Genomic DNA, 104,976 nt, shown 5'->3' with positions numbered 1-104,976 from the left:
ATTGCTCCTGATGGTGAACTTGGCGCAAGTGTGCAGCCTACTCCCATCAGTATGTGTGAATGGTTGAATTTCCCCTCGCGGGACTAATAAGGGATTCTAAAAAAAAAAGAAAAAAAGAAGGCCTTGGGTGCTCAAATATGATTTGATGAAGCTCTAACATGAACATACAATACTGTATCTGCTAACTAAGCGTGAGGAAGGCTATGAAATGAAGAGAAAAGACTATGAGGAATAATTTAATACATATTTATGAAAAATAAACAATAAAAAAAAAAAATTCAACTTTCTTTTTTTTTTAATAAATGTATTTTCCGATTATGTTTAGGCCAGCAGAGAAGGCCTTCCTGGCCCTGACGGCCGGCCACTGATCACAATAATAAAACAGTTTGAGAGAATTATTCATTCATTCGTTTTCTTTACCGTCTAATCCCTTGGGGGAGTTGAGGGGGGTGGAGTCTGTCCCAGACTTTCGCAGGCGCAGATTTCCGTCTCGTGACCGGTTGTTGCCTTTTTGACATTAAATGTGCGGGCCTAACGTCTTCTAAAGCAGTGATTGGTTAGACAAAAACAACAAACTAAAGCAATTACACTAAATTAAAGCATGCACAAAGCAATGCAAACCAACTTGATAAATTGCCAGTGTCTATATGTGCATAAGACCAACTGAGCAACTAGCAGCCTCATGAAAGAACACTTTTTATTTATGATTTGCGGTTTATCCATTCACATCACCAGCTCATCTAGCTCATAGTTAACCGCTGGCCTCTGGATCGTGAACTCTGGGTGTTACTTTATTTGTTTTGACATTTATTTATTTATATATTTCGTTGTTTCAGCATGTATTTATTTAAGTATTTATACATTCCGTCTTTTATTTACTCATGTATTTATACGGTTTGTCTTTTGTTTATTTCGAAATGTTGTTGGTTGTATGCAAATTAAGTAGGCGGGATTATGATAATGATTTATGATAAGCGCTGATATAGATGTGGAATTAGATTAGATCACAGTCCAGCAAATATTGTGTATAATGTGTCTGGTTGTACTGCGTTTACGTTTGTGACCTGTTTACAATGTTGTTCTTGTGATCAGAGTATATGAGTTATTCATTTCCTGGACAGCTGGGTGAGCAAACCACAATGTAATGTCTCACTTCAAGTCTAACAAATCGTATAAATACTCAGGTAGTACATTCTTCACAAAAAACTCTGGTGTCAATTATGTGAGAATATAAAAAATGTCTAAATATCTACCAGCGCTCTACCTATGAGCCAGACGAGCTGTTGATGTGAATGGATAAACCGCAAATCATAAATGAAAGGTGTTCTTTCATGAGGCTGCTAATTGGTCAATCGGTCTCATGCACATGAACACTTATCAAGTTGGTTTGCTAAGATTTCAGAAAAGGTTCTTCCACTCTTCGTGCATGCTTTAGTTTAGTGAAACTGCTTTAGTTTGTTGTTCTTGTCTAACCAATCACTGCTTCAGAAAGACGCCCATTTAATGTCAAAAAGGCAACAACCGTTCACGAGACGGAAATCTGCCGGCCACACAAAGATTCACTCGTTTTGGACTGTGGGAGGAAACGGGAGTGCTCAGAGTAAGCCCACGCAACACAGGGGAAACCCAAACTCCACAGTACACACAGAAAGGTCACAAGTTGCCCCCTCCTGACCTGGAAGCGAACCGTTACTAAATAATAATTTTCTTTTTCTTTTTTTTTACAATTGCGCCTGTTATTCCCTTATCAGAGGAACAGTTACACAACTGCTTAAGGCAAGAGATACGGTGGCCGACAAAGCTCCAAAATGCAAACACCGAAGCGACATCACTTCAAATTAAGCGAAAACACTTCGACATTAAGGGAAAACACTTCGACATCTAGCCAAAACGGAAATACAAAATGTGCCCCTTTTCGCTTAATATTACGATAATATCCCCGAACGCCATGCAAAAGCATGTGACAAACCCCCGTGCTGTGTCTCAAATCGCATACTTCTCTTAGTATACTAGAAGTTAGTATGCATCAGGATAGTGTACCTACTAACTAGTACGCAAATTCTCCACAGATAGTATGTCTCAAATCAAACACTGCTGCTACGCACTAACCGGAATTGAGGTGACAGCTTCTTCTTCTACTTCTATTTAACGATGGTTTCAACCAGCTGTTGGAACGCTATCGCCGACACCTGCTGGCAGCACGTTTTGCAAGTTTGGAAAAAGAAATAAAGAAAAAATATGAGAATCGAAATATTCACAAGATATTTAAGCTGGTATCAGCACCGAAGACGTCTCATCCTCCTACTGCTGCTGAAAATGCAATGCAATGGTGGTTAGTGTCCATCGAACCATACTCAGTTTTCGGGCGTTTTAATATAGCACTAAGTTTCGCATACTAAGAATTGAGACGCACTTACGCACTAAAAATACTAACTTTGAGTACGCTAGTATGCGATTTGAGACACAGCACCGGCTTCAAAATAAGAGCAGCACAGCAGCGCAACTCTTTGCGTGCCTTTTAATCCTTCATTATCATGGTAATACTACTGTACTGTAAGGTAAACGTTTGTTCTTTATCGATTCATACAACTTTTTGTTTTTGCTGGTCATTATTTCGTGACATAAATTCGGATTGTTTGAAACAAGTTGAGTTTAAAACAAGTTGCTGTTTCACATGTCAAACATGACATGTTTGAGGGACTATAAATCAATAAATCTCCAGAGTTCCAATCAATGACTACTATGGATGCATTATAGAGTGTATACTACTATAATATAAAGTATCCTAACATTTGAAAATAGAAATTTAGAGATATTAAGATTTAAATATTCATATTTAGTTGCTGTGTCACATGTCATACATGACAGATTTGAGAGAGTATACAGTAAATCAAATAAAAACCCAGATATTAATTATTAAATAATCTTACTTCATCTCAAACATGTCATTTCCCAATGGGAAGGCAAGTGTGGGAAGCTTTTAAATTGATGATGCAAATTTATTTAACAAGTTCAGATGTTAAAGGGAACACAATAATAAGACCATATTAAAATAAAATTAAAACTACGGTAAAATGACTCCAACTTTATTCATATTTTATTGTCATTTAAAGTTTACATGTATTTATATTGAAATGAATACAACATTGATTTCATAACATGATGAAATCAAAAAACTACAGAATAATGTTTCCAAACTCATTCATATGATTGATAAAACCTTTATCTTTAATAATATATATGTTATTGTGTGTTATATGTTATGTTATTATTTACAGAGGTTTGTAGATTTTTATTTTATTGCTGTTTAAAGTTGAAATGTTTTTGTATTGAAATACAACAAATGAATATTAATAAATAATTTCACTATATTCTAAATTTATTGAGTTTTGATGTAAAATGAGAAAAAACTTTTTAATTTGCATAAAAAAACAAATAAAGGATTACTTATACGTATATCTATATTACTCATATATCATATATCATATATCATCACACCACATCAACCGGTGAGCATCCAGGGCTCGGACATTGAGCTGGTGGACAGCTTCAAATACCTGGGTGTTCACCTCAACAATAAACTGAACTGGTCCACACACATCAACGCCGTGTATAAGAAGGGCCGAAGTCGCCTCCACCTCCTGGGGAGACTAAGGTCCTTCGGAGTGTGCAGACCACTTTTAAGGACCTTTTATGACTCCGTGGTAGCCTCTGCTATCCACTACGCTGTGGTCTTCTGGGGAGCAGGCAGCACGGACCGGGACAGGAAGAGACTGAACAGGCTGGTCACGAGGGCCGGCTCTGTCCTGGGCCGCTCGCTGGACTCGGTGGAGGAGGTGGGAGAGAGGAGGACACTCTCCAGACTATCCTCCATCAGGGACAACGCTCTTCACCCACTGCACCTGACCGTGGAGGAGCTGGCCAGCTCCTTCAGTGGCAGGCTCAGGCACCCCCAGTGTAGGACGGAGCGTTATAGAAGGTCCTTCATCCCAACTGGTGTCAGGATATTTAACTCTCTACTTTAAATATCCTGATGCTAATCCGTAGTATGTTTTTCTTCTCGTGTGTTTTTTATTTTTATTTTTTTTCCCGTTTTTATTTCTATTTTATTTTATTGTATTCTATTTTATTTTGTTAATAGTGTCAAATTTCTAATTTTTGTAAATAATTGTATATTCTTAAGATCGTTTTTATTTTATTTTGTATTATCTCTTTTATTATTTCTTTTTCCTTGCACTTTATTTTTTTAAACTGCGCTGTTGTGAAAGTGTGTTTCCCCTCTGGGGATGAATAAAGCTTTTCTATTCTATTCTATTCTACACGTTCGAGTTGTGATCTCTCCTAGTCGATTCAGTGCTACCCTAAAGTTCTGCCATTATGCGCACTCTAAATTTAGCGTCGGATAGCTTGGCTGTGATCACGGAAGTGTCGGATAGCTTTACTCCAGTGTGAACACGGAGATGCTAAAAGAATAATAAAATATAAAACAATGTACCGTGAATATTGACGATTTCTGACACTCTGAGCGTGACATTAGATGAAGATTACTTACTTTTTTTATTATTATATTTCGCTACTCATCGCTTCAGTCTCTCGGTGTTTCAACAATAATGTCCCCGAACTGTCATGAACGTCGCTTCTTTTGTAATGCTGCACATTTCTTTTTTGGCTAAATGTCGAAGTGTTTTCCCTTAATTTTGAAGTGTTGTTGCTTTAAGAGACATCCTTTACAGGTCCCGCCACAGTCTGTGAGGAGCATATTTCCTCATAAGAAGATACTTTTCCTCTGAGAGTAACTTCCAAAAATGTCCATGAGACCTGGTCTCAGTGTCAGCCTGTCGTGTTAAATCTCATCCTCCACTGCAGACAAGTTCAGACTCATATGTACTAAGAATTGCATTGATTTCCTAATGAAAATGGTCATTCATTCAAACCCAAATGATGCACAAAAAAATATTCAGACGTTATTACGAATACTTGACACAAATTCGAGCCCTTTTCCTTTGTTCATCCAAATCAACAAAGAATTCAGACAGGTTCATCCCTTTCCATGCCTCCATTTCTATATGCCGATCATATTTAAATGAAGCACAAGACTTAAATTTCTCCTTTCTGTGATCATGAAAAAACAAAAACAAATGAAAACATGAATTCAAACTAACAGTTAATATTTGTTAATTTTAAACATGTCTGATATGACACACTATTGTAAATGAGTTCAGATGTGCTCCAGTGTAGATGTTTATATTTTACATACACCGTTATTAACAAGAATACTGAATTTACAGAGGTGACCAGTGCATTATAAAACTTTTTAAAACATCTTCAGATGAAGTTTAACCAAAATAAAACTGTTCATCACTAACTTCACATTATCATCACTTTGTCTGATCGTCACTGAGCGTCATTAGAATTTGTGGCTCACATGCAACTGTTTAACTTGTTTGGGTTTGAGCGTATTCTTATTATATTCGTGAGGTAATTTACAAATAGTCATCATGTGATGGTGTATTAATACAAGTGTGTTTTAAGGATGTATCCTTGATCACGTGATCACATGAGGAAAACCGGCATTTGTTACTTAAACCGGCAATATATTATTTAAAAAACAAGCTTATAACGTTTTTCTGAATTGCGTTAAATGACTGTCGGGAAGTCTGCACGTTTTTCTCATTTTATGCTCGATTCATATTAACTTTGCCCTTCATACACTGGAAGAGGTGGGAGCTCAGACTGGCTGCTGTGTTTGATGTCAATCAAATTGTCAACCAATTCGCACAATAACGATTTGATCTAAGCTCTCTTCACTTTTTTTTTTATATCATATTTTATTAAATCACGCAATCTACTAGCATGGAGAACATATATATAGAAAAGGAAGCAGGTTATGATAATAAGATATTTTATTTGTATAAGCTGTTAGAAAAAGGGCTATATAGAAAGTTAGAATTCCCTATGATTAAGATCTTATTCCTGAAACAAGATAAGCATACAAAATCCCCTCTGATAAGGTAAGCAGAATAGACAGACAGACAGACAGACAGATACAATTGAACTCCTCCTCATGATGTTGAACCAACAAAAATGATGATCAAAATCGAGAGGATTAGGTAACTTAACTCTTTACATAACACCTTTTTGGAACGTGACTTTTTCTTTGAAAGCCAAAACTGCTCCAGCTGCTATTAAAACCACCCCACTAGTCAGGCCCAATCCACATATGACATCTGGAACGATGCTGGGATGCTTGAACTTCACCTCTGTTGAGAGAGAAAGAAAACCTTCTCAAGACAGACACTTAAAAATATCCATGTTGATAAGTTTAAACAATCACCCCAGTGCTTTGTGTTGGGTTTCTCCAAAGCTTTGTGCGCCACACTGCAGGTGTAAACATCTCCTTCTTCAGGCAGGAATTTCAGGGTAGACATTTGGTAGAAGGTGTGATCCTTGTTTGGATAATATTGACTCACTGAAACGTGGCGTGACACTGGTTGAAGGTTTTTGGTCCAAGTAATATTGGTGGATGGTGGATAGAAACTATTCACGAAGCAAACAAGTGTGTTTTCGTCACCCAGAAGGACTTGCTCCGCAGGGTAGATAAGGCATTCTGGTGGATCTTTAGTAGGTCAAATGACAAACACAGCTTTATGTTACTGGATTGTTCAAGTTACAACATATTTGATAATATTTTTACTTTCTGGCTCCTCTTGATGTCCCTCTGCTACATCATACTCCGTCAGGATTTTGGGACACACTTTCTTGCCATCAATCGCATTCTTCAACAGCTCTTCGTGGTCAAAATAAAGAATCCGGCCAGAGTTTATGTATTCAGGAACAGTGTAAACCAATTCCTGTGCCTGAAAGTCTGCGTAGAAAATCTGCTCTGAGTCGAATTTACATAGTACCTCTGCCTCTGTGCTGTTTTCAGTGCAACCGACCACATAGGAAACCTCATGAGTAACTAAAACAAAATGAAAATGAAATGTTTGTTATTAGAGAGTTGTTATGTTATTTTATGATAAGTAATGTAAGTTTGTTTCAACTGTAAAGTTGTAATTGAGTTTGCATATTGAAAATCGGAAACTTACCTTCAGAGGCAGAGCAGATGACGTCCAAAACAAGCAAAATTAAAATTGAGAGCTTCATTCCTGGCCAGTGAACCTTCACTCACCCCGTGATACTTGGATACAAGTTTGTGTCTTGATGTAAAATGCAGCAACAATGTATTTACCACGTATTAAAAATGTGATGGGAGCTGAACCTGTTACATGTCATTGAAATAAGATTCAACTTCCTTGTTTAGCGCTCAGATCACATTCATGAAACCTGTTGAACAAGATTGAAACCGACTTCTGGGAAGTGTCAACAATTAAAACAAAATAATTTCCTTGTGTTTTTAATTATATCCTTTTTATTTAATTTTTATAAACAGTATTTTCTTAGCATATATTTATGTAATGTTCGACTTTTTATTCATACATGGTTAAGTAGGAATAATAAAATCCTCAGAAAGATAACATTTCTGTTCAAGTTATTCTACAAATAATGGTTTTCTACCATATTTCTTGCTGAACTTAAAGATCTAAAGTTTTTTCTATACACAGAAAATACATATTTCTTTTCAAAATTGTTTACAGATCTGTCAGAAGGGATCCATTCCATCCATTGTGTTTAACACTATATAGAAAATGTTTTAAAAACTGAACTACACATACTGTATATTTTACCTGTATCTAACTCCAGTTCTATGAGCATGCCGGTGTATTAATATTGTCCAATATTTCACATTGATACAGAAATTATTGTCATGGTTCTTTCATTATTTTATTTTGAAACCTGTTTTACATATCCTTTGTTTCCTGAGTTCCAGAATGCCTGTTGCTCACAGCAGCTGAAGCTCATCACCTAATCACCAACTTGGCGGCAGAGCTTACAGCTACCTCTCCTGCAACAACAGGCTTCAGAATATAATCGTCACTCCCTGCTATGTTTTTTCTGATCACCACTCTCTTGTTATTTCAGTACTGTTGAGTTTTGTTCTCTACTTGACTTGTGGTGCGCTTTTGGTTCTACGTCATTTGGTGCTCCGCCCTCTAACTGCTTTGCTATTGGTTTATCCTTGAGGCCCTGCCTCGTCTCTAAGAAAGCTTAATGAACTCCCCACCCAGCTGGGTTCAGTCCACTTCCTATAAAGGCAGGAAATACCAGCCGCACTTCCTCCTGTCCTGACAGTGGAATGTAATGATGGCGAATAAATATTGAAGTGGACAAATGTGTGTGCATGAAGTGGCCTGGAGAGGGGGGACACACATGTCTGCTTCGTTTGCCTAGGCCCAAATCACACGTTTACTGATTGTGTGGCCTGCCGAGCGCTTCTCACGGCTCTTGACAGTGACAAGAAGGGGCTCGAGGCTTGTCGACCCACGCTGCCTCAGAGATCGTGCGAGAGCAATCCAGGTAAGTATCTCTTGCAGACAACATGGCCCTCCTGCATTCTACTCGTCAGGCTCACTTCTACAGTGTACTGCAGATGAGGTAGAGGAGAATCACAGAAGCTGCCCTCCTCAGGATGACGTGTGCATATGCTCTCCTGGAGGAGGTTCCGGGACTCTGTTTGGCTGAAACATTGACATCTGTGGTAAGTTTGTCCATATTTTTCCTAAGATTTCAGGAATATCCCCGGTGTTTCTGGGCGGGAGTGCCATGGAACGGTGCGTCCCGGCGCCATTACGCACCAAGAGTTTCACCCCATCCTGGAATCCTACGGGGGCGCGGAACTGATGACGTGTTATGTGGTGACATGTTTGAAGAACCGGTTTCGAGATCAGGATCTCCAGCGAGCCTGTTCACCTATAAGCAGATCTCCACCAGACCAGCTTAATCAGCTGTGTTTACTTCACTTCTGTGTTGACATGTGCCGGTCTGACAGCGCCATGCAACGGACGCACCATTGAACCTTTATGCGCGGGGTTTTCCCGCTGTTCCGAGACCAGATGAGGGTGAGGAGCTACCGCCCCTGCTGGTCAGGCAGCTGGAGAGATGCGTGGTTCCCACGGAGCTGGATTATATGTACGAGAGTGGGGGTTCTAGTTAATCCGGCTCAGGTACATGCTCTGTTGATTCAAGAGATAGAAACGCGGCTCGTGACAGTCACGGTGGCAGGCCGAGGGACTACCTGACGTTCATCAGAGCTTCGGTTCTGACAGAACATTATTCGTCTTGGAGTCCCCTGGTTTTACTTGATTCCAGATGGCAGAGGAAAATAATCAGGCGGGGCTATGTGCTCCAGTTTGACCGTCAACCCTGTGTTTTTCAGGGATTCTCTGGACACGCTTGGCGGAACAGGAGAAGTTATCCTGTCTAAGAAACAACTTCTTTATTATGCTGCAGAAGAGATCCAGTAGCAGAGATGATGAGTGGGTTTTACTCCCGGTACATCCTTGTGCCGGGGGTCCAGTGTGGAACTCCATCCACCGGTCTTCTGGTGGATGGGGGCCGATACTGGATCTCAGCTATTTGAAGTTTATAGCCACCCGCCCGTTTTGTATGTTGACGGTAAAACAACTGCTGACAGGTGAAAGTCCAGGAGATTGGATGACATCTATCGACCTGACCGACGTGTACTTTCACGTTCTGGACATCAGAAGTACTTGCGTTTCGCCCTCGAGGATCGAACGTGTTAATACACTCGAGTCCCGTTCGGCTAATCTCTTGCACACAGGACCTTCACCAAGTGTGTGGAGGCAGCACTGGAACCAATGACAGCAAATGGGGTGAGTATCTTGACTTTCTGGACGACTGGTGGATCCTTGCCCGGTCAGAGGCAGAAAGTCACGCTCACACACAGAAGGTGTTGAGCCATATTGCCACCCTTGGGTTTATGGTGAACCTCAGCAAGAGCGCTCTGACTCCAGTCCAGAAGTTAGTTTACCGGGGGGTACTGCTGAACAGGGAGGAAGGATTTGCGTGCCTCCCGGACACGAGTACCCAGCCCATTCTCCGACTGACAACACAGTTGCTGGAAGCTCAGCGTCATGTGACGACAGCAGGGGCTGTTATGTCCCTCCTCGGGATCGTGGCAGCAGCTGACATGGCAGTGCTGCTGGGCTTGCTGCATATGAGGGAGCTACAGAGATGGTTTGGTCGTCTTAAGCTAGACCGTAAGCGGGACAGAGGTCGAAAAGTGAGCCTTCCCGCTTTGGTTTTGCAGGACATCAAGTTTTTGGAACTCTCCAGCCGCCCCACTTGGACCCCGGTCAAGATCGTCTTCACCTGTTGTCCTGTGCTGGTTTTGTTTTGCGGTGCCTGGCCTCACTCGGCCGCTCTGACGCCTTATTAATTTGCCACAGTAGATGTTGGCTGGGTGAGCCGGTCTCCCCTCAGAGGTCTCTCATTGGGTGAGATCGGTCATTATCCAGGCTTACCAGGCAGCGGGTGGTTTTGCTCCTAGCGAATTAGGGGCACATTTCACCCGTGGTGTGGCAGCTACAGTGGCTCTTTCGCGGGTGTTTTCTTGGGAGCCTCTTGGGCGTCCGCCTCAGCCTTTGCTAGAGCCTATCTCCTCGACATGGCGACAGGATCAGTAGCTCATACTGTTTTTGAGCGATTCGATTATGTTGACAAAGATCGTGTTTTTGACAATATAAATGTTTTAATGTTTTTATGTGTGGTAAAAAGTATCATGTAAATGTTCTGTTGACGTTTCTTCTACCCATAAAACATATTTTACAGAAACATTCGCATATGCAACGTCTGACATCATCAAGATTATACTTTTTACCACATAAAACATTTATATTGAGAAAAAGGCGATCTTCGTCAACATAATCACTTTCCGTTCGTTTATCTCCTGGTCTGACGACACACGTGACTTTGACACCACCGGGAGTGTCCGCGCTACATGTAACGAAGCTGCTGATTGGCTGAAGCCGTTTTACTAATAATAATGCACAACTGTACAATGCAATGCAAACATTCGAGTCTGCAGTGAGGAGGGTCCATCTGCAGCCGGTAATTTCAGACGGAACGTAAATCCAGACAGGAAGTTGTTTCAGACGAGTTTTTTTAAACAGCGCCATTTTTAAATACCTGTTTACGAGCATGTTTTTTAAACTAATCTGTAACATATTCAAATGATAAACATGATTTTCATATCGAAAGACAAAGCGTGATTACATTTAATTAAACAGGGAGTTAGTTGAACGTTCAACACGTATTTAGTTTATTTATAATAAGAAACAACACAACTAGTTAGTAAACAGCGCTTTAAAGATACTTTTGGAAGATAATGGATGATCTAACATGTTTTGAAAACTATACCGCGCATGACAGGCACGTATACAGGTGTGACACGTTCATTTTTTGTTTTTTTTCGTTGTTTATGTTCTCAGCAAGGGTTACCATAAACAAGTACTTATTGTATTGCTATGAACTATTCACTCACTTGTTTATTTTTACCATTATAGAGAATCCCTCAATGTTTTAAGATAAAAGTTTTTGCATATTGTCTCAAAATCAAACATAAATTAGTGTTTATTGGTATAATCTCCTGAACAGTTTACCAAACAGACACTGGAACACTGTACACAATATCTTGGCAGTGTCATTCTTCGTATCTGAATAAAACCAATATAAGGCTTAAATATGAGACACCTGCAACAGTTGTTATTATCTGATGTATTCATTTTTGCATTGCTGTGAAGGTTCAATTAGATGTTAACGACACAAGTATATTAATGACATTATTAAAAGACACAGTGGCACTGTTCATAAAACTGTATTTACATAAAACATCCAAACAACAAAAAGGAACAAACAAAACACCTAACCCAAACTATGAAATAAAAAACTAATCTCTCTGTCATCATGGTTTTTGTCCTGCAATGAATTGGTTAGACATGGATTCTTCACACAGTAATGCAATTTTGTAGGACTTGTCTTTCATGGAAGTCCCCGAAGTTCTCCCTCAGAACCAGGGTCCACCATTTCCTTATTATTGGAAGGTCAGACTGGAAGACAAATATGTATTGGAAGAACTCAATGTTTGCTTAAAAAAAAACAACAGAGGTTAATATTTTCATTTGCACATACTGCTGTGAAGTTGAACGGTGCTGCAAGGCATACTAAAAAAAACAATAAAAAAAAAAATTGGAAACAAGTTAAATGATAAACATGTTAAGTAGAACCCGAATTTGAAATACTTAAAACCATATCTCACCATCAGCATGAAGACTCCACAGTCAAGCCCACCAATTTGTTGTGGAGTGTGCTATATAAATATATTCAAAAATATATATATTAAACAAAAGAAAGGTAAATGATAATGTGAGCTTTACCACACTTTTTTTTTGCCAAACCTTGTTTCGCATCAGTTGCCAGGACATACTTTGGATGTGATCTTACTGCAAAGATAACGGATGAGTTTGTTAGCATTGTATGAAAAGGATTGGATTTTTAGTACTGAACACACACCAAAGAGTATTAATACTGAATACATATTTCTGTTATTCAACATATTTTAAAGATACACACATCCATGCAACATGCAACCATGACAGCTGTATCACCACAATACGGACAATAGCAGTGAGGTTCTGGTCTGCAGCCCACATCTGTGTATCGTGTAGTCTGTCAAATATAAAAATGGTTAGAATTTTATTTTTATTTTTTTTTTTTTTAGAATCTATGATGCAACATATGAGGAACTAACTAAACATAAACTGTACACACCTCCATGATGATTGCCTTTCTGACGTGGCTTTGTATGTGCTGTTCAATTTTGTCCATCCGTGCTGGGCTGAATTTGGTGACCTCTCAAAAAGGGCAGTGATAGAACAAGCAACACTTGTTGCATTTCTCAATGGTCATTTGGCTGTTCATCTGTATTGAGATGTGTAACTGAAGGGATTTAAAGATAGTAAACTAGTAAACACAGACAACGTTTCAAATTAGGAAAATTAAAAAAACATACTACAGTAAGTAAGTAAGTAAGTAAGTAATATTTATTTATATAGCGCTTTTCCAGACCAGGGTCACAAAGCGCTTTAACAATCAAAACAATACTCAAAAAAGTATATACTTTAAAGATCAAGATAAAACTGAGAACAACACAGGAGTTCCAGAAAATCAAGGAAAAGCCTGAACAAATAGAAATGTCTTAAGATGTTTCTTAAAGGAGTCAGTAGACTCCATCAAGCGCAAAGAGAGAGGAAGATTGTTCCAAAGCTTAGGAGCAACAGCCTGAAAAGATTTCTCTCCTCTGGTCCTGAACCGTGTGCGAGGAACCATAAGTAGATTCTGATCCACAGACCTCAGAGCCCGAGCTGGGGTGTAAGGCTGGATCAGTGATGTAAGGAGGAGCCTGACAATGAATAGCTCTGAAAGTAAGAACCAGAATTTTAAAGTTGATCCTGAAAGAAACTAGAAGCCAGTGAAGAGTTTTAAGGATCGGAGAAATGTGAGTTCTTCTACTTGAGCGGGTTAGAATTCTCGCTGCAGAGTTGTGAATCAACTGCAGGCGGGACAGCTCCTTCTTGTTAAGACATGAAAACAATCTGTTACAATAGTCCAGACGAGAAGAAACAAACGCATGGATTACAAGCTCCAGATCATGTTCCGACAACATTTTCCTAAGTTTGGAATTTTTTCTCAGTTGAAGGAAACAGTTTCTGGTCAGTTTTCTGCAGTGTCCAACAAGAGACATGTCTTTATCAAATACAACACCCAGGTTTCCCAGGCTCAGTTTGACAGACTGACCTAAGTCACCCAAGTACTGACTCAACCATGGAACCTTATCATCAGGAGCAATCACCAGTGTTTCAGTTTTGTCCACATTTAGCTGTAGAGTGTTTTCATTCAGCCATTGTTTGATTTCTAGCAAACAATTGACTAAGCTGTTCAGCCTTTGGGGCTCAGTTGGATCAAAAGAGCAGTAGAGCTGGATGTCATCAGCAAAAATCTGATAAGAAACATCTGGAAATCTCTGAATGATTTTACCGTGGGGAATCAAGTACAGCAAAAACAATAAAGGACCCAGAACAGAACCTTGAGGGACTCCACACAACAGATCTGCCGATTCAGACCTCATTTGATTGGCAGATACACTAAAACTGCGCCCAGAAAGATAAGACGAGAACCATTCTAACACAGACCCAGACAGTCCCACTTCATCCCTCAGTCTTCTCAGCAGGATCTGGTGATCAACTGTGTCAAAGGCTGAGGACAGATCCAAGAGAACCAGAACAGTGAATTTACCAGAGTCAGCCGACATCATGATGTCACTGGACACTTTCAATAAAGCTGTCTCCGTAGAGTGATGTTTACGGAAGCCAGACTAAACTTCTCATAAATGTCGCTCTGATCCAGGAACAAAGACAGCTGCTCAGACACCACCTTCTCCAAGATCTTGGACAAGAAAGGGAGCTTAGAAATAGGCCTGAAATTACTGAGGTCAGTTGGGTCTAAGCCTGGTTTTTTGAGCAGAGGCTCCACAATGGCATGCTTAAATGCATTGGGAAAAACCCCTGTGGAAAGGGAGAGGTTCACCATATTGGTAACCCAGGGGCCAATTACGTCAAATACTTTGATGAAAAGCCTACAAGGAAGGACGTCATCTGAGCAAGAGGAGGGTGTCATCTTGTTCACTAGTGCCGAAATATCACCCAAAGATACAGCAGTGAAGTAATTAGTAATTAGTAAGTAATTATTATATGTAGAGCGCTTTTATAGGCCAGGGTCACACACAGTGAAGTTATAATAATAATTACTAACTTTTCGTCTAAGCTTATTTGATGTGTGTATATATAATGGTATATATACAGTATATATATATTGCTTGAACCTTCATTTCTTTACAAGTAATAATAACTCACTTACTTACTAATTAATAAACAAAAACAATGTTGTAAACCTACATTTGGCTGAGGTTGTATATCTAGAAAAACAAGTTAACAGAAGCATTGCTGAAACTATGTGAAAACGTTATGACATGAAATTATAGTAAACATTTTAAAAAGCGTAAGAATGGTCATTTAACTACGTGAAAACTGTAACATGAAATGACAGTAAACATTTTAAAGAGGGTAGAACTTAACTATCATTTAACTACGTGAAAACTTTATGACTTGAAATAACAGTAAACATTTAAAAGACATTTTAAACATTGATATTTGTTTATTTTACCATGTTGTCCACCATGGTTGTCACAGTTTTAATTATTTCTGTGTCTTGTACAAATTCCTCCATCTTCGTCTTCGAAGTCTTTCACGAAATTAAAAAAAGGCGTAGTTAGTCTGAGGCCACTTCCGGAATTGGCCACGCCCCGAACGCTCGTCACGACGGGTCTGAATCCTCTGCCTCTGCAGCTGGATATAGTTGTCTGCAGTCGATGCGGTGTATATTAGTGAATATTATATATACTGTATGTCTGTGACACTGCTACATATTTCATACCTGACAGAATACTACACACACAAACACACAAGGTTACATAACGCATTAAACAAACTCAAAACAATGTTGCTCTTAAAATACAGAGCTATTCCTTACAGTTGTTATCCTAGACGTTTCTTAAAGGGTTTGAAAATATATATTATTAAGTTGGACAACAACTTATTTACCGCATAAATAACTTAATATATATTTTATATTTTTTAAGACGCTCGTGGACCAACGGTAGTGACGCCATTACGTCGCTGACGCTCCTGCACTGCACATGCGCATAGCGTAGCAGCGACCGTACCCGCAAACAAGCGCTTGTCTTCCGTGTATGTTCATTCAGCAGCATGGTGCTCAGAAGGTTTTTTCAGTTGAATGTTTCTAAAATCCCATGGTCGGTATCTCACGGTAAGCCTCTTATAAAAAAAAAAAGTATTAATCATGTGATGTTAATGACTAACAGTTTACTCCGTTTTGGCTTACAAGGTCACATTAACCCCTGAGTTATCTATTATAACCTCAGGTTCTGCGAGTTGGTGCGAAGCCCTCCAACGGCTTCGCTATGGGTTTACCCCAAGGCACCGCCTCGTCTCTGAGAAAGCTTAATGAACTCGCCACCCAGCAGGGGGCAGTACCTTCCTGTAAAGGCGGGCAGCACCCGCCGCACTTTCTCCAACTGAAAACTCAGCGAGAAGGGCGGCCGCTGGGCGACGAGGTTGGAGGGCTTCGCACCAACTCGCAGAACCTGAGGTTATAATAGATAACTCAGGGGTTCTGCGTCATTGGTGCTCCGCCCTCCAACGGCTTCGCTATGGGTTTACCCAAAAGGCGAAGCCTGACGGGATAAATGTACCCTCAGCTGGACGCCGCTCCTGGAGCAGCATCACTAGGGCCCCGCCGGCCCAGGGTCCAATCCCACTTGAGCCGTGGGCCCTGAGGGGGGCACAACAGCGCTCAAGACAGTATGAGCTACTGATCCCGCCGTTACGTCGAGGAGATAGGCCTTAGCGAAGGTAGACGTGGACGCCCAAGAGGCAGCAGAGCAGATATCCTCTGCTGCCACACCCCGCAAAAGAGCCACTGAGGCTGCCACGCCACGGGTGGAATGTGCCCTCAGACCGCTAGGAGCGGATCCACCCGCTGCTCGGTAGGCACGGATAATGGCCGATCTCACCCAATGAGAGAACCTCTGGGGGGAGAGCGCCTCTCCCCGCCGGCATCTACCGTGGCAGACAAAAAGGGCATCAGAGCGCCTAAACTCGGCCACCCGCCGCAAGTAACAGGCCAACGCCCTCACTGGACACAACAGGTGGAGACGCTCCTGACCCGGGTCCGAGTGAGGCGGCGGGTGAAAGGCCCGCAGCGTGAAGGTCGTCGCCCGGAACAAGGAACTCAGAATCTTCGGGCGGAACGCTGGGTTAGGACGCAAAGACACCGAAGACTCCTCGACGCCAAAGGAAAGACACTCAGGGCTAATGGAGAGGGCACAAAGCTCACTTGCTCTCTTCGTGGTTGTTAGTGCCAGAAGGAGCGATACCTTGAAAGACAAGATATCCAGTGGGACTTGGTCAAGAGGCTCGAAGGTCGGCCCTGTGAGAGAGTCCAGTACCAACTGGAGATCCCACTGAGGGCTGGAAGGCCTTGCAGGAGGTCGAAGCCTGCAGGCACCCCGCAGGAAACGCACCACCAAAGGGTGGGCGCGAACCGAAGCACCCTCAAAACCGACATGCCTCGTCGCTATGGCTAATGCGAACACTCTCAGTGTCGCCACAGTCCGCCCGTTATCCAGCAAATGTTGCAGGAAAGACAGGATAGCGGAGACCAAACAAGAGCTGGGGTCCAAGGACCTGTCTGAACACCAGCGGGAGAATATCCCCCACTTTGAGGCATAAAGCCTACGTGTTGATGGGGCCCGGGCGTTCTCCAGCGTGTGGAGAACGTCCGGGTCCAGGGTCCCGATCAGCTCGTCCCGTGCAGGAGCCACACCTTGAGAGGCCGGCCCAGCACCGGGGGCGCTGTCAGTGTCCCCCCCGCCTGACACAGGGCAGCGGGGCCCCAAGGGATGGCCCACGGGGCCCCGACCGCCATGCGCACCAGCTCTGGGAACCAGAGCGCCCCCGGGGAGTCTGGTGCCACTAGAATTAACCTCAGCCCCCCCCGCCCCGTCCTCCGAATCAGGGGGAGAAGGAGCCGCGGAGGCGAACAGCAGACCGACCGGCCACCTCGAATGGGCTAAAGCGTCCACGCCTAGTGGGGGGCGGTCCGAAGCCCTGAGGGAGAACCAAAGAGGGCATTTGAAGTTCTCCTTGCTGGCGAAGAGGTCTGCAACCGGGTGACCGAATCGAGACCAGATCTCGCTTGCCACTGCCTCGGACAGACCCCATTCGTCCTGGACGGCCCCCCTCGACAGTCTGTCCGCTACTGCATTCAGCTCGCCCGGGACGTGCTGGGCTCTGAGCGAAAGCAGGTGACAGTCCGCCCACAGCCAAATCTTCCTTGCCACACACAGAGGGCTGGGGATCTGACTCCACCTTGGCGATTTACGTACGCCACGGCGGTGGAGCTGTCTGAAAATACTAGGACGTTGGACTGTGACAGTTGGGGAGAGAGGTGAAGCAGGACATTGTGAATCGCCTTCAGCTCTAGCCAGTTTATATGTCTGAGCACCGGACTGCTCCAGACCCCACTGACATAGGCCTGACCCGAGGTGCCTCCCCAACCTGTCAGGGAAGCGTCTGTGAACACTTGAGTGTAACGAAGGACGCAACCCAATGGAACTCTCCGCCTGAGGTTGGCGTGAGAGTTCCAGAACTGGATGTCCTGCAAAACCCGAGCGGGAAGGCGCACTTTCCGACCTCTTTCCCGCTTGAGGTCTAGCTTGAGACGACCAAACCATCTCTGAAGCTCCCTCATGTGCAGCAAGCCCAGCCGAACAACCGTGTGGGCTGCCGCCATGAGCCCCAGGAGGGACATAACAGTGCCTGCTGTTGTCACGTGACACCGAGCTTCCAGCAACTGTGTTGTCAGTCGGAGAATGGGCTGGATACGCACGTCCGGGAGGCGCGCGTATCCTTCCTCCGAGTTCAACAGTACCCCCAGGTAAACTAACTGTTGAACTGGAGTCAGAGCGCTCTTGCTGAGGTTCACTGTGAACCCCAGGGTGGCAATATGGCTCAACACCTTCTGTGTGTGAGCGTAACTTTCTGCCTCTGACCTGGCAAGGATCAACCAGTCGTCCAGATAGGTCAAGATCCTTACCCCACTCACTCTCAAAGGCTCCACTGCCGCTTCCACACACTTGGTGAAGGTCCTGGGTGCCAGAGAGTAGCCGAACGGAAGTCGAGTGTACCGAGGAAGTACCGGGAGTAAAACCCTGTCATCATCTCGGCTGCAGGGACCAGTTCTACGACCTCCTTCTGCAGCAGAGTAGACACCTCGTTTCTCAAACAGGATAGTTTCTCCTGCTCCACCATACGCGTCCAGAGAATCCCTGAAAAACGCGGGGGTTGACGGGCAAACTGTAGCGCATAGCCCCGCCTGATTACTCCCCCCAGCCAAGTGGGTCCTAGAAGTAAAACCAGGCGACTCCAAGCCGAATAATGTTCTGTCAGAACCGCAGCCCTGGCGAACCTTGGGTAGTCCTCCGGCCCGCCCCCCATGGACGGGCCGTAGACGAAAGGGCATCACACAAGCCGCGTCTCTATCTCTTGAATCCACAGAGCATGTACTCGAGTTGGATTCACTAGAACCCCCACTCTCATACATAAAAGCCGGCTCTGTGGGAGAAGCGCGCAAGTGCGCGTGAGACACCTCAGATGCGCGTCGTGCGTGTTCCCTTCCCCCCCCGGAAGTCTTCCCAACTCCCTGAGCACTTCTTAGTGTCACCGGAGCTGACAAAACCCGCGATGTGGAGGAAAGCGCTGGAGAATTAACCCGGAGCTGAAGTGAGTTAGGTCGCGCGTCGGCACCGCATCACTCACCCGGTCCCGTACATTCTCCAGCCCCGCTGGCGGTCCCGACCTGTTCGTCACTCGTGAGATCCGACCGCCACGCACCTCTCCAGTTGATCGACCAGACGGGACGGAAGTTCCTCGCCCTCGCCTGGTCTCAGAACGGCGAAAAAACTCGCGCGTAAAAACACCAGGTTGCGTCAGTTCCATGGCGCTGCTCCGCCGCCAAACGTGACGTCCTCCACGGTGCCAGTGTTTGTAGACAGCGCTGTGGGGGAAGGAACAACCTCCGGTTAACATAGACATGTCCGGACAAGTTCCACTCACCTCATCAGCTGTCACGCTCTGTCGGGCACGAGCGCTGGTCGACGCGGAAGTAAACACAGCTGATTCAGCCGGTCTCGCGGACCTCTGCTCGTCTGTAAACAAAACACATGTGGTTGGAGTCTGCCCCTCATTCGTGTGGACAGACTCCGTTATTGCAGTCTCGGTATGACCCGGACGAAGGGGTTTAAAACCTCCTTCGGACTGTGTTATGAGAGGAAAATCACGCCGTCCAAGACCGGCGGAGCATGTTAGCTTAGCATTAGCGGCGAAAGTTTCTAATGACGCCTGTGAATACGTCACACTCACAGGCGGAAACACATGCACGCTACCAACATCTCTCTCATAACGAACCACAGAAACGTCATACGTTCTTTTGTTTTTATTTACATAAAGCCCTTTGAAAGAGTAAGGGGGAGGAGGGCTCCCCCGAGACGAAGCCTCGACGCCCCTGCGTCCTCGCCGCTGCGGGTCCCTCCTCCGCTGGCTCCGCTGCGGCTGCTGGCTCCGCTGCTGGCTCCCCGGCTCCTGCTGCGGAACCCGGCGACGCTCGCTCGTCGCCCGCCGCGGCTGTTGCCGTTGCTGCTGGTGCTGCTGGGGCGGCTGGCTCTGGTGACGCTTCCCCCCCCGCACCAGCTGATGGGGCCGACGAACGGGCTCTCCGTCTCCGAGCGCCGGACCCCCGTCGCGCCTCGTCCTCACGCCCATGCAGGTGATGGCGGAGCTGCGCCGACTCCTGCTGCGCTGCCTCCTGCCGGGCCACGACGTTCCGGAGCTCCGGACCGAACAGCGAGTCCTCCGTAATTGGTCCGTCCAGGAGGAGCCTCCGGTCTCTCTCCGGCAGCGCTGTGGCCAGGTCTAGCCACAGGTGCCGGTGGCCCAGCTGTCCAGCGTCGCGTAGACCCCCTCCCAGGATCGCGTACGCCTGCGACATCCGGAGGAGCGCAGCCACCGAGTCCTTGACTTCCTCCAACTCCGAAGGTCCAAGGTCGTCTCGGTCCACGGTGAGCCTGTCGAGCGCACCGCACAGGAGAGCCATGTTGTTCGCGAGGGAGACCACCTGCGTCCCCCCCTTGTAGGATCGGTTGAACAACATTGCCGTCAACCTGTCTTCAGCTCTAGGCAGAGCTACAGGACGGCCTGGCCACAGTCGAGCCCCCGGGTCGAGGGCGGCACGTACCGTATCCGAGGGCTCCGGGACACCGCGCCGCCAGTCCACCCCGTCCACACGGCAATAGGGTCCGTAGGATCCTACGGGAGGCCCTGAAGCCATGGGAGAGGCAGACCCTCGCCGCGCGTAGCCCCAGATTTCGTCCAGCTTAGGACAAATAACCCCCGGAACAGCAGGCCTGCGCGCTTCGTTCCGCCCGACCTTCACTCCGCATGTAAACGGTGGTGGCGCGAGTGGAGGCACGGGGGGGAGCTCGACCTCCATGCGGTTCGCCGCGGCGGTGAATATGCGCGGCAGGGCGTCAAGCGGGTAGCGAGGAGCCGGCCCGGCTCCCCCGACCGCTTCGACGTCCCCCGGCTCGGAACCGAACAGGGTGCTCGGATCCGCCTCATAACACCGCCGGTCGTCCTCCTCGTCGTAGTCGGCCCACGACCTGGCTGGAGGACGCGGCGTGCGCCGACGGGCCTCGTATGCTCCCCGTCTCTTCCGGACCTCCTCGGGAAGCATACGGCAGGCCCCACAATCCGCAAACGCGTGATCTGGGCCTAGACAGACGAAGCAGAGAGCATGTGTGTCCCCCCTCCCCAGGGGGGTGTCACACGTTAAACACAAAGACACGTCTACGTCCACGCTCATGCTTACGTCCGCCATGCTGTATCCAGGAGCTTTCTCGCTGAGTTGAAAATGGAGAAAGTGCGGCGGGTGCTGCCCGCCTTTATAGGAAGGTACTGCCCCCTGCTGGGTGGCGAGTTCATTAAGCTTTCTCAGAGACGAGGCGGTGCCTCGGGGTAAACCCATAGCGATGCCGTTGGAGGGCGGAGCACCAATGACGCAGAACCTCCGATGCTCAGTTTGTTTACGATTATATTGCAGTTCTCTAATGTTATTGCAAAACTTATCTATTATCTCTATATATTATTGTTTTATATAGTGTCTTGTCTTCGAGGACTCATCTCTCAGTTCGTTACACAAATATCACATGTATACATTGTTATCTCAATTTATATAGACGCATCTATAAAACGGTTTATATTGTTTTTTATCTATTTTATAATAATATTAATTGTATATTTTACAGGGCAAGACAAGCAGTGGAAAAACGGAACAAACTAATGTTCACAATTTTATAGAATGTTCAACCAGAATTATGGTTTTTTTGGGGGGGGGGTTTATGCAGTCATCAACTGCTTAAAAAAAATCTATAATGGGACCAAAATGAATGATCTAAATGCACTATTGATCATTTGTAATACAATGTAAAAGTTGCATGATACTTTTGCTGTTTTTCTTTTGCAGATTTGCACTTTTGTTTAAATAAGGGCTGCTACAAAAAAAAAACAACCTAAAGGAACAAGCTTGCTTTTATTAGTACACACAAAAATGTTAATTCAGTTGGGTTAGTTGATATGTTCTGTTTTTATTCAAGTGAATTATTTAACCTCTAATAATTGTGCTCCTCTTGTTTTGCAGAAGAGCTTAAAACATACTTTGGACACTTTGGAAAAGTTGGACAATGTTTCATTAAATTAGTAAGTTTATTCAAGTGTTGTATGTCTAATTTCTTGTTTGATTACTTTGAGATGCACCTCAGCCTTAAAGATGACTGAAAAGCCTTAGACTACACAAGGGTAATGTAAATTGAAACGAAAAGCTTTCAAAATATATTAACAAAAGTTGTACATTACGAGCTGTATTATAATTGTCGACATTATGGTTCTTAAACTTTTGCTTCTTTGTAGGACAGAAAAACCGGCTTTTTCAACGGAAATGGAGTGGTAAGATTTACTTCGAGGAGTGGTCTGGACAATGCTCTGAAAGAGGAACGCCATATCATGGACCACACTTTGGTAACATTTGGTCTTTTTCTATTCATTCCCCCAAAGACTTCCTTCAGTGATTGGTTTACCTCGTTAAGCCTTTAAAAAAAATTATCCGTCTGCTCAAAACCCTGTTGGTTTAATCATGTTTTAACCGTTTTAGGCACATTTACGATACATCAGTCCATACCACAAACAATCTTGTACAATTTTACTTCATTCATTATATTTTTTACAGCTTATTCCCTTATCAAAGTTAAATGCACAAGTTGACACTGATCATCCAATCAAATAAAAACCCAGATATTAATTATTAAATAATCTTACTTCATCTCAAACATGTCATTTCCCAATGGGAAGGCAAGTGTGGGAAGCTTTTAAATTGATGATGCAAATTTATTTAACAAGTTCAGATGTTAAAGGGAACACAATAATAAGACCATATTAAAATAAAATTAAAACTACGGTAAAATGACTCCAACTTTATTCATATTTTATTGTCATTTAAAGTTTACATGTATTTATATTGAAATGAATACAACATTGATTTCATAACATGATGAAATCAAAAAACTACAGAATAATGTTTCCAAACTCATTCATATGATTGATAAAACCTTTATCTTTAATAATATATATGTTATTGTGTGTTATATGTTATGTTATTATTTACAGAGGTTTGTAGATTTTTATTTTATTGCTGTTTAAAGTTGAAATGTTTTTGTATTGAAATACAACAAATGAATATTAATAAATAATTTCACTATATTCTAAATTTATTGAGTTTTGATGTAAAATGAGAAAAAACGTTTTAATTTCCATAAAAAAACAAATAAAGGATTACTTATACGTATATCTATATTACTCATATATCATATATCATATATCATCACACCACATCAACCGGTGAGCATCCAGGGCTCGGACATTGAGCTGGTGGACAGCTTCAAATACCTGGGTGTTCACCTCAACAATAAACTGAACTGGTCCACACATATCAACGCCGTGTATAAGAAGGGCCGAAGTCGCCTCCACCTCCTGGGGAGACTGAGGTCCTTCGGAGTGTGCAGACCACTATTAAGGACCTTCTATGACTCCGTGGTAGCCTCTGCTATCCACTACGCTGTGGTCTGCTGGGGAGCAGCAGCACGGACCGGGACAGGAAGAGACTGAACAGGCTGGTCACGAGGGCCGGCTCTGTCCTGGGCCGCTCGCTGGACTCGGTGGAGGAGGTGGGAGAGAGGAGGACACTCTCCAGACTATCCTCCATCATGGACAACACTCTCCACCCACTGCACCTGACCGTGGAGGAGCTGGCCAGCTCCTTCAGTGGCAGGCTCAGGCACCCCCAGTGTAGGACGGAGCGTTATAGAAGGTCCTTCATCCCAACTGGTGTCAGGATATTTAACTCTCTACTTTAAATATCCTGATGCTAATCCGTAGTATGTTTTTCTTCTCGTGTGTTTTTTATTTTTATTTTTTTTCCCGTTTTTATTTCTATTTTATTTTATTGTATTCTATTTTATTTTGTTAATAGTGTCAAATTTCTAATTTTTGTAAATAATTGTATATTCTTAAGATCGTTTTTATTTTATTTTGTATTATCTCTTTTATTATTTCTTTTTCCTTGCACTTTATTTTTTTAAACTGCGCTGTTGTGAAAGTGTGTTTCCCCTCTGGGGATGAATAAAGCTTTTCTATTCTATTCTATTCTACACGTTCGAGTTGTGATCTCTCCTAGTCGATTCAGTGCTACCCTAAAGTTCTGCCATTATGCGCACTCTAAATTTAGCGTCGGATAGCTTGGCTGTGATCACGGAAGTGTCGGATAGCTTTACTCCAGTGTGAACACGGAGATGCTAAAAGAATAATAAAATATAAAACAATGTACCGTGAATATTGACGATTTCTGACACTCTGAGCGTGACATTAGATGAAGATTACTTACTTTTTTTATTATTATATTTCGCTACTCATCGCTTCAGTCTCTCGGTGTTTCAACAATAATGTCCCCGAACTGTCATGAACGTCGCTTCTTTTGCAATGCTGCACATTTCTTTTTTGGCTAAATGTCGAAGTGTTTTCCCTTAATTTTGAAGTGTTGTTGCTTTAAGAGACATCCTTTACAGGTCCCGCCACAGTCTGTGAGGAGCATATTTCCTCATAAGAAGATACTTTTCCTCTGAGAGTAACTTCCAAAAATGTCCATGAGACCTGGTCTCAGTGTCAGCCTGTCGTGTTAAATCTCATCCTCCACTGCAGACAAGTTCAGACTCATATGTACTAAGAATTGCATTGATTTCCTAATGAAAATGGTCATTCATTCAAACCCAAATGATGCACAAAAAAATATTCAGACGTTATTACGAATACTTGACACAAATTCGAGCCCTTTTCCTTTGTTCATCCAAATCAACAAAGAATTCAGACAGGTTCATCCCTTTCCATGCCTCCATTTCTATATGCCGATCATATTTAAATGAAGCACAAGACTTAAATTTCTCCTTTCTGTGATCATGAAAAAACAAAAACAAATGAAAACATGAATTCAAACTAACAGTTAATATTTGTTAATTTTAAACATGTCTGATATGACACACTATTGTAAATGAGTTCAGATGTGCTCCAGTGTAGATGTTTATATTTTACATACACCGTTATTAACCAGAATACTGAATTTACAGAGGTGACCAGTGCATTATAAAACTTTTTAAAACATCTTCAGATGAAGTTTAACCAAAATAAAACTGTTCATCAGTTACTTCACATTATCATCACTTTGTCTGATCGTCACTGAGCGTCATTAGAATGTGTGGCTCACATGCAACTGTTTAACTTGTTTGGGTTTGAGCGTATTCTTATTATATTCGTGAGGTAATTTACAAATAGTCATCATGTGATGGTGTATTAATACAAGTGTGTTTTAAGGATGTATCCTTGATCACGTGATCACATGAGGAAAACCGGCATTTGTTACTTAAACCGGCAATATATTATTTAAAAAACAAGCTTATAACGTTTTTCTGAATTGCGTTAAATGACTGTCGGGAAGTCTGCACTTTTTTCTCATTTTATGCTCGATTCATATTAACTTTGCCCTTCATACACTGGAAGAGGTGGGAGCTCAGACTGGCTGCTGTGTTTGATGTCAATCAAATTGTCAACCAATTCGCGCAATAACGATTTGATCTAAGCTCTCTTCACTATTTTTTTTATATCATATTTTATTAAATCACGCAATCTACTAGCATGGAGAACATATATATAGAAAAGGAAGCAGGTTATGATAATAAGATATTTTATTTGTATAAGCTGTTAGAAAAAGGGCTATATAGAAAGTTAGAATTCCCAATGATTAAGATCTTATTCCTGAAACAAGATAAGCATATAAAATCCCCTCTGATAAGGTAAGCAGAATAGACAGACAGACAGATACAATTGAACTCCTCCTCATGATGTTGAACCAACAAAAATGATTATCAAAATCAAGAGGTTTAGGTAACTTAACTCTTTACATAACACCTTTTTGAAACGTGACTTTTTCTTTGAAAGCCAAAACTGCTCCAGCTGCTATTAAAACCACCCCACTAGTCAGGCCCAATCCACATATGACATCTGGAACGATGCTGGGATGCTTGAACTTCACCTCTGTTGAGAGAGAAAGAAAACCTTCTCAAGACAGACTCTTAAAAATATCCATGTTGATAAGTTTAAACAATCACCCCAGTGCTTTGTGTTGGGTTTCTCCAAAGCTTTGTGCGCCACACTGCAGGTGTAAACATCTCCTTCCTCAGGCAGGAATTTCAGGGTAGACATTTGGTAGAAGGTGTGATCCTTGTTTGGATAATATTGACTCACTGAAACGTGGCGTGACACTGGTTGAAGGTTTTTGGTCCAAGTAATATTGGTGGATGGTGGATAGAAACTATTCACGAAGCACACAAGTGTGTTTTCGTCACCCAGAAGGACTTGCTCCGCAGGGTAGATAAGGCATTCTGGTGGATCTTTAGTAGGTCAAATGACAAACACAGCTTTATGTTACTGGATTGTTCAAGTTACAACATATTTGATAATATTTTTACTTTCTGGCTCCTCTTGATGTCCCTCTGCTACATCATACTCCGTCAGGATTTTGGGACACACTTTCTTGCCATCAATCGCAGTCTTCAACAGCTCTTCGTGGTCAAAATAAAGAATCCGGCCAGAGTTTATGTATTCAGGAACAGTGTAAACCAATTCCTGTGCCTGAAAGTCTGTGTAGAAAATCTGCTCTGAGTCGAATTGACATAGTACCTCTGCCTCTGTGCTGTTTTCAGTGCAACCGACCACACAGGAAACCTCATGAGTAACTAAAACAAAATGAAAATGAAATGTTTGTTATTAGAGAGTTGTTATGTTATTTTATGATAAGTAATGTAAGTTTGTTTCAACTGTAAAGTTGTAATTGAGTTTGCATATTGAAAATCGGAAACTTACCTTCAGAGGCAGAGCAGATGACGTCCAAAACAAGCAAAATTAAAATTGAGAGCTTCATTCCTGGCCAGTGAACCTTCACTCACCCCGTGATACTTGGATACAAGTTTGTGTCTTGATGTAAAATGCAGCAACAATGTATTTACCACGTATTAAAAATGTGATGGGAGCTGAACCTGTTACATGTCATTGAAATAAGATTCAACTTCCTTGTTTAGCGCTCAGATCACATTCATGAAACCTGTTGAACAAGATTGAAACCGACTTCTGGGAAGTGTCAACAATTAAAACAAAAATAATTTCCTTGTGTTTTTAATTATATCCTTTTTATTTAATTTTTATAAACAGTATTTTCTTAGCATATATTTATGTAATGTTCGACTTTTTATTCATACATGGTTAAGTAGGAATAATAAAATCCTCAGAAAGATAACATTTCTGTTCAAGTTATTCTACAAATAAATTAAGATTAAAATTAAAATGAACAAAAATATAAATATGGTTTTCTACCATATTTCTTGCTGAACTTAAAGATCTAAAGTTTTTTCTATACACAGAAAATACATATTTCTTTTCAAAATTGTTTACAGATCTGTCAGAAGGGATCCATTCCATCCATTGTGTTTAACACTATATAGAAAATGTTTTAAAAACTGAACTACACATACTGTATATTTTACCTGTATGTAACTCCAGTTCTATGAGCATGCCGGTGTATTAATATTGTCCAATATTTCACATTGATACAGAAATTATTGTCATGGTTCTTTCATTATTTTATTTTGAAACCTATTTTACATATCCTTTGTTTCCTGAGTTCCAGAATGCCTGTTGCTCACAGCAGCTGAAGCTCATCACCTAATCACCAACTTGGCAGCAGAGCTTACAGCCACCTCTCCTGCAACAGGCTTCAGAATATAATCGTCACTCCCTGCTATGTTTTTTCTGATCACCACTCTCTTGTTATTTCAGTACTGTTGAGTTTTGTTCTCTACCTGACTTGTGGTGCGCTTTTGGTTCTACGTCATTTGGTCCTCCGCCCTCTAACTGCTTTGCTATTGGTTTATCCTTGAACTCCCCACCCAGCTGGGTTCAGTCCACTTCCTATAAAGGCAGGAAATACCAGCCGCACTTCCTCCTGTCCTGACAGTGGAATGTAATGATGGCGAATAAATATTGAAGTGGACAAATGTGTGTGCATGAAGTGCTAAGACGGCCTGGAGAGGGGGGACACACATGTCTGCTTCGTTTGACTAGGCCCAAATCACACGTTTACTGATTGTGTGGCCTGCCGAGCGCTTCTCACGGCTCTTGACAGTGACAAGAAGGGGCTCGAGGCTTGTCGACCCACGCTGCCTCAGAGATCGTGCGAGAGCAATCCAGGTAAGTATCTCTTGCAGACAACGGGACTCTGTTTGGCTGAAACATTGACATCTGTGGTAAGTTTGTCCATATTTTTCCTAAGATTTCAGGAATATCCCCGGTGTTTCTGGGTGGGAGTGCCATGGAACGGTGCGTCCCGGCGCCATTACGCACCAAGGGTTTCACCCCATCCTGGAATCCTACGGGGGCGCGGAACTACCGCCCTGATGACGTGTTATGTGGTGACATGTTTGAAGACCCGGTTTCGAGATCAGGATCTCCAGCCAGCCTGTTCACCTATAAGCAGATCTCCACCAGACCAGCTTAATCAGCTGTGTTTACTTCACTTCTGTGTTGACATGTGCCGGTCTGACAGCGCCATGCAACGGACGCACCATTGAACCTTTTTGCGCGGGGTTTTCCCGCTGTTCCGAGACCAGATGAGGGTGAGGAGCTACCGCCCCTGCTGGTCAGGCAGCTGGAGAGATGCGTGGTTCCCACGGAGCTGGATTATATGTACGAGAGTGGGGGTTCTAGTTAATCCGGCTCAGGTACATGCTCTGTTGATTCAAGAGATAGAAACGCGGCTCGTGACAGTCACGGTGGCAGGCCGAGGGACTACCTGACGTTCATCAGAGCTTCGGTTCTGACAGAACATTATTCGTCTTGGAGTCGCCTGGTTTTACTTGATTCCAGATGGCAGAGGAAAATAATCAGGCGGGGCTATGTGCTCCAGTTTGACCGTCAACCCTGTGTTTTTCAGGGATTCTCTGGACACGCTTGGCGGAACAGGAGTTATCCTGTCTAAGAAACAACTTCTTTATTATGCTGCAGAAGAGATCCAGTAGCAGAGATGATGAATAGATAGAATAGAATAGAAAAGCTTTATTCATCCCCAGAGGGGAAACACACTTTCACAACAGCGCAGTTGGAAAAAAATAAAGTGCAAGGAAAAAGAAATAATAAAAGAGATAATACAAAATAAAATAAAAACGATCTTAAGAATATACAAATTATTTACAAAATTAGAAATTGACACTATTAACAAAATAAAATAGAATAAAAATAAAATAAAATAGAAATAAAAAACGGAAAAAAATAAAATAAAAAACACACGAGAAGAAAAACACACTACGGATTAGCATCAGGATATTTAAAGTAGAGAGTTAAATATCCTGACACCAGTTGGGATGAAGGACCTTCTATAACGCTCCGTCCTACACTGGGGGTGCCAGAGCCTGCCACTGAAGGAGCTGGCCAGCTCCTCCACGGTCAGGTGCAGTGGGTGGAGAGCGTTGTCCCTGATGGAGGATAGTCTGGAGAGTGTCCTCCTCTCTCCCACCTCCTCCACCGAGTCCAGCGAGCGGCCCAGGACAGAGCCGGCCCTCGTGACCAGCCTGTTCAGTCTCTTCCTGTCCCGGTCCGTGCTGCCTGCTCCCCAGCAGACCACAGCGTAGTGGATAGCAGAGGCTACCACGGAGTCATAAAAGGTCCTTAAAAGTGGTCTGCACACTCCGAAGGACCTCAGTCTCCCCAGGAGGTGGAGGCGACTTCGGCCCTTCTTATACACGGCGTTGACGTGTGTGGACCAGTTCAGTTTATTGTTGAGGTGAACACCCAGGTATTTGAAGCTGTCCACCAGCTCAATGTCCGAGCCCTGGATGCTCACCGGTTGATGTGGTGGGGACTTTTTCCTGAAGTCAATCACCATCTCCCTTGTCTTACCGGTGTTTAAGCAAAGGTAGTTGCTCTCACACCAGTCAACAAAGTCCTTGATGACTGACCTGTACTCCAGCTCGCCCCCCCCAGACACGCAGCCCACAATGGCCGAGTCGTCAGAAAACTTCTGGAGGTGACAGCTGCTGGAGTCATAGGTAAAGTCCGCCGTGTAGAGGGAAAAAAGGAAAGGTGACAGCACTGTCCCTTGAGGCACCCCGGTGCTGCAGATGGTCACCTCAGACCTGCAGTCCTGCAGCCTCACATACTGCGGCCTGTTGGTGAGGTAGTCCATCGTCCATGCTGCCAGCTGTGTCCCAACTCCTGCGTCCTCCATCTTCTTCCTTAGCAGCGCCGGCTGGATGGTGTTGAAAGCACTTGAGGTGTTTCTGGGTGGGAGTGCCATGGAACGGTGCGTCCCGGCGCCATTACGCACCAAGGGTTTCACCCCATCCTGGAATCCTACGGGGGCGCGGAACTACCGCCCTGATGACGTGTTATGTGGTGACATGTTTGAAGACCCGGTTTCGAGATCAGGATCTCCAGCGAGCCTGTTCACCTATAAGCAGATCTCCACCAGACCAGCTTAATCAGCTGTGTTTACTTCACTTCTGTGTTGACATGTGCCGGTCTGACAGCGCCATGCAACGGACGCACCATTGAACCTTTATGCGCGGGGTTTTCCCGCTGTTCCGAGACCAGATGAGGGTGAGGAGCTACCGCCCCTGCTGGTCAGGCAGCTGGAGAGATGCGTGGTTCCCACGGAGCTGGATTATATGTACGAGAGTGGGGGTTCTAGTTAATCCGGCTCAGGTACATGCTCTGTTGATTCAAGAGATAGAAACGCGGCTCGTGACAGTCACGGTGGCAGGCCGAGGGACTACCTGACGTTCATCAGAGCTTCGGTTCTGACAGAACATTATTCGTCTTGGAGTCGCCTGGTTTTACTTGATTCCAGATGGCAGAGGAAAATAATCAGGCGGGGCTATGTGCTCCAGTTTGACCGTCAACCCTGTGTTTTTCAGGGATTCTCTGGACACGCTTGGCGGAACAGGAGAAGTTATCCTGTCTAAGAAACAACTTCTTTATTATGCTGCAGAAGAGATCCAGTAGCAGAGATGATGAGCGGGTTTTACTCCCGGTACATCCTTGTGCCGGGGGTCCAGTGTGGACCTCCATCCACCAGAAGACCGGTGGATGGGGGCCAATACTGGATCTCAGCTATTTGAAGTTTATAGCCACCCGCCCGTTTTGTATGTTGACGGTAAAACAACTGCTGACAGGTGAAAGTCCAGGAGATTGGATGACATCTATCGACCTGACCGACGTGTACTTTCACGTTCTGGACATCAGAAGTACTTGCGTTTCGCCCTCGAGGATCGAACGTGTTAATACACTCGAGTCCCGTTCGGCTAATCTCTTGCACACAGGACCTTCACCAAGTGTGTGGAGGCAGCACTGGAACCAATGACAGCAAATGGGGTGAGTATCTTGACTTTTCTGGACGACTGGTGGATCCTTGCCCGGTCAGAGGCAGAAAGTCACGCTCACACACAGAAGGTGTTGAGCCATATTGCCACCCTTGGGTTTATGGTGAACCTCAGCAAGAGCGCTCTGACTCCAGTCCAGAAGTTAGTTTACCGGGGGGTACTGCTGAACAGGGAGGAAGGATTTGCGTGCCTCCCGGACACGAGTACCCAGCCCATTCTCCGACTGACAACACAGTTGCTGGAAGCTCAGCGTCATGTGACGACAGCAGGGGCTGTTATGTCCCTCCTCGGGATCGTGGCAGCAGCTGACATGGCAGTGCTGCTGGGCTTGCTGCATATGAGGGAGCTACAGAGATGGTTTGGTCGTCTTAAGCTAGACCGTAAGCGGGACAGAGGTCGAAAAGTGAGCCTTCCCGCTTTGGTTTTGCAGGACATCAAGTTTTTGGAACTCTCCAGCCGCCCCACTTGGACCCCGGTCAAGATCGTCTTCACCTGTTGTCCTGTGCTGGTTTTGTTTTGCGGCGCCTGGCCTCACTCGGCCGCTCTGACGCCTTATTAATTTGCCACAGTAGATGTTGGCTGGGTGAGCCGGTCTCCCCTCAGAGGTCTCTCATTGGGTGAGATCGGTCATTATCCAGGCTTACCAGGCAGCGAGTGGTTTTGCTCCTAGCGAATTAGGGGCACATTTCACCCGTGGTGTGGCAGCTACAGTGGCTCTTTCGCGGGTGTTTTCTTGGGAGCCTCTTGGGCGTCCGCCTCAGCCTTTGCTAGAGCCTATCTCCTCGACATGGCGACAGGATCAGTAGCTCATACTGTTTTTGAGCGATTCGATTATGTTGACGAAGATCGTGTTTTTGACAATATAAATGTTTTAATGTTTTTATGTGTGGTAAAAAGTATCATGTAAATGTTCTGTTGACGTTTCTTCTACCCATAAAACATATTTTACAGAAACATTCGCATATGCAGCGTCTGACATCATCAAGATTATACTTTTTACCACATAAAACATTTATATTGAGAAAAAGGCGATCTTCGTCAACATAATCACTTTCCGTTCGTTTATCTCCTGGTCTGACGACACACGTGACTTTGACAACACCGGGAGTGTCCGCGCTACATGTGACGAAGCTGCTGATTGGCTGAAGCCGTTTTACTAATAATAATGCACAACTGTACAATGCAATGCAAACATTCGAGTCTGCAGTGAGGAGGGTCCATCTGCAGCCGGTAATTTCAGACGGAACGTAAATCCAGACAGGAAGTTGTTTCAGACGAGTTTTTTTAAACAGCGCCATTTTTAAATACCTGTTTACGAGCATGTTTTTTAAACTAATCTGTAACATATTCAAATGATAAACATGATTTTCATATCGAACGACAAAGCGTGATTACATTTAAATAAACAGGGAGTTAGTTGAACGTTCAACACGTATTTAGTTTATTTATAATAAGAAACAACACAACTAGTTAGTAAACAGCGCTTTAAAGATACTTTTGGAAGATAATGGATGATCTAACATGTTTTGAAAACTATACCGCGCATGACAGGCACGTATACAGGTGTGACACGTTCATTTTTTGTTTTTTTTCGTTGTTTATGTTCTCAGCAAGGGTTACCATAAACAAGTACTTATTGTATTGCTATGAACTATTCACTCACTTGTTTATTTTTACCATTATAGAGAATCCCTCAATGTTTTAAGATAAAAGTTTTTGCATATTGTCTCAAAATCAAACATAAATTAGTGTTTATTGGTATAATCTCCTGAACAGTTTACCAAACAGACACTGGAACACTGTACACAATATCTTGGCAGTGTCATTCTTCGTATCTGAATAAAACCAATATAAGGCTTAAATATGAGACACCTGCAACAGTTGTTATTATCTGATGTATTCATTTTTGCATTGCTGTGAAGGTTCAATTAGATGTTAACGACACATGTATATTAATGACATTATTAAAAGACACAGTGGCACTGTTCATAAAACTGTATTTACATAAAACATCCAAACAACAAAAAGGAACAAACAAAACACCTAACCCAAACTATGAAATAAAAAACTAATCTCTCTGTCATCATGGTTTTTGTCCTGCAATGAATTGGTTAGACATGGATTCTTCACACAGTAATGCAATTTTGTAGGACTTGTCTTTCATGGAAGTCCCCGAAGTTCTCCCTCAGAACCAGGGTCCACCATTTCCTTATTATTGGAAGGTCAGACTGGAAGACAAATATGTATTGGAAGAACTCAATGTTTGCTTAAAAAAAAACAACAGAGGTTAATATTTTCATTTGCACATACTGCTGTGAAGTTGAACGGTGCTGCAAGGCGTACTAAAAAAAACAATAAAAAAGATAAATTGGAAACAAGTTAAATGATAAACATGTTAAGTAGAACCCGAATTTGACATACTTAAAACCATATCTCACCATCAGCATGAAGACTCCACAGTCGAGCCCACCAATTTGTTGTGGAGTGTGCTATATAAATATATTCAAAAATATATATATTAAACAAAAGAAAGGTAAATGATAATGTGAGCTTTACCACACTTTTTTTTTGCCAAACCTTGTTTCGCATCAGCTGCCAGGACATACTTTGGATGTGATCTTACTGCAAAGATAACAGATGAGTTTGTTAGCATTGTATGAAAAGGATTGGATTTTTAGTACTGAACACACACCAAAGAGTATTAATACTGAATACATATTTCTGTTATTCAACATATTTTAAAGATACACTCATCCATGCAACATGCAACCATGACAGCTGTATCACCACAATACGGACAATAGCAGTGAGGTTCTGGTCTGCAGTCCACATCTGTGTATCGTGTAGTCTGTCAAATATAAAAATGGTTATAATTTTATTTTATTTTATTTATTTTTTTAGAATCTATGATGCAACATATGAGGAACTAACTAAAGATAAACTGTACACACCTCCATGATGATTGCCTTTCTGACGTGGCTTTGTATGTGCTGTTCAATTTTGTCCATCCGTGCTGGGCTGAATTTGGTGACCTCTCAAAAAGGGCAGTGATAGAACAAGCAACACTTGTTGCATTTCTCAATGGTCATTTGGCTGTTCATCTGTATTGAGATGTGTAACTGAAGGGATTTAAAGATAGTAAACTAGTAAACACAGACAACGTTTCAAATTAGGAAAATTAAAAAAACATACTACAGTAAGTAAGTAAGTAAGTAAGTAATATTTATTTATATAGCGCTTTTCCAGACCAGGGTCACAAAGCGCTTTAAAAATCAAAACAATACTCAAAAAAGTATATACTTTAAAGATCAAGATAATACTGAGAACAACACAGGAGTTCCAGAAAATCAAGGAAAAGCCTGAACAAATGTCTTAAGATGTTTCTTAAAGGAGTCAGTAGACTCCATCAAGCGCAAAGAGAGAGGAAGATTGTTCCAAAGCTTAGGAGCAACAGCCTGAAAAGATTTCTCTCCTCTGGTCCTGAACCGTGTGCGAGGAACCATAAGTAGATTCTGATCCACAGACCTCAGAGCCCGAGCTGGGGTGTAAGGCTGGATCAGTGATGTAAGGAGGAGCCTGACAATGAATAGCTCTGAAAGTAAGAACCAGAATTTTAAAGTTGATCCTGAAAGAAACTAGAAGCCAGTGAAGAGTTTTAAGGATCGGAGAAATGTGAGTTCTTCTACTTGAGCGGGTTAGAATTCTCGCTGCAGAGTTGTGAATCAACTGCAGGCGGGACAGCTCCTTCTTGTTAAGACATGAAAACAATCTGTTACAATAGTCCAGACGAGAAGAAACAAACGCATGGATTACAAGCTCCAGATCATGTTCCGACAACATTTTCCTAAGTTTGGAATTTTTTCTCAGTTGAAGGAAACAGTTTCTGGTCAGTTTTCTGCAGTGTCCAACAAGAGACATGTCTTTATCAAATACAACACCCAGGTTTCCCAGGCTCAGTTTGACAGACTGACCTAAGTCACCCAAGTACTGACTCAACCATGGAACCTTATCATCAGGAGCAATCACCAGTGTTTCAGTTTTGTCCACATTTAGCTGTAGAGTGTTTTCATTCAGCCATTGTTTGATTTCTAGCAAACAATTGACTAAGCTGTTCAGCCTTTGGGGCTCAGTTGGATCAAAAGAGCAGTAGAGCTGGATGTCATCAGCAAAAATCTGATAAGAAACATCTGGAAATCTCTGAATGATTTTACCGTGGGGAATCAAGTACAGCAAAAACAATAAAGGACCCAGAACAGAACCTTGAGGGACTCCACACAACAGATCTGCCGATTCAGACCTCATTTGATTGGCAGATACACTAAAACTGCGCCCAGAAAGATAAGACGAGAACCATTCTAACACAGACCCAGACAGTCCCACTTCATCCCTCAGTCTTCTCAGCAGGATCTGGTGATCAACTGTGTCAAAGGCTGAGGACAGATCCAAGAGAACCAGAACAGTGAATTTACCAGAGTCAGCCGACATCATGATGTCACTGGACACTTTCAATAAAGCTGTCTCCGTAGAGTGATGTTTACGGAAGCCAGACTAAACTTCTCATAAATGTCGCTCTGATCCAGGAACAAAGACAGCTGCTCAGACACCACCTTCTCCAAGATCTTGGACAAGAAAGGGAGCTTAGAAATAGGCCTGAAATTACTGAGGTCAGTTGGGTCTAAGCCTGGTTTTTTGAGCAGAGGCTCCACAATGGCATGCTTAAATGCATTGGGAAAAACCCCTGTGGAAAGGGAGAGGTTCACCATATTGGTAACCCAGGGGCCAATTACGTCAAATACTTTGATGAAAAGCCTACAAGGAAGGACGTCATCTGAGCAAGAGGAGGGTGTCATCTTGTTCACTAGTGCCGAAATATCACCCAAAGATACAGCAGTGAAGTAATTAGTAATTAGTAAGTAATTATTATATGTAGAGCGCTTTTATAGGCCAGGGTCACACACAGTGAAGTTATAATAATAATTACTAACTTTTCGTCTAAGCTTATTTGATGTGTGTATATATAATGGTATATATACAGTATATATATATTGCTTGAACCTTCATTTCTTTACAAGTAATAATAACTCACTTACTTACTAATTAATAAACAAAAACAATGTTGTAAACCTACATTTGGCTGAGGTTGTATATCTAGAAAAACAAGTTAACAGAAGCATTGCTGAAACTATGTGAAAACGTTATGACATGAAATTATAGTAAACATTTTAAAAAGCGTAAAAATGGTCATTTAACTACGTGAAAACTGTAACATGAAATGACAGTAAACATTTTAAAAAGGGTAGAACTTGTCATTTAACTACGTGAAAACTTTATGACTTGAAATAACAGTAAACATTTAAAAGACATTTTAAACATTGATATTTGTTTATTTTACCATGTTGTCCACCATGGTTGTCACAGTTTTAATTATTTCTGTGTCTTGTACAAATTCCTCCATCTTCGTCTTCGAAGTCTTTCACGAAATTAAAAAAAGGCGTAGTTAGTCTGAGGCCACTTCCGGAATTGGCCACGCCCCGAACGCTCGTCACGACGGGTCTGAATCCTCTGCCTCTGCAGCTGGATATAGTTGTCTGCAGTCGATGCGGTGTATATTAGTGAATATTATATATACTGTATGTCTGTGACACTGCTACATATTTCATACCTGACAGAATACTACACACACAAACACACAAGGTTACATAACGCATTAAACAAACTCAAAACAATGTTTTTTTTAAATACAGAGCTATTCCTTACAGTTGTTATCCTAGACGTTTCTTAAAGGGTTTGAAAATATATATTATTCAGTTGGACAACAACTTATTTACCGCATAAATAACTTAATATATATTTTATATTTTTTAAGACGCTCGTGGACCAACGGTAGTGACGCCATTACGTCGCTGACGCTCCTGCACTGCACATGCGCATAGCGTAGCAGCGACCGTACCCGCAAACAAGCGCTTGTCTTCCGTGTATGTTCATTCAGCAGCATGGTGCTCAGAAGGTTTTTTCAGTTGAATGTTTCTAAAATCCCATGGTCGGTATCTCACGGTAAGCCTCTTATAAAAAAAAAAAGTATTAATCATGTGATGTTAATGACTAACAGTTTACTCCGTTTTGGCTTACAAGGTCACATTAACCTCCGATGCTCAGTTTGTTTACGATTATATTGCAGTTCTCTAATGTTATTGCAAAACATATCTATTATCTCTATATATTATTGTTTTATATAGTGTCTTGTCTTCGAGGACTCATCTCTCAGTTCGTTACACAAATATCACATGTATACATTGTTATCTCAATTTATATAGACGCATCTATAAAACGGTTTATATTGTTTTTTATCTATTTTATAATAATAGTAATTGTATATTTTACAGGGCAAGACAAGCAGTGGAAAAACGGAACAAACTAATGTACACAATTTTATAGAATGTTCAACCAGAATTATGGTTTTTTTTGGGGGGGGGGGGGGTTTATGCAGTCATCAACTGCTTAAAAAAAATCTATAATGGGACCAAAATGAATGATCTAAATGCACTATTGATCATTTGTAATACAATGTAAAAGTTGCATGATACTTTTGCTGTTTTTCTTTTGCAGATTTGCACTTTTGTTTAAATAAGGGCTGCTACAAAAAAAAAAACAACCTAAAGGAACAAGCTTGCTTTTATTAGTACACACAAAAATGTTAATTCAGTTGGGTTAGTTGATATGTTCTGTTTTTATTCAAGTGAATTATTTAACCTCTAATAATTGTGCTCCTCTTGTTTTGCAGAAGAGCTTAAAACATACTTTGGACACTTTGGAAAAGTTGGACAATGTTTCATTGAATTAGTAAGTTTATTCAAGTGTTGTATGTCTAATTTCTTGTTTGATTACTTTGAGATGCACCTCAGCCTTAAAGATGACTGAAAAGCCTTAGACTACACAAGGGTAATGTAAATTGAAACGAAACGCTTTCAAAATATATTAACAAAAGTTGTACATTACAAGCTGTATTATAATTGTCGACATTATGGTTCTTAAACTTTTGCTTCTTTGTAGGACAGAAAAACTGGCTTTTTCAACGGAAATGGAGTGGTAAGATTTACTTCGAGGAGTGGTCTGGACAATGCTCTGAAAGAGGAACGCCATATCATGGACCACACTTTGGTAACATTTGGTCTTTTTCTATTCATTCCCCCAAAGACTTCCTTCAGTGATTGGTTTACCTCGTTAAGCCTTTAAAAAAAATTATCCGTCTGCTCAAAACCCTGTTGGTTTAATCTTGTTTTAACCGTTTTAGGCACATTTACGATACATCAGTCCATACCACAAACAATCTTGTACAATTTTACTTCATTCATTATATTTTTTACAGCTTATTCCCTTATCAAAGTTAAATGCACAAGTTGACACTGATCATTCAATCAAAGAACAGACCATAACCGAACAGACCAAATATAGTTTTAAACTGCTTGGAACGGTGCACATGGATCGGAGCGTTTTCATCTATACTCGATCCGACTTTTAGTGGATCGGACTGATACCTGATTGTAATATTGCATCGGTGCATACCTAATCTTGCCCCCAAATTACTGTACATCTAATGTCATCTGTTGGGATATTATTGTCCACGAAAACCGCAAGTTCCATTCTCTGCTTGTTTAATTCCAGCTTCATGTTATTGAAAGCCAACAGCCAGATGGTGAACAGAAGCTTGAGCGAACCGAACGGAAGCTTGAGCGAAGTCAAGATGAAGTCTGAAACTTGTCTCCAATCACAAAATGTTTAATTAAAGTTGATAATTTAACACTGTGTGGCCTTTTCTTCTGTCTAATTATCACACAGAGTAGGGCAGGGATATTTTTGTTTAATCTTTAAATAGCTGTGAAAAAATATATTTTTTAATATTTATAATCGAAAATTACATGAGGGTGAAATAACTATGTTGAATGTTTCCAACAAATGTCAATTTATCAAACATGTCGTCTTAATTTATTCATTACTGCCACCCCAAAAAATTAACTTTCCAGCATCAAGGCAGAAAAATATATTAACTTTAATACCTACAACGTTAAGGTGTTTATAGAACAGGAAGTCTACAAACACATCAGATTAGATTTATGGGTCTGGATTACCCACCACAAATTAGGAACTCGGAAGACCACTTGGTCATTGTTGCTTGGGGAGCAGCTGCATGATGATATCAGACAGTCGTTGAGGTTATCTATTAAATTAAATTAAAATTCTAAACGCCAGAAAAAAAGTTCTACTGCTGTAACCTTAGACTGAAAATATTTGATTCAATCCCGGACCAAAAAAAAAAAGCAGTTTTCAGATTCTTTTGTAAAGTTTATTTTTCTGTGAAGGTCAGGTTTTCCAGGCTACTGAATGCACCATGAGTGTCAATCCAATAGTAGTAAGGTGTATATAGGATTTTTTTTTTAAAACCACCCTTAAAGGAAGCACAAGACATTAATTATTACCCTCAAAACCTTCAGAAGTTGGTTGGCAATAGTTGCTGCAGGTTTTATGTCGTTTTAGGCAATATATGTAAAAAAAAAAGTTAATTTTTTTATTTAAGAAAGGGTTGTTCACATGACTTACCCTGCGCAACAAGCAAGAGTGCTACAGGTCATCTGGTACTAGTGTTGTTCACCGTCATTTATTTAAAACATCAGCCTTAATAAGACTGGAGAAAAGTACAGTGAGGATTTTAAAAGACTAATGAAAGTTGAGGCGATGAGATGAAAATAAAAATATCTGCTTGTGTTCTGCAGCGTCACATCTTTCTAACGGGGAAAACATCACTGCTGTTCTTGTTTACCGTGACACTGTTTTCATGCAACCAAGTTGATAAATCGTGAGCTTGAAGGAGGAACCATCTGTCCACGCACTTCTGACCAGCTTTCCTGGAAAAGTCCTGTCGAGTAGTTTAATGTACATTTCCTCCTATTTGCAAATGTACATGCAGGTCTTAAAAACAAACATTTATTTTTAGAAATACAACCATCAATGCAGGACCATAACAGTCCATGAATACCCTCCAGAAGTAAAAGTAACAGAGTTTAGAAAACATCTTTGTTGTCAATGCATCACCACTTTGACCTCGGTCCATCGTATCATGAGCTGAAGATCCAAAAACACAACACAAGAAGAGTAAATGTGGACAGCTCATCGGGGAAGTATTAGTTTCAGTAGTCCGTGAACTTTAGTCTTTGTTGGAGGATCAGTCAGAGTCAGGGTGCTTCTGTGGACTTTCTTCTGCACTGCTCTTACTCGAGACCACTGTGTCTGCATGCTCTGCTCCGTTGCTAAGGGAAATCTTCTCCTGACCTGCAGATCAAAAAAGTACTGATATTTCATGTTTAGCACTCATCCTCCTCCTTATCCTTCAGTAATTAAAGGTATATAGAGACACCTGAGAGTTTCAGTGTTCGCGTGGTTCCTTGTAGTCCATAAATAGATTTGTTTTCTCTGTCAAATAAACCGGAGTAGTGGTATGGTAATTGTGGCATATGTCAACCTACAAACCTTCAACTATACATTTATAAATACTTTAAATATTTTTATTTGAATTCTTCTTTCAGATTTGTTGTGTTTTTGGTTGCTAATTCTTTGCTATTTCTAGCTCCCTTGACTTTTTTACATTTAAGCAAGCATCAATAGAGTAGCTTCACCAAATAATACTTTAATTTAGATTTCTCTTTATAGTTTGCTCACTTATAATTTTAGATTATTCTTTATATTTTCTAAAGCCATCTTTGTCTACTCCATTTTCTTTTCTTTTTTTGCTTTGATACTACACATGCAATTATTGCAAAGCAGGCAGTGGGTGTTTGGTCCCTTGAGTCAGCGTAGATTTATATAGCATTAATTTAATATAAATGTAACAGATAGACCAGTTACAGTAGTTTTAATGGAATATTAAATGAGCTACGGAAAAGGAGACTAATATGTTGGTATCGAAATGGAGATTAGTGTTGCTTGCAATATTTTAATTTTCCATCATATATTTTTTATCAGGATTTGCTTCGAAAAATGGGGATATGTCATCATGTTTTTAGTTTAGTGTAGTTTATTTATTTAAAAGGACAATGTGCAGTTACATTAAAAAGATGGCTGCACCAGATTTAGCACAATGCTACTTTCCATCTGTAGTCCTCAAGAAAGATTATTGTGCTCCTCTTGTTTTGCATACAGTTTACATTATACATCACATACAAATAAAGTAAAAACAAAATAATATTCAAAAACACAGTACAATCTAATAATGTCATCTGATGACCAAATACCCGTCTGGTACTATTAGTGCGAGCAGGACAAAAGTCAGTAAAAATATTTAGGAGAACTTGCCTTGTCGCAATGCAGAACTTTTGCTGGCCGGCTCTGCGATACCAGCTTCTAGTTCATCTAGATAAAGTCGATATCGATGACCAGTGTCGTCTTCATACTCCACATTTTCATCATCGCTGTCCACTTCTGGAGCCACGTAGACCACCTCAAACTCGATCTGACCTCCCTGTGACACACAGGATAAGACTGAAGCTTATAGAAGATCAAATTGAGATTCTCTTTCTGGTCACCTGCTGAGATAAGATAGTAACAGCCTCTTTATGTTTGGCATCTCTCAAATTGATGCTGTTGACGGCGAGAATGGCATCTCCGACATGCAGACCTCCACAGCGATCCGCAGGCTGACTTGGGTGGATCTCCGAGATCAGAATAGGAACGCCGTGTTCCTTTCCACCCTTAAAAAAAAACTCAAGATGTAATTTTCCTGCTTCAAGTTTACCACTTAGAACTTTGTTATTCAATTCCGCCACCAAGGAAGGGTAAATAACTGCCCAACAGGAAATGCAGTTGTTTGCCACTCTAAAAACACAACGATGTGATATCAACCAACACAGACACACACACACACATGTTAGCTTCTTACTGTGATGGAGATTCCCAAGCCCTCATGGTCTTCTTTCACTAGGGACACTTTTCGGATCGGTCCAACTCCTTGGGTTTTTTTCAGCATGTCCGGGTCCTGGTATCAGAAACTTTTATTGCCGGTGTTGTGAACACAACATAGGGTTTTTTGTGGAGTCAGAAGAATGAAATAAGATAACACACAAAATAAACGCCAACCATGAACATTATTCAATACCTATATTATTGATTCAATCTATTTATTAACTTGCAAATGATAACCAATGTTTACTTGTTAATGTATGCTTGGGTTTATACACTCACATGACCCACAGGTGAAGGAAGTGGCTTCTTTGGATCGTTGCGCCCCCTACACGCTCTGATCACCGTCTTGTGACGATGAAGATGAATTTCTGCTTCTAATTGGTTCCACAACTTGTCATGGGCGGGTCCCTTCATGTCTCGGCCCAGTAATTGGATCTGCTGCACCCTGTGATAGATTTTTTTTTAAATGGTCGGGAATGAGAATTTAACTCCCCAATTACTTGTAACAACCACCTAATAAATATTTTTTAAATGTATGTTATTATTACTTTTAGAATTATACCCTAATTATACAAGCATCTTCAATTAAGAAGCTTTGAAAGTAATATTTTCTTATTTTTGTCCAAGTTCTTTCCCTTATATAATTTTATTTTACCTTATTTTTTAACTCAATGTTTATTGTTGTCGAGAGTATTGACAATGTTATATATTTTTCTTTATTTCATTCTTACTATTTTAGTGTTTAAGTTAATCAAAAACAAAATAAATAATATCTCAAAGATTAAACTTTATGCAAGCATAAATCTTCTTTCAACCATGTCATTGCACAGGCCGAAGTTTACACCATGGAGTAAATTTAAATTAAACCAAGATGAAGAAAATCTTTCTGCAAATATTGTGGCACTGTAAATTGTGAACGACAAAAACAACCCACATGACTCTGGAATATTGTGCAAGCATAGTTACCTTCCAGCAAGCTCCTTGTCCAAGTATTTGGCAGCCAGTCGAGCTCCGTACACTTCAGCCTGCAGGACAGCAATATGCTTTCGAAGAGCTTCATTTTCTTTTCTGTACAGTTTGGCTTCTCCTTCCAACCGAGCCTCTGTCAACTTCTCTTTCTTGCTGGCCTCCAGCTCCTGCTCCTGCAATGTAGACATTAATGTTATGTCACAGAGTAAGACCATCTCATACATCCAATTAAAGTTAATGACTATATTTACTGTTGTGTATATCACTTTCTTCTTTGTTTGTATGGGCCTAGATTATCATCTAGGTCAACTAATGTCTTGATATAAGTGGCTCTTAAATAGATCTTGTACCTCTATTGTACTCATCAGTATGCGTTTGCTGGTACAAAACTCTCTTTTCATTGAAATATGTACATTGGCCCACTGAATACACATGTTTTTTCTGGAGCCAAAATCTTGTTTATACCAACCACACCCACTCTGCTGTGATTGTTCAAACATCAAGGTTTGTCACACAGCGTTATCAGGTTTTTGTTAATGGAAATCACTTTGAATGGGAAAGATAATCTTATATAAAATAGCTTCTGATGTTACAAGTAGAATATTAAGGACAAAGGAAACACTTAAGGTAGCATGTACCGTTTTTCATATTCTACTGCTGAACTTATATACGACACCACATTGGGAAAGTAAGAGAACAAATATTGGGTGCCTCGATGTTACTGTCAAGACGTTATTTCAAACTGGCCATTTTCTGCCCCATACTATGTGGGGAAGACAATCACCCAATCCTCTTCCTACGATTAAACTGTATTTGGAGCTAAACTATGTCAAAACTTACCAAATCTTTCATTGCTGGTGCAAGCTTTGAAAAAGCAGAAGAAGAATCAGCAGAGGAAGAAAAAGAAATCATTAGAAAAAAACATCACAATAGAAAGCTTTAATAAAAGTTTAAAATGGCAGATAAACAGAGAGAAACAGTGTTGTTGTTTAATGTAGCACAGGACAACTAAGAAGATGTATACAATATAATTCCAATCAACTTTCCTACAGTGCCATAAGAAAAACACCTTTTTGAAATATGTGTGTAAATAAGGGGAACTACTTATTTTGAAGCATACTTTTACAAGCTTGGCTTGTGTATGTTGTTTTTATCATCATCTCAGGGTCAAAGTGACTCAAAGGCCTGAAAATAAATGTGTTTGTGGTATCCCATGTTTTGCCTTGCTAATGTTGAACGACCTCCCTGGCTTCCAGAAATACTTATGCAGTGGTGGAGGTTGAACCTGAGATAACAAGGGTTTACATGTATGAGGTCACTTTATTGAGCTGAAACATTTAAAGATAACCAAACAAAATATTGAACATCACATTTTATCAGAACTCATTTAACACCTCCATGTAAACCAAGTATAAACCAATTTTGTCTGCTAATTGGTGTATACTTGAAAATGAATAAGGTGTGGCAAGTACATTGCAAAAACTAATTTGAAAAACATATGTCACTTAATACTGATCCCAATATTTTAATGGAAGGGCAAAATTAAGAAGTTAAAAAAAATTATAAATGGAAAAATGCTGTACAAGGTTTTTTTTTGTGATGTGAAGTTTTTGAACCACTAATACATTACGAATTGCGATGACAGGTTCAGGCCTTCTAGAAAATGATGTCATTTGAATGCAGATACATTTTAGCTCATAAAAACCCATTACAGCAGAACCCAGCACTTCTACGGTACACGCACCCATAAACAAAGCATGTTTACCAGTGAAGCCACAACAAACATTTTGGAATAACCAAGCACTACAAATAAGGTTTGAATGATAACTGGGATCAACAAAATGTTGTGCAAGGGAAAAACTAGGCATGAACTGTGAAGTTGTTAATTCACTAAAAGCATGCAGCTGCTGAGACATGTTCACTGAGAGGGAGCATAGCAGCAGAGAGCAGTTTCAGAACACAAGTTGCAGCAAAGTTGGAGAGTAATAATAGAATTCAAAGATGATCCTTATTGCTTAGTCGTACCACAACTTAAAGATAATTGTACTTAAAAGTGCAGTAAAACTGAAAAAAGTATTTTTTGTACTTGATAATGATAACTGAATGGAATGTATATATCAGTATTTTCCAATGGTAAATGCGTTTCCTAATCTACAGTTAAATGTAGTTTAATGTTGTGTTTTACTTAAGGCAATTATTTGGTTAAAATTCAAGTACATACCATTTATAAAGTTTTGTCAGAATAAGAATTATTTATTTGTGCCATTATTAGTGGAGACGGTCCACTAATTTGGAATTTGTTTCGGTCCACAATACAACATTTAAAATTACTTAAATTAGTTCTTGAAAAGTGGATGTTTAATACAGGTTTTTAATAACCAGTCTGATTGCAGCAGTACAAGGGCAACCTTACGTGGCGCCATCTTGGATCATTAATGACTGTGGAACACCCATCAAACTCACCAGTCTGTCTTTGATGGCGACTGACTCCTCAGGTTGACCTTGCTTGGCATGAAGCTGTAGTTGCAGCGCATGAAGCTGCAGCAGTTGGTCATGGACTTCCCGCTCCACCACTGACCGCTCTGCCTGAGCCTCTGTGAGCTCTGAGCGCAGGTCCAGGATTTGGGCCTAAAGGTGTGAACAGTGTGAAAACAAATGACAACAGGATTTCTTTTGATGCGAGCAAAGTCACATGATGACAAAAACAAAACAAATCAGTCCATTGTTTCAACTTTGTTGGTTTTTTTCCAACTGTACTTCTGTCTGTTGGGGTTTCTATTGTGTCAGTAAGTGTGTCCGTGTTTTTGTGGTGTAATTAAATTAGATGAATTCATGGAAACTGATTATTTTAATTCAACTCCATCACATGTTGCCAAACTAATTTACTTGCATCATACGTTTGAGGACTGTTGGTCAATCTAAATCAACCTTTTTTGCACCACAAACCGGTTTAATGACAGCATTATTTTCATGGACCGACGTACAGCTAAAAACATCAGAAATAAAATGTAAAAAAACTAATATTAAGACCAGAATGATATGTTTCACCATAATTCGACAGGAGCTCCAAGATAGTCCTACATAGAGTTTGTGTTTTACTCATTTTCACTACTTCCTTATTTTAGTACTCAAAATGACAAAAGTCACAATCCTATAAGAATTTATGAGATAATCTGGTCTTTTTTCCAAATTTAAACACATTTCAGACATAAAAACAACACAGAATCAACGAAAATGAAATAATTTCTTTAATTTTTCTCTGCAGCCGGTAACAAATGCAACACAGACTGGTTACCGGTAGTTGAGGGACACTGATCTGGCTTACTTTCTGAGATCCTTACTTTAGCCATGAAGTATACATTAATGTTCAGAGAAGACTACCTATAAAAATGGAATGGATGGTACAGCATTGTTTATATGCCATAAATACTCAAACATCCAATCAAGGAGTTAAAACCGGGAAGAGAGTAGATTGATCAAAATTAAAGAACTTAAAGGGAAGAAGAAATCATCTTTTATGAATGAATTGGAATTTTCATTCACTTGTGATGGACTGGATTTCATATTTAGAAAAATTGCGTTTGGGTTGATAAATAATGATACCATAATGACACCATCTTAACATACAAACAACAAAATGGGCAGAGTCCTAATTTAAATGAATTACAAGTAGCTCGTATGAAGGAATGATATCCCACTAGAAGTTAAACAGGTTGCCCTCTTCTCAACATTTGGAAAGGTCTGTCCAAACTGGTTCAACAAGTAGGAATCCCTCGAGATTGTCTGTCTGTGGAAGAGATTCTCCACTTACAACTATTAGGTTGAACAAGTCTATGCTTTTATTGGATAAAGAAGAAACGGATCTCGCGCATGAAACTCAACAGAAGCTTAAAAACTGAAGAATCTTTTGATGGCAAAGAACATGAATTCAAATATATAACTCACCTCCAGTTTGTGGTTGAGTTGGAACACGGTCTGGGTTTTGTGACAGAGCTGTGCGAAACAAGAACTCAGACTTGTCATCTTCTGTCGCCCTTCGTACGTAATGTCCACTTGATCAGGATCAATTTCTCCAAGCAAAAGATCCACGTCCACAAAAGCCTTGTCAAACTCCTTCTCCAGCACTTCCAGCCAGCGAAACATCGACATCCCGGTGCCGAGACCGATGTTGTGGCCCACCGGGGAGCAACTAGCCGACGCAGCCATGGCAGGATCCTGTTAGCTCGATTGCTAAAGGGATAACTTTGGTTTTGAGCTCCTTCCTTTTGACTAATGCAATGAACCAAACAGCGACAAAATTGTAAGCACGCTTCTTCAGATCGTTGACTATCTAAGTTGATCAAACGACACCCATTATCGATACCGAGAATAGATGTCAAACCAGGAAATCCTCCAACCCTTCTTCTTCTTGTGTGGTATTTGATTGGCTGCTTGGAACCGACTCGAAGTAAATTACCGCCACCTACTGTATTTTACTATGAAGTCTTCTCCTCTGTGTCCAAGCTCCTTAATAAATTACACTCTTTTGCACATTTATCAGGTATAAGTACAGAGCAGTACACCTTCTTGAAATCAAAACTTTTAAAAAATATATTTTTTTATATCTTATCTGTATTTTTAAACAGTATTACTCTCTTGCTGAATTGTTTATATCTACATCTACATTTCCTTCAGTCTTGTTTATCATGGTCAAACTGACCCATTCTCATATGGATCAAGATAAAACTACTTGCAAAATTCAACTTTATTGATCTTTAACTTCCCATTTTAATGGTTTTTATGTTGCCTAATCTATGAACAAAAAAATAATTTTTAAATCAAAATGTAAAATTGTTTAATTAAGCACAGTTTTCTTGGTCATACATTAACGACAATATCTCCAGATCAAGTTTGGATGTTGAAATTACTTTAATACAGGCAGTATGCAAATGTCATTTGCAGTAAACAAAACAATTTCATACTTACAGTAATTGGAAAAGTACCCTTGTGAGTGTCTTGGGTTTGTTCTTTATCTGACTGAAATTCTTTGACCATGGACCCCAAGACTAAAATGTTGTCACAACAACTCTTGTCTCCAGCTGAGGTTAATCTCTAAAATAAATGTAATGTAACATGTTCTTGCATGTGATGATATGTACAACACAGGCCTTGAAAGAGCTGTCTAGCACACTGTTCTGGTGATCACTTCCTTGCTTCATCTTCTAGGTAAGTTCAAAGTCTCTCAGTCATATGAATGCAATGTCTCTTAGCAGTTTTGTGGTTAAATGAATGAATAGAACTAAACCTATCAATACATAAAATGTGAAAAAATAAACAAATAAATAATGTAAAAATGTTATATATGAAATAGGTTTAAACATGTAAACCTTCCATCAAAGGACAGAGCCTTTTTTATGTTCTGTCTTCACATATTTATGTTTTAAATTTCGAAATAATAATTATGAAAATGAGAAATACCCAGATTTTCATGGTGTCATGGTGAGACAACCTTTATTAATAACCGTCGCAGTCTGAGACACTTTTCCTCAACTCATTAATGTCTCTCCTTAGTTTGTCAACCTCCAGCAGCCTGAAATGTAATTCTTCTTCCACAGCATCTCTGCATTCATTTTCTTCTGAAGAAACATTTAGGGCTAAATAAAAGAGAATACAATGTTAATAACTTGATTAACAGTGAAGACAACAACTGCTTCAATGGGTTCTAAAATCATTATAGATCATTCAATGGGGTAAATTAAAAACACAATGAAGACTTAAAAATATATAAGTCATCTAACTTGAGAAATTAAGCCATAGCTTGGAGGGAAAAAGAGAAATACTGATGAAAACATTATTATGCCGGCCTATTAACTGATGTGTAGCTCGACTTACATTTCATGCCCAGCAGCAGTGAGAGGTTCAGCTCTTTGCCCTGTGCTCTCTGAGCCAAGATGCTGCAAAGGCCTCGCAGGTCGAGCAGACATAGGGACATCTCGTTCAGCAGCTCCCTCACCTGTGGCACCTCACCGTGGATCTGAGACAGCGCAGGCCTTTCATTCGATGAGGGCTGTTTTTGAAAAGATAAGAAGAAAATATTTTGCTTCCTTGTTTGTGGTTTTGTGTCTGACTGAGTTTTCTGAGGAGGGCGATTCAACCATTTAGAATCTTTGGAAGTTATTTGACCAGTTAGAACAGAGGGGGTGTGGTCCGGCAATTTCAAGTGAATATGATGAAAGTAGAAATGACGAGCTTATTCTGATCAAAACTTGAAACCATACATTTTCTTTATTAAAATTAAACTGTTATAGTCCTCCACTAATAATAAAAAAAACGTCTTTCCGTCTGTCAGTGTGTGTGTGTGTGTGTATCCGTCTGATGATAATTTCGTATAGCCTAGGCAGCAGACCCCTATTACAATTAACTTGTCTATTTTTTTTGATGAAATACAAACTACATTTATTACATACTTAGTTAGGGATATTTGCAGATTTTCAATTTCTTAATATAATAATGAAAGTTAAGGGGAGCAGAAGATTCATGACAAATTCATGATTCCAATTTTGAGGAAATTATATTAATTTAATGCTCACTCTTTAGAGGTTTTGGGTGGGTCACAGGGTATAATAGTATTGTAAGTAAGTAAGAAAGTAAGTAAAGGTTATTTGTAAAGTGCCTTTCTAGACCAGGGTCACAAAGCGCTTTAACAATCAAGAACAATATACAGCTAAAATACATACTTTAAAAGGCCAAGACACGAGAGAGAAACACAGGAGTTCCAGAAAATCAGGGGAAACCCTGCACAAATAAAAATGAGAGATGTTTCTTAAAGGAGTCAGTAGATCCATCAAGTGCAGAGAGAGAGGAAGATTGTTCCAAAGTTTAGGAGCAACAGCCTGGAAAGATCTCTCTCCTCTGGTCCTGAACCGTGTGTGAGGAACCATCAGTAGATTCTGATCCACAGACCTCAGAGCCCGAGCTGGGGTGTAAGGCTGGATCAGATTAATAATTTCAGGAGGAGCCTGATCATGAATAGCTTGGAAAGTAAGAACCAGAATTTTAAAGTTGATCATGAAAGAACGGGCAGCCAGTGAAGAGTTTTTAGGATCAGAGAAATGTGAGTTCTTCAACTAGAGCGGGTAACTTCTGTAACTGCAGGCGAGAAAGCACCTTCTTATTCGGATAAGAAAATAAACTGTTACAATAGTTCAGGCGAGAAGACACAAACACATGGATTATAAGCTCCAGATCATGCCTTGACAACATTTTCCTAAATTAAGAGATTTTTCTCAGTTGAAGGAAACATTTACTGGTCAGGTTTCTGCAGTGTTTAACTAGTCTATAGTTTGACAGACTGGCCTAAGTCACCCAAGTACTGACTCAACCCTGGGATCGTATCATCAGGAGCAATAACCAGAGTTTCAGTTTTGTCCACATTTAACTGCAAAGCGTTTTCACTCAGCCATTGTTTGATTTTTATTGATTTGATTGACTAAGCTGCACAGCCTCTGGGGCTCAGTTGGATCAAAATAGCAGTAGAGCTGGATGTCATCAGCAAAGATGTGTTTTTTTTACCCAGGGGAATCAAGCACAGCACAACAAATTAAAGGACCCAGAACAGAACCTTGAGGGACTCCACAAAACAGATCCATCAATTCAAACCTCATTTGTGCGGCAGATACACTGAAACTGCGCCGAGAAAGGTTTGAAAGGAACCACTGTAACACAGACCCAGACAGTCCAGATTCATCTCTGATTCAAGTTTTCCCAGGAGGATCTGGAGCTGGAGGAACAGATCCAAGAGAACCAGAACAGAGAATTTACCCGAATCAGCTGACATCATGATGTCACTGGACACTTTTAGTAAGGCTGCCTACATAGAGTTTGTGATGTTTGCGGAAGCTGGACTGAAAATTCTCATGGATGTAGCTCTGATCGAGGAACAATGCCAGCTGCTCAGACACCACCTTATGCAAGATCTTGGACAAGAATGGGAGCTCCGATCACGTAATCACATGAGGAAAACTGGCTTTACCTGCTTTCATTTGCAGCTGCAAGCTAACTGAGGTGATGTTTCACAAGAACGTCTGTGACTCTTGTAGAGAACACTTAAAATGATCAGAATTTGTTCACTTTTCTTTATATTACCGTATAAAATAAGCCATAACAAGTGCAATAAAATAGTTGTCGACACATTAACTAACTGAGCTAAACAGTTTGGCGGGGCTTCAACAAACGGTCTTATAGAGAAGGATCTGACCATTAGACTAAAACATCGTTCCGGCTTCAATCGTATGACATCAGAATCTACTGATTGATTATTAGATGTAGTGTAAGATTTTTAAACTCTAGACGTTAAAACCTATAAGACCTAAACTGAGGCAGTTTTAGGTATTATAAAAAGTGTGAATTTGTCATATTAACTGTATATACAAATTTAGAGAAGCCAATGAGCGAGCTTTCCTCGTACAATATGTGGTAATAGGTGAATTTTTAAAAATAATAAGTGACAAATTGAAGATCTGATAGCAGTAGGTTGTTACAATTAGCTTGTTCTGTCTCAAGCCAGGAAGAGTCAGACTTCGGATAATTTAGCTACTGGGTTAGATATTTTAGCTTGTTTGGAGCTTTAAGTCCGCCTTGTGTTGTGGCATTTTATTTTTCCAGTAGAATTGGTTAACTGCAGAGTTTACAGATTTCAACCAATTACACTTCAGAGTGATGGGAATCATTTTGTAAGGATAATTGTTTTGTAGAAAAAGAAAACAGCACTAATAGATTAGGGGAGATGTAGATTCCTAAATATTAATGTTGCCTACTGTTAGACGCTGTGGAGAAACTAACGTTAACACACATTGTTTGGCCTTTCCAGGTGTCAGATTAGTTGATTTTGACCAGTTTACAGTGTAGCCGGAGATTCTATAAAATGTTTGGATGTTGTTAAAACATTCTTTAAGAGATGACTCTGGCTTCCTAAGGAAGATCAGCACATCATCTGCATAAAGGATTATTTTGTGTTTCCTAGTTGGTGTTGGGATATATTTAATTGTTCCACTTTCCCTGATTGATGCTGCAAGGGGTTCAATGAAAAGAGCAAAGAGAGACAGAGACAGCGGACACGCCTGCCTAGTGCCATTGTTTGATCTAAAAATGTTTGAAATAATCCCATTGGTTGTGACTGTGGTCATAGGAGAAGTGTGCTTTAATCCACCCTATAAATGCTGATAATACTAAGTAATCAGAATTACTTTGAGTCGATATTTGTATTAGATTGAATAGTTTTCTTGTGTTTTCAGAGGACTTTCTACCTTTGAGGAAGCCTGTTTGGATCTGGATGTATTAGAGTTGGGTCTATTCTAGAAGCAAATACCTTACTAAAGATTTTGATGTCTGTGTTGATCAGTGAAAAGGGACAGTAATTTGCTGGATTGAAGGGTTCTTAATCAGGTTTTAAAAGTAGCTTTATCATAGCAGTATTCATTGATGAGGGAATTTTAGTTGTTAACGTGAACTCTGTTACCATTCGAATGAATAGATTGGAGATAGTCGGCCAGAAGTGTTTGTAGAACTCAACTGAAAACCGATCTGGGCCTGGAGATTTATTGATGGACATCTTGTTAAGAGCTATACAGGTTTCCTCTGGTGATATGGGCCTGTCTAAACTATTTACTTGTTCTCTAGAAAGATTTGGTAATTTAAATCCATTAAGGAACTTCATGATATCATCTGTGTCTCGGTTTAAATCTGCACTATATAGCTGTTTATAAAAGTCCTCAAATACTTTATTAATGTCTTCCTGTGTATACAAAGATTTTCCACTACTGTCCTTTATAATGGAGATGGTTGATTTTTATTTTTATTTTTTTTGCCAAATATTTAGTTGATGATTTGGTTGTTCAGTTACACGTAGTCTTTGTATTTTGAAATTTCAATTTGTTATTCAAGATATCATTCAACTCTAGTTTAACTTTCCTAATCTGACAGAGAAGAGTATCAATTTGGTTGTTTAAATAATCTGCCTCAAGTTCTTTAGTTTTCTCTCTAAATATTTTTTTCGTTGTTCCTCAGTCTTATTCTTATGCGAAGAAAAGAGATTATTTTTCTTTTTAGTACTGCTTTAGCTGTTTCCCAGGGAAGGGACACAGAGATGTTTGATGTTTCAATAGTTTTTAAAAAGAAGCACCATTCTTATTCAAAATAATTTTTGAATTCTTTATCTTTCATTCTCCAGCTATCAGCCAGTCCAAACTCCTTCATGTACTTTTTTATATCTGCCAATGATAGCGAACTACCTTCTGGGTCTGAGATTCAAGTTTTACGTGTGAATTTAAGATTGTCTGGAGTTAAAATTTGCTAAAAAAAAATGTGTTGAAAATTAGGAGATCGCAATACTGCATTTCTTGAATCAATCAGGTGAGTTTCTTGTAAAAGACAGATACATGTGTTTAGTTTTGTTAGTTCATTTTTGAATACAGTGTGAAGAAAATAAAAGAAGTAGGGTGGTGAGAACATTAAAACTATATTCATACTACATTAAATGCGGAAGAGACGCAGAGATGTGCGACTATTATTATTAAGTGGTGTGTTTTCACATTGGCGGTTGCATTCGTTCAAAATAACCACGGGTTCAGATATGTATCCTAGAACAGATGACCATCAATATAATGTTTATCCATCGCCCTGTTCTGCTTCTCAGGATTTAAAATATTGAAGCTAGAATGAATATAGAAATAAAACTCAATTGAATCAGTTTACTGAGGACTTTAAATGGCGAAGGCCCCAAAACAAGTGAGCTTTGAGTGGTTAAGCAATGCATCATACCTCGCTTTGACTGTAGTGGTCATCCGTCATCAGCTGCATCTTATTGATGGGCAGCCTCACTCCATCAGCCAAACACTCTTGGACTCTCTGCTGCAGCCTGTATAAATGGTATATAGATCTATCACAAACTGTGTTGATACAAGCAATTGACTCGCGCCAGTCGTCAATATAATGCTCACAGATAAGTTTATTTGCCTTGATTTTCCACAGCCTGGCTGATGTCTTTAATCAATAAAGTTTATTATTTGTAAGGGTCTTATTTAGTTTCGCTGATCGGAGATACAACCGCAGTGAAAAGGCAAAGCTTGAGGCACGCACCACTGTGCCTTCACAAACTACGTCACATCTCCATTGAAGTGGAGAGACTTTTAAAACTAAAGAAAATAAGGTGGACTTTTACAACAAAGTAACAGAGGTTTTTGTGGCGAAGGAAAGGCGCATAGACCATATATACAGATAAAGGTAAGACCAGAAATGGTTTTAATCTCAATCGTATAAAAAAGATAAGACTAAGAAAAATACAATAGAATATTTAAAAACTACATTTTGGCCTTAAATAAAAAAAAAATTGTTCTACTCACACTAATATTGACCCATTTAATACTCAATATTTATATTTTATTTATAAAAGACGTTGGTCCTTTTTGCCTAAATCTAGCCAATCACAGAAGTCAAGCAATATTAACCAATCAGAAGCAACAAAAGGCGGGTCTATCACGAGAGGCAACAAGCAATATTTATCAATTAGAAGCAACAGAAGGCAGGTCTTTCCTGACAACAATGTGTGATCGAGTCATCGTAACTTAACATTTACTAAGAATAAAGCGCTGACATCATTCTGCTGTCAAGCTAACTATCGCTTGGGATTCTTCACTCTTGAGCCAAATTTAAATCTGGCGAGTTCTTGCTAAACTTTACAGAAATTTCCACAGTAGGAGGATATAAACGCTTGGCTTTCAAATTATGAGCATTTAATCAGCTGCGTCTTCCTTGTAATCCTTTATCATAACTGTCGTACCCTATACTATTTAAAATCCACATTTGCTAATCCTTTTTTTAATTATTTATTATTTCATTAATTTTTCTATTTATTGTTTAAAACTAATTTAGATTTCAGCCAATTGAAAGGTCTTAGATAATTAAATATGGGAGGTTAAAGATTTGGAAAATAGAATTTTAAATAAATTGATAATCAAAACATAATATTTCAGCTATGACTCTTATGTCAATGTCAAAGATGACAGGTTTATGAAGCTATAAATCAATATTCAGCCATGATCGATGACTGCTATAGATCTAGAGGATGTAGACTAACATCCCACAAAAAAACCCAACAATTCAATACTGTATAGACTTTTGAGAACCTCATCACACGTCACTGAGTGTAATAAAACTTGTGGAGAACTGCGCCGAACATGCAACGGCAGCCCTAACTTTTTGTCTTCAGAGAGGATCAGGACAGAGAACTGGGAACTCTTCTACCCCTTATTTTCATTGTAATTACAGATAAATGTGTCTTTGAATTGTTTTTATTGTTTGAAGCTTTAAGTCATTCTTTAACCTGACACTTGATTAAGAAACGACAGATAAATGTTTATTTTTCACGTGTCCAAGTATCATCTGCTGGATATTTAGTAGCACCATTGTAGTTGTATCTCAAGGAAGAGATACACCATGACTTTGGACTTTAGGTCTTACCTGTGAACGGATGCTATTAACTCCTTCTCTCGCCTGGCCTGCTTCTTGATCTTTTCATCTTTCTCCTTCATCAGAGCAAATCCTTCTTTTAGACTCTTCTGTAACTGGGACACTGTCCCTTCAAGATCTGTAGCTTTATGTTGCATTTCTTGCAGCTGAAAACACAAACACACACATCAACAACTTTTCTTATTGGAAATAAATATTACAGTAGACACTAGTTAGACTCCATCACAGTGAGTGTTGAACCTAATAGGACTTCCCCTTTATCTGTTCTGATGATGGTCACCTTCACTCCTAAAACACATATTACTGGCATACTGTAATCTTGATATGTCATAACACCTTTAATATGACAACTGAACTTTTTTTTACATATATTTTTTATTGAAAATTAGATAACAGTGTACAATAAACATTGATTTGCTTTCCTTTTTAAAATTACAAAGAAAACAAATACAAAGAAATTAAATACAATAAAAATGAAAACAAAGGAAATATAACTGTAATTCCCTATATCCTGGTCTTCATAATGTAATTTAGACAGTGAAAGAACATATGCCCCAAATGACAATTCAATTTGAAACACCTGTCACATTTATCAGTTGTTTCAGCTGGGTATATTTGTGAAAGTTTGAATTTTGAGAAAGGAATCTCATAGACTATATTTTAAATTGGATGAGGGAGAGTCCAGCCCAAGATGAAACAAAGCAGATTTCACTGACCACTTTCTCCCACCAAGTCTCATTGAGCTTCATTGCCAAGTCTTTTTTCCAGGCAGTTTTTAGTTTCATATTAGATTTATCACAGAGACTGATTTATTGAGTCTTTAGTGCAATTACCTCTCTAAACAACTACAGTAGTAAGAGCCATAAATGATTCACAATATAATTGAACAGAGATCAATGTAGTTTCTCTGTAATAGAAGTCTTGTCATTGTGGATCAAATGTGTTATTTATTGATCCCTGTGTGTATATTTACCTGCACAGCCTCACCCTCCACCTCATCTAGTGTGGGCAGATCAGCCAGGTATTTCTCTAGTGTTTCAATACGCCGCTGCTTCTCTTGGTTCTGTTCACTCTCTCGCTGGCACTTTTTCTTCATGCTGCTGATGTATCGGTCCCGTGTCTGAATCTGTTTACGAAGGGAAAATTGATCATTTTGGAGTAAGACATGTTATTTGCAAATTCCCTTTTTCCATTTTTCAAGTGATCATTTTAATTAGCCCTATAATCTTTGTAAAAAACATCATAATAAAATCGGTAATCCCCGTCTATGGTTATGGTTACATAAATATTGTTATTTATTGAGAGTAGCGTATTTGTATTTTGATGCAAATTTGAATCTAATTTTTGTTTAAGCATTTTAAGCATGATTTAAATAATTATGCTGTCAGCATATTTTCTGTTTCTTTATATCTATTTAAAATGTGTCAAAATCATGCCCAGGCGGGCCAAATGCGGTACACCAAGTCATTGTATGTGGCCCGCTGGATGGTTGCGTAAAAATCTAAATATATTATTGTTGTTGTTGATATGGTCACCTGTCTTTGGGACAGATTATAAAAAAATTTGGTGAAGGAGGACAAGCCAAGAGATTCTTAAGATACATTTATATGAAGTTAGAACGGGTGCTTTACTCCAACATACCCGTACTCGTACTATTAACTTGCATTGACATAAATACATAGTCATACTCGTAATCCAGAAGGTACGCATGCATAATTGAAGACTTTTAGTCATAAAAAAAATGAAAAAAGAAACGTTGAGTATTTTTTCCAAGTGTAGGAGTAGAAGTAACTAAACACGACCTCCTGAATCTAGAGGTGTGAGACACAGATTTGTTTTGCCCCTTGATCAATTCTAAAATAGGTGCATATACACTTGTAGCATGAGATCTGTACCGGTTCAAATGTGCATACACGTAACTAAATATTTGTACCCATAAACCACAAGGCAGAAATGTGTTATTGAAGTTGCAATTATTATTACGAAACACAACTTCATAAGCGATTTGAAGATACAAGAAACTATTTATTGTGACAATGTGGGATGTTTTGTTTTCACTGTATTGTTGTTGGTGTATGTGTGAAGTCTTGTTAGATCAAGGACAACGTGTTTAATTGTAAAAGACGTGATACTAACTAAACCAACCTTTGAATCATTACAAACAAAACAATGACCTTCATATGAAATGTTTTATGACGTGAGGGAGGTTTATGATTGTTTTAATCACTGACACTACATGTTCCTAGTAGCGATCTAGAATTATCAAATGTTTATAATATTTTTTATAGAAAAACCTTGATTTAAATTATTATTAAGTTCTTAAAATGTTATTATAAAGCTACTGGTTCAGTAAATAGTTTGTTATATCTCCCAATCGCTTTAAAAGTTGTGTTTTGTAAATGATTAATCTTACACAAAACAGTCGCTGATCACTATAAAACAACGGATTTTTGTTTTTTTCAATAAAGTTATATATTGAATGTGATACGTAACATCCGTCAAATTATTGTCACTTCCCATTTGTGAATACTGTAATGCGATCTAAACTGTGATCGACAGTTTCTGTCTGGTTGCTGATGAAGAGAGGCAAGTGAAGTTAGTCGTGTGAATACTGTAACTGTTTTAATACTATACTGAAATTTGACACACCACTCGTAACTTTCCTGAAGTGAAGGCCTAACTCTGCGAGTTCCCGTCAATCACGTGACGTGAATCAGCTGCTTCAGCACCTCTTCCCTACTGTGACTGTATATAAACAGCTTGAATAGACATCTGGGAGAAACCTGAGAAACAAATCCATTTTAAGTGTTTATTCAAATAAAAAAGGTAGAGGCTAGCAGTATGGTAGAAATAAGACAGGTGTACGGTGTACATTTTAGGACATCGACAGGTCTCAGTGTAAGGTTTCTGGTGGGATCGAAACCGTGTTTTTTTAGCGCTAAGCCTTCAACTCTACTGACTGAGCAACCAAGGTTGATGACATCATGAGGTAAATTAAAGATAAAATTAAACTTAAACCATGTCCGGCTCTGTATATTTCTGGGAACATTTAATGTTTTGTCTGAAGACTTTTATTTTAAAGCCTGATAACGTTCAATCTGACGGAGGTTTTTGTCTGAAACCTGACAACTTCATCTGAGACCTGACGATGTCCTTAAATGAATATTGTACACCTTCTTTCTACCACACTGCTATCCTTTACCGTTGTTTTGAATAAACACTTAAAAAGGATTAATTTCTCAGGTTTTGTTCAAATGGCGGATCGATTTAAGCATAGATAGCGATGAAGTGGCTGATGGAACGCGCGTTGTCATGAGTTGTGCTCGAAGAGGTGCAATACTGCGCGGCTCCTCTTTTTTTCACTGTAATTATGAACAGCAGGTTCAAGCATTTGGAAACTTTAAAAAATATAATCGTAAAATATTTTTCAATTATTTTAAGTCTGTGCCTTGTGGTTTATGGGTACAAATATGTAGTTATGTGTATGCACATTTGAAGTACAGGTACAGATCTCATGCTAGTGTGTAGAACATATGCACCCATTTTAGCAGTGATTAATGTTCAAAACAAATCTGTGACTCACACTTGTAGATGCAAGAGGTTGTGTTTAGTTACTTGTACTTGACACTTGGAAAATATAGTCACGTTTCTTTTTTGTTTTTTTTACGGCTACAAGTCTTTAATTACGCATGCGTACCTTCTGGATTATGTATTTAAGTCAATGCAAGTTAATAGTACGAGTACACATCTCATGTTACGGGTATGTGGCACTAAAGCACCCGTTCTAACTTACATACATTTAGCATCAAAGAATGAAGAGACAATATCAAAATTAAATGTCCTATTCGTCAAATACAAATTTGTTTGGCCTGCAACTTAGACAGCTTGTGTGAGTTTGAAAGCCCTGATCTGTGTCAGCAGTGGTACAATTTCATATTATCATTCATTTATTTCCTATTACATTAAGCATGTTTAGAGTGTTTTACCTTTTCCTCCAGCTTCTTGATATCAGCTGTGTATTTCTCAGTTACTTGTTTGCACAATTCATTCAAATGCAAAACTTCCACTTCAGCCAGTGCCAATTTCCTGTCAGATTCCTTGTCGCATTGGAGCACATTAGAAGGCTGATAGGAACATGCGTCCCTCAAAAGGTCCTGCTCCACAAAGAGTAAGACATGAGGGACAGTGATGAGCATATTCATAAATGAATGCAAAGACATTGGCACCTTAGTGTTTCGAATAAGAGACTCATCAACAGGACTTCCCAAAGTTGGCAGGACCTGCTGAGCACTGAGCTCGTTCTCTCTGATCCGTGCGTGGAGCTGTAGGATCTTCTGTTTCTGCCTGATAGAAAACAGATGTGACAGAGAGTTAGATAAGGTATAATTGGAGAACACAGACTGACGATTATAGAAAATAAAAAACACATTTTCAATTGTTCTGTATACATGGATGGAAAACTGTTTACGCTAATTTAACATCTGTATTGTTTTAAAAGTTTTTGTCTGTTTCATTGGGAGCGTGGGATGGAAACAAATCTGCATGTTTTATGACCCTACATATTTAAAACGATAACTATTTATAGATCCAAATATATTAAAAACACCCATAGACCTGGTGATGTGTGAAGCTGGGTAGAATTTGGGGAGCATATGCGCAAGACACACTTATTAAATTGAATTAAAGAGTTTTCATTTCACATACACAAAGGCATTATATGATGGTGCCTTCATAGAAATAAGTGTTGTGGGATTTGTCTGATCACGAGGAAATCCGGCTCATGCTACAATTTCATATAATTGACCGTGTGGGTGTTTCCTTCTTACGAGACTGACATTTGTCAACTCTTGTCTTGAACGTCTTTTTTCCACAATTTTATTGACTGACATCCTGCCTAAGTGGTACAGCTCATGAGGATCAACTCTACATATGAACTTTGCTGCGGACAAGTAAGAAACAATAGTTAAACCAGCTTCATATTTCCCTTGAACTACAAATCCACAGAATCACCCTAGCCCTTCATCATAGGCTGGCGCTAAAAGCACTATGCTTTGTTTTTTATTTATTAATGTAGACAAAGTGTGTTCGCAGAAGGACCGTAAAGAAATAAATAGAGAAGTCCACATATCTTTGGACCAGGAAGGAAAATAAGCTTACAGCACCTAGTATTCCCAGGCGTTCTCTCATCCAAGTACTAACCAGGCCCAACTCTGCTTGGCTTCCAAGATCGGGCATGTTCAGGGTGGTATGGCGGTAAGCAATTACGGCATTCAGAATAAGCCTTTTTATAGGTTTTAAATACAAGGGGAAAGAAGTAGAACATTTCAAAATAAGAGCATTGAATAACCTGCATCTATGTTGTTATCCTTCATTATCACGGCCATACTCTGAACTGTTTAAAATCCATGTATATTCATCGTTTTTAAGTTATTATCTATTATTTTTTCCAATATTTATTGATCGTTTAAAACTTATTGAAGTTGTCACCCAGTTAGTAGGTTTCAGATCATTTAAAATGGCAAGTTTAAAGGCGGGAGAGGTACATACACTGTCGATCCTAAAGCCCTCATAAGGGAATGAATCAAAAGCTTTCTGCACCTGGTATTCCCAGGCGGTCTTACATCCAAGTTCCCACGAGGCCCGACCGTGCTTAGCCTCCCTGATCAGGTGTGGTCAGGATGGTTTGGCTATAAGCGATTGTCACTGATAGAGTGTACGGATGTATACCTGAACTTCAACTGATATTGCCCACCACTACCTTAACAACTTCGATTTTTAAAGACGCTAGATGCGGATCATTTGTTAATTATATAATAATAATATTATTATCTATTTATAAGCGCCTTTCTGGGCACTCAAGGTTGCTTCACAAAGAAAAACAATAAAATAATTCAACACAGTTGATTCACAAAAAACACAAACTACAATAAAAGCAGAAAAACAAGTCAAAAGAACAAGGTGGTAAGCAGAATGAAAGGGTTATGAGGGGTATGCAATGTGGAACAGAGTTTTAATGTTTGATTTGAAGAGTGAAAGAAAGTCACAGTTACGGAGGTTGGGTGGTTAAAGAGTTCCAAAGTTTGGGAGCATAGCCTTTAGTCGCTCTTCTCCTCATCTTGTTGAGGGCAGTTGGAGTTTATGGAGGGGTTCTTGTGGGAGGCCGAAGAGAAAGGGAGTTATGGTAGTCTAGATGGGAGGTGACAAGGCTGTGAATCAGGATGGCAGCGATGGATGTTCCCTCTTTTTATCTAGCGTCCTGCTCAAGGGAATCACAGTTCCCAGCACCTCAGGGGAATAATCCACATCTGTCAACTGATGACAACGGATTCTGCAATGTGCAAATGTATCTTTGAAGCCTAACCATTTAAAACTATGCACAAAACTGTCAGTGGAAAATGCTCTACTCCCACAGATTCATACTGCATCTCTCCATACCTTTTTTTTATTTTGAAATTAGCATGCATATATTCACAGCATTTTTTTTTAACTTATCTGTTTCAATTAAACTTCCGGCCGCTAGATTAAAATAACATCCTTAGCAGCTAAATTAAAGCCTGCAAGATCCTGGCGATGGTTCAGTAGACTCCAGCAGCTTTTAAAGCTGATGTTTTGACTTATTTTGTTTTCAAAACAAATGAAAGCATTTACAAATTGTAAAGAGTCATGTGGTCTATACATTCGGCAAGTTCTCAGGCAATACTAGAAATATACCCTTGTACATACAGTTTGGCAATATATACGAAATTATTCTAAACCAACACAGATTCTCTTAAAATATGTAGCAAAGCAATATTTACCTGTTAATTTCAAGTTCCTGCTCTCTCAGCAACCTTTCCTTGATCTTCATCATATTCATAGAAGGAGGTGTGCCCACGAGCATCTGCAGAAATGCACAGTTACAAGTAAACATCTGGTATTATTAAGTATCCTCACTTATCCGGTCATCTTACCTGCGTAAAAGCTGGTTTCTGTCTGTTCCACAAGGTGAGGCTCTCTCCACCAAAACCTTTTGATCCAGCACTATTGTTCCAGCCAGATTCCATCCCATGCTTCATTCTAGAGCTCTGTTCCATCTGCTCCATCAACCACATCTCTGTTCGAGTGGCAGGCTTGATTGGGGATTCCATGTCAGTGGGTTGGCTTAGTGACACGCATGGTTTGTTGGCCACTCCTGAACTAGCTTGGTTGAAATCTAGTAAAGAGGCAGGGCTCATATCCTGGCTATTGAATCTTACAGGGGAGGAAAGGGCAGAGGACACTTGCCTCTGTGATCTTGAGCTGCTCCACTTGCAGATATCAAAGTGGTGTGAGGTGAAGTTAGGTACACAAGATAGGTTGCGTGTTAAACCATGAGATGTTTTATTGTTATACCGCCTGAGACTTCTGTCCAGAGATCCTTGTGATCCAGGGCTGTTTAATGCTCTTGGTACACTGAGTTCCGACCCACTGGACAGCTTTGAGAGAGAGGACCACCTTGGAATCAACCTTTCCTGACTATAGTCTGTCAGTGAATGCACTGGGGACATGGTGGGTTGTAAGCACATGCTCCACAAATTTAACAGATAAAAATAATGATAGATTCTCCTATGGTGACGACTTAGAACATACACTCCCTTTTTGGACAAAGTTACGTAGAGGTAGGTAGAATGTATGGCGGATTTACAGAGTACCTGGATCAAGATAAAAAAAAAATTAGTTATTAATTAGTAGGAGATACACAAGTAACCACAATTTATTCTGTAAAATTGTAACAAAAATCTGCACCGACTCTTTACTGCAGGGGTCTCAAACAGGCCTACTAGTCATGTGCAGCCCATGACATGATATTCCGCAGCCCTATATTTTTTTGTCTAGGTTTTTGAGGGCTGGGTCTTTTTGTTCAACGTCAAACGTGATCATTGATATACATTTAAATATATAGTTAAGATGGAACAGATGGGTTCATTCATTTTAGACAAAAATGGCCCAATTCACCGTAAAATACAGAAAATCCATAAATCTGCGGCGCAGTCTCCACAAGAATGGACCCCTGGATAGTCAGTTTGAGACTCCTGCTTTACAGCATCAAGCGAAGAAGAGTGACGGTTTGAAAAAGCCTATCATACAGTTAACATAAAAAGTGTGTGATTTATTTGTTTTAGAGGCCAACTTATTTTTTGTGTACAATTCAAAATACAATACAACTGTTACAAATAAAAGTAGATTCATAATTATCCCTGTGATTGACTGGTATATATCGATTTTTTGTTCAAATGTATCCATCCATTGATAATTATTCAATCTTTAGGAATGCACATCATGTAGATGGATTTGCACATGTTATACAACCATTACGTTACCGCAACTTTCTCATGCTTTTTCTACACAATAATTGAGCAAATACAAAATTCATGTTGATATCGTGTAACAATTATACAGATGATTACAATCATTGCATATGTGACTTGTTGGTAAACATCCTCATCCATGACAGAAGCAGTAACATCTCACCAGCCACTGATGCGCTTCTCCTAGCGGTACTAGCTGCTCGTCAATTATCAAGAAGTCAAATTTAAATTAAGGTCACAGTTTCTTAACAACCACTAACAAATTATACACGAAACAAAAAAAGAAAAAGGTTGATACACGCACAACCACCATACATTTTCTCTTATGTAGCTCTGGTTTTGGGTAAGATAATGCCTGAATATCGAAACAGCGCCCCCCGTCGATTGGCTGGCATACTACTGCGAAAAAAGACAACAATCGGCATTGTAATTAAATTGGTTTGTGAACTATACGTTATTTATATAATTTATAAAAATGTTAACTCTATACATAATCTGATAACTTTATTGGGAATATTTAATGAATTCAACGGTTGAGCTACCGACTGTAATGGTGGAGTTTCACCTCCGGGGGCAGAAGTGTTCTTACACATTACCGGAAGTGACGACCAAGATTACGCTCCGTCACCGACTGCGCGCGGGACTCAAACCAGAGCAGCTAAAGTGGTGACAGGCAAAAGCTTCTTTTGTTTATATAAAAGCAAGCGACTTAATCATTTTATGAAAAGCTTTATTATAACATGCGTTTACTTTTTCAAAACGGTTCGTATCTACTTTAATGTGAGCTCCTAACTGACACCCACAGGCATGTTTTGTTTTCACTGTCGTGCCAGGTGTTGGTTTTTATGAAACCGTTTAGTATTGCACTGTTAATGTAAATTGAGTTATTACGTTAAAATTATATCGGTGTTTATTAACGTATTTCCCTCTTAGGTAGAGTTTTTTTTTTTACAATGTCTCTTGATATGGACCAGAAAAACTTGGTCAGCCAGTTGTTTAGGTCTTACCTAGCGGAGCACCACCAAGAAGACATAACACACATGGTTTTGAATTGTGATGTACACACCCATCATGCACTTGTTGTCAATGCATTGACACTTTTTGAAGCCAGTATGGAGGTAATGAACCCTGAAATTAATCAAAATGTCTTAAGTTATCTAACCATTGCTTTTAAAGGTAGTATGGGTGCCCTGATATAACAGTAGTTGTTGTTGTACTGTCTGTACTCTAGGTTGGTGACTACTTCAATGCATATCCGGCAGAAGTTTTGGCATTATTCGATCTGGAGTTGGAAAAAACAGCAAAAGAAATATTAGTGAATACTTCTGCATCTTCACAAAATAGTTGGAGAAGAGATCAAAGACATAATCTTCATACACGTATTACGGGTTAGTACTCAAATTGACTTAATATTTTCCACTCTGTCATGACCACAAGTATCTAAAATATGTAGCAGGTGAAATTGAGTGATTGATCGATCTAATAACCATTATTTTAAATCTCAAATGTCATTGGATTAGAACAAAATCATTCCACTTTATTTGCAGGGCTGCCTTTTTGTCCGGAATTTAACAGGAATACGATTCCCCACTCCAGGGATGTAGGACACTTCTTGTCCATCACAGGCACTATCATTCGTACCACTGTGCCAAAGGTAAGAATGGCTTTTACATTTATTTTTATATACAAGATATTGCACTATACCATTGTACATTTTAACTTGGTTCTGTATCTCCAACTTTTCTGACTAGTCTATGACTAAAAATGTTATCTACACTCTAATTTATTTTGTTAGTAAAACTACTCAGTATTTATTTATCTTTTTAATTTTGAAGCCAACGTATCTTCAAAATCTATATTCATTTAACAGTGTAAGCCATCTTTAATGCATTTTTTGGAAATGAAGTGTAGTTGAAAATTATGGGAACATTATAAACAATTCTATAATATAATGCTTTTTTAAAAACATGTGTAAGATATTATTATGGATTTATTTTAAGGCTTTATATATGATGATATCACAATGTATGTGTCATTACAAGTACAGTATTATGAATGTTGGAATTTAAATATTTATTTATTAATCTTAATCTTCTTGTTACCAAAAAACTGGATTTGGTTGATTAACGAACCCAGCAGACAAATTTAGGTTCCGAAAAACATTTCAGCTGCTCAAACAAATGACAAAATCACTTTCAAACGTTTTTTTTTTTTTTCATCCTATCTATCTGAGCTTTCATAATGCGAACATTTTTGTGTGACTCTGCTATGATTAGCCTCCTTTTTGTCAAAATGTTTTTTTCTTACTCTCATAGGTCCTGGAAAAAGAACGAGACTATATGTGTACTAAGTGCCGGCACGTTTTTACAATAAACGCCGACTTTGAACAGTATTATTCCTTCAACCCACAACTTACCTGCCCGAATCCTGATCTCTGCAATTCCTTTAAATTCACCTGTTTGTCTGATGGCTCTGGACCTGCAGTCTGCAAGGACTACCAGGAGATAAAAATTCAAGAGCAGGTATACGGTGGTCTTGTCAGATTTTTTTGTCTTGTTATAACAACATCATTCATTTTCATATTAACATTATGCTTTAGGTGGAAAGGCTGGCATTGGGTAGCATTCCTCGGTCTATGACTGTTGTTCTTGAGGATGACCTGGTCGACACCTGCAAATCTGGTTAGTATAGTCATCTCTGGAACTGTATTATCAAACCCTGATGCCCCAGTTTTTTGTTTTTTTGAGAGTGTTTAAACATTTAATGTATTTCCTAGTAAGATGCACCACATATTTTTTGCACTTCCTGATACACATTGTTGATGCTGATGTTAATAGCATCAGACAAATCTAATTGATGTCTAGTTGTTTTCGTGCAAACCAACCATGATACATTGAATTGTTGGTTTGCACAAAAACAATTCGATTTGTCTGATGCTATTTAGAAAAAGGTTCAATCTGCACCACTGAATCACCAAAGTCTTTAGCCTAAAGATTTAAATGGCAAATAACTTAGCCAATAAAACCCTTCTGTGTGTCTCTTAGGTGATGATGTCGTTGTGTATGGAGTGATGAGTCGGCGTTGGAAACCCTTTTATGATGGGTCAAGATGTGATGTGGAGCTTGTTCTTAAATCAAACAATATTGAAGTGAACAACCAGCACGGGGCCTCTTCATTGCTCACTGAAGATGTTCAAAAAGAATTTGAGGAGTTTTGGGAAAGCCACAAACATGAGCCCTTTACAGGTATGATACTGCAATTTATCTAAGCTTGCCTGGGTATATTAGCATCTTGTCATTTTTTTAATCATCTTTTTGAAGTGTAACCCCGCCACAAAAAATGCAGGGTGCGCTCACATTTGCTTTCCCAACAACTGTATACCATGATAAACTCTTCAGTTTTGTTGATTCATGTTGGATGTCTTACCAATTTTACAGTTAAAAAGATTTAAAAGGTTGAAAAGGTTCCTGACAAGAGTATGATTTTACTGCTACTCCATTTAAGTTGTTGCTGGGGGAGTAATGACTCTGATCTAAACAGCAAATGCAGGCATACATTCATATTGAAATGAAGACTTATTTGGTGAAACTATTTATCAGTCAGGAAAGTATTTCACAGTTCTTCAGTTAAATTACAATTACAATGAAAACGCCCACAAGTGTGTTTTATTTTCTTTAATTTGCAGGCAGGAACCATATCTTGATGAGTTTGTGTCCTCAAGTCTTTGGAATGTATGTTGTTAAACTGGCTGTTGCCATGGTGTTGGCTGGTGGGGTCCAGAGAAAAGATCCATCTGGAACCAAAATCAGAGGTGACAATTGATCTTTTTTTCAATCTCATATTTATAAAATTAAAAGATTTTAGGGGTATTCTAGAAACCAAGTACTTCTCATGATTAAGTTAATGGTTAAAACAACTACTTTAGTTATTAAAATAAGAAATAAGTATAAAGAGGGACATTTTGGGGGGACAAAGTAAGAGTGAGACAAATTTTGGTTCATGGAATCTGGGACAAATAAAGAGGATTAAATTTGACATATCCTGATTGATACCTTGGTAAAATACCTTTGGGAAATTAGGGTGCCCTGAGAGAGAATCTCTAAAAATGGGTTGTTTCTAAAGCCCTTGAAAACCAGAGAATGGGGCCTTCTTTAAAACCTTAACAATAGCACTATTTTACTCTTGTAAAACAAAAGACTCGTATGTCTAAGCAGTTCTTTGAGTGTTGAAAATAGCAGAAGTTATAATACAGTCAACTATAATATGACCCTTATAAACCCTAGATTTAAAATGCATTATTTCATACACTTTGAATACATCGTAAACTTTGTCATAAGACACAATTATAAACCTCTTACAATGTCTTCCATAAAGCCTTACTAATGCATTAGAGTGTCTTGTAAATTTTCTTATGGTGCATTATACAGTAGAATTTCATAGAAAGTGTTACCAAATTCACTGTATGAAACATTTGGCGGACTTTATCGTGGCAACTGCTGATTATATATAGATTATTTGTATATCGTATCCAACTAGTTCTGTTGTCGAGTTAGAGGAACGTTGTTGATCCCCACATGCTCATTAGAGATGATTATACGAAGCATTTCAAGGTATATAACATGGTATTAACAATATGTAACATGGTAAAAATACTGTATCATCTAGGAGAATGTCACATGTTGCTGGTTGGTGATCCTGGCACAGGGAAGTCACAGTTCTTGAAATATGCTGCCAAGATCATGCCTCGCTCAGTGTTAACAGCTGGGATCGGATCCACTAATGCAGGCAAGTTTCATTCATACCCTTTTAGTTGACCTCATGTAGAGATGCAGCTCTTATAAACACTTTTCTCCCTCTCGTTTCTATTGATAAGGATTGACAGTTGCTGCAGTGAAGGAAGGAGGAGAATGGCATCTAGAGGCGGGAGCTTTGGTCCTGTCAGACGGTGGTTTGTGCTGCATAGATGAGTTCAACAGCATAAAAGAGCATGATCGAATTAGCATCCATGAAGCAATGGAGCAACAGTCAATTAGTGTCGCCAAAGCTGGGTATGATATTACTTTCCTTTCCCCGCCTCTCAACCTAAGTAGCTAGGATAGGCTCCTTCCCTTTGTAACAGGAGAATATTATTTCTGGAAAATGAATAAAAATCGAATAAATTATTTTGCTCCTTCACCATTAATTGAAAAATGGAAAGGTCCCATTTACTTCTTTTTCAAGTCAAGGTCTAATAATTATATAAGAAATTAAATCCGAGATAGTTATCATTCCTTATGTGTTTTTTAATAGAATGGTGTGTAAGCTGAACACAAGAACAACCATCCTGGCCGCCACCAACCCTAAAAGTCGATATGATCCAAAAGAGCCTCTATCCGTCAACGTAGCGCTTGCAAGCCCGCTTTTGAGCCGCTTTGACCTAGTGCTCATTCTACTGGACGTCAACAACGCAGAGTGGGACCAGATTGTCTCATCCTTTATTCTTGAAGACCGAGGTATTGTTCATTTACTTGACTGATGCTGGGTTGATGCACAAATGGTTTTAATTCTTAAACATGAAGAATATTCTACAAGAGAGCACATCTGTTTTACTATACTTTTTACTAAACTTGAGGTGTAAAGACCTCATCTGATGTCCTAATACAGTGAGATGATCAAAAATAGCAGATACGACTACATTCGTAAACTGGTAACGGTAAATGGTCCAATGTTTTGTTTGACACGATAAATTATCTTGTGTGTCCTGCTGCTACAATCAACAACTGTGAAGCTGATAGCAATGCATTGTTGCGATTTTTCACAGACAAAATGAAGTTGATCAAAGAGAAAATCCCCCCCCTTTTCTGAGAAACCCGTGCAGTCATTGAGCATGTCTCCAGTCACTGGTGAGCAAGATGAAACCCTTCTCTTGCTCATCCGACGTCCATCTGTGTAGGCTCTTTATAAAGTGTTTGATTTAATTGGCCCCTGGGTTAACTCTCCGACTGACCTCAGTAATTTCAGGCCTTTTCTAAGTTTCCACTCTTTCCTAAGATCTTAAAAAAAGGCTCTCTGATCAGCTTTCATTGTTCCTGGATCGGAGCAGCATCCATGAGAAGTTTCAGTCCGGCTTTAGCAAACAACACGCTACGGAGACAGCCTTACTGAAAGTGTCCAGTGACTTGATGTCGGCTGATACGATTCTGGTTCTCTTGGATCTGTCCTCAGCCTTTGACACAGTTGATCACCAGATCTTGCTGAGAAGACTGATGGATGAAGTGGGACTGTCTGGGTCTGTGTTACATTGGTTCTCGACATACCTTTCTGGGAGCAGTTACAGTGTGTCAGCCAATCAAATAAGGTCTGCATCAGCGGATCTGTTGTGTGGAGTCCCCTGGGTAAATCATTCATTTCCTGATGTTTCTAACCACATTTTTGTTGATGACTTTACTGCTCGTTTAATCCAACTGAGCCCAAGAGGCTGAACTTCTTAGTCAATTGCTTGCTAGAAATCAAACAATGGCTGAGTGTAAACACTTTCAGCTAGATGTGGGCAAAACTGAAACTCTGGTTATTGCACTTGATGATAAAATTCCAGTGTTGAGTCAGGACTTGGTGAGTCTGTCAAACTGAGCTTGACGAACCTGGCTGTTGTATTAGACAAAGACATGTCTCTAGTGCAACAATGCAAAAAAAACTGACCAAAAACATTTCATTCAACTGAGGAGAATCACTAAACTCACAACACGATTTGGAGCTTATAATCCATCTGTTTATGTCTTCGAGTTTAATTATTGTAACAGTTTATTTTCTTGTCTTTGAATCCAGATCTACATATAGACTTTCTTTTCTCACTGTGTACCTGACAAAGTTTTTTTTTTCTTGGTTTAAAGGAATTCCTGCCGATTCTACTGTTCTGTGGGACATGGAGAAAATGAAGGCCTATTTCACTTTCATCAAACATTTGCAGCCACAGGTGTCTGACGACGCCAACCGCATTCTCACGCGATACTATCAGCTGCAAAGACAACAAGAATGTCGAAATGCAGCGCGCACTACCATCCGCATGCTGGAGAGTCTGAGCAGACTTGCTGAAGGTAAAGACTTTAAAATGGACTTCCACCTTAACTCTGTAGAGCAACAAACATTTTTTCCACCGCATTTTTCTATTTTAGAGGGAACCTCAATTTAGTAGATACAGAGAAAAACAATTAGCTAACCAAAACATTTTTTCATCTTTTGAATTTCCCAATTGCATTTCAAACGATTTGGTTAACAAATATTTTAAACCATTATCATCAGAAGTCTTTTAAACATTTTGCTTATCCATTCAAAAAAAAGTCAAAAAGATGGACCTTCATCAAATATGCTAAACATAAGTAAGTAGATACACTGAATGGACTGATAATCATTCATGGTTGATTTGACTGATTTGTTGATTTGCATAAATAAGTAGAGTTGGATATTGCAGTCAAGAAAGTAGCCTTTTTCTTCATAATTAGATACTTTTTCATCATCCACTGCAGACAAGTTCAGGGGTCTAATGTACTGTAATGAGTGAATTTTTTAGCTGATTACACACTGCATTCACTCAAATCCAGGAAATGGTGCACATACAGAAATATTCAGATGTAAGACTCCATACGTGACACAAATCCAAGCACTTTTTCCTTGTTAAAGGAATGTGTGACTTGTGACTTGAAGCGATCAGACGCGGATCATTTTGTTCATTATTTTATAAAAACAGGCCTATAATTCCATCTGTTCTTTATGAATTGAGTGAAATGGCTGATAAAACATTCTGTATAAAATGATCATGTTGTAATAATAAAAAAAATCATCAGTTTGGTTAGTGAGAAAACATTTAATATGCACTTATATAATGGATAGATAGAAAGATAAAATTTATTGATCTCTCTGGAGGTCTCCTTTGGGAAATTGTTTTTCCAGCCAGCACACAGCAACAAAGATGATAGATTCATAAAAAACGAGAACAAAGTGCAATAAAAAGAAAGAGCAAGAAAGCACAATCTAAGTCTACAGATAAAGATCATATATCAAATAAAAATAACAAAGACAAAGGATACAAAGATTAAGATCTTTTATCCTCCCCAAAACTCAGAATTAAACAGTCTAATAGCACAAAGAATGAATGAGTCCCTGAGTCTGATAGTGTTGCATCTGGAAAGGAGCATTTGTGCTCTCCATCTGCTTCTCTGCTCACTGATGACAGTGTTCAGAGGATGACTGTCATCATCCATGATGGACAGAAGTTTGTCCAGTGATCTCAGTGAGTCCAGCTTCATGACAACCACAGAGCCAGCCCTCCTGATCAACCTGTCCAACCTGTTGACACTCCTCCTGGACACATTTCCACCCCAACACACCACAGCATAAAACACTGGCCACCACAGACTGGTAGAACATGCAGAGGAGTTTCCTTCGGATGTTAAATGATCAGAAAGTACAGTCTACTCTGAACTTTCTTATACATGTGGTCTGTGTTGCACGACCAGTCCAGTTTACTGTCCAGCCACACACCGAGTTTTCAACTATCTCCACCTCGTTGCCTCTGATGGACACTGGACGTGGCTTTATCCTGAACCTCCCAAAGTCAAAGACCAGCTCCTTGGTCTTTGAGGGCTCAATATAATTGTTGTTTAACTGTGTATGCGTGTGCGTGTGAGTGCGCGCATGTGTGTGTGTGTTTTTGATCAATGTTGATCCTTAATATTTGTCTCTGATGAACACTTCTCAACCTCACTAGTGAGTGTAAAAATGGATCCGAAGTCGGGACTTGTTGGAGAGTCCGCACTTTTTCACCCTCTTTTTATTCTTTGAAGCTGTGTTCATGTCTCAAACTGCATTGCATGTTCTGCTGATATGTCCTCCAGCACATGCCAAGCTCATGTACAGAGAGACTGTGATGATAGAAGATGCTGTGATGGCAGTTTCAGTCATGGAGTGCTCGATGCAGGTAAACCTCCACGACTAACCAATATAATTGTTTTTCCATTATTTTGCCCAAGTGAGCCTTGTTTCTCCAGGGTGGGGGTCTACTAGGAAATGTGAACACCACACTCACCACATTTCCTGACGATCCAGGGCATCAGTACCAAATGCAGTGTCGGATCGTTCTGGAAGGACTGGATCTTCTTGAACTGCTTCAGAATGGAACTGAATGTTTGGCCAGGTCAGGCTTCTTTCTTAACATATTTTTTTAATTATGCTTATGGTGTCAATCCTTGACACCCTTTATTTATTTAATCAAATTTCATTTAATTAATGAAACCCCGTCATAGTTGGTTGAGATGCAACCTGGTGGACCTAAAATCTTTCAGCAAATACTTGAGATCATAATCCTATTACCATTTAAAAGAAATTGGAAACTTTCAAAATGTTTGACTATCAACAATATATGTATGTAAAACGGTTGATCCGTTTTTCCGCGTTGGTGACTATCATGATCACATTTGACAAGACTTTGGATCTTCACTGGGAGTGTGTTGTTCTTCCTCTGTATTGTGTATCCATCGTTTGCCTTAATAGACTGTCCTGACTCCTTATTTTTTCGGTTTCAGCTTTGTAGATTCAATTTCAAATACTAATTAATCTGGGAAAGCAAGTATAGATTACATGCTTGACTCAGAACCTGACAGAAAAAAAGAAAATATATTTTAAACCTTTAAATCTCTGCAGAAATAAAAGTTTAACATCAACATATACAGAAAGTAAATCTCTCTTGGTGTATGCGTGTACACTCTGAAAAAATAACATGAAAATGATCATGTAAACTGCTGACCTTCCAGTGAAGGTCTAAGGGGTGAGACATTTAAACTGTGGTTTGCAAACATTAATTGAACATTATTTCCATTATTTTAGATATTTTCAGCAATTGAAATAAATGAATACATTTTTATGTAACACATCAGCTGTAATTAAAAACAGTTGTGAACATCTAAAGACCACAAACTTTGCACCAATAGCGCTGCTCTGTAGTGTTTAAATTTGTGCGTTTACTTTTTTTTTTTATATTAAGATGTTTCACGTGAACACTTTTTTATTAATTATAATAATAAATAATATTAGTGCCCAACAACAGAAAAATAAAACGGGGCTAAAACTTGATTGTGTTTGGCCAAATATTTTTTAACTTCTTTGTGGTTCAACCTCAAAAGATGAGTTGTGTGGAAGTGGAGGTTCAACTTTACATTTTTTTCTTCCAGCCTAGACGGTGACAATTTGGTGGCTTTCTGCTCCGATGGACCAGCTGAACCTTGCCCGACTCAACCAAAAAGCTTTGTGGACGAATCCCTCCTAAATGGATCCTGCACTGATCCAGAACAGCCAGATAAAATGCTGAACTGGTTTGACTCCATCTCAACGTCTATTGTTATCAGCCCTCCTGCAGTTACATCAACACAAGCAAACAACACAAAATCAAACATTTTTCAGACGCAGAAGTCTGGAAATAATAGCTCCACCTTAGGCACAAAGCTCTCTGCTCCCGGCAAAGGGAGAAAACGCAAGAACTTTGAAATGACTGATGAGACTTCAGAAAAGACAGAAGATGCAGAGAAAGGGGTTGATATGGGACATCCAGAGTCACTTCATTGTGTTTACACGACAGTCTCAAAAGATCTCCAGAAGAGAAGAGTGAAGAGTGTGAAGCAGAAGTTTGAACAGGACAAGGATGATTCAGACGATCAAGTGGAGTCCAATGATATTGACCCCACAAAGCATTCTTCCGTCAGGGTTGTTGACGAAACAAAAAACACAGACAATAGAGCAGATGGAGATCCAAACATAAACTCAATGTTAAAAAGATTTCAATTCAAGCCGAGACAGAGGATCAGCCATAACATTACCAGCACTTGCTCGTTCCTGGCCTCGAATGAGGCTTTAAAAAGAATAAATAAATTAACGCCTGCTAATGGTGAAAGGACTGTGTTACAAAATGAGTTGTTTCAAAAAGTGCAATCTTCTACTGATCTGTGTGATCATTCTAAAGACAAAATTACCAATATTTCTAAACAAACTTGCCTCTCAGCACAAGAAAAACTCTCCAGATTTACTTTTTTGGGCTCAAATGATCCCCAAACCTAAGCTTAAAATAACCTTTACTTCCAGAATATTACTGGGCTTTCCAAACTTAATCAGGCTTGTTCATTTAAAAAACAATTATTGTAATACTCAGTTTAACTAATAAATAAATAGAAGGTATTTTCTTGGAAATTAAGTAAATAAAATACCAAATACAATCTATTGTATATGTAGTTGTGTGTACTGCATGCAGACATGCCTACATTTAAATGTTGCTTTGGTTAAAAAGTGCCTTTTATATCAAACGTGAGCCAGGAAAACTTGGTTTTCTTCACAAAATACGGACTGCAGATACTTTATCAGAAAAAGGTCCCTGTAGCTGCACAAACGTCTAATTCGGCTTACTTGTCTTGCAGAATAGCATTATTTTAAGTGTAACTGGGTCACAGTTGGGGTGCAATAAGACTCATGTCCAGATATGTTTCAACATCCTTCCTGTAACCTTCATGCCTCTGGCTCCAGGACTTTTCCATCTTTGCATGTGCTCATTTATTGACTCTTGACAAATGAAGGAGGGCAATGATCAGTACAGTCGGGACTGTTGTCAATAAAGTTAAATGAAATTAAAAAATGAGTTATTATTGCTTCTAGACACTTTATGTTTGATGCACCCATCAGTTGTCCTTCCCTGTTGTTTTACTACAGCAGAATTTCATTGAGGAGGTTAACAGCTGGCCACTGAATGTCCTACTCTTATCCTGCTGCTTCCACAGACATAACTTCTTCCTGCCTGCTTTCACTTTGTTAAACCGTTTCCGTTCCTAGTAAAAAATAAAACGTCATAGGGAAGCAGTTAAAGTCTAAATTATCTTCAATAACAAAGCATTCTCACACAAACTACTACCAGAAACTCACACATTTAGTCTCCGGTTCCATTTCTTGTTTACATCATTTTGTGTAAGAAGTCCACATGCTAACCGTCAAAATATTGGGTTGGTTGAGTTGGAAATGACAATGTGTTGTCACATCACCTGTTTATTTTTACAGAAATACTGTATGTACACCTCAGTTATTAATGTTTGTCTCTAATATTGCAATTTTTTCTCAAAAAAAAAGAGAAAGTTATTTCATTTTGATTTAACATCGTTTTTTAAACGTGGCTGGTCACATTTAATTGAGGACCTTAAATACGGAAGAGGGGTGAACACAATAGAAGAGTTGAGAAACTCTTACCTGCTTTGCACCTGACATTTGTTACAATAGAAACACATTCAAACACAGAGTATTTGTACATATTCACAAGACCAGCCACTACATAATTCCATGGATGCTCATATAACATGATTTGAATACTTTCTGATTTTTTTCAATAGCCTTCATTTGAATTCTATAAATGTTGCATTATAACTGTCATCTTTTTCCTTTATTATTTCAACATTAAATCGTTTTTTTTCTGTATGACTACATGGGTATTCTCTAATACTTATAAGAGTTTAAATTTGAACCTATATCCTGAATATGGATTTCTGCTATGGGCTTATTAAAATTACGATCGAACCTGTTCCATCGAGGTTTGTTTCAAACTTTTTAAATGAACTGCGCAAAACCTAATTCTTGTTTGATAAAGTCTTATTTCTACATTCATTATGCTTTATATAAATAAATATTACTTACTTACTTACTTTTGTCGTTGCATCTTTTTCGGACTACAATACCCACAAGACTTTGAGGAAACGGAGCAGAACCGGAAGTGGAGGTGATTAACGCTTCTTTTTAGATAGTAAAGATTCCTGAAATATAAATGCTGCTGCTGCACATGGTTTGTCAAGAAAGACATAAACACAACATTTCTCATCGATTAAAGCCTATTTCATGTGTTTTTCTTGATCCTCATTGAAGCAAATGCAAGTGTTTTCATCACTGGGTGGTGCTATTCGCTCTTTATCTGTGCGGATGGACCGTTTCGACCAAAGAAAAAAATAAAATAATAATTTGATCCTTAAATAACTTTGCTGTCTAAAAAACTAAAATAAATAACTCAATAAGATTTAAAATCGAGTGCTTGGTAAAAAGTAAATAAAATAAAACCAACTGTTCAAGGAAAGAAAACCTTGAATGTAAACGTAACGGTTCATTAAGTTAAGTTACGTGAAGTTGTCTGCGTCGTGAGATCACTGGTCAGAAGTCTTCTCGTACTGGGGGCTCCAGTCCTGACGTAGACATCAGCTGACCTGCACTCTTATAAAGGAGGACAAGTCCAACTCACTTTTTCATCAAGTCACAAACTTGGATTTCAACTTCCTAGTGGCAGAAGTTTTCTCCGGAGCTACTTCTCTCTGTCTCTGCGTGTCCAGGTGAGAAATGCCAGCAACTATTTTCTTCAGAAACTATTACAATTCAATGTAAAACATCTATACATCTATATTCCAACATCTGTTCTGTCGTAATTGGAATGATTTTGCATTTGATTTACAAAATGTACTATAGAAGGTTAAAAGAAAGTTACCCACTGTCCTAAAAGAAATTATAATTGAAAGGATTTAGAATGTTTTTTCTCAAGCAGGAAAACTAGTTGTTTTTCATTTAGAAGTGGCGGTTTGGGGGTCTTGTGTGGTTTTTTTGGGCCATTGTACTCGCCTATTGTTCTTTTTTGTCTTGGTCAGTTTCCATTGGACAAACGCACTGATCCATAAAAGTGCGCCACTTGTTCCTCTGATATATCATTTTTACATGAAGTTTTTTTTTTGTAGGTTTTGTCATGTAAAAGTGTCAGGACAATGAAGACGTTTATCACTTAAGTTCATGGGGTGTCATATCCTGTCACACCAACATTCATGTGAGGGGAAAAAAAGATAACTATATATCCTAATCAATTCCCCATGGAGACACACTATTTGCGTCATTGGAACTTGAACATTGAACTTGTTGCCATGAGATATATTTAATCTCAACCAGAATGTACGGATGTGATCAGAAGTTGGTTAAACTACAGGACCAAGTGACACTAGAGGATTTAGTCCTGAGAAAACATGGGTCAACGTGGGGATCAAGTTCACATTCATGAACAGATTACCTGGTGTTTTCGATTCTGTCTACTCGGCTGTTCACAGTCCACAAGAGAAAACATAACCTGAAAAAAACATAAATGTGATGTAATCATGTTTGTAAGACTTGAAGGGGGCTCAGAGGTCACCTCATGCTTCAATAACATTTAATGTCGCAAGTTTTCCCCCTTGTCCATATTTTCTTTGGCAGCTCAGCTCCATTAACTCAACTTATCTTTTTATAATTAATATGTTTGATAAGATTTTGTTCAGATTTGAGTGAGTCAGGGATTTTCTCACAGATTTGCATGTTTATGCCAAAGCACTTTAAAACCAGCGAAAACCAGTTTTCCATATCTGATCGTCTTAATTGGATTAGCCAAGTTTGAGTTTGTTGTTCTAATTTAAATTCCCCTCACTTTCTCTGAGTTACAAACTTGTAATCTCTAGTTTTATGCGGTGATATAGACAACATATTTTGCGATGGCATTTTTATTTAATTCTTTTGATTTGAGTTGTCCCTTCCATTTTGTATATACTTTTTCCATCTATTTTTAATTGATTTCTTAAACTGTATTTCTTTGAACAATCTTCAATATTGAGTATTCAACATGTTATTATCTTCTCTTGATTCTTTTTTAAGTTATTATTTATTAGAACATATAACAAAACAAGTTTTATACATTAAAATGACTTCTCTAAATTGGTTCAAGACTTTTCTGGGGTAACACACCATATGTCTGGCTCTACTGCAGTGTTTCTGGCTTACTGGGACAAATGCCTGATGGCGAATGCACAATTGTATATGGTTTTCTAACAAAAATCCATCTTTCTGAAGACGTTTTTCTTTTTCTTCCCAGGTAACCAGAGATGGGTGACTGGAGTGCTCTGGGTCGTCTGCTCGACAAGGTCCAAGCCTACTCAACCGCCGGTGGGAAGGTGTGGCTCTCTGTCCTCTTTATTTTCAGGATTCTGGTCCTTGGTACTGCGGTGGAATCGGCGTGGGGGGACGAGCAGTCGGCCTTCCACTGCAACACGCAGCAGCCTGGTTGTGAAAACGTTTGCTATGACAAATCGTTCCCGATCTCTCACGTCCGGTTCTGGGTTCTCCAGATCATCTTTGTGTCAACGCCGACGCTCCTCTACCTGGCGCACGTTTTCTACTTAAACAGGAAGGAGCAGAAACTCAATAGGAAAGAGGAAACGCTTAGGGCTGTGCAGAATGACGGGGGAGATGTAGACATTCCCCTGAAAAAAATCGAGATAAAAAGGCTTAAATACGGCATTGAAGAACATGGCAAAGTGAAAATGAAGGGAGCCCTGCTAAGAACCTACATATTCAGTATTTTCTTTAAGTCCATGTTTGAGGTGGGCTTCCTGGTGATCCAGTGGTACATGTACGGCTTCAGCTTGGCTGCTGTCTACACGTGTGAGAGATCGCCATGCCCACACAGAGTGGACTGTTTCCTGTCTCGACCCACTGAGAAGACCGTCTTCATCATCTTCATGCTTGTGGTCTCTCTCGTCTCGCTGATGCTCAACGTCATTGAGCTGTTTTATGTGTTTTTCAAGAGAATCAAAGACCGCGTGAAGCTAAAACAGCCACCCACACTCTATGCTGGGACTGGAACCCTAAACGGAACCGCGAAAGATCTCTCCACCACCAAGTACGCCTACTATAACGGATGCTCCTCTCCGACAGCGCCACTCTCCCCGATGTCCCCGCCGGGTTACAAGTTGGCAACAGGTGAGCGGGGACCGGGTTCTGTTCGTAATTTTAATAAGCAAGCACATGAGCAGAACTGGGCCAACTACTCCACTGAGCAGAATCGGCTCGGCCCGCATGGTGGTGGAAGCACCATCTCAAACTCCCACGCACAAGCATTTGACTTCCCGGATGACACCCACGAGCAAAAGAAACTGTCTTCCACAGTCGGCCATGAGATGCAGCCGATTGCTCTGATGGAGGCCAGGCCTTGCAGCAGGGCCAGCAGCCGCATGAGCAGTCGAGCCCGGCCGGACGACCTAGACGTGTAGTTGTGCAGTCTACGTCCTCAATTCGCTGCCTGCACTTGGGCCAACTGATGAGTAGCAGTTGAGAAGGCTGCGGTCAAGAGACATAGTCGATAAAGGACACTTCCACGTTTGTTTGCTAACACTGTCAAAAAGGTACAATTTCGATATTATTTTTGATAACTTTACTGGAGCTAACTAGACGGAAAGTGTTATAGTTTAAGATAAACCAATGCTGTTGCCACATAAACGAAAAAAAAAAAATACACATTCTGCCACTTTATTTCTTAAATTATTGAATGTACTGTGGAATTATTTTAGGGATCCAACACTGGACATCAGCTGTTCCATCATTCCTCTTTCTTAAATTTAAGAAGTGCCCAAATGTTACCCAAAAGTTTCAATCCTCGTCCTTAAAATGAAGTTTCAGTGTTTTCTATGACAACATTTTCTTCTGAACAATCTTGTGTTATCAAGTAGGCAGAATTAAGAAGCTAGTAAAAGACTATCTAGCCATACCTTTCTGCGTCTCATTAAACCCCAAAAATTGGCGTAAAAGCTGAAATTTAAGATAACTTTGAATTTGCTTCAATTGATTTTGATACATTTTTGTAAAACCTTTATAAGTTTAAAAGGATTTTGACATATTAAATCCAACATAAATCCTCACAACACAACTGTTGGCTCAAATAGTCAATAAAGTAGCCTTCAATAGCCAACAGTGTCCAAAGTAGTATAATAATTTAATAACCGATGAAAGTTCAGAAAATTTGCAGCGTTGCAATAAAGTTCAAAAGTTGTAGTCAGATTTTTCCCGAGACACTAACCACCAAGGTTAAACTGACTACTATCCATTATCAACGTTCACACATAGCATCAACCCAGACATGATGTATTTATTAACAATCTTTATCAGTACTGGACTTTTTTTTCCTGAGAAACTTTGAATTTATTGAGCGTTTTTGTCTGGTGTGGGAGAATGAAAGTGTCCGGCACTAAAAAAAGGATGAAGTGCCACTCATGCGGGAAAATGCGTTGAAAAGAGAAAAGAAACCTTGTTTGTTTTTCTAGTTAAGGCTTGTGTTGTGTTGTTTTTCTTTTTGAGAAACGTATGTTTAGCAATGTAAATCAATCTAACAATAGAAATGTGACAATTGTAGACGCAATGTACATCTGGACCGATATTAAGTAGGTCTGTATTAAATGTATGCCCTAATGATAGTTTCACTATTACCAAAATAAGTGGACTTTCAACTTTTTACTTTATTTCTACACTTCAGCTGTACATCATTTTATTGGTACTTAGGTTTTTCAGCGATGTGGATGTTTGCACTGAGTTTGTAAAAAGAGAGACCAGTTGTGTACTAATTTATTTTAAGACAGTAATCATTACAATGCCTTGATCAAACCAGATTTTGGAACACAGTACTATTGGAGCAGTTTAAATTGTTGACTAGATACAGTGTCTGTGTTTTCACATGTGTGTGATAGATGATGACCAGTCTTTGTATTTCTAATGTTATTATAACCAATAAAGATTTCTTTTCTTAATGATGCTTTTGTCTGGAATGTATTTTACCTTTGATTCCACTATGAGTAATCAAGAAAAAAAAAATACAGTTATATTTGTTTATTTTCAAACAAAGTATTGTTACAAAGTACAGTATGTAAGCAAGTATTCACTTTAGTTTAACTCTGCCCGAACCAATTAAGTACCATTTGAAAAATTCAGTTTTCTTGTTTTTTTAATCTAAATAAAACATATATTTTTATCATTTTAATTTTATTTAGGCTTTTAATTTACTCATTAATTACATTTTTGTGTGACTTAACTTATACTTTTTCTGGTTCCAGTTGAATGTATCCTTAGATAATCATCAATATAGAACTGTTAAATTGTATATTAATTGTAGTTTCGGGTCATTTGAAACCTCATTTTTTTCACATTTCTGAACATATAACATTCTAATCATGATCTTAACTACAGTTCCTAAGCAGGATTTGTTAACATTACAAATAAGCTGTTTGGTTGTTTTATAAAATGCCAATTCTGGTATCAGAATCATAATGATTTATTTCTTCCATTATTAGTGGAGATGGTCCACCAATTAGGAATTTGTTTTGGTCCACTGAGCAACATCAACATCAAACACTATAGAATAAAAAAATAAAACATAAGTACAATAAAAATGTAGAAATTACAAATCGGATATGCTATCTGTAGTCCAGTACATCAGCTACATTGACAAACATATTTTAATGACACTCCAAAGGAAATGTGTTTCTTGTGACAAAGTCATGGACAAGGTCATCAGGATGTAATTGCTTCTCAAAATAGCACATGAAATTGCTTACAGTCAGAAATGCAATGCTTGTGTTGTTGCTATTATTCTGTGTGCCTCTTCACCACGATTACCTCTATATTTCTACTCAAGTGAAAATAATAACTTTGGTTTTAGGTTTGCACTGCTTTTTCAAAAAAAGCTTCTATGAGATACAAAATACTTTTTAGAAATTAAACTACCGTATGTCACTGACTCTGCACAAACCCAGATTTTATATGTACATAAACTCACTGTACTTCCTCTCCTGGAAGCTGAGCCCACAAGGGCGGGCAGCTGCCTGACGTGGTTAGAGGGCGTCACACTTCTTCGTACTACCAATTCTGACATCAGCAAACTGCAAGCCTGGGCCTCATCATCCTGGGGGAAGGAAGGAAAGAAAGGAGGTTTGGTTCCCTGCAGAATCCAAGACAACAGGATGGCGATACAAACCCCTCAAACTCAATCTGTGTGAAGCCAACACCCTGTGACTTGCTCCTGTCTTGTTTGACATACCTTTGTGTCCTCCAAGATATTACACCAGGTGCTGGTGTAGGTCATTTATCCAGGCTGCCGCCTAGTTACCATGTCACATTATGTAGTTACCATTGGATCTTTTTTAAACATGTTAATGACACGTCAAATCAAGTATTTGAAGACACTTTTTTACCACATATACATTTATATTGACCAAAATATTTTTCTTAATCTGATAATTGTCTAAGAGCATCGTTCCCTTTGGTCACTAACTGGTCACACATGAATTGGTATTCACATCTCAATAGACTTAAACATTTTACCTTCCCATCACACTTTTTTTTCACCTTTATATCTTCACCTCGTCTTTGAAACCTTTCAAGTTGACTCAAGCTACAGCACCTGGTTTTATTTTTTTTCCAACTTACCTCAGGCCGAAAGTTTTATCATAAACGTCTGGACCAAGACAAATGTGATGCTCAAATATAATGATAAAATATTTACTGTGATTTCATTGAATTGAGACATTTGATTCCCTTGACAATTTATATTTACGCTTACTCTAGGTCTGGTCTACAGAAACATTTGATTCAACAACATACCCTGGTTAATTAGAAACTAAATACAGATCACTGGCTCAGTTTTTAATTGATCGAGGGTTTCTTAATTTAGATTTCAGGTTCAATTCTTGAAGGTCAAATTCGGGTTGAACAGCAAATTGTACTCCAAAAATGTATGTGAATATTTCTCTGCCTACATATCATTGCGCATAACCTGGTCATAAACCCCAGATATTTCTGGAATGTTGACCTTCCATTGTACAAACCATTTTTATCATCTTTGAATTCTATGAAGTTACATTTCTGCATGCTCAATAAACAGTAATGTAAGTATATGTTTGACATTTTTATCGAGCTGAGTTTTGAAAGACAATGAACTCAGCTGAAAAGATTGAAACTTCCTGTGTAAAAAATATATAAAAAAATAAAAAAATAAACCAGAATGATGAATAATGAAATATGATATGTGTTATGATGGCTTTGTAAATAACATAACTTTAACTCCCCCCCCCCCCCGATGATGTGTCATCACAAGTTATTTTACTACAAAAATAATAAGGTACCCAAAACTACCCAGTGCTGCTTTAAATCAATTCTAAGTCCACAACATTGACTTTAATAGAACTAAATATGGGGACTGAGGAGTTTGATCCCCCTATAGGGATAATATGTTTAATTATAATAAATACTGTCAATAAAGCATAGGTAAATTGATTTTTTCATCCTAATTTTTGGATAATAAATTGCTTAAAAAAAATTATGTAGTTTTGGATGGGTTCTATGGAACTATATGTAATATTCAAATTATTGTGTTTTTCTGTGCTTTGAGAATTTATAAATTATAAATGAACATTATGAAAAACTTACTAGATATGTATGAAAGCTTTAACAAAATTAATTTACACAAATAAACATCTTATCCTTAACCATCTCTTACAGCTCTTTTAAGCTAACTACGGTGAACAGAGAAGGTTTCACTGAACTTCGTGGGATTATGAAAGCGGAGATTAGAGCGGAAGTTAATAACAGTGTTTCTCGCACCTCTCAACATAAACAACAATAACAGCTGAAGACTTAATATCAATAATATATTCAATATTCAATAAAGTTTTACCTTACCTTACCTTACATCGTCACTGACTACTTATATCATGACAGTCATATAGTGGCGCTCATGTTATTCGCATTATGTCCTAAAATGAGAGGAACTTTAAACCTCACCTTTTATAAGACTCACTAAAATATTGTGCAACGTTATTTTATTTAATTAGCAAATGCAAAGTCCAGCATTTATGTCCTTGTTTTATCCAGTGAAAGAATAACTGACCAGCTTGCTTTGTTTCTGCTGGAGATTGGAGTTGAGTGTGGACCTTGACATGTTACTTTGCATCTTCCATGCTTCCCTCTGCCACTGCTGTTGTAGTCTCAACAAGAAACATTCATTTCATCATCATTTGTGTAAGCGAATATTTCATAATTGAGATACAACTTAACAGATGTCAGAGCCAGCAGTATAAAGTTATAAAATTCTGTTGAATGTGTATTATTCATTTTTAGAATATCTAAACATGATGTTCCGAGTGAGTTCATGTTGGAACGGTGTTCAGCCACACACTTACGAGGTGGAGGGAGTTATTGGTTCTAAAGATAGTCCCTATATTTGTGACCTCAAGGAACCTCTTCTGACAATGCCTCCATTTGATGTGCTTAGACTTTACTGTTTGCAGCTTGGTTTGGACCACCTTCTCATCCACCAGGGCCAGTGAGCCATACAATATCTCATTGTAAGGTGGGATTCATGGTAGGGATGTACAACTAACTATAGGCTGATCTCTAATTTTGTCTTCATTTCAAAAATTCTGGAGAAAGTGGTAAAAAGTCAGCTCTGTGATTATCTCCATGACAATGATCAATTTGAGGTGTTTCAGTAAAGGTAATGGTAAGTAACAGTAGCACCACTGTAAAAATCTGGGTGTCTGCTTTGACATGGACTTATCATTTAACACACACATAAAACAAATCTCACGGACTGCCTACTTCAACCTTCGTAACATTTAAAAAATCAGGCACTTCCTTTCTTTGGATGCTGATGAGAAACTCATCCATGCTTTTGTTACCTCCAGGGTGGACTATTGTAACTCTCTTCTGTCAGGATGTTCTAAAAAGTCTTGCAGAACTCTGCAGCCTGTGTCCTGAGTAAGACTAAGAGGCGCGAACACATTTCCTCTGTGCTGTCTTCCTTACATTGTCTTCCAGTAGAATTTAGAATACAATTTAAAATCCTTCTCTTAACCTATAAAGCCTTACATGGCCTAGCACCAACATACATTATAGATCTAATCCAAACTTATCAACCCTCTAGGACCTTACGATCCTTAGACTCGCCTTGTTTAATTAGCCTAGTCTGTTTATCTTAGGCTTAGATTGCTGGAGGAGTTTTAGACGCCGAGCTCTGTATATCCTTCTTTTCTGCAGTACATTCATCACCTGTGCAATTTAAACCCACACTTTTTATTTCTCTCCCGGAGCCCCATGGCTCCACCTCCAGAGCTGCTCCAGATCCAGGATCTCCACCACGTCATTGGATCCAAAATTCTCTCCAGCACCTCCATGGACTCTCCTATACTCTCCTCTTTTCTCTCACTGTATCCTCCCTCACTCTTCTCTCCGTACATCTATCTATAATAAATATTTATATTTGGATTAAATATAACAATACAATTGTGGGCAATTGAGTTTGAAACACATACAGTACATCCAAAGTAACATAACTGAAAACTAGTAACCTGACCCTTTATCAACAGTGGCAGGGAAGCAAAGTTGGATGTCAGTTTTTGTGCCAGTGTAGGTGTGAATGTAGCAGATATAGCACTGAGCGAGTCTGCTGCGTATGCCAGTGGGCCTGACAGTTCTCCTCCAGGCGATTTCTAATAAGTGCTAATTGCATTCCATTCTTTGCTGGTGAGTTGCCAGGAGGAATGTGCTTGTAATTTCAGTGAAGCCACAGACCGTCACTACATTCTTCATCATATTGAACATATTGAATCATGTGACTGTTTGGTTACTTCTTGAACCTTGAACGTTTTAACATTTGACCATTTTCTACCACTACTATGAGCTTTTCCATATAAAGTTGATTTTAAGCTCTTATATTTGTCACACTCTATTGTTTTGCTATTTGCTCATCTGCGTATATGATTTTTTTTACTCAATTCAATCTGAACCCCTATCCTTAGATAGATTTTCACTGTGATACTGTATATGTTATGTCGATGCAAATATTTTGTGTTTGATTGACCAAAATAAATATAAAATAGAAGAAAAAAGGAAAATTGTTTTATAAGGTAAGGTAAAACTCTCATCATAAAAGTTGTAACATGGTGGGTTTGTTGTACTCTGACTCAATAAGTATAAGTAAAAGGTGCTCTCTTTCCCTTGACCTGATGTAGTTTACAGTTTCTCAAGTGTTTTGGGAGTTTATAAGAAAATACGAACACAAATAAAGAGAGGCCTGATATTTTATACATATAGTAGATATGGATGTTTAACTCATACCTTTATTTCTTCAGAGTTTTAAACTTAAGAAAAAAAAAATCCTTCTTTTCATCAGATTCAGAGTCAAGCACTGTAATCCCCACTTGTCTAGCCAGATAAGTTAATATTTGAAGTTGAGCGGACAAAGCTGCCCAGAAAACAAGGATCTTTAGAAAACCACTGCACACAGAGAAGAAAGCGGAGACGTCTGATTGGACTGCTGGTCGTTGTGCGACAGGATCCCTGGACCTCCGTCACTCTGGACGGTATATTAAAGTAAAACACAGAAGCCTACACAACAAGGAGCAGAAACAACACACTCCCAGTGAAGCTTCCACTTACTGATATCTGTGGGAAATGCTCTCCCACCTGAAGATTTCACAGTGGATTTGTCACATGTGATCATATGTGTTTGCAGAAGACCCCCCGCCTCCTCCTTCCTTCCCCTCTACAGGTCATTCTCTGCTTCCCAGTATTGTTTGCCGACACATAGCTGATCAGACTCAAGTCAGATACAGGAGTGTTATTATTCGGTGACCGGCAGTCATGGTGACTCATGTAAAGACACTAGGAAAACATGTACACGGAAAACGGTCATGTGACTTTAACAATGACGTTTACGGGATTTGTGACATCTAGAGCGTTGATGACAGTGTGATAACCTGAACTTAAATGTGTTCATTTTTAATTAATTTCTGCTTTTGTTATGTTTTAACTCAATGAAAAAAAAGAGTATATTACGTACTAAAATGAAAAAATAATACAAACATTTTAAGTAGTAAACAACAAGATTGGTTAAATAATTGCACAGTGTTATATAAAATCATTACACAACTCGTTCTCTTGTCTATTGTTCAGTTTCAGGTGCCAGAAAAACAAAGTATCTTTCTTCCAGCACACACATGGCGGTAGCAGATTCTAAATGAATGGTTTGTCCTCTCACCAACATAGAAAAAGCTCCGCTAACATCCTCTTTTGGGTCCGACAGCACCAGGACAGGAAATACTCTGAAATGTTTTTAGACACTTCATGTTCAAGGATGTTGTATGATTAAACCCATTTGAACTCTCTTTGAAGCACTAAGAAGATTTTAAACAACAAAAAGTGGATAAAAAAGGCATATTGCTTATAAGCCTCAATGTTCCTGATGTTAAACAATTGTATTCAACTAAACTATCTCTGCACAGCGCTTGTAACACAGCAGTCACAGCATCATACCCAGTCTCCCAGAGCGTCATTGTCAGGTTTTTAAAAAGCCAGAGGGTCACTCAGGACAGACAGGTCCTTAACGATGGTATTTTTTGGTCTGTCTTTTTGGAAAAGAACAGTGAGCTCCATAATAACAACACCTACCAAATATTGGTAGAGCTTAAAGCTAAGGTTTTAATAAATGCTATTACAATATATTTATGAAGAGTTTCCTAATCATTTTAAAGTGTACAAAGAGGGAGTGTTGTGGAAGTCTGTATGACAAAACTGAAACTCTGGTTATTGTGCCTGATGATAAGATTCCAGGATTGAGTCAGTACTTGGGTGACTTAGGCCAGTCTGTAAAACTGACCAGAATCTGTCTCATTCAACTGAGAAAAATCTCTAAATTTACAAAAATGATTTCAAAACACGATCTGGAGATTATAATGCATGCGTTTGTGTCTTCTCATTTAGACCATTTTAACAGTTTATTTTTGTGTTTAAACAACCCGCTCTAGTGGAGAACTCACATTTCCTTAAAACTCTTCACTGGCTTCCAGTTTCTTTCAGGATCTACTTTAAAATTCTGGTTCTTACTTTCAGATCTATTCATGGTCAGGCTCCTCCTTAAATCAGTGATCTGATCCATCCTTACACCCCAGCTCAGGCTCTTAGGTCTGTGGATCAGAATCTACTGATGGTTCCTCGCACACGGTTCAGTACCAGAAGAGAGTAATTCTTCCAGGCTGTTGCTCCTAAGCTTTGGAACAATCTTCCTCTTCCTTTGTGTTTGATGGAGTCTACTGACTCCTTCAAGAAACATATTAACACATTTTGTATTGGTTCAGGCTTTTCCCTGATTTCCTGGGACTCTTGTGTTTGTTATTTGTCTTGGCCTTTTAATGCATGTATTTTTACTGTATATTGTTTTTGATCATTAAAGCGCTTTGTGACCCTGGTCTAGAAAGGCGATTTAAAAAATAACGTTTACTTACTTACTTACTTACATCCCTGCCATGAAGCTATTTCCCTCTGTCCCCAACTTTATATTCTCCTGGCAGACAGTTGAAGCAACTTAATATAATTTCCTTTATCACATTGCAATAGTCCATATACGTAAGTAACGCATGGGTCCAAAATCTGTTCTTTTTCCTTCAAAGAAAGTGTGGATTTCATTGTATACCCTCAACAAAAACAAATAATTTTGTTTTGATCTAACAAATACACGATGAGCTAGATCTAGTTTCTTTGGTCCAAAGTGCAACACCTGCCGGATCAGAGGGTGCAGCTGCAGGGTGCTAAGGCTCAGTGCTCACCAAACTGTTATGAAGTCAATGTGAAAGGGGCCACCTTACTGTTATTATTATCATATTACTGCCTGGCCAGAAGGCCAGAGAACAGACAGCTCACTCTGTGACTCCGCAGTTTGAAATCTTCGTGGAACATGGCTGTTTGACCAGATGTGATAAGTCAAACAAATAAAAGGGAGAGTTCCTGAAATTAGGCTTTTCTTTTTTAGACAAACATCAGGTGTTTCCTTTCAAGCTATGATCAATAATACAATCCTTATTTTCATTTTATTTTCACAATGGCTAAATATAGCTTCAGTAATGTAGTCCAATGATAGTAATTCATATTAAGCCATAAACAAATGGAAAATATGACCTTTTTCATTTCAAATGATAGATATTTTATTTTGTATGCTTGGTGTACAACCAGGATCGCATGACTACATTCCAAGGCTGTGATCTTTGAAAGTCGAGCAACCAGTGGACATATAGTGGGTTACATTTTTTAGATCATTAGATTCTTGTTTTACCTGCATTAAATCATTGAAAGTGAAGAACATGTTATCTGACCTCTCTCAAAGTCATTAGTAATATTACAATATTACTGTTTTAAATGTGTTACACTAATTGTATATTAGTTTTGCATTTCTTTCATAAAAATATTCCTTAAGTGTTTGCTTAAATACAATATGATGCTGCATTCATGGCTCAGGGCAGAGTCATATTGTGACAGAGGTACTGAAATATAACTAAATAAGACTATTATTGTTTATTGCAACCCTTTATTTTGACTTGAATGAGAGGAGGTGTGAATCTGGATATGGAGGATGAGCTAGAGCAAAAAATTATCTAATAAAATACACAACCTTGAAGCACTAAACAAATTTACTTCCTTCATCTGTAATACATGCAGGATCCTTTTTCGAACGAATGTCCTCAATCTCAGTGGCAATTGTGTTAAATGTATGACAACCTTTGAAACTACTTGTGAATTGTAAAGAAGAAAAAAACGTGATTTAAAATGAAATGTGATAAATGGTTTTAGTCAAGTTTCAATGATATCAACAAATATGAACTCACAAACATCTGTATCAAATTTCGTTGAAGGCAAAAACTTCCTGATGAGTGTTGAGGTGAGGACACACACAGTACAAGCACCAACCGGACCACTAAGCCTCCATCACACACATCTCTAATTATGCTTGTGGTTCTCATGGTGCATGTGATTACAACCCACATTTCTTCCTCTCCACTTTTAGGATGTTGCCTGCACAATCACTAAACAATGATCGGGAAAGCAGAACATAGTTCTGGTTAGACTGAGAACAGATCTGACTCAAGCAGGAGCAGCACTGCCAGGTCCATCCTGGTGTTATTGTGATGCTGGGTGTCATTTTGAAGGAGAGCTTGGGAACCAGAGAGCTTCATTGTTCTCTGCCATTGTTCGTCTTCAGGATGTCCTTCAGAAATATGCCCCAGGTCAGAGAAACAGCCCTCTTGGTACATTTTTCAGGAAAGACAGTCTGGCCCCAGCTCCTCTGATGTTCCTGGAAGGACTCCTGTTGTTCTGCTGGGATACAGACTGTTCATGTGGCTCGATACTCTCGGGGTGCTTGAGTGAGGAAGTCCCGTTATTGGAATTCCAATCAAACTGCTGGTTACATTGTAAAAAATATATTGCCGTCTCATTTCACCTCTTAAACTGATGTCATATCTGATGTTAGGCAAACAACAAACACAAAATGACTTCATGCATGTTTGGGTTGTTAACTTTATTGTCAACTGAAGCTAAATCTGATCAAGTATGTTACTTTTAATTTCCACAAATAATCCATTCTAATAAAGAAGTTTATCCATGTAGGTGTATGTGGACAGATGTTTGAGAGGTGCCAATTCCAAACCTATGTTCTTGCCCTTGACATACTGATGGCACTTTTCCACCAGCTTGCTTTACCTCAACTCGACGCTATCAGGTTATTTTGCGTTTCCATTTGCACAGTAACTTTGAAACAGGTATTCTTTTAGTCAGTGCTACCGTCCATCCATCTTTGTGTCATGTTTTTACAATGAGCTACTATTACATATTGTTGGTACTCGAGTTGTGCTGGTACCTCTTCAGTTGTGTTGCACTGATGTTTTTCATTTTAACATTGAAAACAAATTACTCTCTCTCTCTCTCTCTCTCTTTTTCTGTATATTCTTAAACAGCAGACGGACAGATTACGGCGACAATGTTGCAATGTATGAACTTTCCAAAATACCCACGCAGCATAGCTATAAGTTCTAATACCCCTTTGCAATAACTAACAGCTATTACAACATTGAACACGGCACATGGTTATTAGCTACCATTAGCTTACCCTCATCCTTTCTTAGGAGTTTGGTTGCTCTGGCCCTCTGATTCATAGTGCCGTATGAATTTCAAAACTCTGTGTACTTATCTTGAGTTTTTTTCTTTTTGCTTTCTTCTCACATTCGATCTGGAACTGCTGACTGACCAGCTAGTTTTTTATTGTAACTGTTTTTCTGTGACGGGAGCATGCTTTTCCAGCTACTTCGGGCGAGAGGCGGGAGACACCCTGAACAGGGCGATAGTCAGTTGCAGAGCACACAGAGACGTACCAAAATGAAAACACACTCACACTCACGCTTACGGGAAACTCAGAAACTCAATGAACCTGTGGGAGGAACTGCAGTGCCCAGAGTAAACCCATACAGACATTCCTAACAGAAATAACAATTTTGAATCAGCGTTAATTGACTTATTGACTGTCAATCAGCTTGTCTCTTCCATAACTTATCAATGATGTGTAAACTGGAAATTAGACTGTCTTCTTTGTCACTGATCTGGAATGGCTTTACTTAAAGTTAACTCTGACTCAGGAAAGAATTATTGATCAAAATTGTTTTGCAATACCATTAAACTCCTGACACATCAAATCCAAACTCAACTTAGAAAATCTCTTTATGGGGATGACATGACAACGAAACCTGGATTTAGAAGTCCATGGATAAGTATTGCAGCTTTTGAGTTTATAAGGACACTGCTATGAGAGCACTGAAAACAAAAAGAGAAACCCAAAGAGTAACCTGAAGCAAAATAATTTTGTCAGGTGGTTAAAATCATGAGCAGCTAATAGCAAACTAAAAGGTCATGCCCTTTTTTCAGATGTGTGGGAACCATCTGTAGACCCGGTGAACCCTGTACCTCCTGTGTCTACAATAATAGGAGTTGTCCTGCAAACACAGAATTGTTATCACTCTGCTAAACCTGTTTCATGTCTGCTTAACCGAAACACCTTAACCACCTACCTTAAACTGAAAATAAATGAATATTGTGTCCCTGGATGGAATGAAGACAGTAACCACTATCCCAGTTAAAGTTAAAACTGAAGTCATCATTAAATCACATGCACTTTAAAAAAGGCACATTTTAGGCATATTGTCTTGTATGCTACATTTATTAAAGTAATAAAACTAATAAAATTAATGATGTTCATATGATACTGGGATAGGCTCCAGTCTCCCCGCGACCCCAAACCCGGAATAAAGCGGTAGAAATGAATGAATGAATGTTCATATGATTCTCTACAATGTATCAGGACAGAATTGCATAATAAAAGGTAGTAAGAAGATTTTGTGACTAAATCTGTTCAATTTCTAACAATCTAGTTTATTACAGCGTCATTCAGACTCACATACACAAGATTCAAAACAAAAAATAATACTGATGCAAAATAGCGACTTGCAAAGTATGTTACAAGCAAATAGAATAAAAAAGATTGTGTGTTTTAAATAGCTAAGGGCACCATTTTTCAACCTGCACTGGCACAATGGCAACAAAATCAGATTAATCTGGAGTCTGGTTCAATTGAAGAAGACCATTGTACTGGGGTATTATTGAAGATCTTTGTGCTTGGAAATAAATAGGGCTTTAGTGTATGTGTATGGGTCTTCAAAATTGACTAGCCTTATCTTGGAAATATTCCTCATTTTCTTTAATTTGTGTCTGGTTTAAATCAGGCAAAAGTACTATCTTGTCTGTAAATAGGAACACACCTGCCTCCAACCCAAGACTCTATCTCTTAGGTTTAAGGTGTACAAAATAAATATAGACAAACAGATGGATTGAAAATATATAGGAAACCATAATAGATGAGATAGGTTGTATACTACCAGTCCTATTCCTCTTTGAACTTTTTAGTCTGCACCTTGCCACTTTAATGTTTGTGTTCTCTTTTGTGTCTCCTGTTTGTGTTCCGTGTTGTGTCTCCTATATGCTCAGTTAGTCGGTAACTTTCTGTTTTGCTGCTGCCTACCTGAAACAAGTCTCCCTTGTAAATGAGACGATGGGTCTCAATGAGTTTTAACTGTATAAATAAAAGTTAATAAAATAAATAAAAATACTAACATTTCAACTCTGGGAAGAACTCATACAATATGGTGCACAAGGAGGATTTTCTAGGCAGAGCTGAGCCTTACCAGGGCAGCAGGGATCAAAAATAAGAGATAGAATCCAGAACAAGACCCTCCAGTCTCATGAGGAAAACAATAAATAACAAGCAGAATGAATAAAATCCACCACTGGATGAGCGAACCGCTTTAAGGTCTCACAGAACCTGCCTCAGCAGGAGAATTATTTTTTCAAACTTTTTAATAACAAAAAATATAACCAAAAAGAACCAACTAAATCTAAAAATATTATATTTTTTTTAAAGTAATACAAAATAAGAAAATAACCTTGATCCCTGACATGGCCTCAGAATGTATTGAAATAATTACTGCTGTGGTGGGGTAGGATGGCACATAGACATGGCTAGTGGAGTCTTCTCTAAGAAACATCTTGAGCTCCCATCTCTGGTATACAAATAACTATTACTTACTTGCTTACTTACTGAGTAGTTCTGTTTTGCAGGTGTCTGCCGTAGCCATGCTGAAGCTGAAAAAAACAAAAAAATCACTCTGGCTTTTAGGTTTTTGTTCGAACCAGGTTTAATTTTATGTAAAAACTTTTATATTGATATAGAACAATCAGAGACTTAATTCAGTGCATAGTGCAAACAGGATGGTGGTGGGTAAGCCTGTAGATGTCATGTTCATGGTGACGTGAGAGTTCTGTTCACATGACTGATACTCTCACAGCATATTGCACACCATGGTGGTGCTCTGCTGGAGCAGGACAAGTACTCTCCATGCACACTTTCCGATATTTGTTATTTTGGGCTCAACTTCCGTGAATCTTATTTGCACAAAAATATATGTTCCATTTTAAAAGTAATAGCCGAACAAAATCAAGTAAATGCTTTTTCCTGTGGCAATTCACAGGAATGTACAAGTTTTTGCATCTGTGACTTCTGTGTCATGATATTCTTCACAGGGGACAGTGGTCACATGCACATTTCCTGTATGTGTCCTCTGGGAATACAAGCTGTTTATCTGTGGCCTGCAAGTGTCTTCGTTTGTCATTTTCTTTACTGTGAGAACTGCACAACCATGTTGTACCAAATCAAGTGAGCAGTTGACTTGAATGTGTATTAAATCAGAAAACTGTTATTGCCAGTGTTCTAAATACAACATAGGAATTTGTTATAGTGGCGTTACAGAATACAGAAATAAAATAATATTGATTAAATGAAAATAGATTGATAAAAAATAAATAATTGAATTATATAATATTCATGATTCAGACAGCGGACGGGAAGAAAGAGTTGGCAGTTTGTTCTTTCTCTTTATTTGTCTTTGTTCTTGTTCTTATTTTTATTTTTATGAATAATTGCTGTATTGCTGTGTCTAATTAGAAAAAAACAATTTCCTGAAGGAGACCTCCTGAGGGATCAATAAAGTTCTACCTAACCTAACCTAAAAGGTGGTGAGAGGGGTAGGCTGCGATCCAGCCTGCACACTTCAATTTTCTGGTGATATACACTTCTGCATCAATAGAAGAGGGCAGTAAATAACCTTCATTATTATTATTATGTTGCAGCAGAGTAACACACGGGGATTGGGTGATAATGGTGATGATGGACTCTATAATTGTGTAAAACTGCACCAGCAGAGGTGGAATTTCGTCAACTGACATAGGAAGTACATCCGCTTCTGCGCCTTCTTCATGATGAGCCTGATGTTCATCTCCCACTTCAGATCTCCAGTGAAGATACAGTACCCAGCTGACGAACAAACTCCACATATCAACCGCAGAGACGTTGAGAATGAGAGGGTTGGGGCGGCTTGAATTCTCCGAAAGTCCCTCTTCTGACCGTTGAGCTGCAGGTTGTTCTCACTGCACCAGGTCACTAGTTAAGATTTTTCATAATGTGAACTTAAACTCGGTGCACACTATGTCCAGCTCAGTGAGCCCTGAAAAGGACAAAAAGTGAGCCTTTTTCCGTAAGCAAAGTGAGGCAACCCATTAGGAACACATAAATATGACTATATTTATGTGTTCCTAATAGGGTCAAATTAAAACTAAAACTGACCAATTATTTTACCATTTTCTTACTTTATCTTTTTTTGATGAGTATTTCTGTCCGACATAAATAAATTGAATGGTAGTTTTTAAGCTGATTCAACATTTAAAATACCTTATAACAATAAATTACAATATTGTTTAAAATATTGCCCAATTTTTTAATGTGCCAGATTTGACTTTTTTGGAATGTCTACATGTGTGCAATAAGGTAGTCTCGTCTAGTATTGTACTGTAGTTTCTGTTTTTTTTGCCAAAGTTGCAGATGTAATAATTAGGATAGATTATGTACTGATGTCGACAAGTGAATGATATGTCAGTTTAATACAAGCCAGAAAAAGCGTGTCAAGCAAACAAATCCTTGATGCTCCAGGCTACCACAAAGGCAGATACTGATTGGGCAGAAGGAAGACAAATTAAATTGGTTATCTGCCTCCTCAGCAAAAAGAACGATAAGCCCCATGCCGCAAATGTAGATTAGAAGATTCGACTGGAAACTTGCGGGAAATGTGAACCGACAGTGAATTAGGAGTGATGATTCTGCCATGGTCTACCCTGTCCCCAGTTTAATACTGCTTAAATAATATAGAAGCTTGTTGTCTCTTTCCCAGTGCGTGCTGAGAACCCACAGAAGAAAGGGAGCAATTACCACGTAACACTGCCTATTTTCTCCATAAATGCTGCCTGGCATTCTTAGGAGCAAGGTTTAATTGGTTTGGCATGTTTGGATGAGAAATATTTCCATCATCATCTTTGAAAATTATGTACCACTTAATGCAGATGTACCCCTCTTTTAAATTGCTGATGCCCCTTAGCCACTGCTCAACATGAGGCCACAGTCTAGTGGTACAGCCTCTGCAAGAGTCCCAGGGAACATCAATACCACTGACTCAGATAGTATTATGAGTCTTTGAAAGTGTTCACAGAAACAATTAGATGAAACTGCCTGCACTCCAAAACCAAAGCCAACTATGATGTCAAATGTTAAGCTAATTTATTGGTTGCTTTATTTGGTTCATGAAAACATCCATTTAGTTGTCAGAAGAAGCCAAAGAATGCACTCAAGGACCTTGGCCCGACTCTGCTGGATTGTTTTCAGAGATCAGCAGAACGGACTCCCACAGCTGCAGGGCGAGCGAGACTGTTAATAGGTTTATGGGTTCTGAATATTCAATTTATCACTTATGCATTAAGTCAGGTTAATGTGTTACTGTGGATATTTAATGAAAAAGGAATGGTTAGAGAAAACAAGTTTTACTATAGGTAAGGTGTTAGTGAAGCTAAAACCTTCCTGTAAATTAATGTGTGTCTAGTTAAAGGTGTTTATCGAAAGAGCATTTTTTATTGTCTTTTGCATCACATTCACTTTTAGCTTCCTTACTCTTACATTTGATGAGGTTTGAAAGGGACCAGAATGATAAATAGTCATTCTTATACCTGATCATTCTTCCCCCCCGAAGATTTGTGCTTCTTTTGGGTTATTGTCAGGGAAGTAGCTTCGTTAGGCAGGCCCAGACCTTCCTTTTCTTTGTTACATTCTCCATCTTCTCCCATGGGATCCCAAGGTGTTAGCAGACCAACTAAAAGACAGTCAGCAGTGCAAACAAGATTGAGGACCACTGCCTTAAGTTATCTGTTCACCTAATATTTTTGAATTTTAAAATATATATAAAAATATAAAAATAATAAATGATGTTGCCAATTCTAAGATTAAGTTCTGTCCAAACTACAGTATATCTTTACTTAAAACTCTCTCTCTCTCTTAAGTTTATAACTCTAGTATATGTCTAAGGCACCATATTGTTCTATTTTTTACCCCCAGAAGTCATAAAGGTTCATTCATAAATGTCTCACGCCTACGAAAGATAAGACACACAATGTACACCGCTCAGTGTCTGTTAGATCAAACATCTATTCTGCACGTTCAAAGACACTCCCCCTCTTTTGGGGCAACCAGCAGACGCCACCTAGGTTTTTTTTTTGCCCACTCCTTTTTTAGTTAAAACACATGGAAGAACAAATCTTCTTTTGTCTGAAATGTCTCACTATAGAGTCCTTGATTCTTGGACTGGAGTCAAATACTGGAACAGAAATTATTTGAATAGGTTGTACGTGTTTCATCCCACATAGGTCTCAGTGAGTCAGACCACTGTACTGCAAGAGGTAGTTGCTGGGGTGCCACGCCACAAAGGGAAAGAGTTGCAAATTTCTCATGTAAAACCTTGGGATGTTGTTAATGTGTGTTTGTGCATGTATTTCTGCAGAGTCAGTTCTTCAGCACAGTTCTGTGGTAAAGCAGCCAAAAACAGTTAAGAAAACCCAACTTGATGAAATGAGGTGCAATTTGTTTGTTTCTCCTGAAGCCTGTAAAGCAGAACCATAGACATATCTGCCCAGGTCTGCGTGTTCTTTCTCCATCTCTTTGAAAATAATTGCAAATTAAGTCACCACATCTCTAAAGTAATTACAAGCATACAACATTGTTTCTTGCCTGATGTGGTTCCACGTCTCCTTTGTGTGCTATGGGAACCAAACATTTTTCCGTCTTTGTCGACGAAAGATTTTTTAAGGGGGTCCTATTCTGCATTTTCACATTTTCTCTGTGTTCAATTATTGCCCATTCTGATTTGTAATCATGAGGTTTTTCAAAATTGTATTGTTTATCTGATTTGAAAATGTTTTTTCAGTACGGTGCTGATTTCTCCATGAGACCTTGCAGCATCTCAGTTTGTGACATCAGAATTATATGATTCAATATCATATAATTAATAGCATATCTTAATAAATGCACTCACAACAATGATAAAAAAGAGGGTAAAAGTTGGGCCACAACCTCATTTTAAAACATAGTAGTTTTAACTGTTAATTAAAGGAAAAAGAAAAATACATATTATCATACTGATCATTTATTAAACATACATAATAATAAATTGCACAGGAAAAAGAAAACAATTTTATTAGTAATAACCATTTTCACTCCGCTTTAGGAGTGAGCCAGAAAAATGAACCAGTATTTTCTCTTTGACGTGAAGCGAGAAACGATCAGTTTAACGTGAGAGAACTTTTAGTGAAAGACAGGGTGTAAGCGGTCATCATCTTATTAAGGCATTATATACCATCATTTTCTTTCTATTTAGTGTTTGAGCAGAACGATGAACAATAAATTGAGCTTAATTTCAAATGCTTAGTTAGTAAGTCTTCAAAATCCCTCCAAATAGAGTTGTTTGAGTTGAAAGTTGAAGAACACGATTTTGTGTGCAGTTGTGCTCCAGACAATCCAACTTATTTCAAAATATTAAAAACACAGAGGCTGAACAGCAAATCTAGGTATTATATTTGTGTAAGTAGTTGGTGGTCCATTGTGTTTGAAATGAGTGTTCAGCACTGGATTCCAAAAATGTCCTAAAGCGTGAATAAAAAAGGAAAATATCTAGTTAGTTGTGATGCCTGATGAATCTGTCATTTTAAAGGAAATGGCCATCAAGAAGAGGAAACCATGCTAAAGGGCCCTAGAGGAAATGTGTTTTTTATAAGTAGTACTCACAAAAAATAAATCTTTATTTTCTGCAATTCCGTGATTCTATTTAATCATTTGGCATCTATTACGCTTCTCAGGAAAACTCTTAAGCATGGTTTTCAGCCCAGAAGTAGATCCTCACCTGCAGGACACTGCAGTTTTCTGGAAGCAAGGAGGAGCACAATTAACCACTTAAAAACTGTAATCATCCCAACGTCTAATGATATGTCGTGAGTCGGAGTCAGACATCTTTTAGTCAGTCACAGGATCTTCAAGGGTAATGTCAGAGCTTTGGGTGTGGTTGCAAAGAAGCTGTTTTCAGATACAATGTAAATCTGTATTTGTTATGAATAAAATATTATATATTCAATAAAAACTAAATATTACTTCATAGTTAAGTAATGTGGCCAATTTGGGACAAAGACATCATCATCTTAAACCATCCAAACAATGGAAAGCTACCAATTTTCCTGATTATGGGTGTTGGAAATATTTTTGAAATGCCCTAAAGAAAGTCCCTCTTCATGAGAGATTTCCAAGTTGGCTTGCTGTATTCATTTTTGCTGCATACACAAGCATACATGAGGAATACTAAAACACAAACACAAAAGTCAGTTGGAAGTAACTTGACGTTTAATTAAATGAAACTTATATAGTAATAAATAAGTCATATAGTATATTGAACTTTAGGAAAATCCAAATTTTAACTCCTTAACTTGTTTCCATTGTTACAATTGGCCATTTTTACACTTGATTGGATTTAGGATGCCATCTCCCATCATTTCTTTTTCAAGAAGATGTTAAAAATACCTGAGTGTTCAATATTTATATTTAAATTGTAAATTTATAATATTTTGTTAATCCAAGAAATTAAAAAATATATATATTATTTGTAACTGGACCAAGTTTAAGGATTAGTATGGTCCTGAGTAAAGAGATTATATATAGAACTACAATGTCCTTATATCTTCATAGCTTCTCAATTGAATCTGGTGAATAGTTACCCAGGTGCAAAACAAATAGACTCAGGGACTCATTCATCCCTCGGGCTATTAAATTGTACAATTCTGAGTTCGGGGGCAGGAGTGGAGTGAGAGTATCTGGATGTTCTGTTCCATGTTAGTCTTTGTATCTTTGTCTTTGTTGTTTTTCTTTCCTTGACCTATGTTCTTTGTCTTTGTCTTTAGACTTAGATTGTGTCATCTTGTTCTTCCTCTTTATGTTCTTCTTTTTCTTCTTTTTTATGTATTATTTTTTATTGTTTATGAAAAATTGCTGGCTATTGTAAAAAAACAATTTCCCAAAGGAGACCTCCTGAGGGATCAATAAAGTTTTACCTTACCTTACCTTACCTTAGTTGATCCAGCTACTGTATGTCAAGAACCTTATCTTCAAAGGAATGCTATAATTCAAATGAACTGCTTGAATCTAGCAATGAATGATCATATTATTCCCTACTGCTTCAAGATGATATTTTAAAAATGTTGGATTAGATTACCTTTATTAATCCCTCTGGAGATCTCCTTCTGGAAATTAGGTTGAAAAAAAGTGAAATTTATTAAGTTAAGTCTGTTAAGTAGCAGTACATATCGAGTGGAGATGTTTGACTGTAAGACATAGTAATAACCAGATAGTGCCAGACCATACAAATGTACACAACTCACTGTTGTGTTCCCTGAATCTGACCCATTAATAATGGTTGGTGCCAACATCTGAAGGGTCTAAACAAAAGAACAAGTTTCTTTCCACCTCAACATCCAGACATCTAAGGGAGATGCTAGTGCAAGGAAAGGCCCACTGCCATGCAGTCAAAAATCTTTCCAGGGCTTCTGAAAAGGGGAGCCAGTGGCTGTGGATAAAGAGAAAGGACTTCACTTTGGCCTTCAAGTGAGCTGATAGCCTCCAGGGAGTGAACCTAGGACGTTGGGATTCACTGCTGAACCCTCTGGAGGTGTCTTGGGCCTATGAGCAAAACAATAAGCAGGGGGCACCTACTTGAAAACCCAAAGGGTGCCATCACTCACTTAGCCACCCCACAGAGTCATGTGTTATGTTTCAACCTCACAAAGGATATGTGATATTTCTGCATATTGTGCTGTCTACCTGGACAATGTCATGCCAACAGAGACAGATCTGGGTCTGTTAGCAGAGCGGGGTCAGCTGGGGATTCAGGTGAACTCTCTGAGGGGAACTACTACAACTCACCCCGACCTTTCCCTTACTTGTATTTCTCATCACAACGATCATCATATTTGACAAAATTCATCCAGTAAAACATTTTTCTCGTGAATCATACTGAGCTGTGCAGAGGATGATCAGCGCTGTGTAACTGACCATTAGACCCCCACCTACTGCACAAAAGTACTGTTTGGAATAATTACATGAGAAACGCCCTACTTAAGTGTGTGTATAGTAATTATTTTTTATACACAACTGTGATTATGCTGAGAAGTATATGATTATGTACTTTCACATGTTTATCTACTGACTATTGTGTATCAGCAACATACACAGAGGGATGTGTAAAGTCAGAAGTCACACGCTGACAAGCTAATTCTCCCTTGTAACAGACAGACGAATTACTGCTTTGAAGAAGTGTGTCTGTGAAGTCACATGAATGCATTTTCAAGCTGACATCTATAAAGGTCAACATATCAATAAAAAACATCAATTTGGTTTTGAGCCAACCAACCAGCAGGCCATATAAAATCAATTGGTGGGCCAGACTTTAGTTTGACACTTTGTGAGCTACATGGATAAGAAAAACTTAACTCAACAAAATTGTTGTTTGTAAGCATGATGACGATTTCATTGTAATTTATTTATGGATTTGAAAGAATTGTAGCAGCAGATGGCACAAATGTGGCCTCAAACTAGAAGTTAAGAACTCCAGCGATCTCATGTGACACCTATAAGTTCAGTTCAGTTCAGTTTATTTTAAAAGTTCTGTTCACATATCATATCCTTACAATTAAAAATTGTAATTACTTAGTTATATTTTAGTTTACTCCCGCTGAGAGGTTAGCCTGAAAATAGCAGCTGACATATGTTTTCTGTGTTTCAGCATTCTGTTTTGTAGCTTGATTTTTCTGTTGCCAAAATAAATATTATGTTTAGTATTCTCCTGACAGAGAGAGCTACAGTGTTTTACTGCTGCTTGAATATCAATAGGGCTTTTAACTTGTACTTACTTGTTATGTTTTACTTTTATTGTGGTTTTAATTTATTTGTTGACTTCCTGTTTTCTCCCTTTCTCTCCCCTGTGGCTTGACTGACGGCACACGGCTGGAGCTGATCATGCCGTCAACTGCTGCATTTCTAACACCTGCCTCCAGACCAGTGTACTGGACCAAAAGTTTCCTAACGTTGGTAATTGGCAGTGATTCCTTCTCTCATGTATCTTTACTTCTATTTGGATTAGAACCCCTTTCCTGTTTTTTTATTCTCCTATTTATTTCCTGTGTTGGTTGACGATTTGGCTTTGGAAATTTCTTGTGATTTTTTTGATTGCTGTGTTTTGAGATGTGGACTTTGTTTTATTAAATTGTACTCTTGTTTTACCACTTCCGCATTTTGCTCGAGACTCGCACTTGGGTTCCTCTTGGAATTAACTATTTCACAATAGCTTTCATTATTGACAAAACTCTTGCCTAGAGCTGTCAATCTTATCATGCAGAATAATTAGGGTTTCTTTTGGAAACACTTGAAACAACCTGTAAAACTTGGCAAATATTTTATTCACAGGACCAAGAATAAAACTAATATGGCTGCCAAAGCCAATGAAGAGTGGGATCCATATTATGTCATTGTGCTGCTGTATAATTACGGCAATAGCTTTTAAGAAAAGTGAGATTAATTATTGATAACAGGACATATAATCTGACTTTAATTGACATTTTAAATTCTGCTGTTATATGAACATTGCTAAAAACTCTCAATATTGTGCTTAATTACTATTATTGCTATTGAACTAGGTGAGCCGCTCCAGCAAGTCTTCAACCTTAGTCTACATCTGGGGAAAGTACCAACCCTGTGGAAGGCTTCCTGTATCGTTCAAGTCCCAAAAAAGATCTGGTCAAGCGAGCTGAACAATTACAGACCGATGGCACTGACTTCACAGTTGACGAAGACACTGAAGTGTCTGGTCCTCAAACATCTCAGGCCACAAGTCCAGCACGCACAAGACCCCCTGCAGTTTGCCTACCGGCCCAGGGTAGGTGTAGAAGATGCCACGCTTCACCTCCTGCATCGGACCTACTCCCACCTAGATGAAGGAAGCGGCTCAGTGAGGATCCTATTCCTGCCTTTAACACCATCCAGCCCACTCTGGTCTCCTGGATCTCAGACTATCTAACTGATCGACCACAGTATGTCAGGCTGAAGGACATCACATCTGACACTGTGGTTTGCAGTAAAGGAGCACCTCAGGGGACAATACTGGCCCCTCTCCTCTTCACCATATACACTTCATACTTCTGCTATAACTCCCAACTGAGTCTCGTCCAGAAGTATGCTGATGACACTGCCATTGTTGGATGCATCAGGGACAACAGTGAGGACGAGTAAAGGAGTCTGATACGTGACTTTGTGGACTGGAGTGAGAGGAACATTGCTCACTGTACAGCTCACTGTACAGTGTTTTGTTTCTTGCTCTTTGTTGAATTGCTGGGATCTATTTTTCCTTAATCAACTGTAGTCTTATTTCAACTGTATAGTGTCTTGAGATAACTGTGTTATGATAAGACACTTTAAATAAAAATGAATTGAATTGAATTGAATTGAACCACTTGCAGCTGAACACCTCAAAGACGAAGGAGCTTGTCTTGTTTTTTGGGAGGTCCAGGATAAAGCCACGTCCAGTGTCCATCAAGGCGATATACAGTAAGTACCATGGTGTGTGGCTGGACAGTAAACTGGACTGGTCCTGCAACACAGACCATGTATATAAAATAGTTCTGAGTAGACTATACTTTCTGAGGAGACTTTGATCATTTAACATCTGCAGGAAACTCTGCATGTTTTACCAGTCTGTGCTGGCCAGCATGTTTTATGCTGAG

The 104,976-nt window shown here is 39.1% G+C and overlaps 6 protein-coding genes and 2 long non-coding RNA genes across 10 annotated transcripts; 3 read left to right on the top strand and 5 right to left on the bottom strand.

Moving 5' to 3' along the window:
• Window positions 1-3,746: 3,746 nt before the first annotated feature.
• LOC148061412 (H-2 class II histocompatibility antigen, A-Q alpha chain-like) lies at window positions 3,747-7,300 on the bottom strand. Its single transcript, XM_087778794.1, has 4 exons — window positions 7,089-7,300; window positions 6,695-6,961; window positions 6,335-6,616; window positions 3,747-6,260 (listed from the first exon to the last, which is right to left on the bottom strand). Exons 1-4 carry the CDS (start codon window positions 7,144-7,146, stop codon window positions 6,124-6,126), a joined length of 744 nt encoding a protein of 247 aa, XP_087634920.1. The 5' UTR covers window positions 7,147-7,300; the 3' UTR covers window positions 3,747-6,123.
• A 4,485-nt stretch (window positions 7,301-11,785) lies between these two features.
• Window positions 11,786-12,313, bottom strand: LOC148061411 (uncharacterized). Its single transcript, XR_015713623.1, has 3 exons — window positions 12,218-12,313; window positions 12,091-12,122; window positions 11,786-12,008 (listed from the first exon to the last, which is right to left on the bottom strand). It is a non-coding gene; the product is annotated as an uncharacterized LOC148061411 (long non-coding RNA).
• A 13,665-nt stretch (window positions 12,314-25,978) lies between these two features.
• On the bottom strand, window positions 25,979-27,383 carry LOC148061410 (H-2 class II histocompatibility antigen, A-Q alpha chain-like). The gene is made up of 4 exons (XM_087812658.1): window positions 27,174-27,383; window positions 26,780-27,046; window positions 26,420-26,701; window positions 25,979-26,345 (listed from the first exon to the last, which is right to left on the bottom strand). The coding sequence occupies exons 1-4, from the start codon at window positions 27,229-27,231 to the stop codon at window positions 26,209-26,211; spliced, it is 744 nt and encodes a 247-aa protein (XP_087668784.1). The 5' UTR covers window positions 27,232-27,383; the 3' UTR covers window positions 25,979-26,208.
• Window positions 27,384-37,649: 10,266 nt separating this feature from the next.
• On the top strand, window positions 37,650-39,536 carry LOC148061409 (uncharacterized). The gene is made up of 4 exons (XR_015713620.1): window positions 37,650-37,792; window positions 38,520-38,578; window positions 38,789-38,896; window positions 39,401-39,536. It is a non-coding gene; the product is annotated as an uncharacterized LOC148061409 (long non-coding RNA).
• A 1,111-nt stretch (window positions 39,537-40,647) lies between these two features.
• gopc (golgi-associated PDZ and coiled-coil motif containing) lies at window positions 40,648-48,049 on the bottom strand. Of its 2 annotated transcripts, XM_087812752.1 has the most exons (9): window positions 47,603-48,049; window positions 46,121-46,285; window positions 44,498-44,521; window positions 43,655-43,830; window positions 42,968-43,133; window positions 42,666-42,761; window positions 42,313-42,477; window positions 42,083-42,248; window positions 40,648-41,062 (listed from the first exon to the last, which is right to left on the bottom strand). In XM_087812752.1, exons 1-9 carry the CDS (start codon window positions 47,861-47,863, stop codon window positions 40,956-40,958), a joined length of 1,326 nt encoding a protein of 441 aa, XP_087668878.1. In that variant the 5' UTR covers window positions 47,864-48,049; the 3' UTR covers window positions 40,648-40,955. The 2 variants fall into 2 exon arrangements, with proteins under 2 accessions (XP_087668878.1, XP_087668879.1); XM_087812753.1 differs by lacking the exon at window positions 44,498-44,521.
• Window positions 48,050-48,637: 588 nt separating this feature from the next.
• cep85l (centrosomal protein 85L) lies at window positions 48,638-64,807 on the bottom strand. Of its 2 annotated transcripts, none has more exons than XM_087812727.1 (10): window positions 64,652-64,807; window positions 63,112-63,831; window positions 62,959-63,041; window positions 60,388-60,505; window positions 60,148-60,318; window positions 57,135-57,287; window positions 56,153-56,307; window positions 54,455-54,551; window positions 49,529-49,703; window positions 48,638-49,290 (listed from the first exon to the last, which is right to left on the bottom strand). In XM_087812727.1, the coding sequence occupies exons 2-10, from the start codon at window positions 63,703-63,705 to the stop codon at window positions 49,151-49,153; spliced, it is 1,686 nt and encodes a 561-aa protein (XP_087668853.1). In that variant the 5' UTR covers window positions 63,706-63,831; window positions 64,652-64,807; the 3' UTR covers window positions 48,638-49,150. The 2 variants fall into 2 exon arrangements, with proteins under 2 accessions (XP_087668853.1, XP_087668855.1); XM_087812729.1 differs by having other exon boundaries at window positions 48,639-49,290; window positions 60,148-60,315.
• Window positions 64,808-65,130: 323 nt separating this feature from the next.
• On the top strand, window positions 65,131-76,086 carry mcm9 (minichromosome maintenance 9 homologous recombination repair factor). The gene is made up of 14 exons (XM_087812691.1): window positions 65,131-65,606; window positions 65,720-65,876; window positions 66,036-66,142; window positions 66,804-67,010; window positions 67,088-67,169; window positions 67,533-67,733; window positions 68,174-68,299; window positions 69,154-69,273; window positions 69,362-69,536; window positions 69,778-69,980; window positions 71,358-71,561; window positions 73,359-73,441; window positions 73,512-73,657; window positions 74,691-76,086. The coding sequence occupies exons 1-14, from the start codon at window positions 65,442-65,444 to the stop codon at window positions 75,568-75,570; spliced, it is 2,856 nt and encodes a 951-aa protein (XP_087668817.1). The 5' UTR covers window positions 65,131-65,441; the 3' UTR covers window positions 75,571-76,086.
• A 1,617-nt stretch (window positions 76,087-77,703) lies between these two features.
• Window positions 77,704-82,115, top strand: gja1b (gap junction protein alpha 1b). The gene is made up of 2 exons (XM_087812200.1): window positions 77,704-77,861; window positions 79,412-82,115. Exon 2 carries the CDS (start codon window positions 79,422-79,424, stop codon window positions 80,586-80,588), a length of 1,167 nt encoding a protein of 388 aa, XP_087668326.1. The 5' UTR covers window positions 77,704-77,861; window positions 79,412-79,421; the 3' UTR covers window positions 80,589-82,115.
• The last annotated feature ends 22,861 nt before the right edge of the window (window positions 82,116-104,976 follow it).

This window comes from Callionymus lyra, chromosome 17 (assembly GCF_982586985.1).
Source record: "Callionymus lyra chromosome 17, fCalLyr1.hap1.1, whole genome shotgun sequence".
Classification (NCBI taxonomy): Eukaryota; Metazoa; Chordata; class Actinopteri; order Syngnathiformes; family Callionymidae; genus Callionymus; species Callionymus lyra.
Note: the sequence above shows the minus strand (reverse complement) of the source record. Positions and strands in the feature narration are given on the sequence as shown.

What these genes read in the sequence shown, in the direction of transcription:
- cep85l (XM_087812727.1), bottom strand. Translation starts at nt 63,705, where the DNA reads ATGTGCTTACAACCCACCATGTCCCCAGTGCATTCACTGACAGACTAT. An exon ending in TCAAGAAGCTGGAGGAAAAG is followed by an intron (nt 57,288 to 60,147) that starts GTAAAACACTCT and finishes CTTCGTAAACAG; the next exon opens with ATTCAGACACGGGACCGATA. An exon ending in ACCACTACAGTCAAAGCGAG is followed by an intron (nt 49,704 to 54,454) that starts GTATGATGCATT and finishes TTTCAAAAACAG; the next exon opens with CCCTCATCGAATGAAAGGCC.
- LOC148061410 (XM_087812658.1), bottom strand. Translation starts at nt 27,231, where the DNA reads ATGAAGCTCTCAATTTTAATTTTGCTTGTTTTGGACGTCATCTGCTCT. An exon ending in ACATCAAGAGGAGCCAGAAA is followed by an intron (nt 26,702 to 26,779) that starts GTAAAAATATTA and finishes GACCTACTAAAG; the next exon opens with ATCCACCAGAATGCCTTATC. An exon ending in ACCCAACACAAAGCACTGGG is followed by an intron (nt 26,346 to 26,419) that starts GTGATTGTTTAA and finishes CTCTCTCAACAG; the next exon opens with AGGTGAAGTTCAAGCATCCC.
- LOC148061412 (XM_087778794.1), bottom strand. Translation starts at nt 7,146, where the DNA reads ATGAAGCTCTCAATTTTAATTTTGCTTGTTTTGGACGTCATCTGCTCT. An exon ending in CATCTGCTCTGCCTCTGAAG is followed by an intron (nt 6,962 to 7,088) that starts GTAAGTTTCCGA and finishes ATTTTGTTTTAG; the next exon opens with TTACTCATGAGGTTTCCTAT. An exon ending in ACCCAACACAAAGCACTGGG is followed by an intron (nt 6,261 to 6,334) that starts GTGATTGTTTAA and finishes CTCTCTCAACAG; the next exon opens with AGGTGAAGTTCAAGCATCCC.
- gja1b (XM_087812200.1), top strand. Translation starts at nt 79,422, where the DNA reads ATGGGTGACTGGAGTGCTCTGGGTCGTCTGCTCGACAAGGTCCAAGCC.
- mcm9 (XM_087812691.1), top strand. Translation starts at nt 65,442, where the DNA reads ATGTCTCTTGATATGGACCAGAAAAACTTGGTCAGCCAGTTGTTTAGG. An exon ending in GGTCGACACCTGCAAATCTG is followed by an intron (nt 67,170 to 67,532) that starts GTTAGTATAGTC and finishes TGTGTCTCTTAG; the next exon opens with GTGATGATGTCGTTGTGTAT. An exon ending in GATCGGATCCACTAATGCAG is followed by an intron (nt 69,274 to 69,361) that starts GCAAGTTTCATT and finishes TCTATTGATAAG; the next exon opens with GATTGACAGTTGCTGCAGTG.
- gopc (XM_087812752.1), bottom strand. Translation starts at nt 47,863, where the DNA reads ATGGCTGCGTCGGCTAGTTGCTCCCCGGTGGGCCACAACATCGGTCTC. An exon ending in TTCCTTCACCTGTGGGTCAT is followed by an intron (nt 42,762 to 42,967) that starts GTGAGTGTATAA and finishes TTCTGATACCAG; the next exon opens with GACCCGGACATGCTGAAAAA. An exon ending in GCTTGGGAATCTCCATCACA is followed by an intron (nt 42,478 to 42,665) that starts GTAAGAAGCTAA and finishes TTTTTTTTTAAG; the next exon opens with GGTGGAAAGGAACACGGCGT.